General features: G+C 40.0%; 3 protein-coding genes across 3 annotated transcripts; 1 reads left to right on the forward strand and 2 right to left on the reverse strand.

Annotated features, from left to right (window-relative positions):
* Positions 1-12,346: 12,346 nt before the first annotated feature.
* Positions 12,347-15,538, forward strand: GUCA2B (guanylate cyclase activator 2B). Its single transcript, XM_065896259.1, has 3 exons — positions 12,347-12,439; positions 13,602-13,788; positions 15,477-15,538. The coding sequence occupies exons 1-3, from the start codon at positions 12,347-12,349 to the stop codon at positions 15,536-15,538; spliced, it is 342 nt and encodes a 113-aa protein (XP_065752331.1).
* Positions 15,539-18,165: 2,627 nt separating this feature from the next.
* Positions 18,166-19,916, reverse strand: GUCA2A (guanylate cyclase activator 2A). The gene is made up of 3 exons (XM_065894103.1): positions 19,842-19,916; positions 18,598-18,787; positions 18,166-18,230 (listed from the first exon to the last, which is right to left on the reverse strand). The coding sequence occupies exons 1-3, from the start codon at positions 19,914-19,916 to the stop codon at positions 18,166-18,168; spliced, it is 330 nt and encodes a 109-aa protein (XP_065750175.1).
* Positions 19,917-33,225: 13,309 nt separating this feature from the next.
* FOXJ3 (forkhead box J3) lies at positions 33,226-118,875 on the reverse strand. Its single transcript, XM_065883547.1, has 11 exons — positions 118,552-118,875; positions 109,068-109,142; positions 82,319-82,402; positions 61,846-61,947; positions 53,554-53,682; positions 51,141-51,315; positions 47,740-48,156; positions 46,401-46,502; positions 45,822-46,013; positions 33,642-33,749; positions 33,226-33,341 (listed from the first exon to the last, which is right to left on the reverse strand). Exons 1-11 carry the CDS (start codon positions 118,873-118,875, stop codon positions 33,226-33,228), a joined length of 1,824 nt encoding a protein of 607 aa, XP_065739619.1.
* Positions 118,876-144,179: the final 25,304 nt, after the last annotated feature.

Genomic DNA, 144,179 nt, shown 5'->3' on the forward strand with positions numbered 1-144,179 from the left:
CACTGTATGTTATCCAGGCCTTTTAGAAAACAGGAAGTTGTTCCTTTGACCACCTACACGTGAACCTACAAGGAAGGTGATATCGACATCTAGGGACTAGCACTGTTCCAAAGGGAACAGCATGGATGTCACCACGGCAAAACTGAAGGAGTCTATGAAGTGGCCCTGTGTGCTGCTGGCATTATTGTAAACAAACGGGTGAAGGGCAAGATTCTGGCCAAGAGAAGGAGCATATGTGTTGAGTGTATTAAGTGCTCTAAGAGCTGGGATAGGAGGGAGCCAAGGAGAAAAGTGCCCAGGTTCAAGGGAAGCACCGGCCCACTCCCCACAGAGAGACAGGCTTTGTGAGACCGATGGAGAGGAGCCTGAGATGCTGGGAGCCATCCTCTATGAACTCATGACATGATGAGGTGAAAAAAGCAAAACAAAATAATCACAGTGAAGATGCTCTGTGCGGTATCATAATGATGGGTGGATGTCATTATACATTTGTCCAGACCCACAAATACACAACACCAAGAGTGAACCCTAAGGCAGACAATATACTCTGGGTGATCATAATGTGTCAATGTAGGTTCATTCTTGGTTTTAAAAAAAAAAGGTAACATTCTGGTGAGTGTTGTTGATGATGGGAGAGGCCATGCATGTGTGGGGCCAAGGGCGTATTGGAAATATCTGTACCTTCCTCTTAATTTCGTGGTAAACCTGCTCTAGAAAAATAATGAGGGAATTCCCTGGTGTTCCAGTGGTCAGGACTCTGCGCTTTCACTGCTGGAACCCCGGGTTCAATCCCTGGTCGGGGAACTAAGATTCCTCAAGCCGCTCGGCACGGCCTAAAAAAAAAGTGATAATAATAATAATAATGAAGTCGTTTTTTCTAAACCCTCTGGAATTTCTTTTCTTTAAAGGCACTTATTGAGCACATTATTTTTGCCAGCATAGATTTAAGCACTTGGGAGATACAAAAATGAATAAAATACAGTCCCTGACCTTGAATAATTATAGCTTATGCTTTTATAACTTTCACCATATGTGAGGCTCTGTGAATATGCTTTACACATATGAATTCATTTATTCCTCAGAACAACCTTATGAGATGGGTACCCTTATAAACCCCATTTTATAGATGAGGAAACCGAGACAGGGAGACATTAAGAAACCTGTCAGAGAGATCACATTCGGTAAGGAGCAGAGCCAGAATTTGGGCCCAGGCAGACTAACTACAGAGCCCACCACCTCACTGGCTGGCCACTTAAGAGCCTGAGCTGGGAAGGAAGGTTAAGAGAAAAATGAACATACAACTAGACAGCACCTGTGACGGAGAGGCAGTTCCCTCATATGTCCTCACAAGCTCAAAGGTGTTCTGTTGAAAAGCCTTGGTAACCCTAGTCCAGAAAATGTTACCTACACCAACCCATTTATTCAAAAACTACTCATGGAGCCTGTACAATGTGCCAGGTGTGTGCCCGATGGGAAGGACCCACCATGAGCACACCAGATGGGGTCCTGCCTCATGATGGAGAAGATGTACCTGGGCTGGGAGTCTCAAAGGCACCAAAGACATGCACAGGGATTTGAGACCACCTTAACAGGGGAGTAACCTCCTCTGAGAATTAGAGTACACTTGCTGGCCGGGGAGGGGAGTGGGGAAGTGGGGAATTTTAGCTGAGAGTTAGTTAGCTATGCTATGTGGCAAGGAGTGGGATTCTAAGCAGAGGGAAATGCATAATATACGGTCATGATATTGGAAGTTGCCTGGGGCACTCAAGGACTTGAGGGAAATCCAGCACAACTGGTGTGCAGAAAGAGGAAAAGATATGCTGGATGGACCTGGAGAGATTTTTCCGGATCCTTCATCATGAAGTGATGGGCAAGCCATGCAAGTAGTGGGTTGTTTTAATTAGGGTAAGCTAAACTGCTATTAAAAATCAACTCCAAAACGTACAACCTTCCATCACAATAGAAGTTTCTCTCTTACTCACAGCGGAGTCCAAGAAATAGATTCATTCCTGGTTGGTAGACTGCTGTATCAGTTATCTAGTGTCCTGATGCTACGTAACAAAGACCACAAAACTTCAGTGGCACACAGCAGTAAGTGCTTACTGCACAGGCATCTGGAAGCAGATGGGGCTTGACGAGATAGCACTGCTGACCTTGCTGGGCACATTCACCAGCTCGTTCAACCAGCTCACGGGTTGCTGGCTGAAGGCTGGTCTAGGCTGGCCTTGGCTACACAGCTGGGGTGTCTTGGCTCACTCCATGTGTCTCTTCTCCAGCAGACCAGTCAGAAATGTTCACATGGAGATGGAAACGGTGCAAACAAATAGACAGAAACATGCAGGATTTCTTAAGACTTGGGCTTGGAACTGGCACACCATCACTTCTACTTCATTTTATTGGCCAAAGCAATGGGATATATATATATATATTCCATTGATTTAACCAACGTACTCCACCTTTACAGGAGGTACTCCAAGTTCACATGACAATAGCTACAGGGAAGGATGAACCATTAAATTCACTCTATTTACATGGCCCCTATCCTGAACGTGTTGATTCAGGGACCCCGGCTCTTTCCTTCTTGTGACTGCCATCCTGTAGAACCTTGTCACCATCTGAAACCAGTCAGTAAAAGGGGGAAATCAGGATGGGGAAGGTGCGCTGCCTCTTAAGAGCCTTGAACTGTAAGTAGCCCTCGTTGTTTCTTCTCACATTTCAGCGATGAAAGCCAGTTATGTGACCAAGCCTAGCTGCACATCGCTGGCCAGGTAGCTGCTTTCCATCCAGGACTGTGTAGTATGAGAGAGGAGAGGAAATTTTGATGGACAGCCAGCCATCTCTGACGCAGGGAATGACTCACCACCGTGCTACCCTCAATTCCTAAAGGAAGCAAGAGGAGAGTAAACACCTCCTGCATCATAGTTCTGCCCCAGGTCGAAGTGATGGCAAACCCTCTATTATAGCCCAACTCACCCAGCCAGATGTTTCAAAGGGGCACAAGAGAACAGCGTATGTCCTTGGACATCAGCCGACAGGGTGGCAGCCGAGGTGCTAGCCTTTGCAGATCCCAATGCAACAGATTAAGGAGTAGAGACCAGACACATTCCTTTGTCCCTGGGCTCCGTGACCCTCCCGAAGCCACACCCGGGCTTCCGGTGGCGCTTATGTGAGTGCGTCCCCCTCCTTCGATGCTGACCGCCCTCTCCCACAAAGAGGCTGCCACACAGGCACTTGGGACACCCAGCCAACATCGAGCTCAACCGACTCAGCCAGGGGGGCAGGAGGACTCCCAGCACCCCCTGCCCGCTCCCTGTCGAACGGTACCCCGGGGGCACGTGCCTCCAGAAAGCGGCGTGCTGGCTTGTCAAGCCTCTCTCTGGAAAGCCGAGACACGAAGCGAATGCCAATGATCCTCCACACCCGTGAGGAGGACACAATTACAGCAAATTCTGCTTACAGCTCAGAGTCAATATTCCGAAGGGATAATCCTGAAATAAGAGATTGCCTGATTTCTCTCCCCAGCCTGTGAATGGTTCATTAGTTCCTATTTGACATTTGATGGCTGAGTCTGATTGGCCTTATTGTGGGAGTCGGACTTTAAGAAGTCCCCAAGACAGAGCAATCAAGTTTCACAATGATCCCCAACTGCAAATTTCAAAACATAAATGGCAGCTGCACCTTGGACATCAATCCCGTGAATGCTGTGGGGAATTTGTATTTCATCCCCACTTAATGAAACTCAATCCTGCTTGGCAAAGCGGGGGTCCCTGACTCAGCAGTTAGGATTTCCTTAGCAGCTCAGCCCATGGGCTGCAAACAAAGAACCCCCAGCCGGAGCATCGGTAAGGATGGTGTGTCCTGGGCTCGTGTGGGACCACCTGGGCACTGGGATCTCTCAGGAATGTGAGATGGAGGCTGTGTCCCGGAGGGGATGCAGCCTAACTGTGGAGACGGGTCTCTTGCACCCAAACCGGAAACAATTAAGGTAGCAGGGGCTGGGTTCCATGGAGGGGGCATAAGGGCTGCGGAAGTTCCCAAGAAGAGGAAGGATTGTGGTCTGGGCTGGCTTCCTGGAAGAAGCGCGCTGAGACAGGACACGGGAGAGGGCTGCAGGAGCATTCCGGGCATGAGATGTAAGCAAAAGGCTGGAAGGGCCCCCGCTTCCGCGCCGGAGGCAGGTGGGACCTCTTCGGGGTTCCTGGCACCTCCTGAGTTTCCCCACGCCCCGTGTCTGTCACACAGCATCGGCCTCACCTGTCCTCGTGGACCATGAGCCCTTTGAGGGCAGGGACTGTCTTATCCATTTCTGAGCCCTGGTGCCCAGCAAAGAACTGAAGCTCAATAAATGCTGGCCGAATGAAGGACCGCATCTAACCGTTATGTATATGCGTCTGTAGCAGTATGTTGCCGTTACTGTCGCATTGCCAGTGGTGGGGACACATGAACCAACATCCAGGTCATTTCTTTGGCAAATTCCAGGACTCCCAGAACTTCTGAGAGGTAGCATTCATGGGGGATGTGAAGAGGACTCACCCTCTCCCTCAACTGTTGCCTTTAACTCCTAGGAGGGACAGAGGGTAGAGGGGACGAGGGGGCAGCTATTGAGGGTCTACGAAGTGCCCAGCACGGTGAGGGCTGCCTTATATCCACTTACGGCTCATACAGGCCAGGTGAATGGTGCTTAGGACACCAGCTCGGGAGCTCTGCCACTTACAAGCTGTGTGTCCTCGGGAGAGTTAGAAAACCTCCCTTGCCCCGGTGTTCTCTGGAAAAGGAACGCTTTCTACCGCCGAGGGGGATGTGAGGAAGCCACATGCTTGCGCTTGGAAAGCCCTTAGATCAGGGCCGGCTCATCGTCAGTCCCCAGTGAACACTCGCTGGCATTGCTGTGCCCCCGTCACCCCGCTTCCGCCGCCACAGTATGCAGTTTCCATGTCACCATCGAGAGAACTGACACAGTGAAGGGAATGATTTGCTCGAGAGCCCACAGCAATGTGACCTCTGCTCTGCCTGACTCCAAAACCACAGCATCCGGGCGGCTGCTGGAGGGTGCTGGGGGAGTTGAAGAAGTGAGAACATCTGGATCCGGCTGCCCTGGGCTGGACGCCTTCCCGGGTCCTCCGTTAATCCCCCAGCTTCCAGGCAGCTGCGCGAAGGCTGCTCCCCCAGGCCCGGCCTCCACCCTCCCAGTCCTGAGCCCCCGCGCCCAGGCCCAGTCCTGCTTCAGAGGGACCCTGGCGGCCACCCGGCCCCTGTCCACAACCAGGAGACAGAGGCCTCCCTTCCAGCACCCGGCACACACTCGCACTCCCCCGCTTACACACTCATGCAGACATAAACACGCACATGCCACACGCACATGCCTACACACGCTTACACATACCTATTCACACACCACCCACACTCACACGTGCAGATGCCCACACAGACGCGGACAGCCTACCCGTGTTCACATGCTCTCACACACGCATGCACACGTACACACACGCACTCACCTACCACACGTGCACACACACTCACCTATAGACACAAAGTGCACACATATATACACGTACTCACAGCAGGCAGGCATGCACACACGTGCTCACACACCTTTGACCACAGGGGGAGGAAGGCAGAAACACACCGACAAAAGCCAAGGTCAGAGGCACGCCATCTCCTCCCAAGAGAGCGGCGCAACTCAGGCAGCACCAGACCCTGGAGGCCCGAGTGTCCCACCCTCGCTGTGGTTCCCCGCTGCCTCGGGCTGCCCCTTAGCGGCTCCCAAGCCCCAGTTTCAGTGCCATGTCCCACCTGTGGCCTGCAATTTCTCCTCCCTCCCCTCGCCACTGCAGTCTTCTTGTTTACCTCAGCATCCACTACCTGGAGACCACAGGACTCAGACACCAGCCAGCAAGCAGGGGCTTTTCCCTAATGACCTCATGCGCTTCCCCTTATGGAGACTGTCACAATCACATTGGCAGGACCCTCCACCCCTGGGAGGAGACATGGGGACAGAGGCTTTCCACATGAGGGACAGAGGCTCTGCCCCTCAAATCAGAGAGTATGTGTCTCCTCATCCATTAGCTCTCAAGGGGTGGCTCAGAGAAGGATGCCTTAAGGACAAGGGCAGCTCGGATCTCTCTGCATGCAGTGCTCCCTGCCTGACACCAGGGGACAGCCCTGATCCACTTACTTGTGTTTAAACACTGTTCCCAAACCCCAGTCCATAAAGACAATTGCAGCTGGGGAGAACACAAACAAACCTGAAAGGGCTGTGTGTGTGTGTGTGTGTGTGTGTGAAGATCAGTACAATATGGGTAGACTGGGGAAATGAGTCAAAAGGGCACTCATAGGTTGAATGAGATTCAGTGTAGTTACTTATATTGGGGTACAAATTTGGTTCTGAGTCTCCCATTGGCCATAGCAAAAATAGAACCATTCACTAGGTCACCCACTTCTTCAGGGAATGGCCAAAATTTCATTAGGGAAGCTGCTGGAAAACCACCACGCTTTGGTTTATACAACTCCCCATACAGGGTCTTCTAGATCGACTCTGCTTCTGTGTTCAACCCAATACACCGATTTTTCTTTAAATTTGTCATCTCTCCATTTTACCCTTTAATTCAAAGTGAAAGTTAAGCTCTCTAGCTCTAGAGGCAGACCTCCATTCTCACTGTGTCTGTTCCCTGTCCTCCTCTTCTCTCTCTCTTTTTTTTTTTTTTTTTTGCGGTACGCGGGCCTCTCACTGTTGTGGCCTCTCCCGTTGCGGAGCACAGGCTCCGGACGCGCAGGCTCAGCGGCCACGGCTCACGGGCCCAGCCGCTCCGCGGCATGTGGGATCTTCCCAGACCGGGGCATGAACCTGTGTCCCCTGCATCAGCAGGCGGACTCTCAACCACTACGCCACCAGGGAAGCCCTCCTCTTCTCTCTTGATCCCACTCCAATCAGGTTTACATCCACTACTTTCCTGAAATTGATCCTCTCAGGGTCACCAGCCACTTCCATGTAGCTAAATCCAGGGGCAGTTCTGTTTTCACTTTACCAGAACTAACCCAGCGTTTGACCCCAGGGAGCATGCTGTTGTCCCTGAAACACTTTTTTCGTTTGGCTTTGAAGACACAACCCTCTTCTGGGGCCCCATCTCCTGCTCCTTCTCCATCGGCTTTGCTGGTTCCTCCTGCTCTACTTTACCCCCAAATACTGCAGGGCCCTGTTACAGCTCGGCCCTGGGACTGGCCTCTTCTCCAACCCGTCACTCTCTCAATCCAGTTTCAAGACTCTAAGTATCAGATCCTCCTTGATGACCACACATGTATATCTGTGGCCCATACCATATCTCTACTCAGAGGTCAAGTAGGCATCTCAAACTCAACATGACCACACTGAACTCTCCAGACCCTCACCTAATTGCTCATCCCTGCTTCCCATCTCAGTAAGTGACAGCCCCATCTGACATGGAACAATGTCGAGTTGTCCTTGACTCCTCCCCATTTACCCTCCACATCCAAGAGAACAGAGAATCCTGTGGACTCTGACTTCAACGAATGTCTAGAATCCAACTTCTTCTCAACATCCCTATTCTGACACCCCCACCCACCCACCATTTCCAAACCACCAGCACTGCTCTGTGGGCAGTGGCTTTGTCTGTCTTGTTGGTCGCTGTATCCCTTGTGCCTAGAATGGTGCTTGGAACATAATAGGCCATCAATAAGTATGTGTGAATTAAATTATTATAGACCCTAGAGTTTGCTATGCACATACGACACAAAAAGGATTTTGTTTCTTGATAAACAAATGATTTCACAACTAGGAACACTAGTTCACAAATGTCTTCACATTTTTTGAACAGTCACCAGGCCCCTTACATATGGCAGGAAGATGCTAAACAAGATGAATGAGGCTCAGAGAAGTAGGACATTTTCCAAGACCAAACATCTAGTGGTTGGTGGAGCTAACATTCGACTCGTATTCATTTATCGAACTCATCAGATATTTATTAAGCACCAATTATGTGCCATATATTGTTTGGGAAGAACCAAATAGACCAATTCCTTGCATTCTAGTAGTGAGAGAAATGCAAGAAGTGAAATGTGTGTATGACAGGTGCTACAAGAAAGCAGGTTAAGGGAACCAGGAGTGATGGGGAAGCTATCTGAGGTAGGATGGTCGGGAAAGATCTCTTTGGGGAAGTGGCATTTGAGCAGAGACCTGGAAGAAGCGACGGGGTGAGTTATATAAGTGCGTGAGAAAAGAGCAGAATCCCGAGGTAAGCGACTTTTGGCAAGTTTGGGTGACAGCAAGGAAGTTGGTGTAGCTGGAACCCAGAGCGTGAAGGGCAGAATTTTTAGAGATGAGCTCAGAGATGTGGAGGGGAGCCAGAGGGACCTGGAAGGCCAGTGCAAGCCTTTGAATTTTACCCTGAGTAAAGTGGGAAGCCGTTAGTGGGTTTGAGCAGAGGAGGGACATGGTCTGACTTAAATTTTAACAGGCTCACTCTGGCTGCCTCCTGGAGGCCTGAAGACAGGCAAGAGTGGATACAGAGAGATCTGTCTAGAGACCTCTCTTGACCAGGCTGTGGTGCCCAGTTGTTTGGTCAACCAGCAGTCTAGATGTTGTGAAGATATATTTTCAGATGTGATTAATGTTTACAATCAGTAGAGTTTAGGTGAATAATGTATGTGGGCTTCATTCAATCAGCTGAAGGCCTTAGAAAGACTGAGGTTTCCCGAAGAAGAAGGAATTTTGCCTCAAGGTTGCAACATGGAAACCCTGCTGGCTTGTCCTGCAAACTTCAGACTCAAGACTGCATCTGAATTTCCAGCCTGCCAACCTGCCTTACAGATTTCAAACTTGCCAGCTCCAACAATTGAATGAGCCAATCTTTTAAAATAAATCTAGACAACTTATCTACAAAACAGAAATAGAGTCACAGATGTAGAAAACAAACTTATGGTTACCAGGGGTGTAAGGGGGCGGGAGGGATAAATAGGGAGATTGGGATTAACATATACACACTACTGTATATAAAACAGATAACTGCTGAGAACCTACTGTATAGCACAGGGAACTCCTCTCAATACCCTGTAGTGACCTATATGGGAAAAGAATCTAAAAAAGAGTGCATATATGTATATGTATAACTGATTCACTTCGCTGTACAACTAAAACCAACACAGAATTGTAAATCAACTCTACTCCAGTAAAAACTTTTAAAATAATTAATTAATTAAATTTAATAAAATAATAAATCTAGACAGAGATAGAAGATAGATAGATAGACAGATAGAATACATATAAATATATAACAGGATCGGTTCTGTTTCTCTGGAGAATCCTGACTAATACCGGGGTGTTGCAAGAATCCACGACACCAATGATGCATGGCGATAGCTTGGACCTTGACGGTGGCAATGGAGATGATGAGACATAGTTGGAGTCTAGAAATATTTTGAAGGTAGAGCCAACTGGATTTGCTAATGAATTGAATTTGGCAATCAAAACAAAGGGAGGCGTCAAGGATGACCCCCCCACCCCGATTTTTGGCCTGAGCAACTGAGTGAATGGTAGCACCCTCACCTGTTCTGGGAGATGCTGAGGGGGTAGATAAATGAGTCTGGAGCTGAGGGGAGAGATCAGGCTAGGGAGTGAACAGGGTACCGATGGCACTAAAGTCCTTGAGCCTGGATAAGATCTCCAAGGGGGTGACTATAGACAGAGGAAAGTGGTCCAAGGACTGAACCCTGGAGCCCCTGGGGCATTCTAAGCTCTAGAGGTCAAGAAGAGAAGAAAAAAACAACAAAGGAAACTGAGAAGATGGGCCAATGAAATTGGCAGAAAATCTGAAGAGCGTGTGTCCCAGAAGCCAAGTGGAGAAGGTGTTTTATTCCAAGAAAGATGGAGTGGTCAGGTGTGACAAATGCTGCTGGGAAATGGTCAGTTTGGGGGCAAGGAGGTACCGTGGCGGTGGGCACTGGGCAGGGAGTCCAGTGCGGAGAGAGGAGCGGCCCAAATACACACAGAGGCAAACTGCCACCCACTCTCCTCCGCGTTCGAGGTTTCCACACAGAGACCAGAGTCGAGGCTGGCATGACAGTCACTTCCCATGTCCCTCAAGAAGACAGCACCCTGAGAAACGTCAACACACACTGTCTGAATGTGTCTGTGCCTCTGTGGCGTGATGGATGGTGGGTCATTGGTGAAGAGATTAGAAAGAGCAGCATTGAGATATGAATCTGAGTCAGATTAGGCAGACAGGGAAGTCACACCTTGTTCCCAGGAAAAGAGTGACACATGATGGGCCCTGGCTGGCAGAGCTGAAAGACAGAGAAGGGAAGACCATGGCTACTGGGACCTCCAAACCTACAGGCTTGTTCCTTGCCTCTTGGTGTCTGTCCAGTGGGGCTGAGCTTGCTTGGTGGAGAGAGCAAGGACTGGGGATTCGAAGATCAGAAGTGTCCCAGCTGCAGGTTCAGAGATGGGGCCTGTCATGGAGGGCTGCATGGGGAAGGAGAGGCAGGGAAACCACCACTCACGACATGGCCCCCACAGGCCAGGCACGTGCTGGGGAAAGGAAGAGTCACAGGCTCCTTTGGGATGGGACTGTCCAGTTTTTCCTCACAATAGCCACTGTGAGGTTGTCCATTATTTCCTCCACTTACTGATGAAGAAGTGGAGGCTTGGAGAAGCCACGCAAGGTCACACAGGTGAGAAGTGCTGGAGTCTGGGTTTGAACCCAGATCTCCTTACATCCAAGGCCTGTGTTCCTTCTACCATAAGCTGAGCAGAGGCAAGAATTCCAGAGAGAAAACCTGCTGCTCGCACAGTGCTTGAACTTTTTGGGCCTGTAAAATGAATTTCATCGACAATTATTACACTGTCCCATCAGATTGAATGAGATTAGGCCCATAGAACAGCATGGCACCTGTACATTAGACAAAAGAGAGTTATTGTTACTGACAGTTATTTCAGTTTACAGATATGAAATCATGTAAGAAAGTCTATTAAATTCTTCATACTCATAAGAGTAAAGGTCAAAGTCCATATTCAAAGCAAGACAAAGGAAATACCAAAGTTCACTCAAGCTTTTTTCATTTCACCCCCAAGAAAAGAAAGAAGGAGGTGAGCATTTCAGGCAAGTGGAAAGCAGCAGCAGAATCACGAGACGGGATTAGGCTCGTGCAAGGGGGTTCAGCCTCAGGGAATACAGTGACATCAGATTTTAGCCACAGGTTGGAGAGTGGTCCTGAAATAGACAGATGGGCTATCTGGGCTTCAATTCAATGTTATGCACGGGGCACCTACCGCACGCCAGGCCTGGCAGAGCAGAGCCCTGGGATGGACGCTGTTGACAGCTGCTGGCAGTGGTGATGACGCCCTTGCAGACTTTGCCCACTTCTCCCTGACCCAACCTTCAATCACGGAGGTCGTAGGTCATGCACTGCCCCGAATGGCAACTGTGAAATTAAGGGACCTGTGACAGCACGAGTTACCCACAGATGAGGACGCGCTCAGGTGGGCCCAGCCCCATCACTCTCACAGCAACCTCTTGTGGTGGATTCTATCGTTATGCCCATTTGATGGAAGAGAAAACTAAGGCTCAGTCAGAGTCAATGTGACTTGCCAAGGTCACGCGGCTGCGGCAGGATCAGGATTCGAACCCAGGTCAATCTGTCTTCAAGGCAGGTGCTCTTTCCTCCATACTGGGGTAGGCTATTGGCTTCTGAAAGGCATCGGCAGGTGAGATGGACAATACCTGGCCTGAGTGTACCCATCACCATGGGAAATGGCAGGCAGAGGCAGGTTGAGGGCCTGGGCAGGGACTGATCAGGATGGTCCTTAAGTAGAACTGGGGAGAGGGGAGTGGGAGAGACATGGGTCTGAGGGCACGGAGAACTCTGAGGTCAGCCTTGTATCTGCCCACCTTGCCCTGGACCAACCTGTCCGTCTGCACCTTTTGACCTGAGAAAGAACCCTCGGCTGAGCTGGGTCGGATGCCTGAGGAGCTGCTCTGCTATCGACTAGCTCTGTCACCCGGGACAGGACACTTTACCTCTGGAGCCTCACTTTCCCTGTCTGTGAAATGGCCTCCCTCTCATCCCACTCACTCGCTGTCTTGTGCACAAGGCAGGGGCTTAACGCTGCGTCATGCTCGGGTGTGCTCTGGGCCTCCTTACCTCTATCATCCCCAACCCCTTTCCCGGGAATGGGCTCTGGGCTTGTCAGGATGCCAGCCAGCTGTTCAGCCCCACCCTGGCTGGCCAGTTAATGAGTGACCGGGGAGCTGGAACCTGGCCTATAAAGAGCTGTCAGCTGAGGAAGCAGGTGGGAGCCTGGTGGACGGTGGCGAGACACAGAGGGGACGAGATGGCTACCAGGGCACTGTCAGGGCTGCTGCTGTGTGGGGTTGCTGTGGTCTTCCTGGTACTGCTGCAGGGCGCACAGTCAGTCTACATCCAGGTTTGTCCTGAAGGTCCCCATGGTGAGGGGCTGGGATGGAGAGGGAATGCTGGGCAATTCGCTGAGGAGAGCTGAGGACCCAGGGCTCAGCCCAACATCCAATCACAGCCCAGGGACACAGCTGGTTGGGGGGAGCAGCTGGGATGCCAATGGTGGCCATGATGGTGATGACAATAACAATAAATTATGTTATTTATACGATACGATAATAAATTATCGTTCAGCATCGTTCTCCTCAAATGCCCCCTCAGTCAGAGTTCAGATGTGGAACAAGACGTGATCCCTGCCCTTGAAGAGCCCAGAGGGCAGGGAGACTTCTTTGATGCTCCCACAACTCTCTGTATTCACCCATGTATGGGGAGGAGGGCGGAGGGTCACTAGAAAAAGTTGCCCTGGCTGGTGACTCGAGCTGACATTGCAGGATGAGCAGGAGGTAGCCAGGTGCAGAGGTCACCGACTGCTCCAGACAGAGGGCACAGCGTATGCAAAGGCCCAGAGAGAAGACAGCAGGGAATCTGGGTCTCCTTCCAGGGCAGCTGTGAGACTGAGTCTTCTGGAAACAGGGCCTGCCTGTGGGTGTGGCAGGTTGCCCGCTGGGCTCCTGGGTGGCACATTCCTGACTCTGGGCGGGGCCTCCTTGGAAAGGAATAAGGGAATCCTGGGGAGCGGTGTCAGCTTCCCCCTGCAGCCTTGGCTTTGGAGCCCAGCTGGCTAGACTAGGCATTGCCATCATTTTGCCATGTCAGTTCAAGGGCAATCAGGCAGTTATCGAGGGTGCCCTGGGTACCAGGCACCAGAGAGCAGTGGAGTTTGATTATCTCCATTTGTCAGATGAGGCTCAGAGTGGGGAAGAGATGGTCAGCCAGTCGGGAAGAGCTGGGATTTGAAGCGAAGTCCCCTGGCCTTCAAAGCCCACGCCTTGAACCAACGTGCTCCACGGCCCTGCTGGACCTCATCTCTCAGTTAGCCTGTGACACAGGGGTGTGAAGTGCCAGGCCCCACCTTCCACGCAGGCAGTCTTCCGAGTGTGACCTTGACGTTCCCACTCCGTGAGAACACGGAAGCTCTACGGGGCCCGGGGAACCCTGGTCTCCCGGCAGTGCCCCACCCCCTTCCTGCCCAGGTTTTGATGCCCTCCCGTCTCCTCTCTCTCTTCCTCCAGTACCAAGGCTTCCAGGTCCAGCTGGAATCGGTGAAGAAGCTGAGTGACCTGGAGAGGCAATGGATGCCCAGCCCTGGCCTGAAAACCCAGAGGTCCCAGCACTCCATGTGCCACTACCCGGCCCTGCCACTGGACCTCCAGCCCATCTGTGCCTCTGGGGAAGCGGACAGCATTTTCCAGGCCTTGAGTGAGTCCCCCACCCCTGGCAAGCCTCCTGCCCCTCGTTCTCTCTCCTCCCCGCACCCTAGCTCCTCTACCTCGTGCGGTTTCTGTTAAACACCCAGTGGCTGAGAACAGGGAGATTCAAGAAACTCAAGCCCCTGGCCTCCCTGGTTGGGGCACTGAACGTCTTCAGTCCCTGGCAGCCTGGACGGGGTGATCAGCCTACCTCCAAGACTACACAGATTGGGGGGAAAGGGACACAGGAAACAGACCCATAAAAATGATTGCAATGCAGTGGGATGATGGGTGACGCACAGTGGGGACACGGGAGAGAGATGGCTCACGTCCACAGTGGCATAAGTGTTACTGAGTCCAACTGCACGACAGGCCAATAAATCAGAGACGAGGTGTTGAGGCATGGAATACAACTTTATTTGGAAAGCCAGCAGACCGAGATGATGGCAGACTAAGGTCTCCAGAAAACCATCTTATCGGGGCTTGGATGCCAGTTTCTTTTATAGAACAGAGAGGGGGAGGAGATGAGGAAGTAAAGTAAAAAGGCCATAAGTTTTGCAAATGTCCCTTGGAATGGCCAGCCTCTGGGAGGGGATGTGTTAATTTCTTCTTTCTTGCAGCCATCCACAGGGTGGACAGGGTCAGGATGCTTCCCTGAACAATAGCAGTTTGGTTTAACATTCAGGCAACAAAGGGGCAGGGTTCCCCAAGGCAGGCCATTATGTGTAGACGGTATCCTTTTAGTGAACAAAAGCAGCGGAAAGAAAAGGATAAAGTAAAAGAAACAACAGATCCAACATGTAGTCAGATTTGGCTCTTCCCTGTTACATAACGGGATCTGAAATGTTTCCAAGACGGGGTGACATCTAATCTGAAATGTGAGGGATGAAACAGCTGGCCAGGAGAATGCAGCAACTGGCTAGTATTTTTTCTTTTTTTCTTTTGATTTTATTGGAGTATCATCGATTTACAATATTGTGTTAGTTTCAGGTGTACAGCCAAGTGATTCAGTTATACATACACATCTATTCATTCTTTTTTAGATTCTTTTCTCATATAGGTTATCACAGAATATTGAGTAGAGTTCCCTGTGCTATACAGTAGGTCCTTGTTGGTTATCTATCTTATATATAGTAGTGTGTGTATGGTCATCCCAAGCTCCTGATTTATCCCCCACCCCTCCACCCTTCCCATTTGGTAACCGCAAGTTTGTTTTCGACATCCGTTAAGTCTGTTTCTGTTTTGTGAATAAGTTTATTTGTAACTTTTAAAAATTAGATTCCACATGAGTGATAGCATAGGATATTTGTCTTTCTCTGACTTACTTCACTTAGTATGATAATCTGTAGTAGCTAGTATTTATTGAGCACCTACTAAGTGCCAGGCCCTGGGTCAATCTCTTTGCCTGCAAGCTCTCCTCACAACCCCTCTGTCAGGCTGACACAGTCGAGCAGGCAGGAAAACTCAGGCACAGAGTTTAAGTGACTTGCCCAGGCACTGCTAGGAGGACAGAACCTGGGACTTGAGCCCAAGCTGCTCACGCTTCTTCTAAACTTTCTTGCTCTTAATCTATGAGAAGGATGCCAGGCCCCTGCCTCAAACCCTCTCGGAAGCAGGCCTTCTCTGGCTGCCTGGTCAGTGGCTCCTTGGAGATGTTTCAGGTTCAGGTTCAGCTGACCAGTTTTCTCCTCTGCCCAGGGACCATCGCTGCTGATGACTGCGAGCTGTGCGTGAATGTTGCCTGTACTGGCTGCAGCTAAGATGGCCTGGGTGCCCTGAGCCCACCCTGGACACCATGCCCCCCCCCCCACAGCCCACTGCCTTCACAGCACCCACCCTCATCCAGGCTCTGGGGGTCCCCGCCACCACGGTCTTCCCCGCCCCCCACCCCGCCCTGCAGGGCCCAAGCAGCTGGATCTGGCACAAAGCAGTTGGACCCACGGTTGGAGGAGAGTTTGGCCCCTGAGGCAGCCCTGCTGCTGAATAAAGATTCCCCACCTACACACAGAGTCAGACGTCCATTTGTTCATCCCCAGGAGCCATAGGCAGAGCTGCCTAGGAAGCTGGGTGGGTTGGACTCCTGTGTCCGGCATTTTCATGGTTTCCTTCTCCTGAGGAGTTGCTCTATTTCATATCAAAGGAGTGAGGCTCTGGGTGGAAATGAGTCACCCATGATCACAGGGCTGGGGAGCCACAGAGCACCCAGATCCATCTGACCCCTCCCAAGCTGAGCTCAAGTCCTGGCCCAGCTGCAGAGCCAGAGCTTCCGTGCTCCTGGTGGGGCTGGGGAAAGGACGGGGGCTTCCCTCCCGTAGGTGGGACTGCGGTGGAGGGGGTGGAGGGAGGGACCACGTGGTGCCCCTTCCGGGCTGATTCTGCCCCCGGGCCTGCCTGAGTTCACCTTTACCCTCCTTCTGGGGCTCCCCGGGACTGCCTGGCCAGCTCCATATGGAAGGCCTTCCTTCCCTCTCTCCATCCTGGTGGCCCTAAGGAATATTAATAATACCAGCATCTTTTGAGCATTTGCTATACCCTAGGTACTGTTTTAAACTCTTTGTAGGTATTAACTCACCAAGTCCTCACAACAGTTCAGTGAAGCAGGTACTATTCATATTACCTTTACGAATGAGGAGACCCAGGTACAGAGAGAGAGAACTAATTAGTCCAAGGTCACAGGTTCAGCAAAGTGGCAAAGCAGGCTTCTTCCCAGGAGGTCTGGGCCAGAGTCTATACTCTGAACCATCATGTTACCGCCTCCCTGTGACTCCAGGCCCCAGCTGCAGCCAATGACACTCAAGGGAGGATGTCCTGCAGCCACTGCATTCCCCCAGGAGCCTTCAGTGCTCTACTAAAGGCCAAGAGACAGACTGAGAATTCCTGGGAGAAGGGCTTTCCACAGGGTGGCTTCCTCCCCGGCCTCTGTCCCGGGCAGCCAGAGAGGAGAAAAGCCAGGTACAAAGGGGCCATGCCCTCTGAACTCAGCTCCCAGGGCCAAGGCCATGGTGGATTCCCCCAGACCAGCTGCTCCTCCTGTCTGCCCAGTTGTGCTCAATCGTCCTGTAACCTCCCAGCCTCCCAGGCCACACCCCTCGGAGCTCTGGCTCCTTCCGGTCCTCCCCCCCACAGCAAGTCTGGCTAGGGGCCTTTGCAATGCCTCCTGCGTCTCTCTGGGCCCCTCCCATCTCTCTATCATCACTGCCTCCCTCCCTGTCCCATCCTCTCTCCCCCGCGAGGCCAGAGCTTCCTCCCTGCCCCGCATCCTGCAGGCTCTCCATGCCCACCAAGCCAGAGGAACACTGCAGTGCTGCTCCAACAGTGCCCCTCACCCTTCCGTGCCTCCCCAGTACCAACCCGCAAGTCTAAACTGGGCCCACTCACCATCTGGCCTCGTCTCCCACCTGCCTGGGAAGGAGGCAATAATGGGAACTGCCACGGAGTGAGCACCTGCTATGTGCCTGGCACAAGGCAGAGCCATCTAGACAGAAATACTACTAATAATAACAGCATCAGCACAGTGCTCACTCACACTGGGCCCGGTGGAGCTCTAAGAGTTTTCCCTGTATTACCTCATTTAATCTTCACTCACCTCTGTGAAGTAGGGGAGAGAACAGGCTAAGTAAGCTGCCCAAAGTCACACAGCTGGTAACAAGCAGCGCCCGGACTGACACCCAGAGAGTCTGGCTCCAGGGTAGGAGCATTAAATAATTCTACCCCACCACGCATCTCATCAAGCACCCCTGCAACCTTGGGAGGAGGGATCTCCCAAGAGATCAGGGGTGAGCAGGGGTGAGGGGAGCAGAGGACATAGTGAGAACTATGGCTTGGGGTGTGGGCCCTGGGGGGAGGGCAGGAGGCATTGCTGAAGTGGTCAGGACGGGGCCAGATTCTGAGGCCCCTTGAACACTCTCCAGCCAGGGGCTGATCTCATAGCCCCTCAGTGCTTGTGTTGGTCATCCAAACCAGCACAGGAGCTCACATGTGGCTTAGGGATCATGAAAGAAAAGCAGAAGTTCCACCTCCTCCGTTGGTGGTCGTTGGATTCAAGTCTCCTCGGTGTCTGTGAGTGGGGGGCAGTACCGATGCTGGCTTAGCAGGAAGAGCAGGGTTCTTGCACTTAGCACACTAAACCCTGAGCTGGCGAGGGCAGGGTAGGCATTCATAAAGTGGGATGAAAGAAGGAATGAAAGCAACACCAGGAGGACTCTGGAATCTGGTTTATTAACCGCGGGTGGGGGTGGATCTTGGAAAGCACCGGCAGCTCGGATGCGGGCAGGGGCTGGGCCTCGCCAGGCTGCCCTCTCGTCACTCCTCCATTCTGGGTAGGTGGAGCTGCGAGGAGGGGAGCGGCCTGCGGGGGAGGGACAGAAGGTAGCGAGCACCCGCCGTCCTAGCATCCAGCACAGGCAGTGTAGGCACAGATCTCACACGTGCTCGGATCCTCGGCGATGGCCTCTGGACAGGAGAAACGGGGCCCCGTGAGAGCAGCTTCCTCTGCCCAAAGCTCCCGCCCTCCCTTGAGCCAGAGTTTGAACATCCGCTACCCAGGAGAAACCCAGGCCTGTCCTCTCGGACCAGCGGCACTTCCCACCCCAAACCAGGACACAAGTACTGCAAGCCAGCCAATCAGGGCGGAGAGCCTACCCAGAAAGGCGTTACAGCCGAGACCAGACAAACCAGGACACACAGCAGAGAGCTTAACAGACCCACAATCAGAGCAGAGCTCATCCTCGGAATCCCACCAATCAGAACACACCTCTCCTTCAAGTGCCACCAATCAGGGAATTCCTGGGCCCCGCCCTTCAGAGAGGGGGTTACTCACCGAGCCTCTCCAGAATCTCCTGGGCATTGGGCTCCTTGCAGAGAGGCTTGAGTTCTTCGGGAAACCTCAGGGAGCTACAGAGGATGGGAACGAGGGATCCACCAGTATTTCTAGACCTCCTAGGCTCCTGGAGCTGCTGGAGGTCCTTGAGCTTCTTCACTGACTCCAGGGAAAAGGAGAACTCTCCATCCTGAGAGAGACATGTTCAGGGTGTGAGGCTGGGCTACAGCCTGCTCCCTGGCCGCTTCCCCGAGGACCGCCCCCTCTCCAGCCCCGGTGCTCACACTCAAACAGTGTTTGCGGCACATGGGAGCCAGGTGCTCCACTGCGGGGCAATATAAGGTGGTCAGAGCTCAGAGCCAGACACTGGGCTTGAATCCTGGTTTTGCTCTGCGACCATGGACGGGTCATTACACTCTGGGATCCTAGGGTCTGCATGTGAGGAATGGAGAAGACAGATGCGAAGCGGCAGGGACACAATAGGTGCCTATTAGTGGGAGCCACTGTGCTGATTTTTAGGGAGAGGCACAGAGCTGGGACCAAGGCTCAGGCATCCTGAATCCACGTGGCTGTGCCCCAGTTGTCTTCACCCCTGCCTGAGAGCAGTGTGGGCTGATCCCCTGGCCCCCGGCTCCAGCCTGCTGCCTGGCCGATGTTTGAGAAGCAGTAAAAGGCCTCCCGGGGCCTGGCCGTGTTAGAATGGGGCCCCCGATGAGTACCAGGCTGGCTTACTGCCGGCATCCACACAGATGGGCACACCCTTCCGTCAGGACCTCCAGGCTGTCCAGGTGATTCCTGAGACCCAGGCCAGGGCTTTGGCTGAGGAGGAAGGTCTGGAACTGAATCAAGCTCCTTCCCTTCCCAACCATGTGCGCATGCCCAGTTACAGAATCTCTCTGAGGCTCTATGTGACTCCTCTGAAAACTGAGACTAATAATCCCTCTTGCCACGGTGATCCTGGCGTCACGGTGACATACTGGAGGAACCTGGTCGTGGCAGGCCCTCTGTAAATTGGCTAATCACCTGCCTTTCCCAAACTGTTTCTCTTTTCTCTACCTGATGTTCTTTCTCCAAGTTTGAAGAGGAAGGCGTAAGAGGCAGGACTGAGAAGGGGGTTTCTGGGGAAGAGTCAAGCCTTAGACATAGCCCCCACTCCGTCCCCAGAGGGGTGCTCTATCAGGGGACAGGCCCTGGGCCCTGGACATAGAGAGCCAGCTGGGCCACAGTAGGGACAGAGAATTTACCTTCACGGTGACTCCCCCTGCTAGGGCGGCCCAGGCCCCAAGGAGGCACAGTGCAGAGAGCAGGAAGGTGTTCATGGCAGCAGTGCCCAAGAGAGAAGAGGGAGGGCTTGGTTCTGAATGCAAGGAGAAAACAGTGGGACATTTTAAAGAGAGCAGGATTACTGAGTAACCCAGGAGTCTTTGCCAGTGTCTCATCTGCTTGCTTGTCAACTTAACCCTAATCAGATAAGGCTCAAGACAGCCCTGGCCGGTAAGAAATCAGTCGGGGGAGGCCGTCAGAGCCCCAGCCCCTTCCTGGACTCCCACTTTAACCCATGGCTGGGCTGGGTCCTGCCTTCAGGACCAACCACTCACACTCACTGACGGCTGTGGGCCACGCCATACGCCAGGGTGGGGCTGCAGACCCAGCCCAGCCCTTAAAGAGGGAGGACCAGTGGCGATGCAGGGTGATTAGGGGAGTGGGTGGGCGTGAGGAATGGAGGGGCCATTCAACCAGCCAAGGGGCGGGGCAGTTCAAGAAGCTTTCCCAAAGGAGGTTTAGAGAATGGGTGGAGATTTCCTTAGAGAAGGGGCTGCGGGTAGAAGGCCATTTCTTGCAGAGGATACTACACTTGAGACAGCAGGGAGGTGAAATAGGCCTGGAATAATCAAGGAAATGTGAGTAATTCAGCCCGGGGGGGAGGGGGAGGTTGCCAGGGGGCTTCAAGTGTTAAGAAATGAGATTACCAAGGCAGGCGTTAGGTTTGGCCACTGTAACTTTGAGGAAGGACTCAGCTCTGCCATCCACAGGCCTGGTTCGAGTCCCATCCACTGCCCCATTCCTATGTGTGTGAATCTGGACATGTTTCCCTCTCTGAACCTCAGGACCCCTTGTATCCTCTCTGGGGACCAATATAATAATACATACCTCGTGGGGTTATTTTGAGAATTAAATGAGGTTATAAAAATGCTTACCTCAATGCCTGGCATACAGAAAGCACTCAGTAAAAGATCCTTCCGTTATTATTAATTTGATCAACAGCCACAACAGCTTCTGGTCCCCGTCGGCCCCTCTGGAGACCACCTGCCAATCTGAGCCACAGCCTGTTCTCATCTGGTGCTGGGCCTGCTGTCCTGCCTGTCCTGCAGCCTCAGATCATCCTTGGATGTGCTCTCCCCACTCCCTCCTGATTCCCTTGTCCCCTGCCCCTCTAACCATCCCCCCCACCCCCTGCGCGCACCGTGTCCCTCCTCTTTTTGCTCTGCTTCCCCCAACTAACTCAGCCTAATCTCCCCCACCCTGGCCTTTCCTGCCAGGCTCAACTATCCCAGCATCCCTGCCTTTGTATATGCTACTCCATCTGCCTGGAAGGCTTTTCCTTCCTTGTCACTAGGTGAACTCCTACTTAAACTTTAAGGCCCAGATCAAATAACCCCCACTGCATCCTCAGCTAAATAACCTCTCTTTGTTCTCACAGAACCAGATACATTCCCCTACTGGGGATCTTGTTGAGTTGGATTACTTGGGTGTGTGTCTCTGCCCCTCTAGACTCTGACCCCCATGAGGACTGTACCCTGGCATAGTGTGTGTTCATTGTATTCTTTTGTGAGCAGAGCTTCCAGGACACGGAGGAAGGGGAGCCCTGGGAGCTGCTTTGTTCTAATCTACAAACCAATCTGGCTGCAAGCCAGGATGGCTCCAAAGAAAGGAGTGGGGGTGGGAATCCCTGGGTGGGAAACGTCAACACTGCAGGGGAAATTGGAGGGTACTTCAAAGGGGTTCAGCCCAAGGGAGGGGCAGGAAACACTTGGTCAACCTGCCCTCTCAGGCTAGTCCTCAGAACCAGACTAAGATTCCCTCCCTTTTCTAGTGTGTGTGTGTACACTGAGGAGTGTGTGTTAAGTATATGCAAGGTGTGTCTGTGTGTACGCTGAAGTCTACATGTCCAGTCCAGCCACATGGTGGCCGCTGCTAGCTGAGAGCTGAGTGGGAATGAGCCCCAGCAGAGGGTTGGGGATAGGATAGGGTACCTTAGGGTTACGGATGGAGTTTGGGTTGAAGGTGAGGCTAGAGATACACGTAAGGGTAGAATGTATTGTGACTGGGATGGTGGTGAGCACAGGTAGAGATCAGGAGTGCATCTGAGGCTGGTGCTGGGGTTGGAATTGGGGTTGGGTGGACTTGAGCTGGGTTAGGGTGAAAGCTGGGTTAAGAGCAGTCTTAGGTTACCAACTGGGACTGGAGTTACATTAGGGCAAGATGAAGTAGCGGATAGTGATAGGAGTTCAAGTTAGGACTCAGATTGGGGTTTGAGTCAGGGTCAGGATGGGGCTGAGCTTGGGTGTGGGGTAAGGGTCAGGGTTAGGTTTGGAATCAGGGGTGTAGCTAGGATTGGGTCGATGTGGGGATTGTAGCTGACATGGAGGTCGGTTTGGGGTTAGCTTAGGGTTCTGTGGTAGGGTTAAGGCGGGAGCTGAGTCTGCAGTTTAAGTTGGAGGTGTGGGTGGGGTCAGGTTTATGACTGGGGCTGGGGCTGGGGTTAAGTGCGGGGCTCAGGCTGGACTGGGGTTTGGTTTAGCATGAAGGATGGGGTTCGGTGTGGCCACTGTGGGCTGCAGGAGCCCTGTTTCTGGCTCCCTTTGGCTTTTCAGTCTTTCCCCTCCTACATTACAGTGGGATTGGGGGTAAAGGGAGGGGCCTCTGGTTCCTGAAGCCTCTTTCTCCCATAACCCCTTAGCCGGGGCTTACCTGCTGCAGGGCTGGGGTGGAGTGGGTGTGTGGGAGTGATGTAGCTCCACACTGTGAGAAAGAGGAAATGGCTCACAGGCCTCAGCACTTTGGGCCCTGACCTACCCAACCCTACCTCTGACATCTCCCCTGGGAAATGTGAACCAACGCCCCTCCCACCCCTGCCAATTCCCTGGCCCATCCTGGGCCCAGGTGTGAGTTCAGACCCCCTCCCTCCTCTCCTGCATCGAAGCTGCTGGATCTTGGGGTCCTCTTGGAAGTCTGGGGTTCTGGATCACCCCAGGCCCCCACCTGAGTCCTGTGGCCTCAGTTCCCCAGCACCCCAACACCCCTCATCGTTTCTTACGGGTGGTGAGTGGGTCTGGGTTGTTTGGGCACCTCACATCCAAAGGCCACTGCTTCTGGCAAACTCTCACACCTCCGTAGCCTCCCAGGCCATGCCACCTCTACCTGCCTCCCCACCTGAAAACCCATCAGTGGCTGCCCCAAACCTTCAGAAGGAAGCCCAGACTCCCTGGCCTGGCATTCAAGGCCCATCACGGTCAGGCCCCTGCTCACCCTTTACCCAGGATCCCGAAAGACTCCCTAGGAGTGGGCCAGGAAGAAGGGGCCCATACCTGGGGTGCTGTAGGTGAAAAAGCTCCAGCTTTGGAGCCAGGCAGCCCTGGGTTAGAGTCCTAGCTCCATCAGTGAACAGCTGTGTGCCCTTTCTGAACCTCAGTTTTTGCATCAGAAAAATGGAGACAATAACACCTACACTGTGAATTTTGGGTTGCTGAGAAAACTTTCCTCACTGACTTCCAGCCCCAGCAAGCCTGTGTTAAGACCATCCCCACCACCTCTGGGCTCCACCAGCCTCCTATACTCTCCCCTTATAAAACCTACCAAACTATCTGTCCTGCCCACTTTCCTCCGAGCTTCTGAGAGCAGAGCCTGTGTCTTGCTCCATCGTGGCCCCAGTACCCATACAAGGCCTGGCACTTAGTGGGTACCCCCGATCTCTCAGGAGACCAGGAAGGCTGTGGTATTAGTAATAGTCATAACATTAAGAAAAGCAGTGAATGTTGATCAAACACTCGCTCTAGGCTACGTGCTTTACAGGTGTGAAAACCAGACCCAGCCCTGCGGCCCAGCCACCCCTCACCCACTGCTGCCAGCTGCGTGGGTTTCCCCTGCTGTCGGGCCACCCTCTGGTCTCTGTGAGGATGCTGGTGCCATTCCTTTTGGCCTAGAGATTGTTGAACTCTTGTGTTTGGGTGACCTCGTCATGGTTCCAGGGTGCCTGTTAAAGTTGGGTCCACTGAGGCCCAGCCCTCCCAGGCCTGGCTCTGCTTCCCTGCAGGCTGGAGGCCTCAGCTGACCCTAGGTCTAAGAAAGGCCTGGAACAGAGCCCAGGTGGGAGTCTGAAGACTCCCATGTTGATCTGTGTGACCATGAAGAGGCTGTGGCCCACATTTTACAGCCTCCGCTTCCTGCTTGCATACATGTCCTGGAGGTTCTTCTGAGAGCCCAGAACTGCCTGAGGAAGGCATCACGATGTATGTGAACCTCCCAATAGCTCTGGGAATACGTAAGAAATCACTATAGAACCCCATTTTATAAGTGGGCACACTGAAGCTCAGAGGCCCAGAGAGGGTGAGAAACCATGACTTTCCCGAGGGTGCGGACAGAAGCTCCGGGAGCAGTTTCACTGGTGGCTCTCTGGGCACGAGGGCACCCAGCCAACAGAGAGAGAAGCACAGACACAAGTGTGGGGCTAGCTCAGCCTAGAGGAAGGCACAACTTTTCAGACTCATTGCCAGGTGGACTTGGCACCAGCTGCAGTCACAAAGCTGTAAATTCCAGAACAGAGGCCAGTTCTCACAAGTGCCAAAGAAAAGCTAAACTTCTATTCGGTTCATACCTCCTGTCCTGTCTTCCTAGCCCCAGACCCCCATCTTTGGGGAAGGAGAAGAAGAAAGGCACAACCACTGAGTCAGACCCTGTTTTACAGGGCAGCGATACCCGTTGTACAGAGGAGGAAACCAGGCTCCTGGGAGAGTGCCCAGGGCCACAGAGAAAGTGGATAGCTGAGTGGGAATTTGCAGCCTGTTGGCTTGAGCCCAAGTCCAGGCAGGGGTGGCGGGCTCCCTCGCCTCCTCCCCCAGGCGCTGGGGTGGGCAGGGTCTTTCCCGTGATGCTCTGGTGGGGGGCAGCTGGGGAGTAGACAGAGGGTGTGTCTGGTTGTTTGCTCAGCAGTGTCATCTCACATCCCCATGGCCCGGCCGGGACAAGGCACTGGGGGAGCTCCGTTCACCATCTGCTCCCCACGCAGCAGGGCTTCCTCCTGCCACACCCTGGCCTGCTCTGGGCATTGGCCATGAAAACAACCCATCACACCCAAAGGCTGTCAGGGAAGGAGGGAGACCGACCTGGAGCTCCTGCCATGTGCCCCAGAGCCCACAGGCTAGAGGGAGGATAGGACACGGGCACAAACTCCCTGGGGCTCCGCAAGGAGAAAAGGTCCCCCCGTGGCTGGGTCTGGGGATGCTTGCCAGACCAGGTGGCATTTGAACTGGGAGGATTTGATCAATGGGAGGATTTGGACCCACAGAGATGGGGGCTATATGGCAAAGGCCTGGCAACAGGAAGCACACAGGGGAAGGGAGGGAGGATGGGCTGAAGCAGAGAGTGTCTCAAGAGGGGCTGTGGGTGGGCAGCCAGAGGAGGCTTTAAACACCAGGCTAAGGCATTTTGCCCTTCACCCGGTGACAGTGGGAAGCTAGGGGAAGACCATGAGAAGAGCTGTGATTTAGAAAGATCATCATGGCCCTTGGTGTTGGGAGCGGACTCTCTAGGTATGGCTGCTGCACTGGTCCAGGACGGAAGGGGTGTGTTCCACCCCCAGCAGTACCCTGGGAGGGCCAGGGGTGATTGGAAGGATGGTGTGCTGGGGAATCCATGGGTCGTGGCGTGTGCAAGAGAAGCAAAGGAGGAGGGCAGACAGGGAAGGCAGATGGGTCCTTGGGACCAACAGCGTGCCAGGGCCCCTGCTGGCTGCTTCCATCTGACTCCTCATGGATGATCCCATCAACACTTTAATCCCATTATACAGATGAGGAGACTGAGGCTCAGAGAGAGCAACGTCTTGCCCAGATGGCACTTTAGGTTCTTTTGACTCCAGAGTTTGTGTTCTTTCCATGGCCTCATGTATTTTTCTGGGCTTTGACGCCTGCAGAAAACACGATCAGCCACAGGCCAGCAACTCACAATGGACCAGCTTCTGGTCTGGCCAGGAAGCTTTGCGGGGTGCAAGGAGGAGGGTAGGAGCTGCCTGGGGGCAGGAGCAGGTATAGGTAGATCTGGGATCCAGGCCACAGTGGGGAGAAGCAGTGACAGCGGCCAGGCCAGGGATGTGATGAGAAAAGGGGAACAATTCATCTGTATTGGACTTGCAGGGCCTAACCCTGAGTGTGCCTGGGAACCCGGCTCTATCCCAGGCAAATGTCTCCGGGGACGTGGGCTGCTGGGGAAGACTCGAGTGGCTAACAAGGTTAGGAAGGGAGGAAGAAGCCGGAAGCTGAGTGGGGAGCCATCCCGCCCTCCCTGCCCTGGGCAGAATGCTTTCTCTCCTGTCTGCGGCTGTCTGTGTCACACACAGACACACTGAGGCACACAGACGCAATCATGCACGCGACACAATCACATATCCGGGCACAGACACATGAGCACACAATCACAAGACACACAAGCACAAACATACAAGGTCTGGCTCACACACACGGAGGGCCTCATGAGCACAATCGGAGTTGCACTCGCAGTTACCCTGACTTATAGGACCTACACCGCACCCCCCCACACCCAGTCACAGAGTTCATGCACTCACACGTTCTCACACGGAACCAGAGGACCGTGCCCAGGAAGACCTCTGCCTGTGGATGTCACTCAGGCATGGGAAGGGTGGGAAGTGCCCTCGGACGTCTTTATTGCCATTGTCTGGGACAGGAAGTTGGCTCTCTGACGTTCTGGGGGCTGCGTCATGAGAGGGGTGGCCTTCACCCAGTGACATCAGCTCAGGCCCCGTGCTAGGGTAGGGTGGGTTGGGATGGGTGTGGTGAATGGCCCTGAGGGAGATCAAGGGCAACTGGGGAGTGCTGTGGAAGAGGCCATAGCCCTCGGTGGGAAGAGCAGACCGGAATAAGGCAGCTCTGGGTTCCCGTCCCCTTGCCAACCGCTCACTGATGGTGACCTGGAGCAAATGACTTCACTTCTCTGAGTGGCAATGTCCAGCAGTAAAAGGATAATGACACCAACCTCCAAGGTAACTGGGAGTGCTAACTCAGATAACTGCTGCCAAGTACTGGGCACAGGGCCTGGCAAATAGTGGCAATAATCATAATGTTTGTGACGGCCCCGGGACTTGCTGTGTGAGTGTGTGTGGGTTCAGAGGCAGGGCTGGGAGGACAAGGGTAGATGCCCCGTGGCAAGGTGTGTGGCAGGCCCGGTCACTTGCCTAAACAAGACATCAACTGGTCCCAGGAATGCAGAGCCTCAGGAAACTCAGAGCTGGGGTTGATGGTGGGGTGACCTTCCCCACCCTAACCTCAGAGTAGGTGACAGTGGGCATCAGGAAGGCTGGGCCCAGGCAGCAGACTCAGAGGCCACTCTGCAGTGGGCCCCCCCGCCCCCCCCCGCCAGTATGTTTATCGCCGAGGACTAGAGGGCTCCTCGGCTCCCTCCAGCGAGCTCTGATGCGGGAGCAGTCTGAGGGCTGGCCACTGGGGTCCCTACCTGTCTGTAGGAGCTCCCAGCTCTGGGGACTGCAGAGGAAGAGAACACAGCCCCTGTGGTAAAGGAAACCTTCCAAACAAGGAAAGGCACACAGCTGGCAGCCCTGCGCCCTCTGGCGGCCTCCGGTGCTCACTGCGGCCTCATGGCTTTGTTCTAAGGCTCCCCGTTCTTTGCCCTGTAAGGACTGACAGCACAGCGCACTGCAGTGTAGACACTGGGGCTGGATGGCCTGGGTTTGAAATCCTGGCTCTCCTGCTCCAGCTATTATTACCTCTACCACTTACAAGCGGGTGACCCTGGGCAGGTGACTTAACCTCTTTGTGGCTCAGATTTTTCCTTTGCAATAGGTTGATAACAATAGTATCTACCACACAGTTGTTCTGAAGGTGAAATCTGATAACCCACAAGTACTTAGAATAAGTAATGTGAAGTAACAAGGAATACCTGGTGGCCATCCTACTCTGGACTTCCAGGGTCAGCGTTGCCGAAGGCACAGCTTGAGGGCTGGGTCGAAGCAGCCCTGACCTGGGGTTAGACTCCGGCTCTGGTGCACTTACCAAATGTGTGCTTTGCACATGTTGACTAGTTGCTTATCACGTGAGGGAGAGACACAGGGAGGTAAGTCCAAAATCCTCTGGAAAACCCTTTAGGAAGGCACCACACTGGGGAAAAACACACCATCTCAATAAGCCCAACATGGCCATTTTTCCTAATTCTTGGTTACAGTCTGTCTTTCAAGTAGCTGGCTTGCATCCAGGTGCAATGTTGTACAGAATGTGTATCTTTACCCACTGGAACGACACTCAGTGGTGAGACGCTCACGCAGAGAGGCACCTGGAAGTAGACATCAGTTATGGTCTCAGGTTTGAATCTTCCAACTCGCACTCACTGAGGGGCACACGTTCATCACAGGTAGGTACTCTCACATTAAGATTTCCCTTCTTTCTCTTTTTGGCCAAGTGTGTCTAATTAAATTCCCATGCTTTGATCGAATGCATTCAGGATGCTGCTGCCTTGTGCCTTACCTCTCTAAAGCAGTTTGCTTTTCTGTAAGGTGGAGCAATAACTACAGTAACTACTACAGCATCACCTTCTTGTGTAGATCAAGACAACGTGTGAGGAATTTTAAATTCCTGCCGGGAAGATGACTTTCTCCACTCCTCCCCTTCCCCCAAATTTCCCCTAACTAATGTATGACTTTGAGCAAGTCACTTCCCCCTCTGGGTCTCAATGTTCTCAACTGCAAAATGTGGGTGTTTTATAATATTAGATGATTTCAAAGGCCCCTCCCAGCTTGAAGCTTTCAAGATAGTTCTGTGATCCTAGGGCATTTTGATGCGGTCAACCCTTCTATGAATGCTAACTGATGCTTACGTGGTTCTTCCAGGACTGCTCTGACTGGTAAGGGCACATCTATAAACAGCAGCCCTTAACACACTGCAACATGGTAAAGCCACAAGAATGAAACATGCATCTTTATGACCTTTTTTTCATTTGATCAGCACAAAGGTGCACTTTAGCTGTGCCTGAATCAGCACAAAGTGACCAGATCTAAGCGTGCCCCCTTCTACAGTCTTTCAGAGGTACTGATGGAAAAGCAGAGCTCCTCCAGGTCACACACACGCACACACAGGATGGGCAGGCACTATCCCTGGGTGGGGCAAAAGGAAATGGGCTTTGGAGTCAGGCCCAGACTGAATGATCCCAGATCCTCCACTCCCTATGAGAACTGAATTAAGGCAAGTTAATCTTTCTGAGCCTCAGTTTCCCATCGGTAAAATGGTTAAAAATAGGTTTTCCTGACAGTGTTGTATGGGTTAAGTTAGAAGTAGTGAGGGGTCCTGAGGCAGGATCATGGGATTGGTGGGAATCTCTCCCCTTCCTGAGTGAGACAGACCGCAGCTTCAAGTCCACTTCCACCAGTGTCGTTGGTCTGCCCATTGGTAGCCTCTCTGAGCCTGTTTCCACAATCAGGTCGGGACACCAGCACTCATCCCAACTCCAGGGATTGCTGGTGCTTGGCTCTTAACTAGCAAACCGTCACTTCTTTGGCTTCAACCTCACCCTGCGCCCATGCTAATCTAGCTTCCATGCCTGGCTCAGAGCAGTGGTATAAATGGAAACACCTTCTCCCGTTGAGTCCTTTGAAAACTCAACTTAAAAAGCCCATGCCCACCCCAAGGCTTTCCTAAGCCAATGCCCTAGCCTGAGCATGACCTAACTGCTCACCAAAAGAATCTTGCCTTGCCAGGGGGCATCTTCAGAGTAGCTTCCCTGGGCAAGCTCCCTGGGCTGGCATTTGCTCCCTGTCCTGGGTAAGTCTGTACCCCCTACAGCCAGGAACTGTGGCTTTTTCATCTCTAAATTTCTCATGGGAAGGGCTGACACAGTGTGGGCTCAGCAAATGTTAAGAAGCTCCACTTTCACCTTTTGGAAAGAGCACACTGGGAAGGCAGTGCTGGGGGCAAGACTAGGGTCCAGGGTAGGGGTAGAGGGACCGGGGTGTTCCACTGGAAGTAATAGAGGACGGTGTAAAAAACATGACGTTGGAGTCAGATGATCTGGATTCAAACCTTAGTTCTACCACTTGCCAACAAAGGATGTGGGGAAGCCATTATACCTCTACTTGAGTTGTTCCCACATGTAAGCTGAGGATAACAATACCTACGTAGCACAGCATGTGGCACACACTGAGTACTTTTTATGTTCCAGATGCTGTTCTAAATGCCTTAATTAATTTAATCCCTCTACAACTCTAGGAGGTAGGTATCATTCTCATTTTACAGGCACTGTGAATGAGGAAAATGAAAGCTCAGACAAATGAAATAATTTCCTCAAGTTCACAGAGCAAGTGAGATGTTCAATAAACAGCAGCAATGACTGTTCTCGGGCAGCAGCACATGGGACACAGTCTCTGAGACCCCTAGGAATGACTAACTCCAGGCTTTCTGCTTCTGGACTAGCTCCAATCTTGTTCCCTCAACTGCAGCAAATGACACAGACCAAGTGGTATTGTAAATCGAGTTAACATAATATATTTATTTTAAGTGCCATTCATGCATATCACTTCTGGCAGCAACAATCCTAATGACACTTGGGATATTTCTTTACAGCACTAAACAGTTACAAAGAATGGGTGCCGTTCATCATAGAGGCAAAATATGAAATCGTGCAATAGCAAAACTGTAGAAACATTAAAACACTGACTGTCCAACAGCAGTACAGAGAGCAGATTGTGTCTGCACAAAAAGCCAATGCATTTTCATCACATATATACAATATAGATATGTACACATCACCCTCTGAATGAACAATATCAAAATACTCTATTCCATTTGAAATGATCCCCAGATTGATTCCCTCCCACTTCAAAGGACGTCTGAGAGACATGTATTTACAAGAACATACATGAATACATTTACATTTCAAACACTGCCACAAATGCCAGTCGGATTACTCTCCTGGACAGAGCACCCCCATTTGATTACATGCATTTATGATTCTTTTCCCCAAAAGTCTTCAGTCAATTTAAGCCCAAGACAGAACTTGCTCTGCACTTAACAACTACCAACTGAGATGGCCACTAGAGGGATGCTCTGCACCTCACTAGGGAGCCTTGTCTGGCTGGAGCCCGTGAGAAAGCCTGTCCCGGGCTCCCTGGCCACATGAATCACTAGTGTGGGATGGGTCTGGATGGAGGCTCTGCCTCCAGGGCCATTCATGGTAAGTTTAAATTCTCACAAAAATATTGATCACTGCAAATCAGTAAATGATTACCAAATGGGAAATTAGCTTCACACAATTTGTAACATCTTCATCAGCGGTTTCTACTTGAATAACTCAGTATAAGCTACTGCATTCTAACACCCAAACTGTTTAAAGTGCACACTGCTACCCATACAATTTATAGTTTCAAAACAGCTATTCTGGTATCTAGAGAACCATGACTTGAGCAGACTACTGAGAATCACCCCCTTTTTTCCAAGTTTTTACTCTGCAGGCTGCTATCTCATCTTGATTGGCTGCCTTTCCAGAATCCTCTGATTTTTACTGATCCAAGGGGCTGAACTGAGTTTCCTTTTTCATGCCAAGCAGGATCCAAACAACAGGAATATAAAGCCCTTCCCTCCTCCCCAACCTCACCAGCCTTTACCATGGCTGGCTTCCCAGTGATTCATTCAAGGCAACACTCCACTAAAAAAAATACCCAAAGACGTTCGCAAACACTCTCACATACACACACAGAGAAACAAAGGTGTTTGTTTAGTTCAAGTAGAGATTACTCAACCACAGAGTCAGTAAGGGTAATTAAAGTGACTTAGTAAGCGTGGCTGATAGAGACTAGAGATGCTAAAAAGCAACCAGTGAGCAGTTAGTACTCCTTGATTTGATGGAACATCGTTTCCCCATCAGAACTGAAAAATTCTGCTTTTTTATTCTGGTCTAAAGAACCAATCCAAAATCTATTCATTAAAAAAAGAAATCTCATTTCTCTTAGTTTCATTACAAAACTAAGACAATCAATCCATGCAAAGTAACTGTGAAATAAAACAAAACAAAAAACAAACAACTAATAAAAACCCCTAAGAGGCAGGCTGCATTTCAAAGAAAGGAACCAAACGTCATGCATACACAGACACACAGGACAACAGAATCAGCAGGCCACTCAACAGTAACTGCACTGAAGACTGAGGCAAAAAAAATCCACGTGTGGCTCTACCCTCCTTCCAGTGCTTCCTAAATGGAAAGAGAATGAGGGGGAAACTTGCTATACAAACACTGCCCTGCTGTCCCGTTGCCCAAATGAACTCTGATTCAAATTCCAGAAAATCCTACTTAGCAAATAAGTCTCAATTAGCAGGAATGCAAAGATAGAGAATATACTCACATGGCAGGAGTAATGATAAAGAGAATGACACAATCTCTCTCTGATTGTCTTGTCTGTAAACTCTTACCAAGAAAAATAATTCTGTGCTTTCAGACACTGCATTTCTCCTTAATGAACCCAAGAGGAGTTGAGCATTCACAGAAGATAGCAATAAATATTAAAATAACACTTTTGAATAATAAATACATAAGTGAATGTGGAGACATTGATTTGTTTCAAAAGCCAAGCAGTGCCCAGCTTCTAATCAAACACATTGAATACGGGCATACAATGCAGACTTAGAAAAACAGATGCTGACACGGTGCAACATGAACTCTAGAATCCCCCAGGCATCAAAAAAACATTGGTCAGTCCTTCATGCTGCTCAGGAACAACATGCCCCTTTGGACTGTTTGGAGAGTATCAAACTCTGGGTTCTCTGGCTTACTGAGTAGAACTCAATACTCACATTTCCGAAAAAGATTAAATAAGGGGAACTGGGCTTTGAAAAAATCTATTTCCTTTCAGTTGCCTACATCAGTTAAAAGCATCCTGCCGAAAATAGCCTAACAAGGAATAAAAACTCACAGTAACTTTTCTTTTCAAGACATAATAATCCAATTAGAAAAAATTGAAGCCTTTCAATAATTTTTGTACATGTATTTACACATATGCATCTATAAACTGCTTGCAGCAAAATAGGCTCTGTCTGAAAAATCAGTCTGGCACTTGTGGTCAACATCAAACTGACACAAATATGCAAAAGCCGTTCAAATCACACAACAATTAGGAGCTACATAGGGCAGCTGGCAGGGAGACAAACATGTAATACTTGTCTGGGTCAGATAAAAGCAGTAAGTTATCCAGCTAAAATCTTTTTGATTGTCTTCAAAAAAATTTCAGTAACATTGGTAAAATGATTAGAAACTTTGTTTTCTCAACTGGATTCTCTCAAACCTTTCCCTTCACTGCACAGAAAGGTAACACTTGGGTCTGTCTGGTGCCTTGAGAAACAAGCTCTACACAATCGAATCCCAATCAAAGTCATCCTGGATGTCATCTGGAGGCAGAGCGCGCCGCATCTGGAAGGCTTGGGAAGGCATCATGTGCTGCTGGTTCATGGCTCCGTGATGGCCTGGAGGGAGGAGGCAACGTCAGCAGTGACTCGGGAGAAGATAAAGGAAGGAAGAAACACACACACTGAACACTTCCTATGTGTGCCAGGAACTCAGCACATATGCTCTCACTTACCCACCCAGAAGCCTCTACAAGTTGGCTCTTATGATCCTCATGTTACAGGTATTCTGCACCCCACCCCTCTGAAACAGGGAGTTCACCCGCTCCTGAGGCAGCCTCCTTCCCTGTCGGGGCAGCTAAAGCCTTTTTCAATATTAAACTCCAAGTACCAACCCCAACACACCACACCCCAAATTACCTGCAATTGTTGTTCCTGGAGTGCTGAGTGCCTGCGGGATGTGAGGATAACCAGGGGGAGGCATCACTGAAGGAGCGAGATTTTGCCTGGAGTCTATGTACAAATTTCCTAATCAGATTGTGAAGAAGACAGAAGGAAAACATAGTTCCATAAGTAAAGCAAATCAAACATAAAAATCTTAATAGAACTGTTACCTAAAACTAAGTTAAGCTGGTAAAGTGAGGAAGGAAAGGGAAGGAAAGATCACTCCTTTTAGATGTAAAACTCTGCCAAAGGTGGTGCTGGATTTTCAAACACGGTGCCAGGCTGGGTGTGAGTACACTGGTACTAATTCTGGCACTGCCTCTAACTCTGGAAGCTCGTAGGTAAGTTATGTCTGTTGTTGTTACATACCTCATTATAGTTCAAAAGCATTTTCATATCCCGTTACTTCATCTGAGTCTCCCCCTAGACCCACAATGAAGGCAAGACAGGGATTACCCCCATTTTATGGATGAGGCAACAGAGGCTCAGAAGGCTGAGGAGACTTGCCCAAAGACACATCAGTTTGACAGGGCCTAGGGCTAGAATTCAGTTCTCCTAACTCATGGGCTCTTTCCAGTAATGGTTGTCTCTATTGCCCTGATTTTCTCATCCTTAAAGCAGACCTAAGTGTGCCCTAGCTGATTAACAAAGTGACTGGAGGCACAAAGTGACAGGAAAGACTTGCATAAAGTAAAAGAGCTATATCAAAGGTGATTAAAAACATATTATTTAGAAGATGTGTAGATGGGAAACACAGATCTCATTTAAATAGCATTTCAGAAGGTTCTTAAGTTAATATGCTTTCACTGACAGCAGCCATCAAGTATAATAGCTCCAGAATGTCAATTACATTGCATCCTAATGCAAAATAGAAAGGGAGGGGAGGAAACATCATGCAACCTCCCACAATAACTCCTGGGGAAGAACCACCGTAACACTGGTTTATATTATATGAAACATCCAGAATTCTGGAAAGGCTATTTCCCTAAGGTATTCTAGTGTTTCACACAAACTATACTTGCATTCTAGGAATGCTGTAATCAAACTAGAAAACAGCAGTCATTTTCCCAGAGGAAACTAGAAAGGGAAGAAAATCTTCGTTTTATATTCATGGTAGGGCACACTATATTTGGCTGCTCACAAGTTTCCACCTGCCACTGGAAAGTCAGACTGTCCAAGTTTGAGACAGCCTCAGAGATAATCTAATCCAGCCCTACTTCTGTTCATGTAGGTGAGGAAATGAGACGAGAGAAAATGAGAAAGAACCAGGAACAGAATCCAAGAGTTCTGACTTCCAGCCACTGCCTCCCAAGATAACATGCCTTTTTAGAGTAAAGTTTATAGTCAGAACTGATCTCTCTGACCAATTTACCATACTGAAGATTTAGGAAGAAAAGAAGAGAAAAGTTATACTAATAAAAGTTATACTAAGTTACAGCTCTAGTATATTTGTGCAGGAGAAAAAATGTGATCGGCCTTCACGTTCGTGGCTGATGTACCTTTTAAAGGTTGCATCCGGCTAGAGGGGCTGCCCTCCTCTGAGTAATATGGTCATTCACTTACGAACAACATCCCAGCCTCCATCCTGCAAAATCTTAGCTCTCTTTCTACTTATCCTTAACAACTCAAGTCATAAGACAAAACTTAATTTTTATTGGAGATTAATCTGTTTTTATATATATTTTTTTCATTTCTCTTTTTTTTGGCTTAGTAATTCTTACCTTAAAGGAGGAGACAGGTGAGAATTAGAGAATTATGGAAATAAACAAGATTATGGGAATAAATACACACCCATATTAAACAAATGGCCTTAACTTTCTGAAACTTGTCACATTCATAAGATTTTATTTTCATATAGAGATTCTCATTACTCCTCATTTTTTCCCCATGTTCTCATTACAGATTGAACAATGAGAGTCTACTTGGACTTTTTAAGCAAGAAATTAACTTATAATGCAGTTTCAAAGATGTCTGAGATCCTATAACATTTAGAACGTAGTTATGAGAATTTATAAATCTATACTGTGCTGTACACCTAAAACTAATATAATATTGCAAATCAACTATACTTCAATAAAAATCTAATCACACAACATATTTCTTGAAAGTAGACTGTTGTTGAATGACCATTCATTCATTCAAGAAGTATTTGTGCTAGGCACAGCTCTACGCACTAGAAATACATAAAGAAACAAACTCCCTGTCTTTTTGGAGCTGGTTCTCAGGGGATTGGGAGGGGTGAAGACGGGAGGGAAGAAAATAAAGTAAATTATATAGTATGTTATACACGCTACAGAGAAAAATAAAGCAGGGAGAGGGGAAAAGGAGTGCTGAGTAGGTGCCATTTAAGTAGGATGGTCAGGGAAGGTATCACTGTAGTAGGTGCTTTTTTAGGGAAAAACTTGAGTCATCTGTCTATCTGGGGAAGCTCACTCAAGATAGAGGAAAGAGCAAGTACAAAGGCCCTGAGGTAGGGGGAGGGGAGGGGAGGGGAGGGGAGGGGAGGGGAAGGGAAAAAGAGACAAGGTCAGAGAGTAATGGGGGACCAGACTGTGTAGGGCCATATAGGCCACAGTAAGGTCTTTGGTTTTTACTGAGAAAAACGGACACTAATAAAGGGTTTTGAGCAGAGAAATGATCAGACTTCTCTGTCATATAGAATCCCACTTATCCTGCAAAGTCCAGCTGAAATGTGTCATCTTGTATGAAGCTTTTCTTTCTCCCTAGGACAAGTAAGCCCCTTTCTCTTATTCCCATTGCCCTGTGGTAGAAATGTAGTCCTCATAATACTGTATTTGATAGACTTGTCTCACCTATCAGGCTGTGAGCTCCTTGAAATTAGGGATTATTCTAGAGTCACCTCATTATTCCTAGTCCCCACTATGTAGTCAGGCACAGGAAAGGTGTAAATAAATGTTTGCTGAATTAATGCACTTCTACTTGTATTTAATGACCTTTAAGCAGAGCATCAAATTAAGAACAGCACAACTAGAGGACTTAAACATTACTGGAGGATTTAAACATTTTGGGCAAGACAAATTGTAAATACAGGTAAAATGATTTAGGAAGAAGAGGGAATACACTGTGTACTACAACATCTTTTTCTCCTTCCCCCTTCCACACTAACACATTACAACACTAGTTTCTGGCATCTCTAAGGAGGCCAAAGAGGTGTTTACCAAAAGGGGAGTCTTGAAGACAGATGGGACAGGGAAAGTTTGAAGGATATGGAAAGGCTGTATTCTGGGAGTCAAGACCTATATCTAAATGAACTTTGTAATTTCAAGCAAGTCACTTTCTCTCTTTGGATCAGTTTCCTTACCTGTTAAATAAAAGGATAACAGCTTTAACAGCTCTCTGAAGTCCCCTCTTACACTACATTTCTAAGAAAATGTGGTAAAGATTTATTGGGTGGTAGAGATAAGAGAAATGAGATATCTGAATAAATGTGAAAGACAGGGATGCAAGAAGGAGAATAAAAGAATGACAGAAAGTGGCTAGGACTTAAAACAAAAGGAAGCAGGCTGGCATGTAAAAAACCTGAACATGGGACTTCCCTGGTGGCGCAGTGATTAAGAATCTGCTTGCCAATGCAGGGGACATGGGTTCAAGCCCTGGTCTGGGAAGATCCCACATGCAGAGGAGTAACCAAGCCTGTGCGCCACAGCTACTGAGCCTGCGCTCTACAGCCCGTGAGCCACAACTACAGAGCCCACGTGCCAAAACTACTGAAGCCCACGTGCCCAGAGCCTGTGCTCTGCAACAAGAGAAGCCACCGCAATGAGAAGCCCAAGCACTGCAACAAAGAGTAGCCCCCACTCACTGCAACTAGAAAAAGCCAGTATGCAGCAACAAAGATCCAATGCAGCCAAAAATTTTTTAAAAAATTTTAGTTAAAAACAAACAAACAAAAAAAACCCCCTGAATGTCTGTGAAAAGACATCAGCAGGCATGAGGTGATAGATACTTAACACCAGAGCTGATCACACAAAGTGTTGACAAAGGTCAACATGGCTTGGCAGGCCAGGGCTCGCTAAAGTTCTTTTGACTCAGAAGGAAAAGACTAAAGGGGAAGGAAATTGGGAGACAAATAAACACTGAGGGAAAACTACAGGTCTTCTGCATCTGACAGGCTATGAATGGAGTAGCACTGAGAATCAAGGAGGAGCTGGGGGGACCCTAGAGGGAAAGGAAGTGCTGGCAATAAAAGGGAAAGATCCAGAAAAAATTAAGAGAATCATAAAAACCAGAACCAAATAATCAAGGTCAAGGATCAAGCAGAGATGACTACAGAAGTCTACTAACAAAGGGCTTTAGGGAAATAACCCAGGATCTCAGTCTAGAGAGAATCTAGAAGAGATGCCTGGCCACTCTGACAGAGGACAGCAGCAGATGGAAAGTGCTTTTTCCATGACCAAGAGTACCCAGTTCCAAAATCAAAAGGTACTTTTGGACCTTTCTTAAGAGATTTAGGCCACAAAATTGAAGAAAGTCTTGTTTCATCCTACAGCTTTGAAATTGCAGAAAGGGGAGCTACTGGCAAGCATGTACAATGGCCTTCTGAAATGGCCTTCTCTTAAGACTGACCCACATCTTCTTCTACCTGTCTTTCCTAGAATGCCCTGATCTGAAGGCAACAATCTGAGCAACACAGGGGCTCACCCCCAAACACACATGCATACTGATGTACATATAAACTACTCAAATTCACTTAGTACTTTTAAGGTTGACTGAAATGGTTTAAGGTGATTTGGAAAAGAGAATGTGGCAGCACTTAGAAGGGACAATTTTCGTTGAACAGGGAAAGAAAGGAAGAGAGGAGAACCAAGAAACAATGGACAAAGTATGGTACACCTGGTCTAGGACTTCAAGCAAGCTAGAAAAGTAAGTGATGTATCCTGAAAGGGACAAGTTATAGGCTTAGAACCTATCAGAGGACCAAAGATAAGCTGTCCACATAGAAGAATAGATTAAAAAGATGGAATGGAAGTAGACAAATAAGTAAAAATACATGCCAAATCATAAAGATCTTGATACTTAAACATGAAGATAGGGAGAATTCTGGGAAGACGGTGGAACAGGAATCTAGATAAAATTGCGTGGGTAAAATCTAACATAACTAGTTTGCAGCTCTGGACTCTCTAAAGAAGGTTCACAACTTGCAGAAGAAGGCTTGGTTGGCAAATTGCAGTTAATTTTGGTGAATTTCCGCTCTTAGCACAGATATAGCTACCTATCCCCTCACTCCTACCCCCATGGCAAGCAGCTGGAACAGCTTATACAAACCCTACAGGAGCCAGTGTGGGCAAAAAGGGTATTGTCCACCAAATACTGGGGATCTGTGCTCTGATCACTGATTGTTGCTTCTGATTACAGAGTTGCAGACAAAAAGGAGGGTGGCCATTATTGCTGCATCTCCTCTCCTCTGGCTGAACTGATTTCCAGGAGATTTAAAGGGCTGCTGCCCCCTTTGCCCTCTTTCTTTTCTTTTTTCCCCTCTGGGAGCCAGACATTAAAGACTAGAATACTGAAAAACAACTGCATATGCAGGGAAAGTTAGAAAGTGACCACCCATGCCAAAAAAAAAAAGCAAAGGCTCAGAGAAAACCTGAAAAGATCTTAAGTTTAAACCTTAAGTTGATCCTCAGCACAAGGGCAGCCTGTAACAATAAAAAAAAAAAAAAAAAAACAGTAACAAAATCCTGCAAACCCTTGGGAAGAGGAAGAATCTGATTTCCACAGGTATCACATTAATAGATTCAAGTGTATAGTTTTCAACAACAACAAAAAAATCACAAGGCATAAAAATAAACAGGAAAGTATGGCCCATTCAAAGCAAAAACAAATCCACAGAAACTGTCCTTGAAAAAAATCCTAACGGCAGATCTACTACACAAAGATTTTAAAATAACTTTACAGATGTTCAAAGACTAAAGGAAGATGTGGAGAAAATTAAGAAAGCAATGCATAAACACAATGAAATATCAACAAAGAGACAGAAAACATAAAAAGAAACCAAAAAGAAATTCTGGAACTGAAAAGTACAATAACTGAAATTAAAAATTCACCTAAGGGACTCAAAGAAGAGAGGGCAGAAGAAAGAATCAGCAAATGTGAAGATAGGATAGGACAATGGAAATTATCAAGGCTGATTAACAGAAAGAAAAAAGACTGAAGAAAAGCAAACAGAGCCAAAGGGACCTATGAGACACTATCAAGCAGACCAATTATGCATTGTGGGAGTCCTAGGAGAAGAGAGAGAAGAGGGGGCTGAAAGAATATCTGAACAAATAAGAGCTGAAAACTTCCCAAATTTGATGAAACACAGGAATATAAACATCCAAGAAGCTCAGCGAACTCCAGGTAAGATGAAGTCAAAGGGACCCACACCAAGACAGATTATCATCACATTTTCAAAAGCCAAAGATACAGAGAGAATCCTGAAAGCAGCAAGAGAGAAGTGACTTGTCACATATAAGGGATCCTCAATAAGACTATAAGCAGATTTCTCATCAGAAATTTTACAGGCCAGAGGTAGTGGGCCAATCTATCCAAAGTGCTAAAAGAAAAGTGTCAACAAAGAATCCTATACCTGGTAAAAGTGTCCTTTCAAGAGTGAGAGAGAAATTAAGACATTCCCAGATAAATAAAAGCTAAAAGAGTTTGTTACTGTTAGACCTGCCCCGGAAGATAATGCTCAAGAGTCCCGCAGGAAGAAATAAAAGGACACTACACAGTAACACAAAGCCGTATGAAAAAAGTAAAGATCTCAATGAAGGTAAATACGTGGGTAATTATAGAGACAGCATTAGCATAACAATGATTTTTAACTCCACTTTTTGTTCTATACATGATTTAAGAGGCTAAAATGTTTTCTAAAAACTATTAGTATAAAAGCTCATATTATTGTAACTTTGGCTTGTAACTTCACACATTGTTGTCTACATGATTTAAGAGATTTAACGCATTTGAAATAATTATTAGTATATGTTTTGGGCCACACAATGTAGAAAAATGTAATTTTGAGACATCAACAACCAAAAGAGGTGGAGGTGGAGCCGAAAAGGAGCAGAGTTTTTGCATGTTATAGAATTTACATTGGTATAAATTCAAATTAGAGTGTAGTAAGTTTAGGATGTTAAATGCAATCCCCAAGGTAACCACAAAGGCTACAGAACATACACAAGAAGAAATGACAAAGGAATTTCAACATTTCACTACAAAAAATCAACTAAACACAAACGAAGACAGTAATGCAGGAAATAAGGGACAAAAAAGCTATAAGCCACAGCAAAGAAATAGCAAAACACAGAATTCACTCCTTACCAGTAATTCTTTTAAATATAAATGGATTAAACCCTCCAATCAAAAGACAGAATTGGCAGAATTGGATAAGAACACATGATCCAACCACATGCTGACTATAGAAGACTCACTTTGTGATCCAAAGACAAAAACAGATTGAAAGTGAAAGGATGAAAAAAGATATTCCATGCAAATAGTAACCAAAGGAGAACAGGGATTGTCATACTAATATCAGACAAAATAGACTTTAAATCAAAAAATGTTACAAGAGATGTCTTGTGAAGTCCTACTTCTTGTAAAGAAGGACATTATATATCAACAAAAGGTGCAATACAGCAAGAAGACAGAAGAATTACAAACATTTATGCACCTAATAACATACTGCAAAACATATGAAGCAAAAACTGACAGAACTGAAAGGAGAAATAAACAGCTCTACAATTACAGTTGGAGACTTAAATACCCATTATCTCAATAATGGATAGAATAACCAGACAGAAGATAAGCAAATAGAGGATTTAACACAATAAATCAACCCGATCTAACAGGCATATATAGAACATTCTACCCAACAACAACAGCATACACATTCTTCTCAAGTGCACATGGGACATTTTCCAGAACAGACCATATGTTAGGCTACAAATCAAGTCTCAATAGATTTTAAGTGATAGGTACCATACAAAGTATCTTCTCTGATACTTTGGATGATGTTAGATGAAGTTAGATGAAGTTAGAAATCAAAAACAGAAGTAAAAATGGAAAATTATCAGATTTGTGGAAATTAAACAACACACACTTAACCAATGGATTAAAGAAGAAATTACAAGGGGAATTAGAACATACTTAGAGATGAAGGAAAACAAAAATACAACATACCAAAGCTTACAGGAAACAGCAAAAGCAGTGTTAAGGGGGAAATTTATAGCTATAAAGACTTACATTAAAAAACAGACCTAAAAAAGAAGAAAACAAACCCAAAGCTAACAGAAAGGAAGAAATAATAAAGATTAGAGCAGAGATAAATGAAACAGAGAACATAAAAACATTAGAGAAAAATCTTTAACACCAAAAGTTGGTTCTTTGAAAAAAAATCAACAAAGTTGACAAACCTTTAACTAAATGGACTAAGAAAAAAAGGACTCAAATTACTAAAATGAGAATTTAAAGTGGTGACATTACTATTGATTCTACAGAAATAAAAAGGATAAGAGGGTTCTTTGAACAACTGTATACCAACAAACTGGACAACTTAGATGAAACAGACAAATTCCTAGAAACACAAAATCAACACAGACTGAATCATGAAGAAAGACAAAAATCTGAATAGACCTATAATGAGTAAGAAGATTGAATACTTAATCAAAAATTTCCTGTACAAAGAAAATCCCTGGATCTGATGGCTTCACGGGTGAATTCTACCAAACATTTAAAGAAGAACTAAAACTACAGACCAATATCCCTTATGAACCTTGATGCAAAAATTCTCAAGACAATAGCAAAATGAATTCAATAACATGATAGAAGGATTATGCACACCATGCATGACCAAGTGAGATTTATTCCTGGAATACAAGAACGGTTCAACATATGAAAACTGACCAGTGCAATATACCACATTAACATAATGAAGGGGATAAAAACCCACATGATCATCTCAACTGACACAGAAAAAGTATTTGACAATAGTCAACACCTTTCATGATAAAAACACTCAACAAATTAGGAATAGAAGGAAACTACTTCAACATAACAAAAGCCATGTATGAAAATCCCATAGTGAACATCATATTCAGTGGTGAAAGACTGAAAGCTTTTCCTCTAAGATCAGGAACAAAGCAAAGATGTCCACTTTCACCACTTCTATTCAACACAGTACTGGAAGTCCTAGCCAGAGCAATTAGGCAAGAAAGAGAAACAAAAGGCATCCAAACTAAAAAGGGAGAAGTAAATTTATCTCTGTTCACAGATATAATCGCATACATAAAAATCCCTAAAGATTACACACAGAAAAACTGTTAGAATAAATGAATTCAGCAAAGTAGTTGGATACAAAGTCAACATGCAAAATTCAGTCACATTTCTATATACAAACAATGAACAATCTAAAAAGGAAATTACAAAAACAATTCTATTTTTCACTGAGATCAAAAAGAATAAACTACTTAGGAATAAATTAATTACAGATGAAAAACTTGTACAATGAAAACTAAAAAACATTGCTGAAGAAATTAAAGAAGACATAAATAAATAGAAATGCATCTCATGTTCATGGACTGCAAGACAATATTGTTAAGATGTCAAAGCAATCTACAGATTCAATGTAATCCATATCAAACATCTCAATGACTTTTTTTGCAGAAATAGAAAATCCCATCCTAAAATTCATATGGAAGCTCATGGGACTGTGAATAGCCAAAACTATCCTGAAAAAGAACAGCAAAGCTGGAAGACTTACACTTCCTGATTTCAAAACTTACTACAGAGCTACTACAGTCAGGGTACTGGCATAAAGACCAATGGAACAGAATAGAGAACCCAGAAATACACACATATATAGTCAAAATGATTTTTGACAAGGTGTCAACACCATTCACTGGGGAAAAGACAGTCTTTCAAGAAATGGTAATAGGAAAACTGGATATCCACACACAAAAGAAACTGGACCCTTATATAACACCATATACAAAAATTCACTCAAAATGGGTCAGACTTACATGTAAGACCTAAAACTTTAAAAACTCCTAGAAGAAAACAGAGGGCAAGAGCTTCATGACATTGAATTCCATAATGATTTCTTGGATACTATACCAAAGGCATACACAACAAAAGAAGAAAAAAAAAAAGACACTAACAACACAGTAAAAAAGAAAACAAAAGAATGGGAGAAAATATTTGCAAATCATATATCTGGTAAGGAGTTAATACCCAGAAATATAGAGAAGTCCTAAAACTCAGCAGCAACAAAAACCCAATCAAGAAATGGGCAAAGCTATTAAAAAAAAAAATAACAAATGTTGGTGAGGATAGAGAAAATGGAACCCTTATGACTGTTAGTGGAAATGTAAAATGGTACAGCTGCTGCGAAAAACAGTATGATGGTTCCTCAAAAAATGAAACATAGAATTATCATAGGATCTAGCAATTCCACTTGAGTATATACCAAAATAATTGAAAGCAGGGTCTTGAAAATATCTGTACACTCATGCTCACAGCAACATTATTCACAATAGCTAAAACATGGCAGCAACCCAAGTGTTCATTAACGGATGAATGGATAAGCAAAATGTGGTATGTATTATATATACAATAGCCTTAAAAATAGCCTTATACATACATTCAGCCTTAAAAATGAAGAAAATTCTAACATATGCTACAATATGGATGAACCCTGAAGACATTATGCTAAGTGACAGCCACAAAAAGACAAACATTGTATGATTCCACTTATACGAGGTACTTAGAATAGTTAAAACTCAAGACACAAAAGGTAGAATGTTGGTTGCCAAGGGCTGGTGAAGGGTTGAAATGGGTGGAGAGGTCTTGTTGAGTAAGTATAGAGTATCTGCTTTACAAAAATGAAAAGAGTTACGGAGATGGATGGTGTTGATAACTGCACAACGTTATGACATTATGAATGTATTTAAATACCACTGAAGTGCACACTTAAGGATGATTGGGACAGTGAATTTTATGTGTATTTTACCACAATAAAAATAAAGCTTTTGAAATTTATTTTAACAGGAACCAAAAAAGAAGTGACAAAAGCGGGGGGGGGGGGGGGGGAGAGAGAGAAGCTAAAGAGTTATTAAAAAAAAAAAGTTTACTGGCTTAGTATCTGGCACATAGAGGGCATTCAATAAATTCAGTTAATACTAAGTACCTCCTATATATGCCAGGCATTGAATGAGGCTCTTCTATGAATATGATTTATGAAATGAATAAGTCACCAAAAACACACAACCACTGAGATTTTCAAGTTAGGTAAGCTATTCAAGTGGAAGAAGCAAAGATGGAAGGTTTCTTTTGTATCAAAAGACACAAATGAAGATTTCACAAAAAGGACTAGGGATCTTGAGAACTTAGAAAAACCAAGTATGTGAAATAATTTAGGATAATGACTGAAGGAAGCCACTCAGGATAGAAAAGAGAGCTTTTTAGCATCAACTCTAAAAACAAGACAATGTACAGAAAAGAAGTCAACTTGGAGATAAAGGCATCAAGAAATTAAAATGAGAGAAAGAACTTGGATATTAAACACAGAATGTAAACTTGAGAAAACTGCAGGCTCTGCAATCAGAGTAAACGAGATGGCTACAAGGGTAAAAAATAAAGGAAGAAAGTGAGATGAAAAAATACAAAGCACAAATTTTGAGTTCAGAGTAAAACATAAATGAGACTACCGTTACGTATACTCTTCATACACACTCTGAACTTTAATTTTTTTTAACATTCTTAGAAGATATATAAAGATATGTTGATTTTCATTGCAAGTCTATACAAATTTAAATTGGTAACACCTCATAACTATGTTCTTATTAAAATTAAAATGTACATCTTTAAGACATTTAATTCTTGTTTGGTAACTTGAAAGGTTAAAGTCCACAAAGGGAAGTCAATTATAAACAATAAAATAATCATGTAAATGAGAGAAAAACATACAGTCTCTTTTATCTCAATTTTTCTAAGATACATCTTAAATAAATTACTTGATTTCATTCATTTCTTAGAAATAAAAAGATATAAATGGATCACTGCTATCATTAACAACATATCAAGTTGCCCCAGACAGTTATTGAATTTCATATGAATGAGAAAAAGAGAAAATCAAGAAGATAATTAAATCCATACCTGTTCCAATGTGTTGGGAAGGTTTTGTTGGATGCATGGCACCATGACAGACATTCTGCTGAACATTACTCTGTGAGTGGATAAGGCCAGTTTGTGTAAAGAACTGATTAAGAGAAGAACAGAGATCAGCAAATTGAACCTGATCTAAAGACCAGTTCTTGAGATCTGCCTGTCTCATACTCTCCATCAAACCTATGAGGAAAGCATTAGAAATACAGTTAGCATGGTTCTGCAAACACTGCAAAGAAAACAGCACTTCTTTTTTCCAGCCCTCAAAATTTCCACCGGTAATCTTCTGCCCATGCAATGAAGAATGACATTTTAAAAATTATTCAAAATCTAATTCTTTTAAATGTGGCCAAATTTCCTTCAGAACTCTTGGCTGTGAACCTCCACTACATCAACTGGCTGAAAGGCTTCATTACGAATTTTGCCAAGTGTTGTTTTTAAGCATACTACCAACTGCAAAAGAAACACTATATAAGGAGATACTTATTTCCACTAAAAAGAGACTTAAAATCTATTCAAGAACACATGATATGTATATTTGGTTATAAGTCAGAAGGAACCAATACTCACCTTGGAACTGTGAAAGGTCTACATCTGACCAATTAACACTGCTGGCGATTCGACAGCTTTCTTTTAGCATATCAAGTGTTGCATACCAATCATTTGAAACACCTATAAAAATAATATTGGCAATCTTATAAATCTTGGATAGCGAAAGTTTGAGCTGGCCTTACTCCTGATATTGGCCGATCCCAATTCAGTTTTACAAATGGATTCAAATCCATTATATCATGCATTGGGGCAATCTGCTCTGTGAGACAGGCAGGAAAGGTATTATTTCCCTGCATTTTACAAACAAAAGAAATTGAACCTAGAGAGGAGGCATGACTTAGCAAGGCCACTATGATGAATCCAAGACTTGAACCCAGCTGTACTCTGCACCATTCCAAGAGGCCCCATTCAACTTGTAGTCTATGTCTGTGGTACCCTCTGGAGTTCTGCAGTGCAGAGACTGCCTGGTCTATGAGCAATGTCAGTTAAGCATCTCACCAGAAACAATCAAGACCTATCTTAAGAGCAACAGACATTTTTTTTTCTTTTAAAATCAGGGTATGAATCTATCATTCTAAACGAAATACTTGGCAGGAACATGCAAAGAAAGAAAAAGTGGGAACATTCACTGAATACGTAAATGCAAGGTACTAGACTGGGCATTTCATATTTTGTATCCTCAATATGATCCTCATGACAACACTGTATACCAGTGTTGTTCTACAGCTAACAAAATAGTAAGACCCAAAGAGTTAATGCACCAAAGGTCATAAAAAGCCACAATGAGGATTCGAATACAGGTCTTTCAGACATAAATCTATACTTTTTCTTCTATACCACACTAAATCACAATAGATTGCAGACAGACTGTGCATTCCACTCTCCTTTCAAAGGCTCACAAAAACTTGTTTTCCAGGACAAAAGAGTTAAAACCAAAACCTGCAGGGGTTGCTGAGTTTGCCTATGTTACCACATAAATTGTAATCAAGACAATATCCAGGGGCTTCCCTGGTGGCACAGTGGTTGAGAGTCCGCCTGCCGATGCAGGGGACGCGGGTTCGTGCCCCGGTCCGGGAAGATCCCACATGCCGCGGAGCGGCTGGGCCCGTGAGCCATGGCCGCTGAGCCTGCGCGTCCGGAGCCTGTGCTCCGCAACGGGAGAGGCCCCAACAGTGAGAGGCACGCGTACAGAAAAAAAAAGGTGAATCTATAGACTGAAGGACTTAACAACTCTAGGACTATGGCAAGGAAACACAAAAGAAGATGGATAAGAAAAGTACTGGTTGAAAATATATATAAGCCCCAGATAACAGATCCAAATACACAGCCAAACACACATCAGAAGACAAAAACTTACCAGAATTACAGGATACCTGTTGTGGGGGAGGGGGTGCCTGATGTGTTAACGTCTGGTGCTGATGGTTCGGATGGTGCTGTACGTGCTGGTGTGGAGAGGGATGCTGGGGGTGAGGTGACTGGAGCTGGCTATGTTGCTGCGGGTGTGGTGCTGGGTGCTGGGGACGCTGTGGATGCTGTGGTAAACCATGCGGTCGATGGGACGGATGTGGAGACGGCTGTGTGTGCATCTGAGGGTGGGACAGTGAGACCTGTGCGACCGAATTACTGCCTGTGGTGTTGAGGCCACTGCCATGATTGTTGGTCAGGCTGCTTTGGTTGCTGTGTGGGTGAGAGCTCACTGTACTGCCGGGAGAGTGCTGATAGGAACAAGAAGTGTGGGACTGCTGGGAAGATTCAGAAGGGATGTTCATCAAACCTGAAAAGAGACAAAGCAAGATCACTGATGGTCAGATTTCAGTTATACCTTATGACAAACATTTGCAAAATTATTTACAGAGCAAAGGTATATGCTGTTAGGAAGCGATTTTGGTTCAGTTTAACAAGTACTGATAGAGTATCCACCATACCCTGGGCTCTGGGGCTACCAAGAAAAAACATCATTCTCTGCCCTCAAGTAGCTCGTGGTCCAGTGGAAGAGACAGACACTTGAGGAGATTACGTCCAACACTGTAAGTACTAAGGCAAAAGTATACAGAGGGTATACAGGAACTCTGCTTCTTCCCCATTTTACCTAGGAAGGGGCTCTGAATACAGAGAAGCCTTCCTTGAAAAGGCAATATCTGGGTTGAGTCTTGAAAGATGAGTAACATGTTAAGGGAGAAGTGGGAGAGGTGTTGGGTCACATGCAGGATGGTTCTCTATTGGTCTGAAGACCTTTGACAAAAGAGGAGGGTAGAAATAAAGCCCAGTTATTTCTGATCTCTTTCTCTGACTACTCCAAAAACTTTAAGTCCAAGATGACTAGAATCCTTAAGAATAAGCAAAACAAAACAGCCATCTCCACTGCTCTTATGGAACATTCTTGAGACAGACACAGTTTAGGGGTTAAGATTACATATTTCTTAACACCAGAAAAGAGGAATTAAAATCTCTGCACTATAATTTACACACTTGGTAACTCTGGAGAATTATTAACCTCTCCAAGCCACAATTACCTCGATTATAAATGGGTATGATAATAGTCCCTGCTTCGTAGAGCTGTTGTGAGGATTACATGCCGTGGCACAAGTGCTGTAGGCTTAGCTCAGTAAATATCAGCCACTATGATGATAATGATGATTAGGCCAGAAGTGCTTAATGTTAAAAATAATGTATGTTTGGTTTGCAGGCAGACACTCACTTTAACAAACCTTATTGCAACATGTGGTTCTATATAACTACACTATTTTCATATCCCAGAAGATAACATATAATGTTTTGCTGAACCAAACACAAAAAAGCTTTACTTGAATGAAATGAAAATAAAGTCCCATACCATACTGTCAGTCAATAAAAGAATCAAAAATTTCAAACAAAAATAAAAGTATTCTCATACTTGTTATTAGGAGTAAAATTATATCAGAGTACATTATAAGATAATCTCAAAACATAATAAATTAAGGTTTTATAGGTAGAAGTGTTAGTAAAAGTGCTTGCCTTAACCCTGGGAAAAATGTCATTTACAGGGAATCTATAGGGTTACTACAATAAGATGAAAGAAAGCAGTTATTTCATTATCTATTTCCAATAAAGTCCTAACATTTTAAGAGGGCACCCAGATATAATCTCTACCAACATTTTTTTTTTTTTTTTCGGTACGTGGGCCTCTCACTGTTGTGGCCTCTCCCGTTGCGGAGCACAGGCTCCGGACGCGCAGGCTCAGTAGCCATGGCTCACGGGCCCAGCCACTCCGCGGCATGTGGGATCTTCCCGGACCGGGGCACGAACCCGCATCCCCACACCGGCAGGCGGACTCTCAACCACTGCGCCACCAGGGAAGCCCTCTACCAACATTTTTAATCCCAAATTCTTGTTAAAATAAAACAAAACATCTTTCAGAAGCCCAGTATGTAAAACTAATAAATGTAAAGTTGTTTTCTGGGAAGCCATGAAAAGGAACGTGTTAGGTCTCCCTCTTCATCTGCACCCTTCTCTCTGAAACCTCCAGAAAACCCAACAGCTCCAAAGAGAACAATTTGGAAAGCACTGATCTAGTCTAATCTTCTTCACTGTACAATGGGAATGCTTAGGTCTAAAGAGGTGAAGTTAACTCAGTTGACTTGATGGTAGAACCTGGACTAGAACCCAGAATTACTATCAATATTCTTTTCTTTTTTTATTAGTGTAATGAAATAGCATTATGGGTTTCAGAAATTGTCGCCATTGTTATTTCAAAGCCTATTTTTCTACTATGATCAGCAAAGCTGGATCTGCTTAGCAAAGTCTTAGTTGTTTTTTTTTGTACTTTTATAGAAAATTTAATATAAAATTTGAGAAAATACACAACACTTTAACCAGAAAACCAACTTCCTAAACAAACTACTGATATTCATCAATATATATAACACTTACATATAACATTAACTTTCATAATATCTGACAATGATGTGTATTAAAATGTAAACTCTTTAAAGGCAGGGATTTTTGTCTATTTTGTCTACTGCCTTGAGGTAAACCCTCTGAGTTGGGGTATAAGTAGTCAATCTGCCAAACAAAGCAATGCTTCATTGTTTGAGTTCCCAACAATTTCTGACTAGTGTTCGTTCTATGGTGGAACAATGAGACACCTTGATCCTATTAAATGACTCTGATTAAAATTAAACCAGCAGCTAATAGGACAGTAATACATAATAGCAACAATCTAGCATTTGGTTGAGATAATAGTACATCTCAACCAGTATCACTTTTAGTGTTAAATCTGACTTAAGTATGTTGTACAAAATAATGACCACTAACTAATGTGTTCACTTATAAGTGCCGTACATGAAACTGCAAATTTGGTGCTACCATATTCCAAAAGTTATCTCTTTGCTAACAGCAGTCAGAACGGAAAAGCAAGGCACATCTATTCTTGTGGTGCAACATTTACCACTCAAACACTTCACATGCTAGACATCAGCAATTAATCATGGCAGTCTTTCCCACATGGCATAAATGCAGTGTCAGAATCCTTTAACACAATGCTTCAGGACACCACTAGTAATCAAACGAAGTAGGCATGCATGAAGAGATAGATTTATCTGCCATTCTTGTGCTATGATAAAAATATATACAGACTATATAGTAAAGGCACAAAGAACCTTCAGTCCTTATCATGCTGGTAATGTTCTAAGATTAAGGAACTATAACAGCTGCGATGTGAAAATAATTCTTTAAAAAATTTCAATAAAAAATTACAATAAGAGGTATTAAAAAACTCACCTTGTTGACTAAGTGACTGCTCAAAAACTGACTTATAAAGGCTCCGAAATGAGGCACTGAGATCTTCAAAATTATATTCTGAGAAAAGTAGTTGTTTGTCTCGGTCTGAAAGGTTGTACTGTGGCTGTTGTTGAGGAGTTAATGACTGAGAGACTGGTTCTGGATGATTTGTCACCTAACATTGAAGAAAAAAACTACCAATTTAGTAGCTCTATATCAGAATTGGTTTATTACATATGATATAAAACTGAAAATATCAGAACAGTTATTAGAATTCAAAGGAATTAACTTCCCTGTCTTTGGCTTTCCTATCGTCTGTTAAGTTGGGTATACATAAAAGGACAGACCACAAATTGTTAACTTAGGTCTTGAAGAATCTCAGAAATCTAATCCAACCTCCACATTTCACAGTAGGGGGGAAAAATTCAAAGTTAAAGGACCTTCCCAAGGTCATAATAAGTGATAAGCTAAGCCTGGAACCCTTCCAGTTTCTGTGGAGTCTTCATCTTGATTTCCACAGAAGCAATTTCATCTCAAACTCACTATACTCTGAAACTACTAACATTTCTCATTCATTTATTCAATTAATCTTTAAGTATTTAAACTCAAATACTGTGTGTCAGGTTGTATGGCACTGCCCAAAGCAGCAAGGAACTTCAACACACCTAACTCTTCACTGTAGGTAAATTTTTCTTTTTTAAATGAAACTTAAGGAAAGTAAGAAATGAAGGGTAAAAGACAAAGGAGATTCTGAGAAAAAAAGAATAGATCAGGGCCTCGAGCTATGCAAGGAAAAAGAGCACCATGAACACCTAAAAAATAAGAATTATCTCTGAAGACAGCACAACTAGAAATAAAATAAAACATGATCAGCAATATATCTTAAAGATCATATATCAAGCAGTAACAAACTACCATTTGGTTTAGTGTTTTGAAAAAATTAAGATATGAACACTGGCTATAGATTTATGCAGCCTTTCAAAATGATGCTCACAAGGAGTCTACAATGACATGGAAAAATATGAGTTTTGTGTAGGGGAATGGCTCCACCACTGGCACATGACTTCATCATTACTGAGTATTTTAATTCACCACCTGATCAGCTCAATATGTAATTTTTTTCAGGAAGGGTGCATGAAAACAAGGGTAGGATGCTTTCTAAATTCTGTGTATCAAAGAATTAATGTCTTTTTCTTGACTTCACAACTGAATGAAAATTTGGTGGGCATAATACTTATAATTCCAAATCTATTCCCTTGACACTCTTTATAAAGTGTTCCATCATTTTCTGGCATTTAGTATTATGGAAGAGAGGTATGATTTGTGTTTCTCTGAATGTACCTTATTTCTTCTGCTAGAGTATCTATGATTACTTCTGAAATTTAAAAATTTGTCATGATGTGTCTAGATATAGTTTTTTTCCCATTAACTTTTCTTAGAACTCAGTAACCCTTTTGTTCTCTATTTCTTCTGAAAATTGCTTCTGTACCAACTATTTGGGGACACCTATAATTCGCAATTCTCCATATCTATCGTATTCTTTTATATAATTGGTATTCCTTTATCTGTTTCTTCTGCATTCTCGAAAAATATTTTAAAATTTTCCCCCCAGAGCACTGTTAACAGTTTTGCGTTGTCTTCTTTCTCCTACATTCAAGGTGAGTTTTAAAACTGCTCTCTGAATTTCTGTTTCCCTCGTGTTATTTTCTTATTTCAGGTCTCCCATCCCCCTTATATCTTTTCTCTGTGTAAAGTTTTTACCTATTATTCATCTTGGAACAGGGAGAGGTGTGATGAGATCAAATTTATACCATGAACAGTGTGGTATATGGCTCTCTCGGGCTCTGTTCTGTCTACCCAGGAGGAGAGGTGCAAGGTGATTTGAAAAGAAGTATCAGATAAAGGAAGGGTCAGCACAGGAGCAAAAATACTCACACAGGTCCCTTTATGGCATAGCTTTGTTTTCCAGACCCAAACTGAAAATACAAGACTGGTTAACAACTGAGTACCAGGTCATCCTAAGCTTTGGGGTTTGTAGAATCCCCTTCTTAGATCTGCTTCTGGGAAACTAGGTGATATACATATCCTCTAAGCTCTTTTACCAAGGACTGTAAAATATCATTAAACACAGCTTTAGAAGACTAAAGTAAAAATTCTTTTCCTATTCCAATTGTGTTTCACTTGGACAGAGAACAGATGAAGTAGACCAAAATATATAACATAGTACAACAATATATTTGTATCTAACTTGCTAAAATATAATCGAAATCTGCTCTACTTATCTAAGCTAAGGATCAATTTGATCAGTGAGAAATATACATCTTCACTTTTTATTTGTATTTCAATTACGTTTGGTTCCATTTTAAGTTCTAAGTGAGTACTCAACAAAGGAGTTAACTTCACCAAGACTTACCGGTGTGTAACTATGCACACTTCCAACACTGTTCAAATTAACAGATGCCAAACTCTGATCTGAGAGACTGTTGTTAAGGCTACTGCGTGGGCTATCACTACCATCCTGATCAGTGTTGTACAATGTTACCTACAACGAAAAGAACAGCAACATTTGAATAAGTAGTTCCTACTATAAAAAGTACTTTTTAAGCAACTCTACAAGAATACAACTAACCTGGTAAATGGAAGGAAAACAAAATGTTATTGGTCTTTCCTTTGGTGTTTACCTACCCCAAATCCATGCTCTACATCGCTCACTCCATGTTCACCATGAAATATTGATAATTTACTTTCAAATTAAAGGATATACCCCATCCAGAGGTACATAAATTCAATTTTCTAAAAGGTATAATTAGTTCATCGACATTTAATAAGAGGGGATTATAACAGATTTTTACTGTTAAATATTTCTATAATGCATAAACTTATTTTTACTCAAGCTTTAAGCAAAATCAGTTTTCTTCTTTCAAAATCTTAGGCATCAAAAAAAAAGAACACAAAAAATAGAATTTAGGCATCATAGTGTTTATAACATTGAAAACTGTAAACTGTCCAACACAATTGCAGAATCATAAATGTGTGATCTGATTTTAAAAATAACAATAATATGCTAACATATGCATTAGACATGAAAGAACTATGTATCAAACTGTTAACAATGGTTAACTGGCGGGGGCTGGGTATTCCTAAAGACTTCTGTCACTCATAGTGTATATTTTTACAATGCTTGAGTATGTTTACAATGTGCATTATCATTTTTAATTAGAAACAACAACAAAAAAGATATTTTTAAAACAGAAAACTAGTCTAAATATCCTTTAAAGTTCCATTCAGATGCTACTACCAATTCTCCTTTCTATGCTCCTACTTTCATGGGAAAAATTAATACTTTTGATTTTACGGTGTAACTAATTTTTATCAAATTTTTATCCACTACTAGACTGTTAGCAACTTGAGTTCCCCAATAAATAATCATAAGCAGCATAATGTTTTCTACTCAGTATACACATAAAAAATACTTGCTGAATTTAATGACCAATTGAGCTATTACCACCCTTCTGTCCGTGCTGAAAATGGGGTCATGCTCAATGCTCATTTGCCAAAAGAGGCCAAAACCTGGAAAACTAGGCATATACGCCTCAATACTTAAGGCAAAACCAAACTGTCTCACATTCACATCAGCTAGGAACAATTATGTGTCTAGGAACTAATAAGGGAAAAGAGTATAAGGAAAAATGAGAGAAAATAAAACTATGGCAAAGATTTTTCTGGTCAATATTTCCAGTGTAAATTTCATTTTTAAAAAAATCAACCTTATGGGCTCTTAAGCAATACAATATCAGCAAATTACAAGCATCCCATGGTCATTCCGTTGGCTGCTCATTCTCTCCTGTGCATGCTTAGTTACCTATCAGTCAAGTCAGAAATACTTCCCACCACCTTGGACAAATTCTCATAGCAAGGAGGATAAGATTTTTATTAAAATGTAACATATTATGGAGAGGAAAATACATGAGTTGTTATAGTTTATTAATTATAAAATGGGCATACTCATGGAATCATGTAATCAATAGCAACTCTCAAACTTTGATCTTAGAACCCTTTTGCAGTCTTAAATATTAAGGAGTCAAGAAGCTTTTGTTTGATATATTTATCAATAACTGGCATATCAGAAATTTAAAATTTTTAAAATACTAACTTAAAAATACCTATTACAAACTCAACTATATGTTAACAAAAAAAAAATTTTCTCTCAATAAGTAAAGTTAGAAGTAAATTTGAAAGTTGTAAATTTGAAATTTGTAAATTTCAAAGCCTGCCCTAACAGGAAACAGCTAGATTCTCATATCTGCTTCTGCATTCCATCTGTTGCAATACGTTGTTTAGGTGGAAGTACAGAAAGAAAACCCAGCATCATATATACATATATATGTGTGTGTGTGTGTTTGGAAAAGGGAAGCATATTTTAACAGACTTTTCAGATAATTGTGGATAGTCTTTTTTGATACTACACGAAAACATGACAAGTGACAATTTTTTAAAGATTAGTTGCAATGTAAAATCTGAAACCATATGAATAAAATTTTCATACTCTTTTACATTATAATCCACTTTCCACCTCGGACTTTGAATGGATCATTTACCCACGCATGATTTTATAACATTATGCATTGGTCATTTGGAAAATATCATTCACTAAGTTATGCAGATCTTCCAAATATTGACATATTTCATTACACAACATCAAAACATCACACCTGTTAACATTACCAATAATCTCATTGGAAAAGTGTGTAAAGACTGTGAAGCTATCAGACTCACTGTGGTGGATATAAGTTTTCCGAACCTGTATGTTTTGCTTAGAAGCTCAAATTTTACCATTGGCAAGAGATACTGTCAATTGTTTTCCTTTAAGTGAGAGGCTTACTTTATTCATTTTCAAGAAAATATCTGCCAAATACCCAAAACTGAATAATAGTGTCAGTTGTTCTTTCAATTAAAATCAATGCTCCATGAACAAAGTGGCTAGTTCAACACAAATGCTCTTCCTTGAAGCAACCACTGTACCTCGGTATACACAGTTTAAGCGTTTTATGCGTACTTCCCATTTCACCACACAGATTCTTAAAAACGTTTACTCAAAGGTCACAATTTAATAAAATTATTTTTCCTGCATCACCAAGGATATTCTTAACTAGTATTTGTTTTTTTTAACCTGAAGGGTGTGTGGTTGTGAAGAATACAATGGCTACTAGTACAGTCAGGTGTCACTGCCTTGACTTGTGCTAATGTTTACATATTATTGCTTTTGCTGCATCTGTGAAAACACAAAAATAAAGGAAAAGGCAAATAGCATTTTAGTATTATCATGGAATCCCCAAAATGGTATTGGTTACTCAAGTGTCCACAGATCACAGAACCACTGATACAGAACATACATGCACACCAGAAGGCCCACTCATGAACTCTCCCAATCATCATTCACCAGCCAGTCATTATCCATCCGCATATCTCCTGTTACAGGTAACCACCATACAGACTTCTAGCATTAATGACTGGTTTCATACAACGTATCATACAACATATATATATATCCTTCTCTGTCCTTTTGCAGTAAATTTAGCTAAAGGATTACATAAAGCTTTGTTGTGTGTTGCGTTAGCATCGGCTCTTAATCTTTTATTACTTCCTTCATTCCACTTTTTAAAACATATTTTATTCTTTTTCATCCATCTGAGAACTTTATCATTTATATTAAGGTCTCAAATCCATCTGAAATTGATTTTTTTAACATCTCTATTGGGGTATGAAACTGATTTCTGTGCATGAAAAAAATCTCATTTTTCTATTGATTCAGCACCATTTGTTGAAAGACATCACTGAACTCTGTTCCATAATTCTATGTGTCTATTCTTAGGCCAATATTACACTTTCAATTATTGTAGGTTTACTCGATATTTGGAAGTATAAATCCTCTAACTTTTATCTTTTTCTTCAACAACTACTGTTTACCATTTGGAGTCTCATTTATCTTTCAAAATCAGCTGGTCATTTCCTACTATCTTCCTTCCCCTAAAAAAAGCACTGTGGAATTTTGATTGGGATATTATATCTGTAGATAAACTCAGGAAAAACTGACTTCTTTACAATAATCTTCTCTATGAAAATTATATACCTAGTTATTTATACACCCTTTGTTCTCTCTCAGTAATTTTTTATAGTTTTCTGTGCAGAGTTCATCTTTCACTTAAACCTAGCTACCTCAGAGATATTGCGGGTTTGGTTCCAGATCACTGCAATAAAGCAAGTATTGAAATAAAGCAAGTCAAACGAATTTTCTGGTCTCCCAGTGCATATAAAAGTTACGTTTACAATGTACTGTTGTCTATTAAGGTGCAATAGCATCACGTCTACAGAAACAATGTATATACCTTAATTTAAAAATACTTTATTGGTTAAGAATGCTAACCATCATCTGACAACACAGGTTGCCACAAACCTTCAATTTGCAAAAAGCCCAATATCTGGGGAGTGCAATACAGCGAAGCACAATAAAATGAGGTGTCTCTGTATTTGATGTTTTTGAATGCTAATGTAAGTATTATCTTTTAAATTGTATTTTCTAACTGTCCATGACTAATACACAGAAAAATAACTGACTTCTAAAATCCAACACTGATCTAATATTGACACCTTGGTAAATTCACTTATTAATTCCAAGAGTTTGTCTGTAGATTCTTTTTAATTTTCCATATGAATAATGATGTCTTCTGTGAACGACAGCTTTACTTTTGCCTTCCCAAATTTTAAACATTTTCTCTTTTCATAACTTTCATTTCTCCTCTCCTTGCCCCAACACTACTGTCATATATTTTACTTCTATGTGTTATAAACCCACAATGCATTTTTGTAATTTTTGCTTTACAGTTATCTTTTAAAGAGATTTACATTTTTTTAAAAAAAGCTTTATATTTACCCACATAGTTACCATTTCTGGTGTACTTAATTGCTCTGTATAGATCCTGATTTACATCAAGAACTTCAATTACACATATTACAAGTTACCTGAAGCTGTCCCCACAGCTCATTAATTTATTTTCTTCTTTCTTTTTTTTTTTTTTCTTTTGCGGTATGCAGGCCTCTCACTGCTGTGGCCTCTCCTGTTGCGGAGCACAGGCTCCGGACGCGCAGGCTCAGCAGCCATGGCTCACGGGCCCAGCCGCTCCACTGCATGTGGGATCTTCCCAGACCCGGGCACAAACCTGTGTCCCCTGCATCGGCAGGCAGACCCTCAACCATTGTGCCACCAGGGAAGCCCTTTCTTGCCTACTTTTGGATTAACCAAGGATTTATTATTTTTCCTTACTTGGTAATATTCTTTTTATTCTTGTAGTAACCTAGAGCAGTGGTTCATAAGGTAAGGAACCTGGACTAGTATGTGACCAGTATCTGAGAACGTGTCAGAAATGCAATTTTTCAGACCCCAACTTAGACCTAGAGAATCAGAAACTCTCAGGGTAGGGCCCAGTAATCTGGGTTTTAACAAGTCCTCCTAGTTATTCTGATATATGCTGAAGTGTTAAGAATCACTGCCCTAGATTTTACCACATGCCCTTGACTTAGTACTTTTACCACTTCCCATACAATGCAAAGACATTAACTGCAATATACTTCCTAATGCTTTACTCTAGTATTGTCATGTACTTTAACCTCTACAAATATTTTAGACTCCAAAGCATTGTGTTCTATAACAGCACTGCTATTGATTTAATCACTCGATACATATTTTTATTTACTGACATGCATACTCTTTTGGTGTTCTTCATTCTTTTCTGCACAGGATAATTTTCCTTCTATCTGAAAAATTAACCTCCTTTAATTTTTTAATACTGTTATTCTCTCACATTTTGTTTCTGTAAAAGCCTATTTACTTAACCTTCATTTTTCACAGAAATTCTAATTTTAGAATTCTGGATTGGCAGTTATTTCCTTTCAGCACTACAAAAATTTCATTCTGGTGTTATCTGACTTTTATCATTTCTATTCAGAATTCAGTGTGTTCCTTTGAAGTTGCCTATTATTTTCCTCTGATTTTAAGATTTTAAAAAAATCCTTGTTTTTTAGCAGTTTGACTTTTATTTGCCTGATAAGGTTTTCTTTTAATTAGTCCTTCTTGGGGTTTTCAGAACTTCTTGAATTTGTACTATCTTTCATCAGTCTTAGAAAATTAAAATATTGCTTCTTCTCTATTCCCTTTTGCTTCTCTTCTGGAACACTAATGACAAGTTTGTTAGATCTTTTCCCTGTATCCCATTTATCTCTTAAGCTTCTCTGAATTTTCCATTCTTTTGTTTTTCAACCTGCATATTTTCTATTGACCTATCTTCCAGTTCACTGATTCTCTCCTCTGCTGTGTCTAATCTGCTGTTAAATCCATCTATTTAATTCTTAATTTCAGTTATTATATTTTTCAGTTCTCTTGATTCTTCCATACAGATTCCAATTCTGATAAATTTTCTATAATTCATCTATTTTCTTCAACATATTCGTCACAGTTATTTAAAAATCAACATCTAGATCACTTGTGGATATGTTTATACTATCTTTCAATCTTGGCATTTAATTATTTGGTCTTGTTTCTTGGAATGTCTGAAAATTCTGACTGAAACTGAGACCTTACTTATGAAAACGTGCAAAAGCTCGGGATATGTTATCTTCCAGAAAGGATTTAGTTTTCTTTTGGCAAGTGGAATATTAGCATACCACCCTAATAACAGTTTGAGACTGGTGTTATTTTGATTTGCTCTTACTTATAGAACATAATCTTTCTTAAGTATCAATTTGTAAAACTGGGGTATTCACCGTGGCTCCCTCTTTAAAGAACTACAACTTTTGTCCCCCCTGCCCACCTCTGTGAGACTGCTGAATTCCGCCTAGTGAAAAATCCACATGATCTGCCTGTGTCTGAGCTGAAGCACACACAGGTTAGGGATTAGCAAATGCCGTAACTGGATATGGCTTGCAAAAAGTTGAGGTAACTTCTGAGATTCCTCAGGATCCTGGTCCTTAAGCCCCGGCTCTTTGGTAGCCTCATACTCTCATTTTTACATCCCTAGCTCAGTGACTGCTCTAGGTTGTAGCTTTCTGTGCAGCCTCTATGCCATGCACTGAGAAGTGGGAAATGTCCCCAGGGAAAACATGTAGGGCTTATCTCAATGTGCTTCCCTTTTTTCTGAGATCTCTGCTTCTTAAGTCCTGCTTGTCTTTTTCTCCAATGCCTTTCTTTTTTATTGGTGGGCAGGGTGGTAATTTTATATAGATAGGGAGAAGGGTTAATCCGATACTAGCTATTCTATCATATCTGAAAGCAGAAGTCCCAAAACTCCAGTTTCTTTATTTAGTCACGAAGTCCCAGCGTTACTACTTTCTAATTGTTTCCTAATAGCCACAACTGTCTATGTTTAGGCCTCAGTATCTCCTGCTTGGACTATCGCAAAGAGCAGTACTGGATACCTCTGATTCCAACCCGTCTATTTCACTGGAAATTCTCAAGTCTAGCTGGTATCATTAGGGATGATTTTTGAAAGTACAGATTTCTGGGCCCTACCCACAAGGATAAAGTAACTGATTTGGTAGGACTGCAATGGAATCTGGGAATTACTACCACCACCAAACACACGTACACACTAACAGCCCTACCCCTCCCTCAAGTGATTCTGATGGAATCAATCCATGTATTGCTATTTGGGAAAAATTATCACTTTACACCTCAGTTGCCAGTTTCCTATCTAAATTGGAATTCTGATTAGTAACTCTGATTATAATCTGTCTTCTATCTGCTTATTCAATACTTTTTATCAATACAAAGATACTACATATATTAGTGCAACTGAGTATGTATACATGTTTGTGGTTTATGTGTGTGCACAAGAAAGTAGAAGAGTGAGATTTAAAACAAAAACAAGAGCAACTGAAAGCAAGGGAGATAGGGAGAGGGTAAAAGCAAGACTGACAGACCGTATGAGTACAAGAGTGAGAAATATTATGGCTTCAAGGTGCTCATCATGGTCTAGTAAGGGAGGAAATAGATGCACAGAACTGAGTTATTTTATGAACCTCCCAGAGCCTTTTTAGGGTTCTGAGATATGATATTAAGAAATTACCTTGTAAAGAAGAGATATTTGTACCCTACTAGGTATCTAATGAGTTAGCACAAAGTTCTGACCCTTGCTTCAATAACAAAAACAAAACAAATACTGCAGCAGACTACCACATACTACACTTCTAGGTATGTACCTAGACTTGAATATCATGAAAGAGGTTGACCACCGTTCTAATGGACTCTGAGTTTGTCTGAATTATTTATTTTACTGGATTCTGTTGACACCCTGGTTATTTGTCAATCTCTTTTTAAATCACATATTTAGAGGGGTAATCAATGATTTTGAAACAAACTGATTCAATAAAATGCTGGACTCAAAAATTCAATGGGATTGGTTGTGTCAAGAATTTAGATTTAATATAGAGCTTCCCAATAAGCACCTTCCAATTTTTCCAGAGAATTATTTATTTACCTCTAACTTGTGTAAAGCTAAAAGCATTGTGGATTCAGCTTTCAAACTGCCATGTATGGTTTGGTCAAATTTATATCATCTTTAAACTCAACCATACAGAAATCTACTATTACTATAAAAGCAAATTAAATGTATTACTCAATGACATTTCAAAAGTGTTCAAAAAATAGAATTACTTTGTTAGTCACAGTGTTGATTGCCAGAGTTGGAGAGGCACTTCCCGAAATAATACACTCCATTCCCAAAGAATCTGAATCTATGCTATATGGAGTTGAGGCCTAAAATACAAGAACAAAATAAATAATTATTAGCTCATAAAACCACCAACTTTAACACAATTTGAAGTCATTTCATCAAATTCTCCAACATCCAGTTTTGTGCTTTGTTTCTGAAAATAAACTTAAAATCATTACTGAATTCTCTTCTACTATATTTTATTATGCTACTAACCTGATAATCACCAAGTCCATTGGTATGGCTACTCCTTACCAACTCTTTTAACTGGTTGTGGGATAGATTTGCAAAAATTAGAGATAAACTTCTGTAGTGGAGACGACTAATAATCGGGTAACACTCATTCTCCCCTCTTCTCCCTTTTAGCAATAGATCCCTGTAGTTATCAACGCATCTCTGCCCATCTAAAGACCACCTTTTCCAGACTCATTTGCAGCTAGCTGTAGCCATGTGATTAAGGTGCAACAAATGGGATGTGAGCAAGAGTGATGTGTGCAACTTCTGGGTCATGTCTTTGAAAGGAACTTGCTTGCCCTCCATCCTCTTTCCCTCTTATTGCAGGCCTGTGACACAGATGTGCTGGTGGTGATCCTGAATAACCAGAAAGCTGAGGGTAATACCATGGGGAACACTGTAAAGATAAGATTAGAAGGAAACATCTGAATGACCTTGTGGAACAGAGCTGGTTATCCATCTGATCCACCTCTCAGCTTGGACTTTTACCTAAGAGAGAAATAAATCTCTCTGGTTTAAGCCTTTCAGGTGTAGTTTTCTCTTCCTTTGTCTGTTAATGCAACTGAACAATATCCTAAATAACACAATTTCATATACATTGTTTACAGAGCTAACATGGGTGTCAAAAATCAATATAGGTTTTCTACATTTAGAATTCTGGATATAGATTGTGACAACTCCTTTCTCTCTCTCAAAAGAAACAGTAATTTCACTGAAAAACATTTCTAAGGTTGATTTATTTATCACTTAATCCCTTGACATGAATTTCTTTCATCAGATAATCCAAGAGGGAACAGATATCTTGAAAAAAGGAAAAGACAAGGGTCACCCCAAGAAGGTAGAATCTAGTACTTACGTGCTGGGTACACACTAAGAGTTAGGTGAACATGGAAAAGCACTTCAGAAATACAAATGGAAGAACTACAAAGACAGCTCTGTCTATGCCCCAACTTTGGTGTCTGCCAATTTAGCTACAATTTATGCGCCAACTTGGGTGCCAGCTAATTTAGCTAAATGAACACAGAAGATTACATTAGAAAGCTGCAAATCTCATGTTCCTCTAACTCAACTCAGTCATCTCGTTCCAGACTACTGGTTCACTTTCTAATTCTCACTCCTCCCCACTGGTAACAAGAAGCAAGCCTGTGTTGTGTGATTTCATGCAAATTACTCAACCTTTATACTCTTTTCCTCATCTATAAGAGGATTATGCCACCTCCTTTAGAGGTATGTAAAGAGCATTAATGAAATAAATCATGTAAAGCACTTAGCATAGTACCTGAAATGCACAGCAAGTGCTGGCTTCTATGATGACTACTAACATGTATATACTACTGATGCTGAGAACCTACTGATAGGAATATTCAATGGTGATTAATGAAAAAGGAGACAGCTTTGGTATGTGGCACTGTACTCCCACAAGACCAGATTCACAGCTTTAGCTAGAAAATCTTTTAATTAGATATTCTTCATGGACACTAAAAATCTGGTTCAATCAAGAGAATAAAAGACATTCATAGAAAGACAGACAACATGAAAAGGCAGAGGGTTATGTACCAGACGAAGAAACAAGATAAAACCACAGAAAAAAACTAAATGAAGTGGAGATAGGCAACCTTCCAGAAAAAGAATTCAGAATAATGATAGTGAAGATGATCCAGGACCTCAGAAAAAGAATAGAGGCAAAGATCGAGAAGAAGCAAGAAATGTTTAACAAAGACCTAGAAGAATTAAAGAACAAACAAACAGACATGAACAATACAATAAATGAAATGATAACTACACTAGAAGGAATCAATAGCAGAATAACTGAGGCAGAAGAACGGATAAGTGACCTGGAAGACAGAATGGTGGAATTAACTGCTGCAGAACAGAATAAAAAGAATGAAAAGAAATGAAGACAGCCTAAGAGACCTCTAGGACAACATTAAACGCAACAACATTCGCATTACAGGGGTCCCAGAAGGAGAAGAGAGAGAAAGGACCCGAGAAAATATTTGAAGAGATTATAGTCGAAAACTTCCCTAACATGGGAAAGGAAATAGCCACCCAACTCCTGGAAGCGCAGTGAGTCCCACACAGGATAAACTCAAGGAGAAAAACGCCGAGACACACAGTAATCAAATTGGCAAAAATTAAAGACAAAGAAAAATTATTGAAAGCAGCAACGGAAAAACGACAAATAACATACAAGGGAACTCCCATAATGTTAAGAGCTGATTTCTCAGCAGAAACTCTGCCAAGCCAGAAGGGAGTGGCATGATACACTTAAAGTGATGAAAGAGAAGAATCTACAACCAAGATTACTCTACCTGGCAAGGATCTCATTCAGATTTGATAGAGAAATCAAAAGCTTTACAGAGAAGCAAAAGCTAAGAGAATTCAGCACCACAAAACCAGCTTTACAACAAACACTAAAGGAACTTCTCTAAGTGGGAAACACAAGAGAAGAAAAGGACCTACAAAAAGCCAAAACAATTAAGAAAATGGTCATAGGAACATACATATAAATAATTACCTTAAATGTGAATGGATTAAAGGCTCCAACCAAAAGACACAGGCTTGCTGAATGGACACAAAAACAAGACCCATCTATATGCTGTCAACAAGAAACCCACTTCAGACCTAGGGACACATACAGACTGAAAGTGAGGGGATGGAAAAAGATATTCCATGCAAATGCAAATCAAAAGAAAGCTGGAGTAGCTATATTCGTATCAGATAAAACACACTTTAAAATAAAGACTGTGGGCTTCCCTGGTGGCACAGTGATTGAGAGTCCGCCTGCTGATGCAGGGGACACGGGTTCATGCCCTGGTCCGGGAAGATCCCACATGCCACGGAGCGGCTGGGCCCGTGAGCCATGGCTGCTGAGCCTGCGCGTCCGGAGCCTGTGCTCCGCAACGGGAGAGGCCACAACACTACATAATGATCAAGGGATCAATCCAAGAAGAAGATATAACAATTATAAATATATATGCACCCAACATAGGAGCACCTCAATACATAAGGCAACTGCTAACAGCTCTAAAAGAGGAAATTGACAGTAAAACAATAATAGTGGGGGACTATAACGCCTCACTTACATCAACGGACAGATCATCCAAAATGAAAATAAATAAGGAAACAGAAGCTTTAAATGACACAATAGACCAGATAGATTTAATTGATATTTATAGGACATTCTATCCCAAAACAGCAAATTACACTTTCTTCTCAAGTGCACACAGAACATTCTCCAGGATAGATCACATCCTGGGTCACAAATCAAGCCTCAGTAAATTTAAGAAAATTGAAATCATGTCAAGCATCTTTTCTGACCACAACACTGAGATTAGAAATGAATTACAAGGAAAAAACACAAACACATGGAGGGTAAACAATACGTTACTAAATAACCAAGAGAAGACTGAAGAAACCGAAGAGAAAATCAAAGATTACCTAGAGACAAATGACAACGAAAACACAATGACCCAAAACCTACGGGATGCAGCAAAAGCAGTCCTAAGAGGGAAGTTTATAGCTATACAAGCCTACCTCAAGAAACAAGAAAAATCTCAAGAAAACAATCTAACGTTACACCTAAAGGAACTAGAGAAAGAAGAACAAACAGAACCCAAAGTTAGCAGAAGGAAAGAAATCATAAAGATCAGAGCAGTAATAAATGAAATAGAAACAAAGAAAACAATAGCAAAGATCAATAAAATTAAAAGCTGGTTCTTTGAGAAGATAAACCAAATTAATAAACCATTAGCCAGACTCATCAAGAAAAAGAGGAAGAGGACTCAAATCAATAAAATTAGAAATGAAAAAGGAGAAGTTACAACAGACACTGCAGAAATACAAAGCATCCTAAGAGACTACTACAAGCAACTCTATGCCAATAAAATGCACAACCTGGAAGAAATGAACAAATTCTTAGAAAGGTATAATCTTGCAAGACTGAACCAGGAAGAAATAGAAAATATGAACAGACCAATCACAAGCAATGAAATTGAAACTGTGATTAAAAATCTTCCAACAAACAAAAGTCCAGAACCAGATGGCTTCACAGGTGAATTCTATCAAACATTTAGAGATGATCTAACACCCATCCTTCTCAAACTCTTCCAAAAAACTGCAGAGGAAGGAACACTCCCTAACTCATTCTATGAGGCCACCATCACCCTGGTACCAAAACCAGACAAAGATACTACAAAAAAAGTAAATTACAGACCAATATCACCGATGAATATAGATGCAAAAATCCTCAACAAAATACTAGCAAAGAGAATCCAACGACACATTAAAAGGATCATACATCACGATCAAGTGGGATTTATCCCAGGGATGCAAGGATTCTTCAATATATGCAAATCAATCAATGTGATACACCATATTAACAAACTGCAGAATAAAAACCATATGATCATCTCAATAGATGCGGAAAAAACTTTTGACAAAATTCAATACCCATTTGTGATAAAAACTCTCCAGAAAGCGGGCAGAGAGGGAACCTACCTCAACATAATAAAGGCCATATACGACAAACCCACAGCAAACATCATTCTCAATGGTGAAAAACTGAAAGCATTTCCTCTAAGATCAGGAACAGGACAAGGATGTCCACTCTCACCACTATTATTCAACATAGTTTTGGAAGTCCCAGTCAGGGCAATCAGAGAAGAGAAGGAAATAAAAGGAATACAAATTGGAAAAGAAGAAGTAAAACTGTCACTGTTTGCATATGACATGATACTATACATAGAGAATCCTAAAAATCCCACCAGAAAACTACTAGAGCTAATCAATGAATTTGGTAAAGTTGCAGGATACAAAATTAATGCACAGATATTTCTTGCATTCCTATACACTAATGATGAAAAATCTGAAACAGAAATTATGGAAACACTCCCATTTACCATTGAAACAAAAAGAATAAAATACCTAGGAATAAACCTACCTAGGGAGACAGAAGACCTGTATGCAGAAAACTTTAAGACACTGATGAAAGAAATTAAACTGGTACCAACAAATGGAGAGACATACCATGTTACTGGATTGGAAGAATCAATACTGTGAAAATGACTATACTACCCAAAGCAATCTACAGATTCAATGCAATCCCTATCAAATTACCAATGGCATTTTTTATGGAACTAGAACAAATCATCTTAAAATTTGTATCAAGACACAAAAAACCCTGAGTAGCCAAAGCAGTCTTGAGGGAAAAAAATGGAGCTGGAGGAATCAGACTCCCTGACTTCAGACTATACTACAAAGCTACAGTAATCAAGACAATATGGTACTGGCACAAAAACAGAAACATAGATCAATGGAACAAGATAGAAAGCCCGGAGATAAACCCACGCACCTATGGTCAACTAACCTATGACAAAGGAGGCAAAGATATACAATGGAGAAAGGACAGGGTCTTCAGTAAGTGGTGCTGGGAAAACTGGACAGCTACATGTAAAAGAATGAAATTAGAACACTCCCTAACATCATATACAAAAATAAACTCAAAATGGATTCGAGACCTAAATGTAAGAGCGGACACTATCAAACTCTTAGAGGAAAACATAGGAAGAACACTCTTTGACATAAATCACAGCAAGACCTTTTTTGATCCACCTCCTAGAGTAATGGAAATAAAAACAAAAATAAACAAATGGGACCTAATGAAACTTCAAAGCTTTTGCACAGCAAAGGAAACCATAAACAAGACGAAAAGACAACCCTCAGAATGGGAGAAAATATTTGCAAACCAATCAACGGACAAAGGATTAATCTCCAAAATATATAAACAGCTCATGCAGCTCAATATTAAAGAAACAAACAACCCAATCCAAAAATGGGCAGAAGACCTAAACAGACATTTCGCTAAAGAAGACATACAGATGGCCAAGAAGCACATGAAAAGCTGCTCAACATCACTAACTATTAGAGAAATGCAAATCAAAGCTACAATGAGGAATCATCTCACACCAGTTAGAATGGGCATCATCAGAAAATCTACGAAAAACAAATGCTGGCGAGGCTGTGGTGGAGAAAAGGGAACCCTCTTGCACTGGTGGTGGGGATGTAAATTGATACAGCCACTATGAAGAACAGTATGGAGGTTCCTTAAAAAACTAAAAATAGAATTACCATATTATCCAACAATCCCACTACTGGGCATATACCCAGAGAAAACCATAATTCAAAAAGACACATGCACCCCAATGTTCACTGCAGCACTATATACAATAGCCAGGTCATGGAAGCAACCTAAATGCCCATCGACAGACTAACGGATAAAGAAGGTGTGGTACATATATATAATGGAATATTACCCAGCCATAAAAAGGAACGAAATTGAGTCATTTGTTGAGACGTGGATGGATCTATAGACTGCCATACAGAGTGAAGTAAGTCAGAAAGAGAAAAACAAATATCGTATATTAACGCATGTATGTGGCACCTAGAAAAATGGTATAGATGAACCAGTCTGCAGGGCAGAAGTTGAGACACAGATATAGAGAACAAACGTATGGACACCAAGGGGGGAAAACCACGGTAGGGTGGGGACGGTGGTGTGCTGAATTGGGCGATTGGGATTGACATGTATACACTGATGTGTATAAAATTGATGACTAATAAGAACCTGCAATATAGAAATACAAACAAAAAAAACAACTAATACTAAACTTTCTTTGGGTTATTTGTATGGAAATATGTTAATATACTTTTTCAGACATTACATGAAATTTCTAAAAATTGTATATGTTCTGGTATAATGTTGTAAGTCATAATTCTAGTTATTACTTTAAGTTGTATATCTCAGAAATAACTAAATTTCCTTGTCAACTGCATTATTATGAACTTTCATCAAATCTTTAACCGTGGTCATTTTTAAGTCTTTTCATTTACAGACAGTTCTGGGTGTACGCTGATGCTTTTGCAAAAATGTTCCTATAAAAGGGTTTCATCTTCAAGGAATTCATGGAAAAAACTCTGACAAGTACAGGTTTCTGGTAACTGACTATACTGCTGAACTGAATGAATAAGCATTTTCAGAACTCTAATGGAAAACTGATGAATTCATAAAAGTGCTAACAAAAGATCAAGATGAAAACAAAATTAATTACATGGGACTGAGTGAACTGATGAGGATGATTATAATTTTTGTGACTTTGTTTGAAAAAAAAAGAATCCCACAAGGACTCAGAGGCAAAAAAATATACAAATCAATTTTCACTGCAAAGTAAAGGAGCTGTTACAGTGGAGGATTACTGGACTGAATGTCAATATTATGACGTAGTATGAGTGTGTTTCGTGTTTGGTAATTGCAATCATTGTTGCTTTTGTTGTGGTCATCCATTTACAATGCTTGTGTCAGTTTATTTATCTGTTGTAAAAATAAAATACAGTGTGTGCAAAAGAAAAACCAAAAAAACAATAGAATACAGGACATTCTCTGATATGCTCAATAGTATGGTATATATTTTTATTTGTAGATACACTGATTTGATGTTATTAATAGACAAGTAGCCTGATTAGGAAAGCTAATTTAACTTGGAATCTACAGATCCCAAAATGTATTTGAATAACTGTTATTACTGCAGCCAAAACCCAAATTCTGGACAAAGAAAAGTATCAATGAATCTAATCTAGGTGGCATCACTCAGCTTATGAAAGATCCTTTCTGGAGTTTCCTCATACCTCATGTCAAAATCCTACTCATTCAGTTTCTACTTCCAGAACGGTAGTGTGACACCTACCTTCTGCTGATAACTACCAATTTGGGGTGGGGGAAACAGTAAGGGACATGGGACGACAACTAGCTGAGGAGTCTGATGGATAAATAAAACAGGCAGATTGTGGAAAGAAGGCAAAATTTGGGAGAGACCTGCTTGAATTTCCTGTTTTGCTGTAGCTTTGTCCCAAGGTCAGGCAGTAGATGCAGAGTATGAACAGCTAAAATTGTCTTTCTGTCAGTAGGAACTAGGGAAAAGAGCCCAGGTAAACACAACCAGCTGCTAAAGAGAGAAAGGAATCCCACAGGGGATAAAGTCAAAAGAGATTCCCTAAAACTGTATATGAAACACCGCAAAAGTCTCAGGCTGACCCCTGAACCATGCATATGCAGATTAGAATAAGGCAGAACCTTAAAGAATCAAATTGAAATTGGAACCACTGCCCACAGACGGTGAGAGAGAACTTACAGTTTGAGTCTAACATGGTTAACTGCCAGCTAAAATAAAAATACCAATATTCTACAGAAGATTATAACAGAACCCAGAGTCTCTATAACATTCATAATGTCCAGGATACAATCCAAAATTACCTGATATATAAGTAATAGAAAAATGAAACCCATTCTCAAGAGAAAAGATAATCTACAGAAGCCCACCACAAGAAGACTAAGATGTTGGAACTACGAGAAAAGGATTTTAAAGTAGCTATTATAATTATGCTCAGTGATATAAAGGAGGAAAAATCTGAATGAAAATAACAATAATAGAAATATCAGTGGAGAAATACAAAAAAATATAAAAAGAACAAAATTTACCAATGAAAAATATAATATCTGAATTTTAAAAGTCAATGGATGGACTTAATATCAGAATGGAGATTAAAGAGGAAAGAATCAGTGAACTCAAAGGCAGATCAACAGAAATAATCCAATCTAAAAAGCAAAAAGACTGATTCTTTTTAAAAAAGAGAAAAAAAAAAGAAAAAGCCTCAGAAAGCTATGGGACAATCTCAAAAGGCCTAACATGTATATATGAGTTCCAGAAGGACAGAAAAGAGAGAAAACAGCAGGAAAAAATATGGAAGAAATGATGACTGAACACTTCGGAAATTTACCGAAAGACAAATTTACAGACCCAAGAAGCTCAGTAAACCTCCATCAGGATAAATTAAAAGAAAAATCACACTTGGATATATCATAACTGAACTGTTGAAAAATAAAGGTAGAAAGCAGGCAGAGAATAATGGCATATCACATAAAGAAAAAACACTGATTGGAAAATGTCTGAATTTCTTATAAAAATAATGGAGGTCATTAGTGAATATCGTTGAAATACTGAAAGGAAAAAAAATACCTAGGCTGTATATCTAACAAAAATATTATTTAGGAAGGCACATTTTCAGAAAAGGAAAACTAAGAGAATTTGTTGCCAGGAGATCTACAACATAAGAAAGTTCATTAGGCTAAAGGGAAATTATAGCAGAGGGAAACTTGGACCTTGAGGAATGAAAGCACCAGAAATGGTAAATATCTATGTAAATTTAAAAGACCACTGTTTTCTCTTAGGTTTTAAAAATCACGTATCTTTATTTAAGGCAAAACTTATAACACTGTCTTCTAAGATTATCAGTATACACAGAGGTAATACTATGGGGGAAGGTGAGGAAAGGGACAAAGGAGACATATATGATTGGAAGATCTCTACATTTTATATGTACAATATTAACTCTGAATAGACTGCAGAAGGTTAGGAATATATACTGAAATCCCAATATATAAATATAAAAAGAGGTATACCTAAAAAGCCAGTAGATAAGAATACAAAAATATATCCAAACAATCTAAAAGGCAAGAAAGGTGGAAAAAAGGAACTAAAAATACAGAGTGTTACCAGAAAAACTGGGTTCGCCTCTTGGTGGGTGTAGAGCTAAAAGACACAACCAAGGCAAAGAGTGGGAGAAGGAAGGATTTATTACTTGCAGCAAGTAAGGGGATCTTTCCCAAAGCAGTGTCTCTGCCAACAGCAAAAGTGAAGCAAGTTTTAAGCTAAGGGTACATGCATATTCATGAAGGGGATGGGGGGGTGGGGCCAGAGAGTCCAACCTTTACTTGACTGAAGTCACTTGACTGAAGGGTCAGAAAAGGTCAACATCATCCTCCCTTAGGTTCCAGTTGATCTGGTACTTGAGCGCCTGCCAGAGGGGTTTAAATTCTGCAAAAACAGCCCAAGAAAGCACTCGGGCTAGCCTTTGAAACAGAACTGGGAATGTTACAACTGATTTATTATCTTTGCTATTGTCACTTATGACTGGTAACAGTTTGTTCTTTTGTTCTCTTAAAGATAATTATTACTGAGACCTGTTCAAGAGCAAGCATTATGGCCAGGCTTAGATCACAAAATGGCTTAGGCCAAAAATGCTTTTTCTTATGTCAAGAAAGCCATGTCTGGTTCTCTTTCTCTGGGGACCCCCTACCTGCTTATGAGATATCAAACAGAAAACAATATCATTAATTACATTAATAACAATATCGATAATTATGTTAGGTAGCTAGTCAGACAGGAGGGGGTCCCGCCCCACCCTGGATGGTTCATCTTTCCCTGCCCCACCTGGACACTGGTGACTGGAGCACACCCAGAGTCCTCCCTCTTGTGGTCAAGGACCACCACTAGGTTTCCAGCCATATCAGGACCAAGCAAGATAAAACCACCAGCACAGGTTGGCGCAGGCACACCAAGACCTAAAAGGTGACTCAAGGTAACATAGGGTTCATTATGCTTTATAGATAATAAATTAGCATTACAGTTTTTGCATCCCCGCCCCCCACTGTGGGTTTCACTTGGGTGCTTATGAGTAAGCACCTGCGCACTAGGAGAAAAGTGATGTAACCTAAAGCTGTCAGTCAAATGATGCAAGACACAGGGAGGAAACACCACTCTAAAAAACCCAACCCTACCCCATCATGAGGCTGCTTCTCATTTCCAGACAGCCCGCTTTCATCCTTTCTCAGGAGTGTACTTTCGCTCTACTTAACAACACTCTTGCTACTTAAAACTGTTCTATGCCTTCTTGACTAAATTCTTTCCCTCAAGAAGGGCAAGAACTGAGGAAATCACCCATTTTGCCGGTGACAACTGCCTTAATGTTGATGGTCTAAACACTCCAATAAAAAGGCAGAGATTGTCAAAAAGATGTTAAAAAAGCAAGACTAAGCTAAATGCAGCCTACGAGAGTCACAACTTCAAATGAGACTAATAACAGAGCTTCAAGATATATGAAGCAAAAACTAACAAAAATCAGTAAAGAAAAAGAACAGGAATTAGTAAATGCCTTGATCTAATTGATATTAGAGAACACTATATTGAACAACTGTAGAACACATATTCTTTTCAAGTGCACACAGACATTCACCAAGATACAGCACATGCTGAGTCCCAGCACAAGTCCCAATAAATATGTACAGACTGAAATGAAAAAACAATTATATTATAAAACAGTAAGATACCTAGGAAAACCCAATATTTGGAATATTTGGAAAAAGTAATCCATGGGTCAGAGAAGACTCAAAAGAGAATTTTTTTAATATTTTGAATTAAATGATAATGAAAATGCCAAATACCAAAATTTGTGAGATGCAGTTAAAGCAGTGCTTAGAGGTAAACCTACAGCTTTGAATTCTTATATTACAAAAGAGGAAAGGTCTCAAATCAATTATTTAAGCTGGAAACTGAAGAAGCTAGAAATATTAATAAGAAAAACTGGTAACTAGAAAGAAGTAAATGATAAAGATAAAAGTAGAAATAAAACAGAAAACCAGCAACAGAAAAAATTTTTTAAAGACAAAACCTAGTTCTTTGAAAAGACAAACAAAATCAACAAACCTTTAGCTATACCAAATGAAGAAAAAAAGAGAAAACAAATCATCAATATCAAAAATGAAAGAGGATTTATTACTACAGATTCTATAAATATTAGAAGAGAATATTATGATCCACTTTACACCAATAAATTCAACAACTTAGATGAAAGGGACAAATTTCTTAAGCATACAATTTACCAAAACTGGAATAAAAAGAGAAAATTTGAACAGTCCCATAACAAATAAATATCAAAAACCTTCCCACATAAAAACAACTTCAGGTCCAGATGGTTTCACTGATGAATTTTCTCAAACATTCAAGGACGATATACCAAACTACAGAAACATGTTCAGAAAAGAGAAGGAAAATGGCCCAACCAATATTATGAGACCAGTACAACCCTAACATCAAAACCTGACAGATACTACTGCAGATGAAAAATATCACCAGCCATATCAGTAAACAAAGGATGTTGAGGCCATCAAGCCATCAGCCACCCTCAAATGTGCACCTTGAGGTGAATCTGGAGAAAAACAGGACACTAGCCCGAGATAGTTAAGGTGCACATCAAAGGAATGATTTCAATGAGCCCAGACTCTTGCATCTTCCCATATACAGAAAAGCACTAAATTCATTAACTTGAGATGTCAAGTTTTCTTTAATTAACAGTAATCTTTTGATGTCCCAACTACCTGGTTTTTGTTGCAAAAACTATATATCCTGGCTCCTCCCTTACCTCCTCAGAGCAGTCCCTCTAAGCTATCTGAGAAGCTGCCTCCAGGGCTTAAGCCCTCATCAAGTCCACCAAATAAAATATAATTCTCAACTTTAACGTTGTGCATTTTTTTTCAGCCGACATTACAAAGAAAGAAAATTATAAATCCATGTCCTTCATGAACACAGATGCAAAAACACTTAAGATATTAAGAAAATGAATCCAGCAATACATTAAAGGGATAATATAGCATGACTCAGTAAGGGTTTATCCAAGGAATACAAGGTTTAACATTCCAAATACAATCAATGTTATTCAACATGCAAACAGAATAAAGAAAAGGCATATAACCAATTCGATGGTACAGAAAAAACAGTTAACGAATTCTACACCCATTCATGAATAAAACTCTCACCAAACTGGGCTTACTAGAGAACTTCCTCAACGTGATAAATGGCATCTACAAAAGCCCTACAGCTTATGTCACACTTAGTGGTGAAAGACTGAGCAGTTTCTTCCTAAGAATGGAAATAAGGCTGGAGGCCCACTTTCACCACTTCTAGTCAACACTGTACTAGACTCTGATCACTGCAATAAGATTCTAGGAAGGGACAGGGGAGGAGAAAGGAAAGGCACAGGAAAAGTGTCTATTTGCAGATGACATAATTGTTTATATAGAAAATCCCAAGGCAACTTTAAAAAATACTAGAACTAACAAGATTGTAGTATACAAGGTTAATATACAAAAATTAAATACATCTTTATTACTAGTAGCAAGCAACTGGATTTTAAAATATATAGCATCCAAATCCAAAATATTCAGGATTAAATCTAACTGGAAACATCCAAATCCTCTACACTGAAAACTAAAAAACATTCCTGAGAGAAATTAAAGACATAATTAATAGAAAGATACAACACTTCCATGGCTTGAAATAATATTGTTAAGATGTCAATTCTCCCCAGATCAGGTTGCCTGGGGATAAGAATGGAGGGAGGCACATGTTACAAAGGGGCATGAGGAAACTTTTGGGTATGACAGAAATGTTCATAGTGTCAACTACTAATAACTTCACGTGTCAAAAATCCTCAAACTGTAAACTTTAAATATTCAATTAATTGTACATAAACTATCTCTCAATGGTACTGTAAAAAACAGAACTAAATCTCTGATCAAAATAACCCCTTATGAAACACTTTCTGGTCTACAACTCTGTGTAACATTTCTCCTGCTTTAAAAAGAAATTCTATTTCTACATATCTCCTGGAGGCAACATGTAGTGCCTCCCACCTAATGTACACTCAGTATGCTTGCCCAATTGAAATAAATGTTTTTTTCCATTCTAAGAATAAGTATGTAGACTGCATTCCTTCCTCTGCTCACTTATACCTTTAACTGAACCCTCCCTCATTCAGACTCAGTCTCAGAGAAGGAAGGCGCACAGTGGGGGATCACTCAAACAACAAAGCCATTCTATGTAACAATGTGGGATCTTAGTTCCCTGACCAGCAATGAACTGTGCCCCCCCCTGCAGTGGAAGCGCTGAGTCTTAACCACTGGACCCAGGGAAGTCCCCCATCATTTGCTATTTCCCATGCCAAAAACTTACACTTCTGTATCAAATTCTAAGTCTCACTCCTCTTCCTATAGGCCTTTCCAGGGCAGCATTATCTACTGATATTTTGAGTCACTTTAGTTACCACTGTTTGATCTAACATGTTGATTAATTACTCAGTAATGTGCTCTGTCATTTATAATAATATTTATGACAATTATATATATATATGAAGATTAAATGTGGGGGAGTCTCTCAAAATCAAGGACCATTAACCAAAACCAGACAAAGACACTACAAAAAGAGAAAATTACAGGCCAATATCTCTGATGAATATAGATGCAAAAATACTCAACAAAATATTAGCAAACTGAATTCAACAACATATAAAAACACACACACAAAAGCATTTGACAAAATTCAAATCCACTCATGATAAAATCTCTCTTCAAAGCTGGTATAGAGAGAAAATATCTCAGCATAAAAAGGTCATGCATGACAAACTCAAAGCCAACGTCGTACTCAATAGTGAAAAGCTGAAAGCCTTTCCTCTAAAATCAGGAACAAGAAAAGAATGCCTACTCTTGCCACTTCTATTACACACAGTACTGAAGTCCTAGCCACAGCAAGCAAACAAGAAAAAGCAAACAAAAAAACCAAGGCACCCAAACTGGAAGGGAATAAGTAGAACTGTCACTACTTGCAGATAACATCATACTATACATAGAAAATCCTAAAGTCTCCAGCAAAAAAACTATTAGAATAAATGAATTCAGTTGTAAGATACAAGATTAATATACAGAAATCTATTGCTCTTCTATACACTAACAATGACTCTCAGAAAGAGAATGCAAGAAAACAACCCCATTTAAAATTGCATCGAAAAGAATAAAACACCTAGGAATACACTTAACCAAGGAAGTGAAATACCTATACTCTGAAAACTGTAAAACATTGATGAAGGTTTGAAGATGATACAAAGAAATGGAAAGATATGCTGTGTTCCTGGATTGGAAGAACTAATATTGGTAAAATGGTCACACTACAAAGCAACCTACAGATTTAATGCAATTCTTATCAAATATCCACGACATTTTTTTTAGAAGTAGAACAACTAATCCTAAAATTTATATGGAACCACAAAAGACCTTGAATTGCCAAAGCAATCTTGAGAAAAAAAAACAAAGCTCAAGAATCACACTCTCTGGCTTCAAACTATACTACAAAGCTAGAGTAATCAGAACAGCATGGTACTGAGACAAGAACAGACACATAGATCAATGGAGCAGAACACAGAGCCCAGAAATAAATCCATACACTATGGTCAATTAATCTATAACAAAGGAGACAAGAATATACAATAGAGAAAAGAGTCTCTTCAATAAATGATGCCAGGAAAATGGACAGCTACATGTAAAAAGTATGAAATTAGAACATTTCCTCACATCATATGCAAAAATAAACTCAAAATGGATTAAAGACCTAAATGTAAAATCAAAAACCATAAAACTCCTAGAAAAGACCACAGGCAAAACATTCTTTGAGATAAATCATAGCAATATTATTTGGGATCTGTCTCCTAAGGCCAAAAATTAAAAAAATAAACAGGATCCATCAACAAAACAAAAAGACCACCTACTATATGGGAGAAAAAAGTTGTAAATGATATGACCAATAAGGGGTTAATACCCAAAATATATAAACGAGCTTATACAACTCAACATCAAAAAAACAAACAACCCAATTAAAAAATGGTCAGAAGACCTGAATAGACACTTTTCCAAAGATATACAGATGGCCAACAAGCACATGAAAAAATGCTCAACATCACTAATCAGAGAAATACAAATCAAAACCACAATGAGATATCACTGCACACCTGTCAAAATAACTATCATCAGAAAGTCTACAAATAAATGTTGGCAAGGATGTGGGAAAAAAAGGAACCCTAGAATGCTGCTGGTGAGATTGTAAATTGGTGCAGTCACTATAGAAAACAGTATGGAGTTCCTCAAAAAACTAAAACAGAGAACTACCATATGATCCAGCAATTCCACTCCTGGGTATACATCTGAAGAAAACAAAAACACTAATTTGAAAAGATATATGCACCCCAATGTTCATAGCAGCATTATTTACAATAGTCAAGATATGGAAGCAAACTAATTGTCCAATAGATGAATGGATAAAGAAGTGGGAGATATACATATAAAATACTCCATTATACATGTATACATATATATATGCATACAGGTATTATGTATAATGGAATATTACCCAGCCATAAAAAAGAATGAGGGGGCTTCCCTGGTGGTGCAGTGGTTGAGAGTCCACCTGCCGATGCAGGGGACACAGGTTCATGCCCCGGTCCGGGAAGATACCACATGCCGCGGAGCGGCTGGGCCCGTGAACCATGGCCAATGAGCCTGCGCGTCCGGAGCCTGTGCTCCGCAACGGGAGAGGCCACAACAGTGAGAGGCCCGCGTACTGCAAAAATAAAATAAAAAAAAGAATGAGGGACTTCTGTGGTGGTGCAGTGGTTAAGAATCCACCTGCCAATGCAGGGGACACAGGTTCGAGCCCTGGTCCGGGAAGACCGCACATGTTGCGGAGCAACTAAGCCCATGCACCACAACTACTGAGCCTCTGCTCTAGAGCCTGCAAGCCACAACTACTGAGCCCGCATGCCAAACTACTGAAGCCCGCGTGCCTAGAGCCAGTGCTCCACAACAAAGAGAAGCCACTGCAATGAGAAGCCTGCGCACCGCAACTAAGAGTAGCCCCCGCTCGCTGCAACTAGACAAAGCCCGCGCGCAGCAACGAAGACCCAACGCAGCCAAAATAAATAAATTTTAAAAATAAATAAATTTATAAAAAATAATAATAATGATGAAATTCTGCCATTTGCAACAATGTGAATAAACCCATAGGGTATTATGCTTAGTGAAAAAGGTCAAATATTCTATGTCATCACTTACATGTTGAATCTAAAGAATAAAATGAATGTATACAACAAAACAGAAATAGACTCACAGATACAGAGAAAAAGCTAGTGGTTACCAGTGAGGGGAGGGAAGTGGGGAGGGGCAAGATAGGGGTATGGGATTAAGAGATAGAAACTACTATGTATAAAGTAAATAAGCAACGAGGATATATTGTACAGCACAGGGGAATACAGCCATTACTTTGTAGTAACTTTAAATGGAGTATAATCTATGAAAATACTAAATCATTATGTCATACACCTGAAACTAATATAATAGTACATATCAACTATACTTCAATTTAAAAAAAATTTAAATAACATTGAAGAAAAAAATTAGTATTCAAATCCAAAAATAAATAAAGGCCCATTATCTCACAATAAGATATGCATATATAAAAAGAAATCTAACTCAGTCTTGTCATCTTCAGCACAGCAAATACTAGTGGCAGTATAACACAGCTGTAAACAGCATAGACTCTGAAGGCAGACTACCTGAGTTCATAATCCTGGCCTTGGTACTTATTGTCCTTTGTACCCTTGGATAACAACATCCGTGCCTATCGGTTTCATCATTTGGAGTTACTATAAAAATTACATGAGTTAATATACATAAAATTCTTTAAGAAAAAATCTAGCACATAAACTCAATTATCATTATTATTATTATGCTGTTATCTTAGTTCAGGTTGCTGTAACAGAATACCATAAACTGGGTGGCTTATTAACAAAAGAAATTTGTTTTTCACAGTTCTGGAGGCTGGAAGTCCAAGATCATGGTGCCAGCACGGTCAGGTTCTGGTAAAAGCCTTCTTGCAGGTATCTTCATTGCTATTCTCACATGCTAGAAAACAGCTAGCCAGCTCTCTGGCTATTCTTACAAGGGCACTGATCCCATTTACGAGAGCTTCATATTCCTGATCCAATTACCTACCAAAGGCCACACCTCCAAATACCATCACACTGGGATGAGGGTTTCAACATAAGAATTTGGGGGAAACACAAACATTCAGTCCACAGCAGCTCTTAAGATTTTTATCTTTTCCTTTAAAATAGCTGAGAATACTGAAGCTCAAAAAATCTAACAACTTGCCAGAAGTCACAGAAGAAGTAAATTGTAAAGCCAGAAGAAAAACACAGGACTCCTAGTCAAGGAGCCCACTCATCTTCACCATGCTAAACTTTATCAATAATTCTTTTTAGGTCTTCAGGTCTACTTTATGATAAATAAAGAAAACATGGTAACAAGATGAAAGAAATCAGAAAAAGGAAAATGAAAGGCATTTACATTATTCAAGGATTAAGAAAAAGAAAGGATTACCACAAGGCCAAGAGAGAACAAGGGTTTGTGTTCATGTAAACGGAGGGCACAGGAAGGCAGTCCAGACAACTGCATTAAGAATACTAGACTGGAGATAACAATCAGGCTTTAATTTTCATTTAAGACATAAAGATACTGTTACTTGCATTTTTAAAAATTGCTTCTCTTTACATGAAAAGCTCTTCTCTCTTCAAAAATGTGTGAAATACTTTGATGTTTCACATGTAACTCTGATATTTACACATGGACAAAGAAGTAACATTTCAAAAATTTAATAAGGAAATTTTAGGGACGTCAACATATTTACCATCTGCATTTTTAAATCCTTTGAAGTTTCAACTTACGGGTCATGTTTCGTTTTTGACAAAACTTTTAAATGTTTAAAAATCGTACTATTTGACCATCTTAGGCATTTCCTTAGATAACCCAATGGTTACTTAAATACAAACTCTGTCCTAATAAAAATACTAACCCCCCAAAGCCTCTAAAAAAATAGACATATCAGTTTATCAGGACACCAAATTATGTTTTGTAAGAAGAGTATCTTTCAGAGTGTTTGTTAAACAATATCTGTCTCCCTGTTTAGACATACTCTGATTACAGCTGTTCTCTTTCTATAGGTTTCTCTCCTACAGTAGCAACCAACACATAGCTCAAGCCAAAATAAATATCAATATACTAACTGAAAGGCTCTGGTACTAGATATATTATGGAACTACACTACAAAGGCAAATTGTTGAAGATTTTACATGCTTTAAACTTAAAAGATAAAAAGATAAACAGCAGGAAATAAATACAGAAAATATATGTCCAAAATGTACATTCAAGAACATACATAAAACATAATTCTGTAATCAGAATTCTATATTTCTATATAGACTTCCATTATAAAACTGACAATATGGTCTTCAGGAAAAAAAGAGGGCTCTCAGAAATAAAGAAGTATTGCTCTAAGAACTATGAAACAAAGCAACAGAAAAAAAGTCAGGCTTAATATCCAAAAGGAATGCCCAGTTGTCAACCCAACTAAGAATTCAAATTTCCAAAAATAATTCAAGTTCCAGGAACTTCAGAAGAAGAGAGCAAATGGTAGAGAAGACCACAATTCCTCAGCCCTTCAAGATATACATCCTTGCTAATGCTCTGGGTTAAACAATGTGGATTCTCCTCTTCCTTTAAAATCTGGCAATAGATGCTAAACATTTTATACTCCACTTTTTCACACAATTAAAGTCCATGTGCTCAATATGTTTTAAAAAGCAAAAGATGGAGGGCAGTAAGTGAGATTCATTCCCTCTCAAATTTTTACATACGTATCTCAGCCTTAAAACTCTATTATCAGAAGACTATGCCACCAATACTAAACTTTTATCTTTTTAAATTTTGGTTTGTATAAAACCAAAAAGTGTTCTGACCTAAGAGTTCACTTCTAATTCTGCAGAGCTTAGTAACTGGAGTAACTGAATTCCCTCTGCTGGCACCATAAATCTGCCTGACTAAATCCCACTGCTGCTATACCTCATGGCTCACCCAATCCCAACTTAAACTCAGCTTGAGGTCCTTAGAGACTCTGTGTACAAAATAATTATTACATGGTTGGAAGCAGGAAAAAACATTTTGAGGATAATCAGGAAAATTCAATATAATCAGAACGATTATCTTCAGTGAAAGGGAACGGTTTTGTTATATAAAACCAGTCCTCAGTGGTGTAGACACAGAGTAAAGAGTACCAATTAAAACTCAAGAGACCTGGATTCTCCCTCAGTTAAACAACAGCTGTGCCCTAATTACAAAACAAACAAACAAACAAAACCCCTTTTACTTAATTCCTAAACTGCCCACCTCACTCAAGAGTTGTTGAGATCAAATAATAAGTCTGAAAGTGCTTTGAAAAAATAGAAAATGCTATCCAAATAAAATATTACCTTCATTACAGTTATACTTACTGTATTACTGGAAATGAACTTTTAAGATCTATATTTCTGACATAATAACCCCATCACACTAAATATGTGATAAAGAGCTTTTACCCGTTCTACAGATCGTGCTCTCTTCTTTGGCCGAGTAGGCAGCGCATCTTCCTTCGGATTGGTGTCTATTGCCCAATAGGACCCCTAAAGGTAAAGAAATAAATTATATTAACAGTATTTTACAGGAACTCTGTAACATTAAAATGGACTTTCACAATCCTCTGCTTCAAAAGCAAACATTCTGCAGTTACAACAATGGAAAAGTAGCATGAGAAGAAATACTAGTTTTGAATGGAGAAAAGTAAAGCTTATACAAGAAAAAAAAGTCCATTTATAACTATGTTATTAAAGAGAGGAAAAAATCACAATCTGAAGAAGCCAAGTCCAAGAAATCTGCCACAGCCAAATTAAAAAGGGAAATGATCAACCGAACACATTTAAAACATATATATATATATATATATATATATATATATATATATATATACTAATTCTTAATTGAACATATAAGATAATTACAACAGCATATGACATTCAAGTCTAACAGAATTTTGTTTTATATGTAGTTTCTGCACCCTGGGACCTCACAAAACTAAACAGGTAAGTGAAACAATTTATAAAAACAACTTTCTTGACCACGTTTTAAAACAATAAGTGCAATGGTCTGTACATAAATCTTTTATTGCTTATTCTATCACAGTTAATTTTAACTATTTATCTTCTCTTACGTTTTGATACAAGTTCTCAGATCACTCTTTCGAAAATACATACTGAGGACCTACTGTGTTCCAGGCACTCAGAAATTGTGACTCCCTTGAAAAATAACTTGAAAAGCATAGATCATATAGTTTGCACATATACAAATGAGACCAAAGCTCAGAAAAATAAAAGTGGTCTGTTCAACCAAGGATTTGAGAGTCAGGACCAGAATCATGTTCTTTGCCTCTATCGTTTCATTAATCTTCCTAAGCTGGTTTTTCAGGCAATATTTGACAACAAGGGGAAATACAGCTTTCATCTATCAATTTTCACACTTTGTGCCCAACATGAATTATCTCCTTAAATATATCATGTTCTTTCATGCATCTGTGCCTGTCCTACATACTTATCTCCTTGCCTATAATATCCACCTTACCACTGACAAACTCATACTCTACCTCCAAAACTTAGCTCAGATGTTATCTAAAGGAATCCTTCTCTGATCCTCCTACAATACTCAAGAATTCATTTCTCTCTCCCTCTGCAAGATCTCTATACCATTTATACATTTAGATGATTGTCTGCACTTAACATTACAATTTTATTTACAGGTCTGTATCCCTTCTAGGCTACAAGTTTCTTAAGTGTAGAAACTCATTCCTATATCCACAGTGCACGATAGAATCAGACACAGAGCAAGTACTCAATAAACATGTGTTAAAATGGCGGGGGTGGGGTGGGGGTGGGGGAAGATGTTCAACAAATTGTGCCAAGAATGTCAGAGTACAGGGTATAATGCCAGGCCTCCCCAGGTCCTAATCTAGGCAGTATATGAACTCAGCACTCACTTCACACACAGCCATACTGGGGCATTCTTCCATGTTATCTTTTCTGCATTTCAGCTAATGAGCCTACCGGACCTGATGTAAACTTGCCAAGAACCATGTAAAATGTTAAGCACTAATTATGAGTATGAGTACGGTTATGAGTATGGTTCAGGCTAGCAAGTTGCAAAATAAACAAAGCAGGAAAATGTGCTACACTCAGTTGTTGCTGAAGTTGAAACTGAAGCAGGAAGAAAAATACCCAAACTCACTGGACAACAGTTTAAAAACCACTGTTTATGGAAATGATGAATTTCAGTATTTAGTTTGCTTTGCATGGTTGTGTATATTTGTATTAATCTGGGAAACCACTCACTGTCCAAACATTTCACTGATTTGTTATTAAACATTTTAATAAAACTACAAAAACAAATATGTATCTGTCCTTCCACACAAAATATAATTGGCTGTAGCTTATCACAAATAGATCAACAAAAGAGAAGAAAATCGTTCATAAGCCTAACCCATCCATTATGTACTTACAAAACCCTGAATGCCCATATATCTGAACAAAACTGTATTTCGAAAAGATACATACACCCCTATGTTAATAGCAGCACTATTCACAATAGCCAAGACAGAGAAACCACCTAAATGTCCACTGACAGATGAATGGATAAAGAAGATGTGTTATGCATATACAATGGAATATTACTCAGCCATAAAAAAGAATGAAATAATGCCATTTGCAGCTACATGGATAGACCTAGAGATTATCATACTAAGTTAAGTCAGAAAGACAAATACCATATGATATCACTGTTACGTGGAATCTAAAATGTGACACAAATGAACTTAACTACAAAACAGAAACAGACTCATATAGAGAACAGATTTGTGGTTGCCAAGGTGGAAGTAGGGCAGGGGAGGATTGGAATAGGAGTTTGGGACTAGCAGATGCAAACTATTATATATAAAATAGATAAACAACAAGGTCCTATCATATAACACTAGGGAACTATATTCAATATCCTGTAATAAACCATAATAGAAAAGAACACATATGTATAACTGAATCACTTTGCTGTACACCGGAAACTAACATAACACTATAAATCAACTATACTTAAAAAAAAAACAAAAAAAAACCCCTGAATGCTCAAATGCAAAAGCAATTGAAATGATTCACAAAAGAAATTGTAAAATCTTCCACCTAGTGGCTCTTGCTAACCTATTATCCGAGTTTCATCTGTGAACTCAATGGTTTGGATTAAATGACTTAAAACTTCCCTTCACAAATCAAAACTGCAAGGTAACATTTGATACCCATTAGGACATCTATGATCCATAAAACAGAAAATAACAAGTGCTGGCAGGGATGTGGAGAAACTGGAACCTTTGTGCATAGCTAGTGGGAATATAAAGTGGTACAGCTACTGTGGAAAATGGTATGGCAGTTGCTCAAAAACTTAAACATAAAATTACCGTATGATGTATCAATTTCACTTTAAGGTATATACCCAAGAATCAAAAGCAAGGACTTGAACAGATATTTGTACTCTCATGTTCATAGCAAGTTATTCACAATAGCTGAAATGTGAAAGCAACCCAAGTGTCAATCGATGGATGAACATATAAATAAAATATGGTACACACATACAATGGAATATTATTCACTCTTTAAAAGGAAGGAAATTCTGACACATGTATGCTATAACATGAGTAAACCCTGAAGACATGCTGAGTTAAACAAGTCAGTCACAAAAAGGAAAATACTTTGTAATTCTACTTACATGAGGTACCTTAGACAGTCAAAATTATAAAGACAGAAAGTAGAATGGTGGTTGCCAGGAGCTGGGGGGAGGGAGGATGGCGAACTATTGTTTAATGGGTACAGAGTTTCAGTTTGGGAAGATGAACAACTTCTGGAGATGGATGGTGGTGATGGTTGCACAACAGTATTAATGGACTTAATGCCACTGAACTATACACTTAACAACAATGATTACAACAGGGAGATGAACTCAATGCTTTGTGATGACCTAGAGGATGGGATAGGGAGGGTGGGAGGGAGGCTCAAGAGGGAGGGGATATGGGGATATATGTATACATACAGCTGATTCACTTTGTTGTACAGCAGAAACTAACACAACATTATAAATAAAGCAATTATACTCCAATAAAGATGTGGGAAAAAAAAGTTAATCAGAAAAAAAAATGATTACAATGGTAAATTTTATGTTATATATATTTTACCACACACACAAAAAATCCTTTTCAGCTACCTTTAAAAAGCAGCTACCTTTTCTCTTCCATATTAAACAATATTTCTCGCAGAAACTGAACTGCTTAAATACAGCCAATCAACAAACACACATTCCTTCCCAGAGTAGGGCCTACTCCTCTAGGCTTATGTGGAGCAAGTAAGAAACAAGAGTTTTCTGTTTTCTGGTTTTATTTTTTCAAGTCAACTTTACTTAAGTATATTTTTAAAAAAATAAAGTGCACCCATTTTAAGCATACAGTTAAAGGCGTTTTGACAAATGTATACATGCACGCAACTAACACCAAAATCAAGATAAAGAACATTTCCATCACCCTAAAAAGCTCCTCTGTGTGGTGACTCAACAAGCAACCCCTCTTCCTTTGCCCCCACATGTCCATCCCATACAACTACTCATCTGCTTCCTATTATTATAGTTTTGCATTTTATAAAATTTCATATAAATAAACCGAAACCGTCACACTATTTTCTACTATTAGCAATGTAAGAATCGAGTTGCTCCACGTCTTTGCCAATACTTGGTATTTTAAGCCTTTTCAATTACAGCCATCCTAGCGGATGTATAGTTGTACCTCAGTGATTTTTGTGTGCATTTCCATAATAATGTTGATACGCATCTTTGCAAGTGCTTATTGGCATCCATGTATTATTATCCTTTGTGAAGCAGTTATTCATAAATTTTGCTGCATGTTTTATTTGGTTTATAAGATTTTTTGTTTTTTGTGTTACAAGGATTTTTTTAATACTTTTTAAATAGCAAGTCCTTTGTCAGAGATAGATACATAGTTAAGTTTCTGTGTAAGAGTGAGGTAAGGACCAATACAAATTTTTCTTTCACCAAGGTATACACTATTTCTTGAAAAGACTATGTCCTTTCCCCATTGAATTACACTGGCATCTCTATCAAAAATCAGATGAATATATATGTGACTCTACTTCTGAACTCTAGTCTGTTCCATTGATCTACATGTCTACCCTTGTGCTAATACCATTTTGTCTTGATTATTGTAGCTATATAGAAAGTCTTGAAATCAAGCACTGTAAGTCCTACAACCTTGGTTTTTTTCAAAATTGTTTTGCCTGGTCTAGGTCCTTCGCATTTCCACATGACTATGAGAAACAGCTTGTCAATTTCTTAAAAAAAAAAGAGAGAAAGAAAGAAAGAAAAAGAATCTGCTAGGACTTTTAAACTCTACAAATCAATTTGGGGAAGACTGACATCTAACAATATGTCCTCTTTTCCACAAACATGCTATATCTCTCCATTTACTTAGGTCTTGTTTTATTTCTCTTGGTAATGTTTTACAGTTTTCAGTAAACATGTCTGCATATATTTCGTTAAAACATATCCCTAAAGTATTTCATTATTTTGGATGCTATTGTAAATGAAATAGTTTTATTTTCCAACCATTAGTTGGTAGCATAAAAAAATTATACTGACCTTGTATCTTGTGACTTTGCTAAACTCACTTATTAGTTCTAGTGGCTATTCCATAGACTCCTTAGGATTTTCGACATATGCAGTAAAGTTGTTTGCAAACAAAGAAAATTTTACTTATTCTTTTTCAACCTGGATGTCTTCTATTTTTTTCTTGCCTTATTCCATTGGCTTGGACCTCTAACAGAAGGTTGAATAACAGTGAATGCAAGCATTCTTGTTTGTTCTCAACCTCAGAGGAAAAGCATTCAGTGTCTCACCATTAAATATGATATAAACTTGGTTTTTTATAGATGCCTTTAATCAAATAAAGGAAATTCCTTTTTATTCCTAGTGTGCTGAATGAGTGTCAAATTTTGTCAAACTTTTCTACACTTGAGATAACATGATTTTTCAGTTTTCTTCTACTCACATGGTGAGTTAAATCAATAGGTCTTTAAATTTTAACCTGCATTGCACTGCTGGGACAAATCCCTCCTGGTCATGATGTATTCTCCTTTTCATGTATCAATAAATTTAATTTGCTAATATTGTGTTAAAGATTACTGGGTCTATGTTCAAAGATTATTGGGTCTATGTTCACAAAGATATTGTTCTGTACTTTTCTTATTATTTCTTTGCCATCATAGTGATGGTGACCTCATGAAATAAACTGAAAACTGTTCCTTCATCCACTTTTTTGTGGGGGACGGGGGGTGGTGGTAAGAGTTTCTTAAATATTTTGGCTTCTTGTTTAGCTTCTTGTTTCATTGCTTTTTTGTCCATTTTCTGTTTTATTGATTTCCCTTTATTATTTCCTTTTTTCTACTTACTTTGGACTCACCTTGCTCTTATTTTTCTAACTTCTTAAGATACATGCTTAAGTAATTGAGTGTGGACCCTTCTTATTTTTCAACTAAAAGCATTTAAATTTTGATATTTTCTGCTCTCATCACTCAGCTCAAAATATTTTCTAATAACCCTTATGATTTCTTCTTTGACCCAGAGGTACTTTAAAACTATATAAATTTCTAAACTTTTGAGATTTTCTAAGCATCTTTTTGGTTTTTATTCCTAATTTAATTCTGCTAGTCAGAAAACATACGTCTGTAAAATTTCATCATTTAGAAGGGATTAATATCAACTTAACAGCTCATACAACTCAATATCAAAAAAAAAAACCCTGATTAAAAAATGGGCAGAAGACCTGAATATTTTTCCAAAGACATACAGATGTCCAATAGGCACATGAAAAGATGCTCAACTTCACTAATCATCAGGGAAATGCAAATCAAAACCACAAGATATCACTTCACACCTGTCAGAATGGCTATCATCAGAAAGACCACAAATAACAAATGCTGGAGAGAATGTGGAAAAAAGGAAACTCCTGTACACTGTTGGTGGGATTGTAAATTGGTGCAGCCACTGTGGAAAACAGTATGGAGGTTCCCCAAAAAAGCTAAAAGTAGAACTACCATGTGATCCAGCAATTCCACTCCTGGGTATATATGTACTAAAAAAAGTGAAAACATAGGGCTTCCCCGGTGGCACAGTGGTTGAGAGTCTGCCTGCCGATACAGGGGACACGGGTTTGTGCCCTGGTCCAGGAAGATCCCACATGCTGTGGAGCGGCTGGGCCCGTGAGCCATGGCCACTAAGCCTGTGCGTCCGGAGCCTGTGCTCCGCAACGGGAGAGGCCACAGCAGTGAGAGGCCTGCGTACCACAAAAAAAAAAAAAAAAAGAAAGGAAACATTAATTCAAAAGATACAGGCACCCCAATGTTCATAGCAGCATTATTTACAATGGCCAAGATATGGAAGCAACCTAAGTGCCCATCAACATAGAAATGGATAAAGAAGAGGTGGCACACATACACAATGGAATACTACTCTGCCATAAAAAAAGAATGAAAGTTTGCCATTTGCAACAACATGGATAGACTTGGAGGGTTATTATGCTTAGTGAAATAAAACAGAGAAAGACATATACTGTATTTTATCACTTATATGTGGAATCTAAAAAAATAAAACAAACTAGTAAATATTAAAAAAAGAAACAAACTCACAGATATAGAAAACAAACTAATGGTTACCAGTGGGGAGAGGGAAGTGGGGACGAGCAAGACAGGGGTAGGGGTTTAAGAGGTTGGAACTACTATGTATAAAATAAATAAGCTACAAGGATATATTATACAGCACAGGGAACATAGCCAATATTTTATAACAACTGTAAATGGAGTACCTGAAACTTATATAATATACCACATCAACTACACAATTAAAAGTTTGTGCATTTGTTGATTTCTCTTTTTAGTTCTGTAGTTTTTGTCTGGTTTTTTTGAAGCTCTACTTTTGGGCACATACATTTATAATTCTTAGATGTTCCTGGTCAATTGATCTTTTCTTCTGCTGTATGCAATATTCTGTTAAGGCCATTCAGTGAACTATTCATTTAGTTATTGCATTTTTTCAGCTCTACAATTCATTCATTCATTATTAGGATATGTTTTATTTTAATTCTTTCAACATATTTATAATGGCTGTTTTGAAATTCATGTCTGCTAAATCCACTATCTAGGCCACCTGTTCCACCTGATTCAGGAGCTAACTCCAACTCTTATCTAAGCCATACTGACATCAATCTCTTTCACTTCCTTCACTTCAAGGCAAGCTCCCCATAAACGTTTCTCTAAGTAATATACAATGCTGAATTCCAACAAAAGTACAACAGGCATACCTCAGAGATACCACAGGTTCGGCTGCAGACCACTGCAATAAAATGAGTATCACAATAAAGCAAGTCATGAATTTTTTAGTTTCCCAGTTCATATAAAAGTTATGTTTACACTATACTGTAGTCTATTAAGTGTGCAATATCATTATGTCTAAAAAAAACAATGTATGTACCTTAATTTAAAAATACTTCATTGCTAAAAAATACTAACCATCATCTGAGCCATCAACTAGTCATAATCTTTTTGCTGGTGGAGGGTCCTGCCCCAATGTTGATGGCTGCTGACTAATCAGGGTAGTAGTTGCTGGTAGCTGTGGCAATTTAATAAAATAAGACAATAATGAAGTTTGCCACATCAATTGATTCTTCCTTTCATGAACAATTTCTCTGTAGCATGCAATGCTGTTTGATAGGATTTTACCCACAGAATTTCTTTCAATAGTGTAATCAATCCTCTCAAACCCTGTTGCTGTTTTCTCAACTAAGTTTATGTAATATTCTAAATCCTTTGCTGTTGTTTCAACCATCTTCACCTTCACCAGGAGTAGATTCCATCTCAAGAAACCATTTTCTTTGCTCACCCCTAAGAAGCTACTCCTCAACCATTAAAGTTTTGTCAAGAGTTTGCAGCAGTTCAGTCCCATCTTCAGGCTCCACTTTTAATTCTAGTTCTCTTGCTGTTCCCACTCCACATCTGCAGTTACCTCCTCCACTGAAGTCTAGAACCCCTCAAAGCCATCCATGAGGGTTGGAATCAACTTCCAAACTCCTGTTAATGTTGATGTTTGACCTCTTCCAGTGAATTCATGAGTGTTCCTAAAAGCATATGGAATGCTGAATCCTTTCCAGAACACTTTTAATTTCCTTTGCCCAGATCCATCAGAGGAATCACTATGGCAGCTATATCTTTATGAAATATATTTCTTAAATAGTAACGTTTAAAAGTCAAAATTGTTTGTTGATCCATGGGCTGCACAATGGATGTTGTGTTATTAGCAGGCATGAAAACAACATTAATCTCATTGTACATCTCCACCAGAGCTCTTGGGTGACCAGGTACAATTTCAATGAGCAGTAATAGTTTGAAAGGAATCTTTTTTCTGAGCAGTAAGTCTCAACAGTAGGCTTAACATATTCAGTAAACCATGTTGTTAGCAGATGTACCTTGGTGGTCAGAATGGTAAATGAGCACTGGCTTCAACTTAAATCCACCAGTTACATTAGCTCCTAACAAGAGAGTCAGCCTGTCCTTTGAAGCTTTGCAGCCAGGCAGTACTTCTCTTTAGCTATGGAAGTCCTAGATGGCACCTTCTTCCAATAGAAGGCTGTTTTGTCTACACTGAAAATCTATTGTTTACTGTCACCATCATAATGAATTATCTTAGCCAGAACTTCTACATAACTTGCTGCAGCTTCTGCATCAGCACTTGCTGCTTCACCTTGCACTTTGATGTTACAGAGACAGCTTTGTTCCTTAAACCTCACGAACCAATCTCTGCTAGCTTCAAACTTTTCTTCTGCAGCTTCCTCACGACATTCAGCCTTCATATAACTGTAGAGAGTTAGGGCCTTGCTCTGGATTATGCTTTGGCTTAGGGGAATGTTGTAGCTGGTTTGATCTTCTATCCATACCACTAAAGCTTTCTCCATATCAGTAATTTCGCTTTCTTATCATTTGTATGTTCAGTGGAGTAGGACTTTTAACTTCCTTCAAGAACTTTTCCTTTGCATTCACAACTTGGCTAAATGTTCAGCACAAGAGGCCTAGCTTTTGGTCTATCTCAGTTTTCGACATGCCTTCTTCACTAAGCTTAATCATTTTCAGCTTCTGATGTAAAGTGAGATGTGCAACTCTTCCTTTCACTTGAATACTTGGGGGCCACTGTAGGGTTATCAGCTGGCCTAACTTCAATATTGGTGTGTCTCAGGGAATAGCGAGGCCCAAGGAGAGGGAGAGAGAAATGCAGGCAAGTCCAGTAAGTGTAACAGTCAGAATACAAACAACATTTATCAATTAAATTTGCAGTCTTATGTGGGCATGGTTCATGGTACCCCAAAACAAGAGTAACATCAAAGATCGCTGATCACAAATCACCATCACAATTATAACAATAATGAAAAAGCTTGAAATATTGCAAGAATTATCGAAATGTGACCCAGAGACGTGAAGTGAGCAAATGCTGTTGGAAAAATGGTGCCCAAAAGACTTGCTTAACACAGGGTTGCCACAAACCTTCAATTTATTAAAAATGCAATATCTGCAAAGCACAATAAAATGATGTATGCCTATACAATACTTAAAAGGTCATGTGATATCCTGAAGAGAACATCTATTAACCCATAGACCTGGATTCAAATCCCAGATCCGGTTCGATAACCTCGGACAAGTTACAAAACCTTTGATCCACTTTCCTCATATCTCTTTCATAGAGTAATCATGACAATCAGCCCTAAGTGTACATCAGGAAAACTAGTCATCAGCATTTATTTACTACCTGTGTCCAACAGACACTTCTTGTTTATAGTTAAGTCACTTTGCAAATAATTTACAGAATAAATAATAAAAGGATTGTGGAAAAAACCTTGTATGAGATATTTTAGTAGGAATTTAAACATAGCAAACCCCCCCAAAAAATAAACATAGCAAACCCAAACTTTCTATATTTTATATATATAATACATATTTAAAACAGTCAATTTTTCTGGTTTTGAAGGTATGTATATCAAATGGTCAGTATCTTTTGAATGTAAGTGCTTAAACTGTCGTGTACGAAACTAAAACATCTATCTTGTAAATACTGATTCCAGATTTCCAATCTCTAAAATGTTCTAGTTTATTACTTGTGGGGTTTTTTTCCTTATATTTTGCTATCAAAAGGCAATGCTGATTCCAGATTAGCAATATATATTTAATAGATTCTAGCATATTATTACTTCTTGTTCTTCTTCTACTTTTCAAAATGCAATACATTTGTAATTTTTGATGGCTCAGAATTTTGCTGAAGGATGGCCATCTCTGCTCCATAACTGCAAAAAACATTTTCATATTTGGTTTATAAATCCCAAATAGAATGATGAATCCAATTAATGTTTTCATTTCTGTATCAGTTATTTCCTTGTAAGCACTTCTGTTTACACATCAGACTTCAGGATCTGTCCACTTATGAACCACATCAAGTGAATTTTGGTGCACAAACATCATAAAAGATGAAAAATACTGTAACATGACTTCCTAGGGAAAAATGGGATGATTCAGATTCTAGTCACAAAGTACTGCATGATGAACACCTTCTTGTTGAATGACTAAATGGGTGAGAATAGCAGGTATCTTTTTGTTCTTAGAAATATATCACTAACTCAGTATTTCTTGGGTTTGGGAAAACTAATCTATAATATCATCCACTCAATTTCACCATCATAATTAGAGTGTTGCTGTCTGTATTTATCTTCTGATTCTACTGATAACAGTAAACAATTTTCCTCTGTCAATTTTCATCTCTTTGTCATTATGAGCAGAAAAAAAATACCTAAACTCTCAACTATGTTCAATGAAAACTAAAGGGGAAAAAAACAAAAAAAGACTAGACTTAAATGGCATCTACAGACTTTTATTACACCTTCTTGAAGGATGCTATACTTTGGGCAACACAATAAGAAAACTGAAGGATAATAGTGATAATTTCATTACTTCATTGTCCCTCTAGGTCATTCAATCATTCTGCTATATTCTTGTTATTTTAGTGGTTGGGCATGATGGAGAAAAACTGATGGGTAATGATGAAATAATTCTTAAGATGATGATAAATTTTCTAGTTGTGCTTTGGAAGACTTCTTATAAAGAATAAAAGTCATAAAGTAAAAATCTTAACAAATTAGAACCACTCAAAATACATACTCAAAAACGAAATTGGGTCCAACAGACCCTGATGATATACTATGGGTTAAATAAAATATATATGAAATATTCCCTCCTCCATTATTTGATCACATATTATTTTGTATTAATCTTCTAGTATTCTTTCTCATCTCCTACAATTTCTATCAAAGAGCATGCTAACATGCACATAAAAAGATGATCATCATCATCTGCCATCAGGGCAATGCAAATCAAGCCCATTATACAATGAGATACCACTTCACATCCTAGGATGGCTATAATAGAAAAGGCACACAATAAAAGGTGTTGGCAAGGACATGAAAAAACTGGAAGCCTCATAATTGTTAGAGTAAACTGGTATAGCCTCTTTAGAAAACAGTCGAGGCAGTACAAAAGATTAAACATATGACCCAACAATTCCACTCCTAGAGAAATGAAAACATGTCCAAGAGAAATGAAAACATTACGCCCCTACAAAACCTTATACACAAATGATCACAGTACTTTTCATAACAGCCAAAAGTGAAAACAACCCAAATGTCCATCAACTGATGAACAGATAAACAACTGTGATATACCCATACAATGAAATATCATTCAGTCATAAAAAAGGAATAAAATGCCGCTATATGCTACAACATAGATGACCCTGAAAGCCTTACATTAAATGAAAGAAGCCAGACACAGTAGGTCACATATTGTATGATTCCATTTATATAAAATGTCCAAAATAAGCGAATCTATAGAGATGGAAAGTAAATTACTGGTTGCCAGAAGTTTGGAGGATGAGGGAGGGTAATGAGAAGTGGGTTTCTTTTTGGACTGATAAAATGAAAATGTCGCACTTCCCTGGTGGTGCAGTGGTTAAGAATCTGCCTGCCAGAAAGAAAAAGACAAATACCGTATGCTAACACGTATATATGGAATTTAAGGGAAAAAAATGTCATGAAGAACCTAGGGGTAAGACAGGAATAAAGACGCAGACCTACTGGAGAACAGACTTGAAGATATGGGGAGGGGCAAGGGTGAGTTTTGACAGGGCGAGAGAGAGTCATGGACATATACACACTAACAAACGTAGTAAGGTAGATAGCTGGGGGGAAGCAGCCGCAAGGCACAGGGTGCTTTGTGACAGCCTGGAAGGGTGGGATGGGGAGAGTGGGAGGGAGGGAGATGCAAGAGGGAAGACATATGGGAACATATGTATATGTATAGCTGATTCACTTTGTTATAAAGCAGAAACTAACACACCATTGTAAAGCAATTATACCCCAATAAAGATGTTTAAAAAAAAAAAAAAAGAAAAAGAAAAAGTGTTCTATTCACATTTTAAACCTGTCCACTGCAAATAGGAAAAAAACAAGAGAAGTAACTAATCAGATTTTATAAATACCTGATACCCAAATTTATTTTGGCTGAAAAGTTGTTTGTTCACTTGTGTTTAGTGAAGGGCCACTTATTTGACAATGCTGAAACACTCATTTAAACTACAACATCTGTATGTACGTTTGCTGAAGACACCCTGTTATTAAGTTGAAAAATTGCTGTCTCCACAGTCTTGTATGCTTTCAACTTTGTCTACCAAGGTAAAAAGTCTTTAACAAAAAGGCTTAGTGCTGTTAAGGTCAAATACTGAGAATTCAAAGAAGACATTCTTTTGAGGGAATGATCCAAGAAGAATTACCACCTTGGATACCACTCAGGAAACAGCTTCACAGAAGAGCCAGCTCAGCATTTATGGTGATTAAGATGCTTCCAATTACCCTTTCTTTATTGACTTTTCCAAGCCCTCTCTGTTCTGAAAAACTAAGCTGAAGTGCAAAGCATTTTGTTCACTTAAAGCGTTTCTGAAAATTTTTATATCCCCATTATAGCCTGTAAGATAGGTATACCTGGTAAGATTATGAGAATAAAAATATGTTGATTAAAAACCCTCCTTGAGAAGATGAAAAAAAAAAAAAAAAAAAAAGAATCTGCCTGCCAATGCAGGGGACATGGGTTCGAGCCCTGGTCTGGGAAGATCCCACATGCCGCAGAGCAACTAAGCCCATGCGCCACAACTATTGAGCATTCACTCTAGAGCCCACGAGCCACAACTACTGAGCCCACGCGTCACAACTACTGAAGCCCACGTGCTCTAAGGGCCCACACGCCGCAACTACTGAGCCCGTGTGCCACAACTTCTGAGTCCGTGTGCTGCAACTACTGAAGCCCGCACACCTAGAGCCAGTGCTCCACAGCAAGAGAAGCCACGGCAATGAGAAGCCTGCACGACACAACGAAGAGCAGCCCCCTCTCACCTCAACTAGGGAAAGCCCGTGCGCAGCAAAGAAGACCCAACGCAGCCAATAAAGAAATTAACTAATTAATTAATTAAAAATGAAAATGTCCTGGAATTAGATAGTGGTGGTTGCACAACTTTGCAAATATACTGAAAACCACTGAATCACACACTTTTAAAGGGTAAATTTTAAGGTATGTGAATTATATCTCAATAAAAAATACTTTTTAATTAAGAAAAAAACTGGAAATCAAGGAGCTCTAATCTAATATAGTGGTATACCCAACAGAGTCAAGTCACTTGTCACAAAGCAAAGTAGGTGGTAATGTCCATAAAGAATTCAAGTTTCTTGATTTCAAGCTGTTTCCTGGCTTTCCTTTGGACCACGTTAGTCTTGATAAAAGTTCTAAATAGTCATTAGTATGTCAGAGTAAGTCAAGCAGTTCACCTACCCGAAGAATAGGAACTCCAATGTCTCTCAAATTCAAAGTATATGTGAGTTAATATTAAGAAGTGAAATAAATTATCTTGACCCCTGGCTTGCTGATCAAAAGAAAAGGTCTGAGTGAAAAGAAGCAAAGTGACAATTTCTAGAACATCTAAAGACCAGCCTTTAATTTAAAACAGCAAGAGAATTAATATACAATTAGAAAAGTTTCCTTAAGAAGAACAGAACAGCTACTTCTTAGTTAACTAGGAAAAGACATGTTTATTCTTGTGATAAACATGTATTAAACATCTGCTACGTATCAAATATTATGCTAGGTGCTACGGGCCTATGAAAATGAAAAAGACCCAATCCTTGTCAACAAAAAACTCACAACTGGGTGGAACAGATCAAAATACAGATAGCTACACCATTTAGGAGCTGTAACAGTGGTATATTCAAAGAACTATGGTAATAAAAGGAAGAAAGGTGAAAACAGGGAAGGAAGGAGGAAGGAAAGCAGGAATGGAGGAAGGGAAGGAGGAAGGAAAAAGGTGAAACAAAGAGAAAAAGGAAGGTTACCTCCTTTCAGAGTAATGCTGACACTTGAGCTGGGCATTAAACAATGAGTAAAATAGAAAGAAAGACTACCTAGATACAATGAAGAGTATGGGCAACAACATGAAGATATTTAACTGCATCATAAATCCAAAAACAATGGTGCAGTATAGCATCAATATAAAGTTCAGGGAGATGAAGCTGAGGGCTAGGGTTGAAAATGTGGCATTAGAGGTAGGTCTGTGTGTTTATTAGTGTACCACAGCTTAAGGCAGCAATGTTATAGATGGAGCAAAGGTAACAGAGATTAGAGGAAGGAGACAATTGGAGGTGACACAATAATCCATGCTATTTATCATTAAAATAATTATTTTTTAAAATCTCATTTCTTCTAATTACTTTGTTTTCATATAAAAACCCAGAATCTCAAAACATCAGGGATGATGTAAGGAATCAGATAAAAGAATGGATTAGGTGCTAAACCCTATATAGATCAGGACACTACTACATACCTTCTTCTTATAAAAATCCACAGTGAAGCAGAAGCTCCTAGGCATGTCTCATGTCCACAAACTGGCTGGAGACAACACAGAAGCCCTAATGTTCCAGCATCAAAGCAAATGGTTAAACTCATTTCATCAATTTTCTCTTAACATACACAAAAAAGGATCAAATGGAAATTCTAGAAACAAAAAGTCCAATAATTCACCAGATGTGACAGAACAGAGTCAGAGAGCCAGAGATCTTGAAGCTAGATCAGTGAAAAGTACCCAATATAAGGAACAGAAAGGAAAAGAACAAAGGAAAATTAATAAAGCCAGAATGACCTATGAAACAATGCCAAATAGTCTATCATATTTTAATTGGACACTAAAAGCAAAGGAGAGAAAATGGGGCCATATTTTTTTTTAAAAGAAATAATGACCAAAAATATCTCAAATTTGGATGAAAACCCCTTCTTATTGATCCTAGGTTAGCAAATTCCAAGCAGAATAAAGAAAACCACACTGAGGCACATCACAGACTGCTTATATCTAAAGATAAAGAAAAAAATCTTCAACACTACCAGAGGAGGTAGGGCTGGGGAAGGGCATATTACATACAAGAAAATAAAAGTATATTATAAATGACAGCTGACTTTTCTCCAGAAATAGTGGAGACCAAGGATGATGGAACATCTTCAAAGGTCTGAAAGATGGGGGAAAAACTCAATATTCCACACCCCAAAAAAATATGAGGATGAAATAAAGACCTTTGCAAGTAAACAAAAGCCTACAAAATGTGTTGCCTACAGTCCTGCACTACAAGAAATGCCAAAGGATGTTGTTAGGCTAAAGAGGAAAGATATCAGATTGAAATTTGGATTTATAGAAAAGAACATCAGAAAAGATAAAAAATTAGGAAAATATTTTAGTCAAAATAACTTCCTTAAAACACAACTAACCTTTTAAGGCAAATAAAACAAATCCTAAGGTGGTATTTATGATGCAAGGAGAAGTACAAGATATGACAACAGCACAAAGAAAAGGATGGGTAGATAAATGGAATTATACTGTTGTAGAGTTATTACGCTTGTGAAACGGATGGGAAGAGGCAAGTAGTAAGTGGTATGAAGTGTGAGGTGTAAAGTGAAAAATGGTATAATATTACATCAAAATAGACTTTGATAAGTTAATAATACATTCTGTTAAGCTCTAGAATGACTACTGAAAAATAAAGAAAAGGAGCATATAGCTAATAAGCCATTAGAGAAAATAAAATAGAATACTATATTTGATTAACCACAAAGGTTGCAAAAATGAAGCAACACAGAAACAAAAGAAAAAAAAGAACAACCAAACCAATAATCATATTAAATACAGACTAAGCACTCCAATTAGAAGGCAGAGACTGTTATACTGAATTTAAGAAGGAAGAGTCAATGGCTACATGCTGTTTATAAGACACACACTTTAAATACAAAGACATTTATAGATTAAAAGCAAAATACTAGAGGGGCTTCCCCAGTGGCACAGTGGTTGAGAGTCCGCCTGCTGATGCAGGAGACACGGGTTCGTGCCCCAGTCCAGGAGGATCCCACATGCCGCGGAGCCGCTGAGCCTGCGTGTCCGGAGCCTGTGCCCCGCAATGGGAGAGGCCACAACAGTGAGAGGCCCACGTACCACCAAAAAAAAAAAAAAAAAAAAAAAAGCCAAATACTAGAAAAAAATATACCATGAAGTTGCACAAGAAAGCTTTAGTAGCTATATTAATATCAGACAAATAAAGTTTTAAGACAAAGAGTATTTGAAAAAATTAAGAAGAACATTTCATAAAGATAAAAGAACAATTCAACAGGAAGATTAAACACTCCATACATAAATATTAATTTGAAATGGATCACAGACCTAAATGTAAAAACTAAAACTATAAAACCTACAGAAGAAAACAGAGGAGAAAATATTTATGACCTTGGTTGATTTCCTGGACAGGACACACAAGTCGTTAATCATTAAATGAAAAATTAATAAATTAGACTTCATCAAATCTAAAACTTCTCTTTTTAAGACATTATTATGAAAACAAAAAGGCAAATCACATTTTGAAAAAATGTTTACACAATATAAATCCAATAAAAGACATATCTAAAATATACATAAAACTCTTACAACTCAGTAATAATGACAACCAAATTTTAAAAGAAAAAGAATTGCAAAAGACTTTAAAAGAACTTTAAGAAGTGAAGATATACAAATGACAGCTAAGCACATAAAAAAGATGCTCAAAATCAATGGCCATCAGGAAAGTTCAAAATAAAACCATTATGAGACACTACATCACATCCTCTAAAATGACTAAAATTAAAAAGATAGAGGGAACTCTACTCAGTACTCTGTAATAACCTATATGGGAAAAGAATCTTTAAAAAAGTGGATATATGTATATGTATAACTGATTCACTTTGCTGGACAGCAGAAACTAACACAACATTGGAAATCAACTATACTCCAATAAAAAGTAATTTAAAAAAAGACAGGTGATATCAACTGTCAGTCAGGATATGGAGCAACTGGAACTCACATGTCTTGCTACTGGGAATGTAAAATACACAACCACTTTGGAGAAAGATATAGCAGTTTCTTATCAAGTTAATGTTCCATCTACCCTTTAACATAACAATCCTTCCATTATTCAAGAGAAACAAAAGCATATGTCCATAGAAAACTTGTATAAGAATTTCTTAGTAGCTTGTTCATAATAGCCCTAAACTGAAAACAACCCAAATGTCCACCAAGAGATAAATGGACAAAAAAGTGCGGTATATTCATACAATGGAATACTACTTAGCAATAATAAGAAATAACTGACATATGCAATAGCATCACAGACATTATGCTGAATGAAAGAAGATAGACATAGAGTATATACCAAATGATTCCATTTATGTGACGTTCCATCATATGAGATTTACATGAACTAATCTGTTATGGAAAAATCTACTATGGACTTAGAGATCACTATCCAAAACTGAGGCCTGAATACAACTTTGTTTTAAAGATTGAGATAATGCATGTAAAATAGCCCCCCCCCTTGGGCTTCCCTGGTGGCGCAGTGGTTGAGAGTCCGCCTGCCGATGCAGGGGACGTGGGTTCGTGCCCCGGTCCGGGAGGATCCCACATGCCACAGAGCGGCTGGGCCCGTGAGCCATGGCCGCTGAGCCTGTGCGTGCGGAGCCTGTGCTCCACAACGGGAGAGGCCACAACAGTGAGAGACCCGTGTACGGCAAAAAAAAAAAAAAAAAAAAATAGGCCCCTAGTCTGTAAAGCTATATACAAATGTAGGCATTATTATTAACTTACATCAACAATTCTGGTACAGCAAGTTAACGTCCTCCTGGAGAAGGCAATGTCTTAGTCTGTAAAATCCCAAAGAAAGATCACAAACTAGAATTGTCCAGCTCTGAACACATCTTCCAAAACCGAATCACCTGCCAACTTCAAGATGTGTCAAAGATGAACAATGGACTTAAATGCCTTTATTTTCATCATTATAAAATATCACTTCAAATAAAGTACATTTTAATTATTCCAATAATTTCTGACTGAAATTTTATGTCAGTACAAAGCCCCCTGCTCTACTACACACTGATATGACCTTTCTTTAACAGCTCTTAGATTAGAAACAGCCTAATAAAAATGCCATTATCTGATTAAATATAAATAAACCCAAGAAGTTAATATTAATTTCATATTCCTGGGGAAAGCAGTCCCTGTCATAAATAGCTAGCCATTCCAAATGGCTAAATCTGTGAATTTTATGTTTTAACTAACTATATTATCATGTATATATGCTCATTGGTAAAGTGAATCATCACAGACTATTCTGTGCTCTCAGCGCACACCATATCAAGAGCCTCAGACATAGTACTGGATCCCTTTTGCCCCTGACTTCTTTGGCTTCAGACCATGTGTCTCAATGTTTTTTCTCTCCCAGTTTAGATATGGCAATCCAATTTTAAAGGTTGTTGTTTTGTTTTGTTTTGTTTTTTTACCCTCCATCATCTTAGGGTGCTGCTCCTGGGTAGCTGCCCACAACTCCAAGGTACAGCATTTGCATGCACCATATAGACAGAGTGAACATCCTTCCCGGTTTTAGTCTTGGTTTATACCTATTGCCTATACATAATTGAGAAAAATGTCTTTTTATTCTCAGAAGTTTCTAGTTTGGGCAACAGGTTAAATAATCACTCTACTCAGACCACAAAAATAGGCTACCAACAGTCAATACACAGTAGGCACTCAAAGGCAGGTAGTTTGGGTGGCTAACTGGCTGAATGAATGTATGGACAAAAACTATTCCAATGCCAGCTCAGGTCTCTGGAACATTCTTGTTGAACAAATACAGTCTTTTATTACTTTTACATTGATTATCAAATTAATCTAAGTGTTGCCCAGAAAAGATTATTACGGAACTCACTCTTAATCAATGGATTAAAAATACTATGTAAGAGTGAAGTAAGTCAGAAAGAGAAAAACAAATACCATATGTTAACACATATATATGGAATCTAAAAAAAAAAAAAAAGGTTCTGAAGAACCTAGGGGCAGGACAGGAATAAAGACTCAGACGTAGAGAATGGACTTGAGGACATGGGGAGGGCGAAGGGTAAGCTGAGATGAAGTGAGAGAGTGGCACTGACATATATACACTACCAAATGTAAAACAGAGAGCTAGTGGGAAGTAGCCACATAGCACAGGGAGATCAGCTCAGTGCTTTGTGAGGGGTGGATAGGGAGGGTGGGAGGGAGACGCAAGAGGGCGGGGATATGGGGATATATGTATACGTATAGCTGATTCACTCTGTTATACAGCAGAAACTAACACAACACTGTAAAGCAATTACACTCCAATAAAGATGTTAAAAAAATGAACAGTATGTAATTAGTATACTGACTGTAGTATAGTAAATGGTTTCTCTAAATGTTAAGGATACTTAAAAACAGTATATTCTGTTAAGCAATTAATAGTTGGCCACATCTTGTTTTTAAATCATCAGTGCCTTAACCTAATCTTTTTAGAAATTATTTAAGTTGAAGATAAATAAGGTTTTACTACATCACAACTGATTTCCAAGAGACAGACAGTCACCTATATTTACTATAACTCATATAATATTTACTATAACTCACATATGATAGATAGTATAACTTGTATGTTACTAGTTTAGGTTAATTCAACACTGTCTTGTATCTCAGTATTTATCAAATTAACTATTGAATCTAAGCCTAAAAGAAAAAAACTTGATGCTCAAATGAACTTATGACTGGCAACAACCCACATGCTCTTCAAATGGTGACTAAACTGGTAAATCCGTAAGATGACCTATATGAAATAAAATGGAACTGCTGATACTAACAGCACAGATGGATCTTAAATGCGTTATGCTAAGCGAAAGTCGTCAGACTCAAAAGGCCACCTACTGTATGAGACCCACTTATACGAATTTCTGGAAAAGGCAAAACTGTAAGAACAAAAAATAGATCAGTGGTTGCCAGGACTTGGAGTGGGAGCAGGGGGGCACTGACTACCCAGGGGCAATACTGTTCTGTATCTTGACCATGGGGATGCTTACACTGTATGCACTGGTCAAACTACTAGAATTACACGCCAAAGAGTACATTTTACCATGTATCATTTTTTTAAAAATTAATCTGAGGGCAAAAAAATTATTTTTTAAAAAGCAGTTTAGATCTGGAAAAGAAAAAAGGCCAACAGCAACAAACTGTTATTTCCCACCCTTAAGAACAGAGACTACTTACTGCATGTTCAAGTAAAAGGCAGCTCTAACTAAACTGCTTTGACTAACAGTGTATTGTCAGGGTCTGTGCCAGCACTACTTTCTGTTTCTGCAGTGTTGTCTCTCTGAATCAGACCCTCATCTCTTATCTAACCCAATTTTTCAAATCCTCTCTGAATGCCTCTCTCAATGCTTAGTCTGGGTTTTCTAACCCTGGTTTGTCTAACTGACCGCCTTACATTCATAATCCACTTCTGCCTTAACATGCACTCTTGGCATCAACCCATTTCTTCACTCTTGACCTCATGTTAGTACTTACATTAATTCCCTTAATTCCTGATTCCATCTCAACTTTGTTCTGATGGGTTGCTCTTGATCATGTCCTCTTCTCAGCCTTCAAAAGGGGGTTCTTACCTATCACGAGTTAAAACTACGAAGGGTAATAATTTCTTCTCTCCTTGAAGTGCTTTAGAAGTGGCAAACTCTAAAGCCTCCCTTGGGAACCCTATGAGTGTTTTTTCACTCCAATAATATAATGTACTTATTTCTGTCCAACTGAACTCTTGCCTATCTTTAAGTTCTACTTCTTGCTTGGTTTTATTCAAAGACACAGATAAGGCGTCAACTTCTTCCTTACGAAAATCATACATCTACTTTAAGTCTATTATTAAACTTAATACTATCTTCCTTCTTCAAGGTACATACCTATGATTCCTGCAACACTGTTTATCACTTAATGCTGTATCTTACGTTCTCTCAAACCTCTCCAGTCTTTCTACAACCCTTTACAAATGAAATGACCAAAACAGGATACTAACAAATAACAGACAATTGACAAATAAATACAACACGATACTAACATGGCCAAAAAAGAATACCCTTTGAACAAAAGCAATCAGTCAACTATGTTATGGTCTCTTACATTATGACAGAGGGCAGGAGTAGAAAATAATCACAATCTCAGAACTTCCAAAAGTTAATTCTCTAGCAGTGAGCTGCTGTCTCCTCACAAACCAGGAGACCCCCAATCTCCACAGCCATTGAGCACTTACAACCTCCCCACCCCAGGGAAGAAAAAGCATCCAAAAAACAAAAACCTCTTCTTACTATGAATTCACTGTAGTTATCTCTCCCAGGCCAGGCAGGGGGCCTTCACGGGGTCTTAAACTTCTTAGCTATCATCTCATTTCTCTTAGAGCCCAACTGCTGCTACTTAATTATGCAATTGTTAAAACTACTTCTTATAATCTTTTATTTCCTTTAAAGTCAAAGTATCATTTTCCTGAGCCAGAGAAGAGGGAACAAGGTTGAGAAAAGATTAAGCTGGAAAGCAAAAAAAGAGAACTCTAGTTTTTTAGAAAACTGAATTTAGCTGATAGGATTTGTCTTTCCATAATGTGAGCAAAATACTTACCTTGAAGATAATTAAGAGGCATTTGTGAATTCCAGAATAAGAAGGCTTTTACCAAAAAAATTAGATCAAAAAACCAGACAAAAAAACAAAGCTAATGATAAGAGGAGAGATAAGAGACAGGAATTAAAAAACAAAACAAACAAAACAAACAAAAAAACAGACTGCAGGATACAGAAACAGGGCTATAATCAAGGGAAAAGAAAACAGAAATCTATCCCCAAAAAAGCAGCAGAGCTATGGATGCAAAATGTAATTTCATTTTGGGTTTCTTTTTAAAGAAAGCAATAATGTAACTGTTTGTATTTAGTTTCAGGGAACTGAGAAAAATGGATTTCAGACCATCAATGTACATGGGAGAGTATCAAATATTAAGGGCTTTTATGACAAAAGCTTCTAGAAAATAAAGGATTGAGTCAGGAATAAATAATCATATAAAAGCACCTGTAATTAAACAATACTTTTCAAGTTGAAGTTGGCTTCTACACTTCTCTTGGTAACACACTGAACAGAGTTATACCATAAAAGTATAGGGAAGAAGAAGCTGTATGAGCTACTTCTAACTCTACCTCTTGGACCCATCTGGATCATGGCAGCAGGTAGCAAAATCCTAAGGGGTTAAAGTACACCCACCACCCAAGACAAAAACTACTCCCACCCCACCTTGGCTCAATGGTTTTCTCCCACTGTGGTGAGGGTGGTTTTGGAAAAGCTCCTCAAATGCCAGGAAACACTGTAATACAAAAAGAAAAAACAATTCATAAGTACCAAAACTTAACTAACATTTTGGCTTCCCTTTCAAGGAAAACTGGTATAGTGGAAAAAACACCAGTCTAGGAACCAAGAAACCAAGTGTATTCTGCTTGTTGGGCACTCATTCTAAGATGTTTGTGGTACTCCAGGGGATTTGGTGGGGAGGGCACCACTCACTCACTCACTGCTAAGGGTTACTAAACTAGTAGAATATATGCCAGAAGCTCCTGATGGCCATCTCTGTCACGAATTGGGCTGAAAATGAAGCCATCAGAGAAGCTAGCAGGACTAAGGGATGTAAAGAGACATCTCTGGTGATACAACTGAAGAATCCTCTCCAGTTCCAGCCCTTCCTGCAGATATTTTCTCCCTTAAGTGAGTCTGTAATAGGTTTCTGTGACTTGCAAGTAAGTCTGGCCAATACACTTGGGTTCTAATTCCACACTGAACTTGGGCAAGTCATTCCTCATTTACTGGCCTTACTTAGTTCCTCGTCTATAAAATGGGCCAGATCTGAGGTTTCCAAAACTTTTTTTAAGCAATAGAACTTTTTTAAACAAAAATCTTATTTTGATATCAAAAACTAAAATGATTTTATTCATATAAATGTATTTTATAAGATCAGATTTACAACATTTACTTCTGACCAAAATTAATAACAACAATGGGTATTTAAATCTCACCTTGAGACTGAAAATAAAGATGACTGTTAGTAGAAATGTATTAGCAAATGTATATTTATCACATCAGTGATAAATGTATGATACTTATCATTCAAATGTATATTTACTACAATCACCGAAGTCAATGAGAACAATGATGTGTTTTGATAAAAATGAAACTTTAAAATTAAAGACTAATGGTAAAAGTTGAAAGCTTTTATTAACCTCCCAGGATTCAATTTATTTCTGTACTGTTTTGGTTGCATAGGAGTAAGACAACCCTGATTCAAAATGAATAGTTGCAAAGAATAACACGGTATTACTTATTCACCTGCCTTACCCCATGATATTATTTAATTAAAGGTAGAAAAAGCTTTTAAGTTCTGCACAAAAAAAAACCTAACAGCACAAGATTTTTAAAATAGATATCCAATTGGTTAAAATTTAGTACATAATATGGTTCAGTATTCATGGGTGTTTTTTTTTCTTTTTTAATGATTTTAACCTCATTTAAAAATCAAATCTGAATCAAATGTTTACAGATTCCAATTAGTATCTTCACAGAACTCTAATAAAACAGCTAATCTCTAAACTCGATTAAGAAGATTTTTAGTCAGATTCACATACACTCACTACCCATCAGAAATTGTAATGAAGCAAATATAAAAAGTTATAATTCCTCTTTTTTTATAATAAGCCTGCTTTAAAGGAAAGAAAAATTTCACCAATTCCTATTCACAATCTTAGAGAGTTATGAATACAGACAAATAATAAACTGGGTCAAATAAGACTATTACAATAATCTATTCAATTTTATTGAGAACCAACTTGATGGGGCAGATCATAGAAGGTGCTATAAAACATTCATCATGTAAGAGTGCCTGCTTTACAACTGAGATGAATAACTCTCCATGCCCAACCTCAAGAAGTTAACAGTTTAGCAGAGGATACAATACAGCTGACCTTGAACAACACAGGTTTGAACTGCACGGGTCTACTCATACATGGATTTTTTTCAACATTAAATACTACAATTGCAGTTGGTTGCATCTGGAGATGTAGAACTGTGGATTCGCAGAAACCGTGTATACCAAGGGCTGACTATAAATTATACTTGGGATTTTCGACTGTGCAGAGGGTCAGTGCCTCTAACCCACGCGTTGTTCAAGGGTGAACTTTACATTCATTCATTCATTCAACAAGAGTGTCTCCTCAGTGCCACCAGCCACTGTGCAAGAAACAGGGGCTAAAAAGTGAACAATACACATACTGTCCCTACCCTCTTAAGTTCAGACTTTAACCTAAAGGCAATAGATAACCAATGAAGATTTTAAACAAAGAGACCATATGATTAGGTTAACCTTTCTGAAAGATGGCTGGCTACTATAAACTGGAGATACTAAGCCCCAGGATAGAGAAACCAGTTAGGAACTACTACAATGCTGACAAAGTAACGGGAACTCAAAAGATGGAACAACAAACTCAGCTGAAGTATGTGAAAACAAAAAAACTTCAGAGGGTAATGTTGCAGCTCAATCTTAAAAAACAAGAAGTACGCAGACAAGTAGAGGGAGTTTGTGCAATAAGAGAAAACCATAGGAAAGGCATGTCTGGGAAACCTCAAGTATCGATAGTTCCTCACAGTGAGTCTTGAATGAGGTAAAATCATTGCTAGAAAGGCAGATTAAGGAAAAGATAGTAAAGGATATTTTATAACAAAGAAACATCTCCAGGACACTGGGGAGTGCTTTTAAGCAGGGTGATAACATGACCAGGCTTACATTTTAGAAAAATTCTTCCAGGGACAGTAGCCTGAAGAAGATGCCTGAAGAAGAAGAAGTCTAACCATCCAAAAAAGAATGTGTGCTTGACAACAGATAAACTATCTCAAAGTCCTAATCTAACTAACAATTTATCATGACAACCAAATATGGTCCAAGCAAGTACTCTGAGCTTTAGAAACCAAGAAACTAGTACCAAGTTCAGGCCACAACGTATTTCACATGGCTTTGAAACCAAAAAAAAGGGACGTTTCTGCAGATAAAATACTAAAAATGTAACAATGGCAAAAGATAAATGGAATGAAGAGGAAAAACAGCAACTAAGAAAACAAGGATATAACAGAAAATTTTACTTCAGGGTAAGAGTTACTTCCACTTGTCAATTACATACAGATTCACTTCTTCTATGTAATAATAAATTGTGGTTCCAACAAGCAATTCAAAAGCCAAATTTAATTTAATGCATAACACTTAAGAAAATAACCAAACAAAAACTAGATTAGAAACAGCAAACTATAACAGAGGACCAGCTCTATACTAGCTAGCTAGCTTCTCACTGCTTAAAAAGAAATCTCTCCCTGTCTGGCTGGTCCTTGAAGCATATCAACTAAAAGGGTAAGGTAAGGTGAGGTGGAATAGGGCAGGGTGGGTAAAGGAGGACTTGCTCTTTCACAAAGGTTCCTTATCAATGAACTAGACGAGTTCCTAAATGCTTTCATTCCAATTCTCTTTCTTTATATAACAAATATAACTCAGATTCAAACATGCCAACAGATACAACGAAGAATCCAATTATTTTATCTTAAGAAAATGAATCCTACCTTTCCGGGGTCATCCTTGGATCGAGGCACTTTAAGGAAACACTTGTTCAGCGACAGATTATGTCGTATGGAATTCTGAAATTAAAAAAGAAAGAAAAGCCATAAGGTCATTGGAATCCAAAAACCAAAACCCCCTTTAGAAACAGAATCAGAAACCTAAATATCTCTATGCACTGGAATACAATTACAAATGGAATAAGTTTTTTAAATGAGCTTCAAATTTAAACCTTTCTGATTTTCAAATTATGAATGCTACAAAGGGGAGTAGTTATTGGAAAAGACAGTTTCTAGTGCATTCTGCAAAACTCCAAATAATGGACTATATGTCCCATTTTAAATGTTTAGTAAGACCTTTCAATGATGCAGGAAGATGTCTGTGATTAACGTTAAATACCAAATATAAAATTGTATGCATATTATGATTTTAATTGTGATATATATATTTATTAGCTAATTTATTTATTCTTGGAAACAAGCCATAATGCAAAATGCTAAGAGTTATTCTACATGGAATTATAAGTGATGATTATTTTCCTCCATTCACTTTTCTGCAATGTTCAAATGATTTACAAGGCACATGTGTTACCACTTTTTAATGAGTTTAAAAAGTTATAAACAAAAAAATGTCACTGCTCCATTACAAGAGTACATAAAAATCAATTAGGTTCTCACTACAATATTTAAGAAAGAAAACCACATGGGAAGACACTGACTAGAGAAGCCAGCAAGAACACGTAGGTTCCTCAGTGTAGCAAGAAAGAATAAACAACTTGGATGGAAGGAAAACGCACTTAGAGACCTGGAGAATCTGTGAAACAGGAAATTTTTCATGAATAAACAGGACTATGCCACAACCCTTACCGAAAATACCCAAAGGCCGTTTCTTCTTAGTTAAATGCTCTAAAATCCATTTCATAATTTTGTTTGTTCTAAAATGGCCAGGTATCTGGTGGAGGGGCTCCAATTGCATTTAGCCACTACTTAGAATTGGATGTTGGGCAGGGGGTTATTTTTTGGCATAATGTCATTTTATTTTTAATATAAAATTCAGAACTCTAACAATGCCTACATTAAAACTTGCCTCTCATGAGGCAATACTGGGATTAAAGAAGTTTTTAAAAGATGACCAGAGAATGTAAATTCAAGCCTATCTTATTACCAAACATCAATTAAAACTTATGAATGCGAGTTCTACCTCTACCTGGAATGTAAACAGCTACAAAGACTGATGATCCCTCCCAAACAATGAGAAACCAATGGGTAAGCCAAAAAAAAGTCTATTTTTAAGCCACATCAGAGAGCTGAGGTTGCAAAGCAGCCCAACAAATAAAATTCCTAAGAGGGATAAGCCCACTCAAGGAGAAAGGGGACAAACTGTCTCACTTTTCGGCAGAATATGGGAGAAAGAGATGGCCACCATCCAAGCACCCAAGAAATTAGCTAAAATTTGAAAGGCCAAGCATGGTATCAGTTTAAAGTAGCCAGGATCCCAGACACAAAGGAAATTTCCACTTACTCTCAAGCTCAGAAGAAGCTCTTGGACCTTCACCGTATGCTCACAAGAAAGATTGGGGGCAGGAAAGGAAAACAGAGAAAGTCTCCTTGGTGGCATAAGCAGGAAGGAGGTAACTGATGGCCACGAGGGGGAAAAAAGCCACACCACCTTCCACAGATCTTACAAAGCAAGAAACTTAAGTTTGAGGTAGGGGTAACAAAACTTCTCACCCATAGGGCTCTGGCAAAGATTACTTCTGAGGAAAGAATGGAAACAAAGCCCTTCTGCCTCTAGGGAGGGATAGGAAACACTTTCCCAGGATACAGGCAAAGACCTGCTGATGGAGGAAGCAAAATCCTTTTACCTATGAGACAAGTGTCGGAAACTACCCAGGGGCCAGTATCCTACACCAATACACCATGCTGAGGTGGAGGGTGACTGTAGCTGGGAAAGGGACAGGAAACTCCCACGCAAAGGTAACTGCATAAGCAAGGATAACTAACCTGGCTGAGGGAAAAAAAAACACTGAAAAAGCCCCACCCCCAAGTCCAACGGCCTGAATAAGACTAAGGCTGGATCAAGACACCGCCCCCACCCGCCCCGCCAAAAAAAAAAACACCAGCCCCTACCACAAGCCCAGCAGTGAATAACAAGTAATGACAACCTTCAGAGAGAGGACGGGCAGGAGCATGGACAGAGACCCCTATCTGTAGCAAGGTGGGCAGAGACAACTAAACCTAAAGAGAAAACAGGAAAACTGAGAAAACCCTACAGCACCCAAGCCTCCCACTCCAAGCACAAGGTAACAGGAGTCTACTGCAGGAGGAATGTAAAGTCTGTGGTATACTAAAGGCAAAGATACCAACAACAAATCCAGCTCAACTACTGATGAGTGTAATTCGACTCCCCACACAAATGGCCTGTGAAAAAAGATGCTTGTCCATGTACAGGTACAAATAGTATTTACTTCTATCTCTACCATTCTTCTACACATGTAGCTGGAACTCAATCAAAAATTGCAAGACACATAGAAAAGCAAGAAAAAAGCCCATTCCATTGTCAAGAGATAAAGTAATCAACAAAACCCAACTGAGAGATGACGCTATCAGACAAGAACTTTTTAAAAGCTATGACTAATATGTTCAGGCACCAAGTAGAAAAAAGTGCACAACTTGCATAAAGAGATGGGGAATTTCAACAGAGATGTGTAAGCTATTAAGAAAGAGTCAAATGTCAATGATAGAAATAAAAAACATGATAAAAGATAAAGGATTCCCTAGATGATTCATCAGTAGACTGGACCCAATTAGGGAAAGGCTCAGGTTATCTTGAGGCTAGATCAATAGAAATTATCCAAAATAACACACTTGCACGTGGGCATGCACATATACACAGATACAAAAAAAAAAAGATCATCCAAGAACTGTGGAACAATACATGTAATTAGAGTCCCAGAAGGAGAAATGGAAAAGAATAGGGTAGAGAAAAATTTGAAGATGTAACAGACAAGAATCATCCAAAAGTAATGCAGGACATCAAATCACAGATGCAAGAATTTCAGAGAACACCAAGCAGAAGGAATTAAAAATCCACACAACTATATTCATTATAGCCCAAAAGCTGAAAATCAAAATGAAGAGAACATCTTGAAGGGCAGCAAGAGAAAAAAAGAAAGATTATGTACAGAGAAATAAAGATTAGAATTACAGTGATGTCTCAAAAACCATGCAAGTTAGCAGACAACAAAGTGACATCTTTAAAACACTAAGAGAAAAAAAAAGTCAATTCTATATGCAGTAAAAATATCTCTCAAAAATGAAGGCAAAATAAAGACTTCTAGACAAACAAAAGCTGAAAGAAGTCATTTCTTGTACCGCCAGTTGGCTGGCAATATTGGAAGGAAGTTCTTCAGGCAGAAGTATGATACCAAATGGAAACCTGGATCTACAAAAAGAAATGAAGAGTTCCAGAAACTGTGAAAATGAAAGCAAATTTTAAAAATCACTTTTTCTTATCTGTAATGCCTTTAAAAGATAACTGTCTAAAGCAAATATAACAATTATTTATGAGATTTATAACATGTAAAAGTAAAATGTACAATAACAATAACACAAAGGTTGGCTCAGGGGAATTAGAAGTACAGGTGACCCTCGAACAACACGGGTTTGAATTATATGGGTCCACTTATATGCGGACTTTTCCAATAAATACATACTACAGTACTATACAATCCAAGGTTGGCTGAATCCACAGATGAGGAACCATGGATATGGGGGGCCAATTGTAAAGTTATACATTCAACTGTGCAGGGGTCAGCGCCCCCTTAGTCCCCGGGTTGTTCAAGGGTCAACTGTATAAGGTTTATAAAGTTCTTACACTATACATAAAATGGTATAATGAAGGTAGAGTGGGATAAGTTAAAGATGTGGGTGGTAAACCCTAGAGTAATCACATCCTAAAACAAAATTTAGGAAGAGGTATAACTAATAAAATAATAGTGAAGATAAAATGAAATCATAAACAATACTCCAAATCCAAAAGAAGACAAGGAAAAGAAGGAACTAATCAGAAAAGTTACCCATCTAAAAAGTTCAAGATGGGAAAAAACCAAAATCAAGGTGGTCAGAAGAAGAAATCAAAATGGTCATGTTTTCTAAATGGCTTCACAGTGGAAGAACACATCTCTACTTAGATCCTCCTCCTCTACAAAAAGCTTAAAAGCTGGAAATCTTCAAGACTCTGACACTGTCTTTTTTTCACTTCCACATTTGCTGCCTAGGCAATCTCATCTACAGCCATGGCTTCAATAACCATCTGTGACCTTTCTCCTGAGTTAACACATATTTTCAACAATCTACTAGACATCTCCAGAAACACCTCCAACTCAACATGTTTAAAACTAAACTCAATCTTTATTCCCAGTGTGGTCTTCTGCCAGTTTTCCCTTCTCTATTTAAAGACAGTTATTCATATAACTGTTCCAATCAGAAACCTGTAAGACCTCCTTAACTCCTCCCTCCTTCTCACCATCTAAAACAAATCTGTCACCAAATCTTGTAGGTCTACCTTCAATCTACCTACTTCATCCATCTCTTCTGTTACTACCCCAGTCCAGGACACCAGTCTCACCAAAACTAGTACAACAGCTTCCTAACTGGTGTCCACCCTCTACCTTCCTCTCTTTACCCCTCCTCCACCATTCTCTACCCAACAGGCAGTTACCTCTTCACAAGGCAAATCTGACATTACTGTTTCAATTAAAACCTTTCAGTAACTTCTCATTGCACTTAGGATAAAACCTAAAGTCCTTAAAGCCTCCACAAGACTATTCATAATCTCACCCTATCCTGCTGTCATACTCTCTATACTAACCCCCTCCAATGATCTCTCTCACCTCTAGGCTTTCTATTTATTGCTCCCCCTGCAAAAGTTACTGCTGCCAGCCTTCCTCCATCCCTTTCACCCAACTGAGTCTACTTAACTTTCAATTCATTCTTGGTTTAAACATTAGTTCTTTAAGGAAGTCCTTTCTGACTTTCATAAATTATTAGCTTAGGCCAAGTGTGGATTTCTCACCACACAGTTATTTGTTTAATGGTCTTCCTCCTCCATACTGTATTCTATATCAAAATATAAGTAGGCTCCATAAGGGTAGGGATCTTGTCTACCAGCTCAGAACCTAGAATATAATGCTTTTCATATGGGAATCACAAATCTGTTGGAAAAAATACCAAAAGCATATTTAGAAAATAAAAACACCTGGAGAGATATGAGAGCCAACACCTGTATTTACAACACACAATGAAGAAAAGAGATGACTTCAGACCTCACAACTTGGGGAGACACTACCTCTAACAACCCTAAGAAAAGTTGGGAGAGCAGAGGTAGAGATAACTAGGATGGCAGAGAGTAAGCTGGAGGAAAATGGCCTGGGTTAAATAACTGATAATGGCATATTGCTTGGCCTTGAAAACCCAGCTTCAAAAGTAGTTTCTCAAAAGTACAGTCTACTTACACCAGAATCACTTGAGATGAATTTTAATGCAGATTCCTAGGTTCTAAGATGACTAATTCAAAATCTCTGGAGTTGTGACCCAGGAATCTGAATTTAAAAGCACTCTCACTGATTTTTATTTTCACTTGAGTTTAAACTGGCATCTCTCATTCAAATCAACCACCACATTCCCACCTTTACTTCTCTTCTCCCACTGTGAGAGCCCTGACTCCCCAAAACACTAATATACATACTCATTTGTTCTATCCTACCATGCACATAAGATTGTTTCAGAATTGCTCCCAACTCCCAACTTCTTTTCTTGTGGTCACACAAGGTAGAGACTGCCTCTAGCAAATACCACTACCAAAGACAAATCTATTAAATGAAGTCCATGATTCTTTTGTAATTCTTTTCAACCTTGGTATGCTCTTTTCAAAGCTTCTTGAATTTTTCTGTGTGATTATGTTATACATTTGATATAAGGCTTATTTATTTCTACTTACATTCAGTTTTAAGGTTTTCTTTTTTCATCCTTTTTGATTCCCTAACATATTTTTTTGAATGTGTAAAACACTTAGATGTTTCAAAACTCAAAACTATATAAAAAGGTACACTCACAATCTTATTCCCTTCCTCATCTCATCTACCACAGTTCTGTCCATCCCTATAGGTAACTATGTTTACTATATTTCTAGTTTATTATTCCTAACTTTCTTTTTACAACAATAAGCAAACACATAATATATTCTTATTTCTCTTTCTTCTTCACATAGAAAAGTAGAATACACCCCCACATGCCCATACCACACTCTCTTATATTTTTCTTTTTATTACTCTAAATTCTAGTAACTTAATAGGTTAATTTTCTTTAGTAAGGTGAACAGCATAAAAAAAATTCCTTTTCCTCTAGTTCAGATTACAAAATCATTCAATTATGGAAATTCAAAGAGTTTTTATAACTCTTATGGACTATTCAAAGAATTGTTTTTAATATGTAATCTCCCTTCAATGCCCTGGCACAAAATGAAAGGGAGTTCATCTAAATATTAAAATTCTATTTGAATCCTTTTAAGCAACCACGACAACATTTTCTCCTCTGGGTGACTTTAGTTGGCTCTACATTTCTGGAAAGGTGGTTGACAACTGCTTTAGGATCTTTCTTCCATCCCCTCTTCAAACAACACAAGCTAATTTCACAAGTTCTATATGACCTTCCATTTTCACCTAACCCATCTCTTCCATACCTGAAGAAGAAACAGTAAGCAGCAAGTTGTACAAGTAATGCTAAACATTAGGACAGTGAATGGGAACTAAAACATGAAAACAGAGATAGGACCTGAGCAAAGGAGAAGATAAACCACTTTCCATTTGTCTCCATGTGAGATGTTCAAATTATTTCTATGTTTACAAAAATAAAATTTAAAGTAATCATGGCAAGTTCTAGGCTCCTAAAATTGGGTGGAAGAAACTTTTTTAAAAGAATAATTATGAAACCGCAATCCCTGGGAATATTAAAGGTCTGCCTAAAGCAACAGACTGGACCAGATAATCTCCCTGGCGTATCTTTTAGTTCTAAAAAGCAACATTATCCTTCTCAACCTATTCCCATTTTTCGCTTTCCATCCTTCCTTCTTCATTACATCCAAACCATGTACCTTCCAGATGAACCTGTATTACTACTTCTAAACCAGTTTCAGACCATAACTTGGGGTGGCCAGCAGCAAGAAATCCAGCAGACTGAATCTGGCACTCTCAAGGTGGACTCAGATGAAACAAGATCCCTGAACAAAAATCTGTAAGTTCTATAATAGAGTTATTAATAAAACATATGGAAACACAAAAGATTAATTCTACAGGGAAAAGAGAGATTACATATGAGCTTAAAGAATAAACAGAATAATGCCAACTGGACAAAGGGCAAGAGAAAGTCCAAGGTCAAGTAAGAGAAAAACAAAAGCAAGAAAAATCAAAATATTTATTTCTAGGACAACTAATAGGCTAGAATATGTAGAAGAAACAGTACATGAGAGGGAACTAGCAAAAATTAAAGCTAGGAAAGAAAGCTGGGACCAGGATTCTGGCTTTCATGCAAGCTGCAGTTACTGAGGCTTACTAAATGGAAGTACTGTGCTAGTGCATGGAATAGAGGAAAAGATACAAAAAAAATCCCTGCCCATAAGGCACTTGATTATCTGGCATGATATACAGCACACTTCACTGGTGCAGAGTAATTCAGTAAATGCCTTTAATAAGTATATTCAAACAAAAAAGACAAAGGTGTTGAGACATGAAAGCTTAAGAGAAACAAGTGGAACTACCAGCTGACGGCAGACCTAAAGCTCTGTAAGTCCCCTTCTTCCACATGCACACACACAAATACACACACCCCACACCGCACACAACTGGATAACTCCTACATAAGAATATGAATGTAAAATGTGCAGATACAAAAGAAAACTGAATTATTTGTCATATAACATAGATTAGGTAGGTAACTAATCTGAAGGTTCCTCAAAAAGCTTACATGAGGAGCTAAGGCTTCTTTAAGAAGTAGCTGATTCTAGAGCTGAGGCAGGAAAGGTACGAGATGAGCCTGGAACATCTTGTGGTGCCAGAAAGTTAAGAAGTGGTAAATAAACAAAAGAACTCTACCGTATCAAAGGGCACAGGAGCCAACCTGTAAGAGCTCCCAATTCCAAAAGCAGCAAAAATCTGAGCAACAAATAACGACAGCACAAAAAATAAAATAAATATCCATGAGTGCATACTATTACAAATATACGATTGAATAAATAAATAAAAGGGGAAGAAGGGACAAGGCTTCCATATTAATTGGGAAGAATCCCAATTAATATAGAAGGAATAAAGGAAAAGAGAAAACCACCACTAGAAAACAATAAAAACTCCTGTAATGATCTACCAATGAACACTAAAATTAATGAACAAAAATTTAAGAAAAACAGGGTACTGCATGCTGTTAAAGTATCTCCCCCAAAACATTTCATAATTTACAAAGTGATAAATAGTAATTTTATAGTGGAGAAACCTCGCAGACACCACCTTAACCAAAGAACCATGGTGAACATTACCAGTAATAAGACATGCTGACATCAAGTTCCCCCTGATATGACTGATAGAGAAGGGCACATCACCTCTGCATTATTCTTCCCCAAAATGCATTACCTCAATCTAACCAAGAAAATATCAGACATATCTAAACTGAGAACATTCTACAAAATACCTGACAAGTACTGTTCAAAAGTGCCAAGGTCATAAAAGACAAGAAAAGATTGAGGGACTGTTACAGATTGGAGAAGACTAAGGAGACATAACAAATGACAGCTAAATGTAATGTGGGATCCTAGATTAGATCCTGAATTGAATCCTGGAACATAAAAAAAAATTAGTGGGAAAAACTGGTGAAATCTGAACGAAATCTGTAATTTACTTAGTAGCTAACAGTACTGCTTAGTCAAAAGTATTAATTTCTTAGTTTTGATAATGGTACTATGGTTATATAAGGTGTTAACAAAGAGGAATTGGTTGAAGGATATATGGGAACCCTTTGTACTACTTACAAAACTCTGCTATAAATCTAGAATTCTTTCAAAATAGAGTTTTTTTTAAATCTTTGATGATAAAAACAGTACTGGTTGCAATACTATGTTATTTTTTTTTAAATCTCAGACACACTATCAACTTAACTGAACTGTGGGTATTGTTTTCTAGTGAATGCTACATTATCTCTGCTCCAATACTTTATGCTATGTCAGTCCTCTAATATAAGAAAGCTCTAACATATGAATATTCTACCCAAAATAAAGTTATTCATCTAATTTAAAACATTTAATTTCCTTTTTTAATCCTAAAAATGACTAGTAATCAGAATTTCATCTTTAACTATATAAGCCTCCACAAAGCTTTGTCTTCAATAAAAGCCAGTATTGTTATTGTTTACAGCATAAAAATAAAAATTTAAATAAAATCCTTACCTTCCATCCACTGCCAGCCTCTCTATAATATGGGAAGTTATCACAAATCCACTGATAAATCTCACTTAGAGTCATTTTCTTTTTGGGTGAGCTATTAATTGCAAATGTAATGAGGCTGGCATAACTGTATGGAGGCTTCCCATCTTTGTGCTGTTGGACTTCTTCCTGGTCCAGGGTTGTATTTGGGTCAAGAAGTGTATTCTTCTTGGAAGTTCCTGTTCCATGTGCATTTTGTGTAGCATCAGATTTTTGGATGGCTGCTCTCATGGTGAGCTGTGGTAACCAGTCCATAGATGTTAGGCTGCTCTCCAGTTCAGATGTCATCCTGAAGGTAAATAGACTCCTTAGTCAATATCAAGGAAAGAACCCCTGCTTCTCAAAATATCCAATATTCACAAATCTAGGAGTTCCAAAGTGAGGGAAAGCCTGAGTTAAATCTGGAGGAAAAAGATTGAGTATATTAATGACCAAACCAAATATTTAAGGGATCAACATTTCCAATCTTTTTTCTTAATTTCTTCCTCTCCAAACACAACAAATTTGGTTTTAAACTGTCTAAGAGATAAAACAATACATACACACAAAGTGATTCTGAGGCCAGTTTTCTTAAAAAGACTATCTGTCACTTTAAACAGGGAGACAGGATCATAGTATGAATAAATCTGTCTGCAGTCCAGCTCTTTCTTTACTCACCAACACTGCAGGCCCTTTTAAAACTTAAGATTGTATATCTGGCATTTCTTTTACACAAATTTTAGGGAAATCATACAAAAGAATACCAAAATTAAAGTGTAGGCAAGAGGTCAGAGAAGTAACTGAGGAATTTACATGGAGGAAAGAAGGTAAAGTTGAGCAGGTGGGAGATAGGAAGAGTAAAGCAGGGTAGACAAGAATAGCAAGGAGACAAGCTAGCTGGGGGAGTTGACTGAAAAAAGAAATGCAAACTCAAGGACACTGATGAACTAGAGAAAAGGAGAATAGGCAGTGCCAGGAAGTTTAAAAAAAAGTCAAAGAACAAGCTTAAGAAAACTAAAGATCTGGGAGTGTAGGATATGAGATAAAATCACATAAATGGACAGCAAGAAAAGAAACATTAAAAACTCAACGACAGGCTTACAAAAACATCCAGTGATCTGGATTCTGTAATCTATTTCTCTCCAAGGCTGAAAAATTCAAACCAGTATCACCCAAAGAAAGAAAAAAGAAAAAACAACATCTGCCAGGTTAACACATATTCTGGAGAAAGAAGGAAGCTGCTCTAAGAATGGAAGATAAAAATATAGAAACAAAGATTGACACCTCACACTGGAATGACAAACTTTCAAAAAAAGGTACAAACTTCCCTATCCTGGAATCAAAGAAGCAGGAAAAGTGAGCCTGACAACAAAGCAGAGAGGAATGAAAGGCTTCTAAGTGATATAAAAATAAAGAGAAAAAGAAAACAAAATAAGAAACTTAAAGTATCTCTCGGTAAAAAGAAAAAAATTGTGGCTAAGAATCTCATATATACCCTTCATTCCAAATGGCTGCAGGCAAAAAGCAACCTGGAGTATGCGCTTAGGATCTGAACTTCTGGGAGGCAATGTAGAATTAATAAAAAACACAGGATCTGGAGTCAGGCAGATCAGAATTCAAGCACTTATTCTACCAGTTACTATCTGTGAGACTATGAAAGTGTTACTATCTCTAAACCCCATCTCATCTGTAAAATGAAATAATAATAGTACCTACGGTTGAAATATTACTTTGAGAAATAAATGGGATAACTTACGCATAGAAGAAACATTCAATAAGTATTAGTTAATAATATTACTCTAGGAGTATCTTGGGGGGGTACTAATGAACCATAAAGTAAATAAGATTAAGCAATAGCAATTATAAATCAAGAGCTAGCCACGAGGATTCTATCTGCATTGCCAGTAGAATATTAACTACTGGCAATGCAGACAGAATATTTTCCAATATTTTGATTAACAGTTTTACATTTTTCATTTTCCCTCCCCATCTCTGCTGTATGCATTCCTCTGAAACCTGAACTTTAAATTCCTCTATACAGCACCTTGCTCTACAATCTCAGCCAGAAATGCTTGTTCCCATCATGAAATAAGTGATAGAAACTTGTGGAATAATAAGCCAAGATAATTTAGAGATCACAGAATGTCAAAGAGTGGGCAAAGTAACCTAGAGATTAGAGAACAAAGCCTCCAATCTAAAGATGAAAAACTAAGGTCTACTGAAGTTAAAGACTTGTCCAAATTCACACAAATAGTTAACAGCGGAACTAAAACCAGAGCTCAGATCTCCTGATGTCCAATCCAGCAGTTTTTCTACCATACCTTACCTGTAAAATTAAAATAATAGTACCTACCTCTCACTGATATAAAGTACTCAGAACAGCGACTGGCAAATAGTAAAGAGTCAATAAATGTTAGCTACTGGTAGTGGTGATAACAGTAGTTGCTGCTATTATTATTCACATTTTATTCTACGAACATTGGCTATTATTATACCATGCTATCATCCTATTTGCCTCAATTAAGTCTCCACTGAGTAGCTTTATTTTGTTCAAATTCCCAAAGCAGCCAGTCACATACATTTTCAAAGATAATGTAAAAGTACATTCCAAATTGGAATATAACTGACACAGCAGATGCTCCCTGTTGAGAACCATCTTTAACTTCTGTTTCCTTCCCCCAGTGCCACTAACTGAGACTTTAGGAGAGTCTCAGTAATATAACATGAACACACTAAGTAGGTACTTATTACTGTTATAAAAATAAACAAGAATTTATAATTACACATGTGTACAAGGCTATCCTAGAGTAAAATCTTATACACACAGCAAGTATGATAAAATTTCTGTCCTCTAGAAACCTGTACTCCAATTAGGAAGTTCAAACACAAGAAAGAGCTGGAAAAGAGCTCTGGGTGCTGCAATGGCTCAGAAAAAGGTAGAGGACAACATGGGCTGCAGCCTTAAGAGGTAGAGAAGGAAGAACTTCAGCTAAGACTTAAAGAAAGTTAAGATCTAAATAGGCTGGAAAGAATTTGGTGCCCAGCCATCAAAGGCATCATGAGTAAGAATTATTCATTGAAGTAGAGTATAAAAATCTTTCTCAAATTTAAAATCTGAAAAAGCGGGGCTGCTGTTTTCTTTGCAATTTGTTATATTTTACATATTCTTGGTAGTGAGGTAAAAAGTGCCTCTATTGTTGCTGCTTAGGCTGGTTATTGCAGTGGTTCTCCACTGAGAACACAAAAAGTGACCATTAGATTTGACCAGATCATCAAGTAACTTTAGAAAGAAACCTCTTGGTGGAATGGTGATGACAGAAGTCCACTTGTATAAGAGAACAGATGGTGGCAGATTTAAAAACAGCATGGGAGGCTCTGAGGAATCTGGTTATGGAAATCTGGTTAAGAAATGTCAGACCCTCATTACCTCACCTCATTCCAAAAGCTTCCTAGCTGGCCTCCTAGGCTCTGATTTCTCACCACTCCTCCCTGCTAATCACCTCCAGAGTACATGTATATACTCCAAGAGAAATGCCAGCAATGTTTTCATGTCACTGTGCCCAAAAACTTTAAATGGTTCCCCTTCTCATATTATACTAAATCTGAATGCCTCATTTCAACTACTTTAGCTTCATTAACCTTTTATTAATTCTTCTCTATTAATTCCTAGAGCAATTATAACCTCAGTTTGGCTTTACCATGCTGTTTCACATGTATAACTGGAACATAAGCTTTCTACCCTCACTCCCTTTTCCCCCACCTCCCCACTGAGGATAGTGACCACACACTAGTACTTCAGATGCTACCCAACACCATGCCAGGTACACATTATCTGAAAAATAACACAGTATTTGGATAAGGAATGAGTCTTCCTTTCTGGAATGCCTTTTCCTTCCCACTCTGCCTAGCTGGCTTCTACTTTTTCATCAAGACTCAGACCAAACACCTCCCCCTCCAGAAAGCCTGATCAATCCACTCTTCCCATCCTCCATCTCCTAAATTGAACTAGATCCTACCCCCATTGACTATAAATACTTCTATCACAGAACTTACACAGTATTAAATTACCTTTATCTACCTCTCTCCCATGAGGCCATGAGCTCCTTAGAAGAAGGAACTTTCTTATTCTTTTCTGTTCTCACAATGCCTAGGAGCACAGTAGGTAAAGGGTCAATAAATGGTGGTTAAATGATTGAAACAGTGACTAGCCAATGAAGGTGTGGGTGTGCTGCTCCCCAAGCAAACAAGACCAAACACATTTAAAAGCTAAAAGGAAGAGGTGAAAGAGGACTCAATAGTATGAGGTAAGGATAACCACAGGATAGAAGTCCTTTATGAACTGGAAAAAAGTATGACTCAGCAAAGACTGACAAGTTAGTACTACACAGGAACAGAGAGTTCTACTGGAAAAGTAGAGAAAAATGGGAAGATGGAAGCCAAAGATAAGAAGATAATGTTACTTGTGGGATAAACCAAGGCATGAAAAAATTATGTCTGAAGTTCTTAAATCTATGATGGTATCTATTGCTTAAAAGAATAAGCAATTTTTTCTGCATACAATGAAAAGGTAAAGAGCATCCAGATATAACAACTCCATACTAATTTATGACATAAGAGGAGGGAGGGGGTTCTGACCTCACTTAATTCTGCCACTGATACAATCCCAAATATGCATTTTAGCTACTTTAGCACATTGCTTGGCTTCCCTCTGTAACTTCCCTAACAACTGAGGAGTAGCCAAGGCTTACACAGAAAGTTTTCAACAGGATAAAAAGGTGGGAAATGGGTAGAGATATTGTTGGCTTTCCTAAATGGAGGTAAGATGAAGACATCAAGGAAAATAAAGTAAGAATAATGAGGGTAATGATGATGTGACCTAGATATTCCTGAATCCTCTCCCTCCTTTCCTAGCACTTGGCATTTTGTCTTAACACTTGGCATGTGAAAAACTGAGCAACTGAGAACTCAAAAGAAATCTTTGTAATTACCACAGCAGTAATTCTGATCGCACACATCTCAGGGGGGTCAAAAAATACATATATTTAAACATAAGATACATATATAAAAAACATAATTCCTGTTACTGCATCTCAGCACCCTCGGCAGCCAGAAGCAAGGTCTATGGTAGAGACCACTAACTGCCACTTCATATCTGTTTTGGCCTTCTTCCTTAGGAATACAACCCCAATTTTATTCTGGATGGTATTATGCCTTTTGCCCTTCCTGCTCTCTGGAATGTGGATACAATAGCTATTGCTCCAACAGTCATCTTGGACCATAAGGTGACCTTTGAGAATGGAAGCCATACACTGAGGACATGGGAGCAGAGAGAAGAGATCTGGGTCCCTGATTTTTTTGGTGAAGCAATTGTGAAGCTGCCACCCCAGCCCTGAACTGCCTACCTTCCAGACTTTTTATGTGTTTAACTACTATAAAAAGATCTCTACCAGCAGGTGAATGCAATTCCTAACAAACATGGAATGTGGGACATGGAAGTGAGGTGATACAAGTAACAGGACCTAAAATAAGACACTCTCTTAGAGGAGTTGATGAGGTAAACATTAAGATCTAATACTGCAGGATGGAAAGCTGGTTACATTTATTAAAGAGTGACAAAGGATTTGGTCAAACTGTCACCTACTGTAACTGGAAAACAAACCATATGCCAACTGAGGCTATAGAGCAACGAGAGAAATACTATAGGAAAAATTGAGAATATTGGCATGTGTTGGCTCCTTCTAGCCGCTTAAAACAAAGTCCTAAAAGGGAAATAAACTTCAATTACCGTTGCAAGCAGAGAAAATGCAGGTTTGCTAAGGGAGGTACTCCCTGCCTATGGCCTGCAATTCAAGCTAAAATTCCTATAATTTAAAGCCCTACATGGTTGAAAAAAAACCACCAAGTGCTTCTGAAGTAGCAAACTGAAGTAACTGAGTGATAGCTGCAAAACTACAGCCTTGGCAGTAGAGAAGACTGGTGCCTTGCCACACAAAAGCAATGTTGTGAGGGTGTTGACTTTCCACCCAAGACTATCACTTCAAATGGCCCCACCCAGAGCCATCATTCCCTCAGGAGCTAAAAGAGGTGAATGAACTTGGATGGAGGAAAATATATTCTTTATTTCCACTAACTTGTAACTAACACTTAGCATTTCCTTTAATTACAAAAGCAGACAACAAATCACAGCAGCATTAACAGTACCTGTGACTTTGCCATCAATAAAAATCACAAATATATTCATATGTGACAAATGCTGCAGAATCTCAACTTTTTAAACTCATCGACTACTTCAAATTTATGACAGTGTATTAGATTTGCCACTAGATTTTTTATTTAATGTGTTAAGTCAAAGGCATATATATTACTATGTTTTAAAGTTAATATTTTGCTAACCATATTTCAATATAATTAATTAGTTTCTTCTGTAATCCTAAGTATTTTATTTTATGAATTTTGAGACCTTATTCTGAGAAGGGTCCACAAGTTTCACCAGACTTTGAAGGGGTTCCATGGCACCAAAAGGTTAGAAATCCCTGGGGTAAGTAGAGCACACAGGGCAGAGTTTTCATATTAAAAAATTCTGCCTAGGCATGTCCTTTGGCTCAAAGCAGCAAAAAGTCCAGAAACTAAGCTTTTTAAGATAACTGTAAAGGGGCAGAGGGGTGTCTAGACTGCAAAAGCCTCTTAAGTTTCCAAAATAATACCCAAGCTAATCAACAAGAAGTGAGCTATAAAGCCTATGCATTTCCCAGATAGGGCATCTTCACCAATACCCACCGCAGATGTGGCCATGGAGGATACCGGACAAGGTGAGACCTTTCAGAGGGCACAGGGGACAATGGACGGCCCATCAAAGAGCAGAATCAAGGAACTTATTATACTTTCATGGAGTCTCTGCCACTGCTACCCAGGAGGATTTTATAATCGATATGGCCTAGTGACTATTTTGTGTTTCCCATTATCCTGTTTTCTGAATAAAAGATTTTATTGCTATTATCCTATTCCTTCACCACTATAAACCAAAAAGCCACTCTGGGATCTAATGAAAGTGAATGCACCCAGAGAGCTTAGAATTTCGGCTGGATATAATAACTGGATGAAACTCTGGGTTGTTTCCCTTGGGAAAAGGGCAAGTAAGTTCTATTTATAGGAAGAACAGTACATGTGGATATTCAGGTACCCAAGGCTGATTGTGGCAGAAACCTAACAAGAAAGAAAATAATCTACTACAGATTGACCTTACATTTTGGAAGCATGTGATATAAAAAAACAATTTTTTTAATTTATAAATGAAGCAATAATTTAAGCTAGTTCCAAGCAAAAGCAGCTGCTGTTATTTTTCAAAATTAGTTATCATACACCAGCAAAGCCAAAGTTTCTACTCTTAGTTCAATTTCAGGAAAATAACAGTCAATGTCCTACATTAGAAAAGATATGGTGATTAAGAACACAGGCTCTGGAGCAAGACTGCCTGGATTGGAATCTAAGCTCTTCCACTTTTAGCTATGTGACCTTAAACAAGTAAATTAGCCTCTCTATACCTCAGTTTCCTCATGTGTAAGGTGAGGATAAAAACAGTACCCACCCCAAAGGATTGTTGTGAGGATTAAATGAGTTATATATACAAAGCACTAAGAAGAGTTTCTAACACACAGTAAATAAGCATTCAATAAATGTTAGCTATTATTCCTATCAAATTCATACTCTTCAGAATTTTCTAAATTTTAAATGACTGTCACTCTTATTCAGTGATTTTAGACTTACATGCCCTAAATCACACAATAATCATTTATCAACCTCAATGGAAATGAGCCCCCATTCAATTATTTACTCTAAAGAAAAGATCCAGAAAAGACTGTGCTTTTAAATTTTGTTTGTAGATTGCATATGAAAATTGAACATACACTTTTCCCACAGAAATAAGATTCTATGATGATGATTCCTGAAGCAGCCCACAAAATCCTACCTATTCTATAAAGGAGTTCTATAAATCAAAGTTCTAAGAGTATAAAAGCCCCAGTTGGATATTCTGCAGCAGAGAGACAGAAGTGTAACAAGGAAAATAAAGAAATAAGTTTTTCCATTTTCCTGGTGTAGGACCAGCTTGTTCCTGATAAAATTTCAATACACATAGCTTATATGTGGCATACTTCTAAGTACCTTCTTCTATACCTTGGCTCTCCCATCTCACACTGCCATAAGCCTCCAAGATTGGCCCCCAAAGTTGGTATTATAAACTCCAAAATTAATTACTTGCTCTTCTCCTCCAGGAAAAACTCTAACCTTTTCAAAGCAGTTGATCTCTGCTCTATTTAGGAAGAAAGTGGACAGCATCAAACTAATCACCACTAAGGTATGAATAACTGAGCCTTTAAATTTCCTATGAGCAATGATCTTTTTAAAGGACAAGCCCAAAAAATCCTCATTGGTTTGAAGTGAAAATATAGGTAGAAGAATCATAATTTAGGATAGAGAATGCAATTCACAAATAGAAGTTCACATTTCAAAACTCTTGACTTTCACAACTTTTGTTTCACCCCTAAGATTCCAAGAATATTCACAATATAGCTTATGCAAAAACTTGAGGGATTTAGTGAGACAACTGTCATTTGTAAACAGAACTGTGGTTTCAGAGCTATTTATCATAAAATCAGAGATGAAAAAGAACCTCACTATGTCATTTTTAAAAGCCCTGCTATTACCTATTTTGGAAACCAACAATATTCTTTATCTCCAAGGGAAGAAAAGTTCACCAAATGTATACAGTAATTCATTTTGTTTAAAATAATAATAAATTTTAACAGACTAATCTATGTATCTCCCTTGCTACAGAGAAGAAAATTTCTTTAAATTCTATCCTGGAAAGTGAGAACTGGTCAGAGTTCTCTTCACAACGATGCTTCACATATTTTACAATATTAACACCATTTAGGTTCCTTCTCAAAAGTTTGAAGTCCAGAACTCCAACAGGATCTGATTTAAGAACCATAATATAGTTACTGCTCTTCTCTAGATTCTCTCCAAATTACTCTATTACTCAAATATATAATCTTAGATTCATAAAACTGTATTCTAAATTCATACAAGCCATACTCATAGTTAGAACTCCGTTCAGGCTAAAACTTAGGGATCATATGGTCAAAAGACATCTTTATGCCATAAATGTAATTCTTATCTTAAAAATATTTTACTCTACAATTTAGGGAGGAAAAATAAATATTTTTGGACATTAACCACTGAACTACATTCTGTCATCAAGTAAGTACCGTATTTTGCATTTAATCTCACTCTATCTATTGGAATCTCTATGTCTCTTGAGTAGCTGGAAAGCTTAATAAACAAGAGTCCCTTTGATACAAGAACACTCAAAGCCATCTTTGCAGATATTATTTAAAAACCCAGACAGAATCTGCTATTAATACTTCTTATACTTAGTTTTTAAAAATATGTGTAGAGCCCATGAGCCACAACTACTGAAGTCCGCGTGCCTAGAGCCTGTGCTCCGCAACAAGAGAAGCCACCGCAATGAGAAGCCCTTGCACCACATCGAAGGGTAGCCCCCACTCGCCGCAACTAGAGAAAGCCTGTGCGCGGCAACAAAGACCCAATGCAGCCAAAAATAAAACAAATTAAAAAAAAAAAAAGAAAAAGATGTTTAAAGAAAAAGCCTCAAATTGATAAATACTGACAGCCAAGAGGCAGAATTTAGTGCATGGGCACTGGAGCAAGACCTCTGTATGAATCCCAGCTCCGTCCCTTATTCATTGCACGTCCTTGAGTTGCTGAACTTTTTTACCTCTGTTTCCTCATTTGTGAAATGAAAATAATCATAACACCAACCTCACAGAGTTGTTAGGGGAAATTTAATTAATATACCATAAAATGCTTAAATGATGCCTGGTCTTATATATTAGTAAGAACACCATAAAGCTAGTTATCCAAGTCAATATTTAGTCTCATAAGTAACTTTTATAAAATGTCCTTAAGTCAGTGACTAGTCACTGGTACTCTTCAATACCTTATGCTCAGAAATGGAAGCCCAATAAGTCAGCTTAAAGATTAAATTACATTTGGGATGCTCTAGACCAGCACTGTCCAACAGAACCTTCTACAACAATGGAAATGTTTGTGTGTTATCCAATATGACAGTCAGTAGCCACGTGCAGCTAACCAAGCACTTAAAAAATGTGGCTAGTGTGACTGAGGAACTGATTTTTTTTAAATTTAGATTTAAATAGCCACATGAGGCTAGCGGCTACCATATGAGACAGTAAGCCTTAGAAGATAAGACAAAAAGTTCAAAATACATTTTAGAAAAAGTCTCTGTAATGGTCAAAATTAAGACGGTTTCTCATTACTCTTCATTTAACTGGAACATGTCAGAACTAAACATGCAAATTAATAGATTTTATCAATTATAAAAAAAGTTTGATAAATATAACAATGATGAACTACGGCATGATAATGAAAGTTATTTCTGCCACTGCGTGGGACTGACTTAGAAGCATAACTATATTAATTATAAATATGATAAAAATGTAGTATTACATGTCAGCAACATCCTTAGCCTGAGGTCAGTTGCAAACCTGAATGCTACTGGTAGATACTCTAGAATCTAAGAATTTAGATTATCATACTAGAGATTATCAAACTAAATGAATTAAGCCAGACAGAAAGGCAAATATCATTTGATATCACTTATATGTAGAATCTTAAAAAATCAAACAAAACGTATTTAACAAAACAGAAACAGACTCACAGACATAGAAAACAAACTTATGGTTACCTGAGGGGGGAAGGGGAGGGATAAATTAGGAACCTGGGATTAACAGATACACACTACCATATGTAAAACAGATAAACAACAAGGTCCTACTGTAGAGCACAGGGAACTATATTCAATATCTTGTAATAACCTATAATGGAAAAAAATCTGAAAAATATACATATATATGTGTATGTATAACTGAATCACTTTGCTGTACACCAGAAACTAACAACACTGTAAATCAACAATACTTCAATAAAAAAAAATTTGTTTTAATTTTTAAAAATAAGAATTTAGGGTAAAGGGGAAATAGAAGGGGAAAAAGAAATCCTCTTCTACCCCATGTTCTTGAGCTGAGAGCAAAGGATACAAACATGTCCTTTTTTTTTTCTTTTTTAAGTCTTTTTCATTGAATTTGTTACAATACTGTTTCTCTTTTTTATGTTTTGCGTTTTTTGGCCCCAAGGCAAGTGGGGTCTTAGCTCCCCAACCAGGGATGAACCCAAACCCCCTGCACTGGAAGGCGAAGTCTTAACCACTGGACTGCCAGGGGAGTCCCCAAATATGTCCTCTTTTATTCTAAAAACAATTATCCCTTTTGCTTTCTACTATAGGAAAATGCAAACAAGGAAAAAATATGCCAGATGCTTTATGTAATCAATATATAGTTTATCCCATGAATCCTAACAGGCCAGGGAGGTAAACATTAACATCCCTATTACAGCAAAATCAGGAAAAGTGAAGTAACTTACCCATGATCATATGAATAATACGCGGCAGAGGTCTGAACCTGTATCTACCCAATTCTAAGACTAAATACCAGAGCTGCCTTAACAATAACAAGTCTGCTACTAGAAACAAGACAGCAAGAAGCCTTAAAATAAATCTACCCTCCTCTGGTCATTCTAAATAGCAGGTTATCAATATCAAATGGAGGGAAATGAGAAAACACACGGACAGGAAATTCACTTGGGACACAACACACAATCTTCTCTGGTGCTAAAAATCCCTGTGTGTTCCTCAACATATCCTAAACAAACAGACTGGATCAATAATAAAAGGTATCTTTAAGGGAGAAGCGTAACAAAAAGGAAAAGATAAGTGTGAACAAGAAAGAAAGAAAAAGATAACAAAAGGAAGAGGTCTCAGGTAGAAGATCAGAAACTACTTAAAGTACTACTGATAATTCAGCATCCTAGGCCGAATACACATGTGAACCATAAAATCAATCCTCATAAATGTTAGGCAATTCAGAAATGCAGAAAGGGCCCCATTTTAACAAGTCCAAAGAAATATCAAATTTTATTTTGCTTTAATCAAACCAAATTATAACAGTCTAATGCTAAAATATGTGAAAGAAATATGTTATATACATATATGTGTTTACCTGTCTACATAAAGCAAATGTTCAAGGAAAGCTTTTGCTTTTTTGGTAAGCTTTTGCTACTACTGAGTCTATACCTGGAAATAAAATGCAGGTAACCTCAGGATTCAAATCCATCTTATATAAACTCAGTAACCGGATTCTGCTCAATTTTTAAGATTCTATTGTCTGACAGAAACTGTATCCATCATTATCTGAACTCTCACTCTTGCCTTCCAAAACTCAGGAATTAAATAGATGTAGATGACCCAGTATTCACTATCCAGACTTACTATCCAAACTCAGGATATGAATGCAGTAGATTCGGATTGCAAGGAATACTTGCAAATCTTATATAAATTTTTAATATAATTTCACGTGATTTACAAAATTAGCATTTTTAGCAACATGCAAGTATCCTACTAAAATCACATAAACACTGGCTGCAAAACAGATCTGAGAAAACTTTTTTTTTTTAATATTTTTATTTATTTGGCTGCGCTGGGTCTTAGTTGCAGCACGCGGGATCTTTGTTGTGGCATGCATGTGGGATCTAGTTCCCTGACCAGGGATTGAACCTAGGCCCCCTGCATTGGGAGCGCAGAGTCTTAACCACTGGACCGCCAGGGAAGTCCCAAGAAAACACTTTTTAATACCATATTTCTTAGCAATTTGCTGGAACAAGTTATTAAGTTATTGCTCCTCAATTCCAAACCCGCATCCCTTCTTCCCAATCTGCCTTAATGACACTGGAACTGGGACTCTGCAAACCACATTTCTGCTTTGCCAGCTGATTTCCTATAAGGCTCTGCCAAGAGGGAGCACTAAAGATGGACTGCAAGCCTGGAGAAGAAAAAAGATACTTGGGCCTTCCTGTCTATTCTTTGGACTTCATAAGAGCATTACCCCAGCAAAGGTTTCTTCACCCCTGCAGAAGGTCCCCCTCACAGTAGTAAGCGAATAAAGTTTGCAGTTTTTCTAACACTTATGGAACTAGCTTAATCATACCCCACTCAAAGACCCCAGCACCAGCCAGCACCCTTCCCCAGAGTTCTGAGTTTCAAATCTATGGGATTTCTATTCTGAGCTCGACACAAGCACTAGCATGTAGTACCTTCTCCTCGGAGATCTGAATTTTGTTTCCACAGGACCCTTCCTCTAAGTCTCTAGGTTTTCCCTTTGGTCCCCAAGCACTTAGGTCTCACAGCTGCTTCTAGAAGTGCCTATCTCCATGATAACTTCAAGTTTTATTTTTATCCTTTCTGTTACCTAGTTAACAACTTTAAATCTAGTTAATGATTCTATTAAAGTCTCTGTTCAAATAACTGGTGTGGTTTCTGCCTCCTGATAGAACCCTGACTGATAAAAGAAAACAGTCTCATTATACTGTAATAGTATATGATGTTATTATAATAACGTTTGTTAAAATGCAATTCTACCCATACTAGCAATTAAAGAAGAACAAAATGATAATTAAGAGCAATTTGATTAAAATTAAGAGTATACTTAGCTATCACTACAAAATCTTTTGCAACCATTCTTTTAAAGAAAATTTGGGGGGGGTGCCTTTTTCTAACACACATAGCATCTACTGGAATAAAATTACATGATAAGATGACATTAACAAGGGCTATCTCTGTCTTCCCAAATTTTCTACAATAAGTGGTTTAACATTACTTTTTTTTTTTTTTTTTTTTTTTTTTTTGCGGTACGCGGGCCTCTCACTGTCGTGGCCTCTCCCGTTGCGGAGCACAGGCTTCAGACGCGCAGGCTCAGCGGCCATGGCTCACGGGCCTAGCTGCTCCGCAGCATGTGGGATCTTCCCCGACCGGGGCACGAACCCATGTCCCCTGCATCGGCAGGCGGACTCTCAACCACTGCACCACCAGGGAAGCCCTAAGATTACTTTTTAATCATAAAAATACAGTAAGTAAATTTTTAAAAATAATTTTAACGTGTTCAGATTAAACAAGGATCCAATATAATCTATAGAAAACAATATTTAACTTGTTTACCCTAAATATTTAAAGGGCAGAGGAAGAGATTTAATTCATTTACTAAGTACCCTCTCCTACCCAACAAATTTTTAAAATGTCACATACTTTCATTCCACCCCCCATCTTCACTTCACATAAGTCATCTACTCCCACTCCCACCTACGTTTACAACCTCCCACCTGCCTACCCATTTTCTCATTCCTAGACACACGGTCCAGTTCTTCTCCACCAACTCAAATGCTTTCCTGTCTTGAGGCTAGCCACTTTCTAGATATATAGGTAGTATATGCAGGTATATACAAGATATAAAGGTAGTATATACAAAGAGAGTTATGGCAAACAAGCAATGTTTGTCAGCGGATTTGAGATTTCCTGGGCTTCCCTGGTGGCGCAGTGGTTAAGAAACCGCCTGCCAATGCATGAGACACGGGTTTGAGCCCTCATCCGGGAAGATCCCACATGCCACGGAGCAACTAAGCCTGTGTGCCACAACTACTGAGCCTGCGTTCTACAGCCTGTGAACCACAACTACTGAGCCCATGTGCCACAACTACTGAAGCCCACGCGCCTAGAGCTCATGCTCTGCAACGAGAAGCCACCGCAACAAGAAGCCCGCACACCACAAAAAAGAGCAGGACCCGCTCACAGCAACCAGAGAAAGCCCGCATGCAGCAACGAAGACCCAATGCAGCCAAAAATGAATGAATTAATTAATTAAAAAATTTTTTTTAAAAAAGACTTCCTGCTCTACTTCTATTTGGATAGTATAGTTGGGAGGTCGTTTCTGGCTTGAGGAAGACTCTATGGGAAAGTAGACTAAAATTTATTGTGGTTTTAAGTAATCCAGTTTCTCTTTCCTTTACCAAAAAATAGTTATTCTTTTCTTTTCCTTATATCAAACCAAAGCTAGCTTTCAGTTAGAAAAATCAATGACAAACAATGGTCTTCTACCCATACATCTGAGAATGCGAATTCTCTGCTTCACAGAAGGACCATATAGAATATTACAAAAAATGAAAGATTAGGATATAAGGATACTAAGTATCTCAACTAAAATGCCAGAGAGTTTCTCAGTTTATTAACTAAATGCTAAACTTATAGGTATATCCACAAAAATTTGATTCTAGGATATTATACACTAGAATTATAACAGTGAGCAGGTTATAAAATAATTCATGGCATCTCTTTCATCATCTCTTCCAATTATATAATTCTATCAAGCAAAAAAGGTTAGGCATATATCATTCCTAACCCAATGTCATATACAATCTTCACCTAAACATAACTATTCAAATGAAGGGATTTAAAATCCCAGTAAATGACTTTAATATATGACTGTTTTGGCATAACCCACAAATAAAATATCTTTAAGGGACTCTATGATCAGTGGAAGATCAAAGTCTGCAAAAATATCCTGATATGGTCATATCTAAAGTTTTAAATATTCAAAAAAAGGGTAAAATGATTCCTCCAACCATATTAAACAAAAGGACTCTTAAGTGAAATTAGTTCTACAGCAGCTTTGGGGATTAAAGAAGTCTTTTTTTTTAAGTTCTTTTCAAAACTATACAGGTGTCCCTTGTTGGGAGGTGGGGGTGGGGGCACATGGACTCCAACAAGGTAGAAAAGTAATCACTCCACCGACTTCCATTATAAGCTGGAAGATGCATTCTCAGGGAAAGAAATGCCATAAGGACGTGGAGTAAAGCTCTCCTACTGAGGGAAAGGAGAGCCAGCCTTAGTCTCATAAAAATTCAAGTATATAAAAACTAAGAAGGCAACTTTATTTTTCTTTGGTGGCATTCTGAACCACCAGAATTTCTTTCATGCCTAAGGACTCCTTGACTTCACATTCATGGCTCTAATAATTTTGTATCCCTCCTCTCTCTCTTTCCTGCCCTCCAAAGCTGGTCAATTCCACCTCTCTTCATCACTTACTCTGTTCCAGCCACACTGACCTCCGTCATTGCTCCTCCAACCTAACAAGGCAAGTCTCCTGCCCCAGCAGCTCCTGAATTCCCTCTGCCCAGAACGCTTATCTTCTACCTACCCAGATATGGTTCATTCCATCACTCTTTCAGGTCTTCATTCAAATGTCGCCATTTCAGTAAAGCTTTCCCTGGCTACCCTATCTAAAATAACCCTATCTATATTTCCTATTCCCGTTCTCTATTTTATTCTTCATCTTAGCTCTTATCACTGTCACTATCTAACATATACTTCTTACTTTTTTTTATTAATTACCCCGTCACCAAAATGTAAGCCCAATAATTACAGGATTTTTATCTGTTATGTTCACAACTGTAGCCCCAGCATTTAGAATAGCTCCTGACAACATATTAGGTGCTCAATATGCTGAACAAATAAATGATACAGCTAGCTACAACACCACATGTAACTGGTAGGTGCTGCCATCAACAATCCATATTCTAGTCTGAAAGATCCCAATTAACAGATTAGATTTAGGTTATTTTTTCAAACTGTGCACTGGGAACTAGAGTAATCCCTCAGGGGCAACCGCGGGGGTAGAACATGGAAGCCCAAGCAAGCAGAAAAGCCCGGCATTTATCTGCTTTATTCACAGGTTTTCACTTAAGATTTAATTTATAGAAAGGATTTAGCAACTTCAAAAAAATCTAAAACCACTGGGTTGAATACAACTTAGTTTCTATTTTTTTACATTTTACTTATTTATTGTAAATGAGGATAATCTAGGTATCATATTTATATCATCCTTTAAAAAGAGATTTAAATTACCATCTAGTCTTATTTAATAATCTGCTACAAAGGCAATAAAAATTTACTATGTATTTTCTAATTAAAATAAGTAGAAACAAGATTAGTGTTTTTTTAAAAAAGGAATAACAAAGAAGAGTAAAATTGTTATTTCATGTACAAGAACATATGTAAATTCACTAAGTGGAGATTAAGATCCAAATCCCACTACCACAAATATCTCTGTAAGCAAAAATATGTCCCAATCTCACAAAATAGCACTATTTACCAAAACAAACTACAATATTTTATTCTGAACCTTACAGTAAAACTGATTCTAATATGACTTGACCAGCATAACTTTTAAAATGTTACATGTTCTAATAAAAAGAAGAGCACTAACCTTAATGAAGTTACAGATGGACAAGCCTGTCCATACAAACCCATCTGGCCACAAAGAGAATCTGAAAAGTAAAGGAGAGTTAGTTATCAGATGCTCCAAAATAAATTAAACTATAAATCACACTACCATTCTAAAACAGAAATAGAACGCTAAAAGATTCACCATTATTTGAACACATACCCACAAAATTTTAAAATGCTGTTAAGCAATAAGACAGATTACGCTGAGGAAGACTGACATACGAGGAAGCACAAGAAAAATAGGCACACTATAACTGTAACATCCAAAAAAGCTAAAAACTCATAAAATTTAACAAACCGTTATTACGCGTAGTTACAGATAGAGAGTGTCCGAACTGTTTAGTAGAATCCTAAGGATTCCAGAGAGGTGCCTAAAGGCTGCCAAAGAGCTGAGCATGCAGGTTCCCATCCCCACATAATTGTCTCCCACCCCATCTACCCTTCAATCAAAGCAGTGCTATCTTTGTTGGTTTTGCATAATGGACTTCACTAAAACTTCATTTGAAGAACAGTTCCACTGCTTAAAAAAAAAAAAAAAGTTAAGAATAGCATTGAACAGAAGGAGCTTTGTTCAAATTCTAGCTGGGACACTAAGAGACCTTGAAGAATTTATATAACCTCAGTGAACCTCCATTTCTTCATCTGTAACTTGGGGATAATACCACCTGTAACTTTATTTATTCATCAGGGATAAACTGCAGGTTTGTTATTAGAATTAAACAAATCACTAAACAAATGTGAAACTGTCTATTAGCACTACTACCTGGCACAAGGATGATCCACAAATGTCTACAGGTAACATGAATGAGAGAAGCTGGAATGGGTATAAATATGCATACACAGCACAAATGGAGACTGTGTGCCTGCAACTAAAGAAAACAGGTTCACTCTGAAAAGATCAGCTGCTATTCCCAGTTCTAGCCAATTGTTGCTAAGCAGGATTGAAAGCCCAGTACTGTTAAGAACTTCTAATTTTTCAAGAGAAGCAAGATACCCAAAATTTTATCTGAAATCTCCTGATTTTTATTTTCTAAATACTATGTGGGCCAAACAAACCACTGGATGTTGTCCCAAGTTTACAACTTTTAACTTAGCGGCTGACTGAATTCCCTGCATCTTACTGTCCCGTGCATGCACTGAAGAGAGATGGACGCTTCTATTTCTGCTAGAACAACAGAATAGATAGCTTGATCAACATGCCCACTGGAAATAACAAACACTGGATAAATTATTTAAATCTTTACATATTAATCAATAACCTGAAAGAAAATAAAGTATGATCAAGGCTAAAAACTGAGTGAAAGAGGGAAACTAGAGATGTATGCAGAGTACTGAAACCAGCTTTCATTCACCTTCAGGGCATTTTGCCAAACCCTATGAATTTCAGCTTGCAATTCCAAGGCCTATTAGGGCTCAAGGTACAAGAGGCAAAGTCCAGGTGTTACCCAAGAGAACTACAAGGGAAACTTAACCTTGGCACTGAGTGCTGGTAAGGGACTGGGGGGCTATGAGAGCAGTTCAACAGTATCTCCTCAGACACTCACAACCAGAAGCTGACCCTCACCTATATTATGGTTTAAAAAGCTTCATACTTAGAATTTTGTTTAGGATAGTCCTAGAATGGTAATGTCTCCCACCCAACCTTGACAGAAGGAAATGAAAATCCTCTCTGGGGAATCTGCCTTTGATCTAGGCCTGGGAGAATTCTCAAGGATAAGGTCCCAAAATAAATAAATTCACAATCAAAAATCACAAAACCAGAAGGAAACAAGCCACTCAAGAGTAGGATACCGCTGAAACATCAGCTGGCCGACTCAAAACCTCAAAGACCTCAGATACGGGAATTACTAGTCACTTTTCTCTAATGTTTTTTACTTTATGGGTGACTTACCTACTCTTGTATTTCAAACGCCTATAATGCAGATGAATCTCAAATCTACATCTCTATCAGGGATCAAACTCCTGATCTCCGAACATAAATATCTAACATTCCCTCCCAGAAATCCCAAATTTACTATGTCTCAAACTGAATTCATTATCTTTTTTTAATGTATTTCCTATCTTGATAAAACGGCACAGTCCTTTATCTAAGAATGGCTTTCTTTTCCTTTGTTAGAGCAGGACACTTCTTTTCAATTCTTGATTTCTATGAGGAATGACTTCTCTAAACATCCCTGGGCTCCCAGCCCACTCCTCACCAAGTGCGTAGAGCTAACTCCAGGACTCTACATCCAGTATTCTACAAGGTAGTTACCTGGGTATGACTGCTCTGTTGACTCTAACAACCTAGACATCAGGTAAGCTGTCCAAATTGGGTGGGCAGGGACAAGAGAATGTGGAGAGTCAGCCAGGCCATTTGTCTCTTAAACCTAAATCACATTCTACAACATTCTACAATATCAGCTTTATCAAAAACAAAGGTAAATTCTTACAAAAGATACCATAGGACCCAGCAATTCTACTCTTAGGGGTACGTGTGTGTGTGTGTGTATTTTTATGTATAAAAAATTTAAATATATGTATATATACATATATATATACATATACATATATATATATATATATATATATATATATCCTCTTGGGAATACATATATATGCACATATATGTATCCCCAAGAGAACGTAAAACATATGTTCACATAAAAACTTGCATACAGCTTCCTTTTCCAGTAAGCAGCCTGAGGTGACCTCTAAAAATGGTTCGCTATTCATTTGACCCAGAAAACCCCACAAAATCATGCAAGTCAGGAGGTTCAAATCTTCGTGTTCACTTTAAGAACACTCATGAAACTGCCCAGGCCATTAAGGGTATGCATATCCGAAAATCCACCAAGTATCTGAAACATGTCACTTTAAAGAAGCAATGTGTGGCATTCCACCATTACAATGGTGGAGTTGGTACGTGAGCCCAGGCCAAACAGCGGGGCTGGACACAGGGTTGGTGGCCCAGAAAGAGTGCTGAATTTTTACTGCACATACTCAAAAATGCAGAGAGTAATGCTGAACTTAAGGGCTTAGATGTAGATTCTCTAGTCACTGAGCACATCCAGGTGAACAAAGCCCCCAGGATGCAGCACAGAACTTAGAGAGCTCATGGTGGGATCAACCCATACGTGAGCTCTCCCTGCCACATTGAGACGGTCCTTACTGAATAAGAACAGATTGTTCCTAAACCAGAAGAGGAGGTTGCCCCAAAGAAAAAGATATCCCAGAAAAAACTGAAGAAACAAAAACTTATGGCCCGGGAATAAATGCCACAAAAAATAAATGCCAATAAAAATAAATTAAAAAAAAGAAAAACACATGCAAAAAACATGCATACAAATGTTCATAGCAGCATTATTTATAAAGCTAAAAGTGGATATAAACCAAATGTCCATCAACTGATGAACAGATAAACAAAATATGACGTATCTGTACAATATCCATATAATATACAGTGGAACATTATTCGGCCATACAAAAGGAATGACGTACTGTTACATGCCACAATATGAATGAACTTTGAGAGCCTTATGCTTAGTGAAAGAAGTCAGACACAAAAGACCACATATTGTATGACTCCATTTATACAAATTCAGAATGGGGCAAATCCTAGAGATGGAAGGTAGATAGCAGTTGCCAGGAGATAGGGGGATGGGAGGAGGAACCTGCTAACAGGTTTCTTTTGGGATTGATGAAAATGTTCTGGAATTAGATAGTGTTGATAGTTGCACGACCTTCTGAATAAAAACCTTTTGTATACAACCACCAAATTTTACACTTTAAAATGGTGAAGTTTTACTACCAACTCCAGCTCCTAAATGTCTTTCTAATCTACTGTGGCCTCAATGCCTCAGTTCCAGTTTTCTCCACTTTTAATTTAGATTACTGTGCCTCAATGGTGTCTTGAACACCAGTCTGGTTAACGGGAAGAACAAATATACCAATCATCTTCTCCCTACCCAGGTGGATGCCCAGCAACATGTAACTCTCACAAAAGAAGGCTATGATTCACAGTGAAATCAGGAAAATCTCAGTGTCCTCCAAATCACAAACTCACATTTCTGAAGCCAACTATGTTGAACAATTATATTAATTTGTTCAATTACATCCAAAATTTATACAGTTTAAGTTGGTGCCAACAGCACCTAGTAGCATTTTCTGCAAATCCTTTGAAAATCAACATACAAGAAACTTTGCATAGCATGACACCACCAGAGGACAGGGAGTAAAAACCAGTCATTCACTCACTGATGGTATGCTACAAGAGAAACTACTGCAGTACATCCCATCACCAACAGAAAGAATATGGAATTCCTTTTAATATAAGCAGTCTTCGTGTGTACATTAAAATGAGTTACAAACTATTCACATTTAGGAAGCAGATGTTTAACTAACAGGTATATAACAATACATTATCTGGGAGGAGGAGGTGAAATGGGACTAAGAATTTTGAAAAAGCTCCCAAGTAATTCTTATGAGCCCTTCTCTCCTCTCTCCCACCACACAGATATGCTTTATAGTTTACAAAGAACTTGCAACATTCATGACCTTGCATCAAGAACCCAAATGAGAATCTCAATTGTGACCATGGGAATACTGTTAAAAGGAAAAATTCATGCCTCAGTTACTGTGACAGTAGCTTGAATGAAAGCAACACCATATCAGATAAAAGTAAGAATTAGGTCTTTCCTGGTGGCGCAGTGGTTGAGAGTCCACCTGCCGATACAGGGGACGCGGGTTCGTGCCCCGGTCCGGGAAGATCCCACATGCAGCGGAGCGGCTGGGCCCGTGAGCCATGGCCGCTGAGCCTGCGCGTCCGGAGCCTGTGCTCAGCAACGGGAGAGGCCACAACAGTGAGAGGCCCGCGTACCACAAAAAAAAAAAAAAAAAAGTAAGAATTAAAACTTTGTTGAAAATGAATACTATAAGCACTAGAGGTCAAGAGATTATTCCTTCTTTTTCTAACTTCGGAATTCAGCTCTTTCAAAAGACTTGAAAGTAAAAATTCACTAGCACCCATGAAGGAACAACCCCACTGAATCAGGTTCCTTGACTGAACACTGTGAATTGTTATACCATTAGTCACAGGTAACCATTAAAGCAGTCATGGAAATAACCCGTGTCTTAATCAGCTTAAACAGGAAAAATCTGTCAGAGGAAGGCATAAAGGGAAAAGAATCCTGCTGAGTGAGTAGCAATCAAGCTGTCCACTGCAGCTTCACTAGTTAAACCTGAAGGGAGTGATGCAGCTATAGCTAGAAAGTGAGAACTCAGAGTCACATGCTCTCAGAAAGCAAAAAATCATGTGAGAATGATCAATTCACCATGGTAATGTTAGAGGGAGAAGAGAGGCCAAAACTTAAATTTGGAGAACTCTAACAGATTTAGAGAAGACGAACCAGTTAAAAAAAAAAAAAACTTGAGAAAACTGTACTGGAGGTTGCAGCAAGTGATTTAATGGATAGAAAGGCAATAGTGCTACACACAGATTAAGATGGACATAAACTGAAAAGATAATACTGGCTTTTAATAGGAGATCATTATTACTATAGAGGGTGGATCTTGGGGACTAGTGAAAGCAAAAATTAGACTGCAAGGGTGTTAAGAATAAGGAGAGAGAGTGAGGTAAAAGTTTAGCCACAAACTACATAAAATGAAAATAAACAGAAAGCACAAAAAGGTCAAACAGAGCATAGAGGAACAGATTAAGAAATCAGGAAAGGTGAAGAATATGTTAGAAAGCTCATCACAGTATATCCCCATTATCCTGTTTTATTCTTCATAGCTCGTCATCATCTGATATGATTTGATATGACTTTTGTTTCACTATCTGTTTCTCTCCCACTAGAATGCAGATAAAAGTTTCTGTTTCATTCTCTGTTATATCCCCAAATCCTGGTATACAGTCTGCAGTCATATTTGTTCAATGAACGAATAAACCAGGTTCCTCAAGAGTTGGAAAAAGAGAATAAACGTAAAATAAGAACAACTAAGATCTAACTGAAAAACTCACCAGATTTTTTTAATGTAGTCTTTGTATCCATTACTTCTCTCTGCCTCCAAGCAAGTAATTTCAGACAAATTCAGTTAGAAAAGCAAGTTAGGTATCCAGAATATATAAAGGACCCTTACAACTCAATAATAAAAAGACAACCCAACTTATAAATGGGCAAAGATTTGGAGACACAGCACAGAGGAAGAGCATTTGACTGCAAAAAAAAAAAAAAGGGCAGAGATTTGAATACACATTTCTACAAAGAAGATATTAAAATGTCCAATAAGATATGAAAAGATGTTCAACATCATTAGTTATTAGGGAAATGCAAATCGAAATAACGAGATACCACTTCACACCAGCTAGGATGGCTATAATCAAAACGACAGATAATAACAAAGGTTGCAAAGATGTGAAGAAATTGAAGCCCTCATACATTGATAGTGAAAAACGTAAAACAGTGCAGCCACTTTGGAAAACAGTTTGGCAGTTTGTCAAAAAGTTAAACATAGAGTAATCATATGACACAGCCATTCCACTCCCAGGGAATATACCCAAGAAACGAAAACATACCTCCACAGAAAAATCTGTACACGAATGTTCACAGCAGCAAAAAATCATAATCGCAAAATAGTGGAAACAATCCAAATGCCCAGTAACTTGACGAATGGATAAATAAGATGTTATAACCATACAGCAGACTATTATTTGGCAATAAAAAGGAATGGTACGTGCTACAACATATATGACCCTTGAAAACATGCTAAGTGAAAGAAGTCAGTAACAAAACTACACATTACATGATTCCATTTATATCAAATGTCCAAAACAAATTTATATTAATAGTTAGATTATGGATTAGTAGTTAGATTAGTAGTTTCATAGGGCTGGGGAGGCAGGTAAAGTGGATTGACTGCTAAGGAGTGTGGGGTTTCATTTAGAGGGAGAGGAAAACATTCTATAATTAGACTGCAGCAATGATTACACACCACTATGAATATGTTAAAAAAAAAAAAATTGGGGCTTCCCTGCTGGCACAGTGGTTAAGAATCCGCCTGCCAATGCAGGGGACATGGGTTCGAGCCCTGGTCCAGGAAGATTCCACATGCTGCGGAGCAGCTGGGCCCGTGCACCACAACTACTGAGCCTGTGCTCTAGAGCCCGTGCTCTGCAACAAGAGAAGCCACCACAATGAGAAGCCTGTGCACCGCAACGAAGAATAGCCCCCACGTTCAGCAACAAAGACCCAACGCAGCCAAAACTAAATAAAAATAAAATAAATTTATAAAAAAACAAAACCATTGAATTTTACACTTTAAACAGTGAATTATATGGTATGTGAATTTTATCTCAATAAAGCTGGGGGGGGTTCCTTTGGTTTTTTTAAAAGAGCAAGTTTAAGAACCATCACACACAAAATGTTCTCTTGTTCTGTAAGCTGCTGCTTCACTAGTGCCATATGAGCCCCCCCCGCACCCCACAAAATGGAAAAGGGGAGAGTAAAAGTAATGACTTCACCAGAAAGCAACTCTACTATAGCAATTATTTTGAAATCTATAACCCCTTGAACCATTAGTGGTTCAAGAAAGTCTGTTTTCTGGTGGGCTCCACCATTTCCAAACCATACTGTTTATTAATTAAACATGTTTAATGAAGATACACTTATGTATACACCTCTATATACCCTGAAAAAATTCTATAGGAAACCACTCTTAACACTATAAATCAACTACTCAGGTTATACCCCTCTCCTCCTAAAAACAACACTAGGGCCAGGTGTTGTTATTCTCTTATAACAGAAGATGAAAAAAAGCAAGCCAACCAACAATCAGCTTCAGCTTTATAAGACTGTTCCTATAGGAGTAGGAGGTGTAAGGCTGAACTGTCTCTTTACCCTCCATAGTTTAGGACTGCTGTCAATAAAACAGGTGGTAAATGTGAGTGAGGGGAGCTTCTTGGCCAAACATCACAGAGCTGTAACTTCTTCCAAACCCCAAACCTTACTTCCTGAAATTTATGTAAGCAGATCACAGCCCACCCTCTTCAAACCAAATCATAACCCAAGCAAATAACACAGGATTCTATTTCTGGGTCTGTCATTAACTCACTGGATAATCCTGAAACTTCAGTCTCTCTACTTTGCTCAATAACTTAACCACAATTTCCAGTCTCAAAATCAAATCACGTGGTCTAATAAAGAACATCTCCCCAACTTGTAGGTGTACTTTTATGGAAAATCTAACAAAGGTGTATGAAGTTAAATCACATTATATGTTTAAATCATCTTTAATGAATATACATGAAGTATGAAAAATTCAAAAGACTGTTTACTCCAAAAATGTTGAACTCTTTCATTTTAAAGTT

This window comes from Phocoena phocoena, chromosome 1 (genome assembly GCF_963924675.1).
Source record: "Phocoena phocoena chromosome 1, mPhoPho1.1, whole genome shotgun sequence".
NCBI lineage: Eukaryota > Metazoa > Chordata > Mammalia > Artiodactyla > Phocoenidae > Phocoena > Phocoena phocoena.

What these genes read in the sequence shown, in the direction of transcription:
- GUCA2A (XM_065894103.1), bottom strand. Translation starts at nt 19,916, where the DNA reads ATGAACACCTTCCTGCTCTCTGCACTGTGCCTCCTTGGGGCCTGGGCC. An exon ending in CAGGGGGAGTCACCGTGAAG is followed by an intron (nt 18,788 to 19,841) that starts GTAAATTCTCTG and finishes TGTCTCTCTCAG; the next exon opens with GATGGAGAGTTCTCCTTTTC. An exon ending in GGAGATTCTGGAGAGGCTCG is followed by an intron (nt 18,231 to 18,597) that starts GTGAGTAACCCC and finishes TCTCCTGTCCAG; the next exon opens with AGGCCATCGCCGAGGATCCG.
- FOXJ3 (XM_065883547.1), bottom strand. Translation starts at nt 118,875, where the DNA reads ATGACATCTGAACTGGAGAGCAGCCTAACATCTATGGACTGGTTACCA. An exon ending in ACAGGTATCCTGTAATTCTG is followed by an intron (nt 46,503 to 47,739) that starts GTAAGTTTTTGT and finishes TTATTTTTATAG; the next exon opens with GTGTTTCAAATGATTGGTAT. An exon ending in TTCCCAACACATTGGAACAG is followed by an intron (nt 33,750 to 45,821) that starts GTATGGATTTAA and finishes CAATCTGATTAG; the next exon opens with GAAATTTGTACATAGACTCC.
- GUCA2B (XM_065896259.1), top strand. Translation starts at nt 12,347, where the DNA reads ATGGCTACCAGGGCACTGTCAGGGCTGCTGCTGTGTGGGGTTGCTGTG. An exon ending in CACAGTCAGTCTACATCCAG is followed by an intron (nt 12,440 to 13,601) that starts GTTTGTCCTGAA and finishes CTCTTCCTCCAG; the next exon opens with TACCAAGGCTTCCAGGTCCA. An exon ending in CAGCATTTTCCAGGCCTTGA is followed by an intron (nt 13,789 to 15,476) that starts GTGAGTCCCCCA and finishes TCCTCTGCCCAG; the next exon opens with GGACCATCGCTGCTGATGAC.